Consider the following 108,087-nt stretch of genomic DNA (forward strand, 5'->3'; position numbering starts at 1 on the left):
TGCTAAGTAGGCTAGCATTCGGTTTATTATTAGCAGAGGCAACGGCTAAGTCTTTGATAGCGCTCGCTAGTATCGCGACACTGTCAGCAGTGACTACCGCCGACTGGCGGTCATTCTGTTTCTCTATGTTACTTACAGAGGCGGCGGCGACGTTGTCATGTGCATGTGTGCTCGCGGACGACTTCTTACCGGCAGGAGTATGGGCGACAAACGCCGGTTGGCGCAGCTCGACCGAGTTATTACCATTAGTGTGGTCTTGCTGCTCCTCATGTAGTTCCTGCTGCGGTGGTTCGTGTGTGTCGAGCCAGTCTTTGACATCGCTAATAGAGCCCGCATATGACTGTTGCCTACTATTGTTCTCTTCATCTAACTCGGCTAAGTCTGCCTGTAATTGTTTCTCGATGAGCTGCAACTGAATAGCGGCTTTTTGTTTCTCTGCCTCTAGTTCAAGCCGCTTGCGTCTGGTCTCAATAGAGGATGACATAGAAAGAGACTTACTTTTGCTACGCAGCGACGGTTGTTTGTTACCTTCCATGTTAAATGTACTGTGTAATATTGGTACTTGCAACTCTTTTCGCGCAGCACTACGTGTTTTCATCACTGCGGCTGGTGGTGTCTTAAACATATCGTTCCGGTTCGAAGTTGACCACTTTTGTAGGCATTCGGGCCGCCGATGACGAAAAAATACGCCAAAAGTTTAATATGTACAGTTTATTTTTACACAGTATTTACACAACACATAAAGTACACAGAATATATACAACTAGAGGCAATTTACACATTTAAAATACAAACTATGTGCAAAACACAAAACATTCGTTGCTACCATTCGCATAGAAAAACTCACAATAGAAAAAATATTATACAAAAACAAAAGACGCGCGCTGGCCGCGGCATCCTTACCGGCCAGCACGCGCGCAGCACGGAGGTTGGTATAGGTCCGTCGCCTACAGCAAGCAAGGGCTATCAAAATCGCTGCAGACTTTTCGTGGCTTAACTCTAAAAGTACATCCGTTCCACACCAATTTTGGTGGCTAGAAATAAGCCGCGCGTGGCGCTGTCGCCACCTATCGGCCATATCTGTCCTGATCGTAACAAACGCGTTTTGTTAGAGAGTGAGTCTTCTGTACCTAGTACTATTATTTATTCTGTGGCAAGAGTGAATAGGATGTTACTGAAGCAGTGAGCTCCATCTTAGGCTCTGTCATCACTTTCTATCAGCATGACTAGGGTCAGTCGCCGGTCAGTTTATAATAGAAATAATAGAACAAAAAATATCCCGACATGTGCGAGTTGGACTCCCGTTTTTACCCTTTGGGTACGGAACCCTAAAAACAAGCAAGTGAGCGCGTGTTCTAACCAGGGATGTTACGGAGCTCCGGTTCTGTTTCCGTTAAGGCGGAACTTCCGTTTGGTATTCCACATCCGTTTCTGTTCCGGTTCCGTTATGTTTGAAACGGAAGTTATAACGGATGTCAATGCTTCACGCGGCGGCGGCGTACATCAAAAACAAACAGGTTCATATCAGTCATTCGCTCATCGCCCCGCTTGCCACGTGCTACGCTAATTTGTCGTTTGTTTGTACACTTTGTTTTAATCGTGTTATTAAAATTAAAATCGTATGTGTTCTGTTGTGTGTGTGTGGTGAATGTTAGTGTGAAAAAAACGCACAATGAAGCCGAAATCAAGTTCGATTTGGAACTATTTTGACGAATTAGTGGGACACGGCTAAGTGTAAACTTTGTCTAAAGGTTTATTCTAGAAAGGGGAAAACGACTACATCGTTAAAAAGTCAGGCTCCGATTCTGGTTCCGGTTCCGTTATGTTTTCGGTTCCGTTTCCGTTTTCGGTTCCGTTTCCGTTTTCGGTTCCGTTTCCGTTTTCGGTTCCGTTTCCGTTTTCGATTCCGTTAAACTAAATCGAAAACATCTGTTTCCGTTTTCGGTTCCGATAAAACCACATCCGTTACATCCCTGGTTCTAACACACTAGCGGCCCGATTCGAACTTCCGGATACGTCAAATATATCGGCTAGATACGATATGGATTGGATATGTCAGTGTCAAATGTGATGTTTCTTCAAACAAAAACGTCACTTTTGACACTGACATATCTAATCCATATCGTATCTAGCCGTAATATTTGACGTATCTTAAAGTTCGAATCGGGCAGTAGATTCCAATTTTATGTTTTGCTTCGTTGTTGCTAACATAGTGGCTGGTTATTGTTTGGCAGATATCAAAACTTGAATCGCCAAGAGATTCTGACCCCCGTCAACGTCAAAATGCTTGACTAAAAAGGCTCATTTAGACGATGCGAGTTTCATTTCATTGCGGGTTTTGATCGGTCGGTTGAATTGGACGTAACCAACAGTCCGCAATGTAACTATAACTAAAATCGCATGCGAGTTCACGCGTCGTCTAAATCAGCCCTAAGTTTAGAAGTAGAGCAAACACGAAAGAAGTTCCAAATAGAAACTGGATTCAGCTATTATGGGCTGGTTGTCAAGTATGCGTAGATGGGAGGTAGGTACTTATATACGCCTACCAACATCAATAGATAGGAACCTACATGCCTTCATTACACCTTATAAATCAAACGGCGCGATTCGGGAAATAAATTAGAGATTAACTAGATACGATATATTAAAGATATGTGACGTCCCACGGATAAAGGTACCTTGTGGCGGTTGGCGCTTACACTATTATTAACGCCGCTCCAATATTATTGCGGCGCTATGCGACGTAAGCGCCGGCCGCCATAAGGTACCTTTTTCTATGGAACGTCACATATCTTCACTATTTCATATGTCACTAGATATGTGTCTCGTATGAATCTCTAATTCATTTCTCGAATCGCGGCGCCAGCCTCCATAAGGTACCTTTTGCAGTGGTACATATCTTTACTATTTCATATCTAGTGAGTCTCTAATTCATTTCCCGAATCGAGCCGAAAGTATTCCGCCGCGTCTGTCTGTATGTGTGTATGTATGTTCGCGATAAACTCAAAAACTACTGAACGGATTTTCATGCGGTTTTCATCTATCGATAACTTGATTCTTGAGGAAGGTTTAGAGGCATAATTTGTTAAGGTTTTGTGCAACCCGTGCGAAGCCGAGGCGGATCGCTAGTTCAGAATTAAAAGTAACACACATAATAACATTTTCTTATTTATGGAGAACAATAATTTGAAATTACTGTTTGCGGCTTTGCAAATCCATTTAAGCACATGCTTAACAAACTAACTAACTAACATGTGATGCATCAATTATCTTAGACCCACCCCCCTTTTCAACCCTTAAGGGATGATTTCCGGGATAAAAACTATCCTATGTCCTTCCCCGGAATTCTAACAATCTCCATAACACATTATTTAATTTACATAAATGCGGATGGTTTAGCGGTTTGAGCGTGATTTGCATGGTAAAATATTGTCTGTTTTTTTGTGTATTTAGTGATAGGTTTCTTTCATTGCATTTGCAACACCTACTGACAAATGTAAATTTATTAATTTCCGCTGCCCAAAGGTTGTCTGGAAGAGATCGCTTTTTAGTGATAAGACCGCCTATTGTGTTTCTGTTTTATTTTGTATTGTTTTCTTTTATTGAGGTGTGCAATATAGAGTATTTGTATTGTATTGTATTGTTTTTTTTAATTTCATTCTGTTAGGTATAAAAAGGTAGGTATACCTATGTTTAATAGTGGTTAGGTACTTAATTGAAAAATTTAATGTATTTTTAAATATATACTATTTATTAGAGAGAGAAGAGAAGAGGGAAATTTTATAATACCTATTATTATGCTGTCATAAAGTCATAATTCATAATTTTGGTTACAGCAGACATCATGTCTGATCTCAACATGTTTTAATTTATAGCGATATCCATGAAGTATGGAAGTGTATTTTAAGGATGGATTTAGGTGTTTTATGTTTTTTTTTAATTTAGATTAAATATGTCTTACAATAATTACATACAAGTTTGCTTTTATGTTTGTTTATTGAAATTAATTTATTGTAAAATCATTTATTTTAAATACAGCCAAATACTCTTTTTAAACAATAAAAAGCCTTAAAATAGAAAATACAAACTAAAATTAAAAACTAAGCTTAAAAATAAACTATAAATAGAAAATTTGCCCCAAATCGCCGTCTATTGGCAGCGTGCCCAGAAGGCTGGCAGCATTGCCACGTTGTATGGCAATGCTGATGCGCTGCGCTAGATATTACCCAGCCCTCTGGTCACGCGTCAACTCAATTAACCTGCGGGTACATTCGCTGAAAACTCTGTGGGCGCTTTCCCCCCAAGGCCCCAAGTTTTATTTGTTTTATAAATATTTACATAACAACATAAAAGTGGTCCTTGAAACGTGTAGATTATTCAATTTTAAACCGAGAATTTTGACGAGATTTTCTAAGATTTTTGTTAGCTTACGACTTTCTAAGATAAGAAATAATTAACTTTCCTTGGGATACATTTAAAAATAAATATGTATCCTGTTAGTTTAAAGGAAATAAAGGTACCTACCTATATTTTTATTTATTTAAAAAAAGTTGAAGTAACTTAAGTTTATTCATTGTTGAATAATTGCGTAAGATTTATCTCAAAAATGTATATTTTGATTTACTATTCTTCAGTTTTTACATCGATTATTACCTTAATACAAGTACCTATAGGTACTTGAAATACGATATCTATGTTCGATGTTTTACAAGAGCGGTAGATGGAGCATTTGATTAATTACGTTTAAAAATATAAAAAAATCTGAGGAAACTAATGCTATAGGTATTAAATTTCCTTAAATGTACATATGCCGAAGTTAACGGACTAAAAAAACCAGCCTAAATACAATATCAGTAAACCTAAATATACCTTAATTTAAAAACGTCTAAACCTAAATACATCTTAACTTAGATATAAATTTACAATTTACAAAACAATTTTACACTCCCGTGATTGTTATTTACACAAGAAATCGTGCCTCAGTTGTCCACTAATCGGTACACACTGCCCGATTCGAACTTTAAGATAAGTCAATTAATAGATCTAGAAACGATATGGATTAGATGTGTCAGTGTCAAAAGTGACATAATATTTTTTTTTTGTTTTTGTATCTGTATTTTTTTGATATTATTATTATAGTTTTTTTATGTAATTCGACATTAAGAGACCATATATCTCTAAGTAATTGTAATACGGTAGTTTGAATTGGTAGTTGCAGTTAGTTGTATGTATTTTATAAAATTGTTGATGTATTGTTATTATTTTTGCTTGTAAATTCTATTTGCTGAATAAATCTTGAAGTTGAAGTTTTTTTGAAGACGTTTTTGTTTGAAGAAATGTCACATTTGACACTGACGTATCTAATCCATATCGTTTCTAGATCTATTAATTGACGTATCTTAAAGTTCGAATCGGGCCGACGGTGCTTCTATTTTTCTCCCAAACAAACAGATAATGAGCAAATGTAGCTATTGTCAGCCCCTTAATGAAACATTAAAAAAATCCATTACCTACTCCCTCGGTGAAAGAACAGCTTTTGTTGTCTTACTTTCATAAAATTAAATTTACTTAAGAATTACCCTTTGCGAGCAAGTATGATGAAAAAAGTTTTTCGTAACGACCTATCTAATCATAACATAACATTCAGAATAACATTGAGTCCTTTGTGCTAGGTATAACGAGTGAATAATATTATTGCTGGTAAAGTATGAATGTAGTCTTGTCGGAACTTTTTGGCATTTTGCCATCGTAAGAAGTAATGATTCGGAAAAAAATGCTGACTTGAAATATTTACAAACCTTTGCCTGGTATAACTTATATATATAAATCAATGTCTTGATATAATTCCGAGTTAATTAAGTTTTTTATTTTAATTAATTTATAAATATATTCTTTTATTTTATTTGATATACATAGGTACCGGAGTTTATGTGTTTCTATGTTAATATTTGAGTGATATTTACTTTGTTAGATATATACTCACTAAAAACAACTTAGTAAATACCTATATTGTTGATGAAAATATAGAATACTTTTTACTCAAGGAATAACTTCTTAATGGTTAAAATGGGGCACCCCAGCTAAGTGCTATTAAATTTTCGTTTCCCATACTAATAACTAGGAACTGAAAAACAATCTCCATACCTTCAAAGCTTGCACTGAAAAACAAGCAAGTCCCATATATTTTCTACATCACACAAATTTTAACTTGAAACTGTTCACAAACTTCAAAACTAACAGTTCAATGGTTTTAAGAACCTGTTCCAATCCCAAATTTTTTTTATAAATATTAATACGATTGACGACAATAATTCAAAGTTACACACTTTGAAATCGTGAACCGACGTGAACTTGCATTTGGAACGTCCCGCCCGAACTAGTTACGTGTGGACATCACCGAGGTTCGCGAGATACTGAAGGCTCTATCCACAACCTTCGGAGTAAATAAATAGAACTTGATGCTGTTTGTGTGGGATGCTGAATACTAACGAGTTGCTTTTACCGGAAGTTTGTTAAGACAGTACTACTTAGCCTCCATTTCTAACCAAATAGTAGATAATCAGCAGATTTTTATAACTACCTAAATAAATTAGATTAATTTATGTATTAGATTAATCATGAACAATTTGATTCCTCTTATTATTTTAAAAAGGTAAAAACCGAACTTATTTTCGAAAACCGGTCGATATTCATTGTAAACCGAAATGTATCCGACTTTTGGAGGCTTTGTTATATTTTATATCAAAGTAGTTCAGGGCGCGTAGCGAACGTGACAATCGTTAACGCTCCGTAGCGTATCGTAGTCATCTCTCTCTATCACTCTTCTACACTAGTGCGACAGTGACAGTTGCGTTTCGTTCGCTTCGGAGCGTTGACGATTACACGTCATCACGAGCTATCAGGATGTGATCCAATAACAGGTAGAAAATTTTCCCTAAAATGAAAAGTGGGTATGTCAGTATTTTGCCACAGATGGTTCCATTTCTATTGAATTTCGTTTAATACCATAAATAAGGATACAATACCTATATTAGCTACCATAGCTATATCGATGAATTTCTCGGAGTATCGTTTTATATATAAAGCTAATCGAAGAAGGGAATCCTTGAACCCGCACAATATAATTAAGCTTCTTCTTCTTCCTCGCGTTATCCCGGCATTTTGCCACGGCTCATTCCCATAAGCCGTGGCAAAATGCCGGGATAACGCTCCCGCCTGGGGTCCGCTTGAAAACTAATCCCAAGAATTGACGCAGGCACTAGTTTTTACAGAAGCGACTGTCATCTGACCTTCCAAGCCAGAGAGGAAACTAGGCCTTATTGGGATTAACTCGGTTTCCTCACGATGTTTTCCTTCACCGAAAAGCGACTGGTAAATATCAACTGATATTTCATACATAAGTTTCGAAAAACTCATTGGTACGAGCCGGGTTTGAACCCGCGACCTCCGGATTGAAAGTCGCACGCTAGGCCACCAGCGCTTCCCGCACAATATACGCAAGGAAATTTAATAATGAATATGGTGTACACAATATTGCACACTCGGTCAGCGTAGGTGTTTATAGCCTTCTTAAAATCCTCCCTGTTACCACTGTGTAAAACGTCGTAAGCGCCGTAAAATTCATGGCGCTTACGCGTTTAGGTCGCGAGATACACGCTCGGCTTCTATGGGTTGTTGTCAAAACAACATCAGCTCATGGCGAAAAACACTGGTTCTCTGTGCCGGTTCTATAATTAGAAATAATCTAATAATAGTTCAATGGTACGGATATGTGGGCCATTTTATTTAAAGTTGTCCCCTACACTTTTTTTTTTAATTTGTGAAATTTTATGTTATTTCTACTCAGGATCACGAGCTCTTTCTATCCTCATAGGTTTCCTAAGGCTTTTATTTCCATTCCGTTACCATGTTTCATAGACTTTGCAGTATGGCGGTCACGGAATGGAAAGATCGAACAATTTATGGAAATGTTGGGACACTTTTTTTCTCCTATTAGGATCAAAAGAGCTCATGATTCTGAGTAGAAATAACATAAAAAATCCCCAATTTGAAAAAAAAGGAGACAATTTTAAATAAAATGGCCCAAGTACGAACGAAACGCACGCGCAACTGACATCATTTAGATAACAATATCTGAGCGACCGAGCTTTGCTCGGAAAACATATAAAAACATTAAAAACTCAAAAATGCGTGTTTTCCCGGAGATAAGACCTAGCTAGACCGATTTATCGCCCCCGAAAACCCCCATATAGCAAATTTCATCGAAATCGTTAGAGCCGTTTCCGAGATCGCCGAAATATATACCTATATAAATAAATAAACAAGAATTGCTCGTTTTAAGGTATTAGATTTTGATGTGTCAAAAGTTTAAATTCGGCTACTCAAATATGTCTGTACCGAATTACATTCAATGAGTGATATCAAGTAGAATATTTAGTGTATTTTAACATCGTTATCCCCTTTCATATCAAAACGATTATCCTCAAAGCCCTACTGCCCACACAGTCAGAACTTTTTTGTGTGCCTTCCCACTTTCAGAATAAAATCCTAGAAAAGGGAGATTCATATAAAGGATGACTCGCGTTAGACCGGGCCGTGTCCGGGCCGGAGCTTCCGGCGCATCGTTTTCTATGGAAAGCAACACGTGATCACCTGTCATGTCATAGAAAAGCGCCGGAAGCTCCGGCCCGGACACGGCCCGATCTAACGTGGGTCATCCTTAACTGCGCAGCGTAGATAAGATACGTAGCGGCCGCTACGAAGGCCGTGTATGTCGTAGCGTCGGTCGTAGACATCTCAAGAAAGAGCAATCGCTACAGAGTAGGGAATGCAATAACCGGCCAATCTTCATAACCGGTTTCGGTTATGGTTATGCCCGAAAAATAACCGAATATCGGTTATAATCGGTTACGGTTATTTTCAACAAAAATGATAATTTTGCAATGGAGAAATAAAAAAAAATACGAAAATAAAGATACAGTGTTAGGGAATGTGAGTATAAGTTTTCATTTTTTAATAAAACACACAAAATACAGTAAGGGTAAAATATGACCTTGGACGTGATACAATATTCAATAAAAATATTTCATAAATAAGGGAAGTAAATTTGGTATATTTTCATTATTAAAGTACAGGAATGACAAAAATTATAGTCACAGGCGTCACAGCCAAAAAAGACAGGATTTTGTAGTCATTAGACGATAGAAACATAGAATTTAAGTCATAAATAAATAACCGAAAATAACCGTAACCGGTTGTTCCTTTTTCCAATATTCGGTTATGAAATTTTATCAAAATATTCGCTTATAACCGATTATTTCGGTTACGGTTATAACACTTATAACCGATTTGCATTCCCTACTACAGAGTCGGATAATAATGGAGGTCAATAAAATTCAAAGATATATTTTGAATTTCAATACCTACATTTATGTCATTTTATTATCATTTCGCTTGTACTTGTCAGTACAATGTATTCCAATAGTCTCAAAACCTTTACCAGAATTTTTTGGGTTAACGAGAAAGAAACTTGAGCTGGGCTTATAAAGATAAATATAAAATCATAAAGAGAATAAAAGGGGATAATTTTATTTTGCTCTTGAATTTGCTCCACTTAACTTTTTTCGAGGTGCCCGTCTCTCAAAGAAAATATGTACGGGATCACATTGCTGGCCAGATTATTTTATTACGAATACTAATGACCTAGGTATTCTAGAACATGCGCTAGAATATCTAGCCCATTCTCATTAGTATTCGTAAGCGGGTGAATTGCATAAAATATGTACCTTTTGGATTTCGTAACTAAACTGAGAATAAACGAAATTGATAATTGCTGTAACGAAACTGATAACGTAAGGCGTATATTTTACACCTAAGCTCAGTTTCGTTACGTAACGAAAAATAACGAAACTGAGAAGGATATATGAGAATTCATACATTCAAAAAATATTCATCGTCAAACGTGTCATATATTGTTTTAAAACCTTGTAAATTTGTAGGAAGTAGAGTAAAAACAATCGTTTATGAATAAATCTGTGTACGATAATCAAACTATTTACCTGGGGAACTCGCCGTTAATCACCCTGAGATTTATAAACCACTACACCACGCATCCATCCATGACCCACTTCGTTGAAAATAAGTTTTTGGCAAAAATTTCATTTTTGATACAAGCATTTATCGCTGACTGTACTTTTCTTTCCACAGGCAACTAATACTCATCGAGACAATTCTAAAAACCCCAAACACAATTAGGTTTCGTTGTTTAATCACAGAGTTCCTATGGCCAACTCCGGTCTCCCTCATCAGATCAGCTCCATAAAACCATAATATTGCATTGTCACCCGACTTACGTATGTATGCAAAATTTCAGCTCAATCGGAAACCGGGAAGTGGATCAAATTTAACTTGCAAGATTTGATTACAGACAACGGTCAGGTAAAAGTAAATAAAAGCTTGTAATAAGTTTTTGGCAAAACTTTCATTTTTGGTACAAGCTTTTATCGCTGACTGTACTTTTCTTATGACAGACAACTAATACTCATCGAGACAATTCTAAAAACCCCTAACACAATTAGGTTGCGTTTATTCATCACAGAGTTCCTATGGCCACCACCTGTCTCCATCATCAGATCAGCTCGATGGTACCGTAATATTGCATTGTCATCCGATTTATGCATGCATGCAAAATTTCAGCTCAATCGGAAACTGGGAAGTGGATCAAATTTAACTTGCAAGATTTGATTACAGACAGACAGACAACGGTCAGGTGAAACTAAATAAGTTTTTGGCAAAAATTTCATTTTTGGTACAAGCTTTTATCGCTGACTGTACTTTTCTTACGACAGACAACTAATACTCATCGAGACAATTCTAAAAACCCCAAACACAATTAGGTTGCGTTGTTTCATCACAGAGTTCCTTTGGCCACCTCCTGTCTCCGTCATCAGATCAGCTCGATGGTACCATAATATTGCATTGTCATCCAATTTATCCACGCATGCAAAATTTCAGCTCAATCGGACACCGGGAAGTGGATCAAATTTAACTTGCAAGATTTGATTACAGACAACGGTCAGGTGAAAGTAAATAAAAGCTTGTAATATGTTTTTGGCAAAATTTCATTTTTGGTACAAGCTTTTATCGCTGACTGTACTTTTCTTACGACAGACAACTAATACTCATCGAGACAATTCTAAAAACCCCAAACACAATTAGGTTGCGTTGTTTCATCACAGAGTTCCTTTGGCCACCTCCTGTCTCCATCATCAGATCAGCTCGATGGTACCATAATATTGCATTGTCATCCAATTTATCCACGCATGCAAAATTTCAGCTCAACGGACACCGGGAAGTGGATCAAATTTAACTTGCAAGATTTGATTACAGACAGACAGACAACGGTCAGGTAAAAGTAAATAAAAGCTTGTAATAAAAGCTTGTAAAAGAAAACAGTTGTCGCTGTGTTCAACGATTTTACAGTTGTGCCAGTGTGTTGCCAGAATAATGAGAAGTAATTATACTAATATTTTAAACAATCTTTGGGATTAATCCTCCGTAACTAACCCTGAGTAACGAAAGTTGTATAAGTTGGGACAATATGTATTAATACCAAAATGACATATTATTCCTAATAAAAGTAAATATATTCGTACTGAACATACAGAAGAACTTATAAGGACTGAATAATCTACAAATAAACTTTCAAGAAACTAATATGAATACAAACGTCCTCGATATAAATACGCTCGACATTGGGAAATGATTATACTGTTGGGAAGTTACTGCATGCATCACAGAAAAAAAATCTAAAAAAAAACATGTAACTCCCCTTACTTTTTATTTTTTTATTTTTTCCGAAATCCCTTGTAAATGAAATACCTGCGTGTGCCTTAGAATCTAGACCCGGCGAAGTGAACATACCAGTTTCCAACATTCCTGGAGTGACGTACACTTTTCGAACACCTGGCGGTCTAGCATAAGTCGCGCTATATGTATAGAGTCGCGCGCGAGAACGCAACTCATGCTAGGCCGCCGGGTATGACTAATAACTTACCAAATATTTAATACATTGTGTGATGATGACTACAAGATTTTTAGATGCACTTTTACTCATATGACTCGTAAATCATAAGTGCAATTCGTGCATATTTTATTATTTATCTTAATTCACCAAACATGGCCTTCCTTAGGAATATGTCACAACACTCGCTCTTTAAAATACCAATGAATAAACAATTTTCTTTAGCGAAAAGTAAATTAGTACTTTTATAAATCAATTTATTTGAAAAATTAAAGGGCTCTTAATTCATCCTATAACAACATTATCCCCCTCATTAACATTAAGGTATTCATTTAAAAAATATTAAGAACGAGTTCAAGGCCGCTTTCATCGAAGCAAAATTTTATGAATAACGGTAGAGTCAGTCCATGAAAAGTTGGCAGCGGATTTGATAGCCCACGCAGTGCACGCGTTTTTTTAAACGTCAAACTTCTATGAAATTATGACGTATAAATGACACTTGCACTGCGTGGGCTATCAAATCCGCTGCAGACTTTTCTTGGTCTAACTCTAGGTACTTAGCAGTATTGCAGCGCGAAAATATTGCCACCTGCATTACTGCCACGAATGTCAAAAATCCGGGAAGCAACATCGATCAGTAGGTAATGCAGTCGGCAGTATTGTCGCACTGCAATACTGATGCAGTGCCGTAAAATGGGGTGAGTAGAGATTGCGGGGGGAGTAGGGATGCGAATCCAGAATTTATTTTTTCAGTTGCTACTTTAATTTTCGGGCTCAGGTTGCTCTTAAAGTAATTTGATTATATTTTTAGACATATTTTTTCTTCTTTTGGCAACACTAAGTTGCCAAATCATACAATTTTAAAACACAAATTCACTGTCAAAGTTGATGCTCAAAAGCGGCGGATTTTTGTTTGAATTTAACTTCGTTTTTATGTGAAATTTGCCAAAGTAAGTGTTCATCAACCTTTCGGATATCGTTTATATACTTACGAGGCTTATTGAAATCAAATATAAGTTATATTTTGCTCATTTATAATGGTTTTAACATAGAAAACGATTCAACCGCATTTGAGGATTATTATGGGGTGAGTAGGCATGTATTGAGGGGTGAGTTGGGACGACAACGGGATCAGTTGGGTCATGAATGGGGAGAGTTGGTGTTACGAACGGGGTGTACCGGGATGATAGAGAGGGGAGTTGGTGTTTGTAGTTCAGGGTTGTTAATTTACATGAGTAGTCAAAAGTGTGTTAAAATGGTAAATATTTTTTTTTAAATATTGAAGTATCGGAGGAGTTGAAGAAATTTTGAAGGAGTTGAAGAAATTACAAATTAAATTAATATGTGCCGTTTATTTATTCCATACAGTAATACAGGCTATTACTGAGTGTTTAACCGACTTTTATCCTGCACTTTTATTCAACTCGTGAGTTTACATAGAATATTTGAAAAGTCGGCCATTTAATCTCCCCCGCGACCCTCCTCGCACTATCGCTCACCTTCTCCCCTCACCCCACTCGCGATAGAGATAAACAGATAGATTAGTCTGAGAAAACATCATAATAATATTTTTTTTTTAATTTTTTTTATTATTTATTCATTAGAAACCTGCTAAAGTACATTCTGTTGTTTGAGTCAATACCTAATCTTTGGCTAATGACAAACATTCCCACACCGAAAACACCGGGGTATGATCATGTCCCAATTAGGATTGTTCATTTCTTTTAGACCCCCATTTTTATTTTATTTTCTGAAAATATAGGTTAATTTAAGATACCAATTTGAATGATTTATTAATTCACGGCTCGGTTGAATATTTATAATTTATTGAAAATATGAGATACGACTTCTCGTAAATTACATGTAGTGGCTGATTTGATAAAGCACAAGCAATAACAAACATTAAAAAAATAGTTGTAATTGTCAATTGATTGTAATGTCACCTGTCTACAATGTCAGTGTCACGCGTTTCTATAAATAATATCGTCTGGAAAACTCGTTTATTTTGAATCCCTAAATCAATAATTTCAAAATACCTACGCTATAAATTTGTAAAAGCTGATTCCAGAAATCTGCCTAAGTTATATAATATAACTTAGTTTTATTGGAGTATGTATCCATATAGCATCCAACTCCAACCATAACTTGGCTGAAATCAGGGGAGCAAAAATACAAATGTAAGTTACATCATATATTTTTTAACTGATTCGATTCGTAAGATGATTGGATTCATAAAATCGTTATAAGCGTCCATTGCTAAGGTAGCACCCAGTGGCTTCTACCGGCTTGTCACCATTGTTTGGATATTGTACTATATTAGGTACATGCCAATTTTGCTAATTATATCCTATAATTTCAGGTCATCATGTGATTCCTATTTAGATACGGCTGTGGGATACGTAATGTACGAAGGAGATTGATTTTGTTAAGGCACTTGGGCCCTGAACAAAGTTGAGCATTTTGTATCGAAACGAACGTCATATTAATCGTCATAATACTTTACGACAGTAAATAATGCCTGGGAACAGAGTAAATAACAAACCATACACTTCTCTTCTGGTTCGTCAACAAGAAGCCATCATTGTCAGCTGCTCGTGCAGAACATGATGAACATACATATATGTATAGTTACTTTTTTTTGGGAAACATATATACATATATTTCCTAAATTAATAAAAAAGTAGGTAAACAAAAACATGTTTTATTATTCACAACTATTAACTTAAGTCTTGTCCACCATGATATCAGCAGCTTGAACTGCAACATGTACCTGGAAATTAGAAATTATATCTTTTTAAAGCAGTTTCAGGCTGAATTTTGAGTATGACTATGTATTCTTGTATAGTGTTTCTTTCTAGTAGGCACCATCTCTGTTTAACGGTTTGCCTTTATATACTCTGGCTACATTACCACAGAAAACACATAGGTCCCCGCGACCCTACCTACAAAGTGAGCTTTTAAATAATTGTAGTAAAATTATATTAATTTTATACTTACATCGACGTGATCCTCACAGCAATACTGTGTGTAAGCACAGAATAAATAATAGTACTATCGTACAGAAAGGAAACTTCCTACAAAACCGAAGATTGACAGCGGTTCAGGGTCGAATCTTGCTATCCCTTTCTAATATATGGCACTATCCCTTTCGGCTATTTAGGGTTGTCAAAATTCAAGTGATTATCTTATCTGTGGTCGTGCACGCAAAAGGAAGTCAAGTGGTGCCAACCCTAATAATTGCTCGGAGCAATGCTGAGCCGAGCGGAGCCGAGTTTGGCCGATCTCAGGAGTTTCGCACCCCTGGTGTAAGTAGGTAGGTATTCCAAGTTCAATTCACGGCACCATGTTTCACGTCGTAGGTCTTCGCGGATTCGAACAATTATTTTTGTGAATCATTCCCACACGTAGGAACAAGGTCTTTGATATATTAAGCAACGAAAACTACTGTTTAGGTATCAATTATAAATCAAATCATAACAAACCAGCGCAGCGGTTTAACTGAAAAATTTCATTATGACAATGATAACTTTGACAATTACGTGAGTGACGGATTGATTTACTATGGTCCGATAACTTTTATTATGCGATGACTTTACATTCAGCTAACGAGAAAGGTCAAACTAAGGTCATAAGGATATTTGTTGAAATATCTTCAATCCTCAATTATTATATCGCAGCAAATGTCGGAAACTGTTTGAAAACCTCATATCTCGAAATGGTTTTCGAAATAGAACATTAAAAAAAAATGAACAATCCTAATTGAAACAAACGCACTGCGTAAATAATTGTCTTTTAACATTTAAAATTCTTTTGTGTGGCATAATCCGATAACTAAAATTTGAGGACTTTTTACACAGAACTCGGCACCCATTATATGTAGATACGAGTATCAATACTCTTGTCGGCGAAGTCGATAAAGTTGCTTATTGTTAATATTTGAACTTGGCTGTCATTCATTTCACATTTATGTTTTTGATGTTTTATGGGATTCACCTTACTAATTCCATATAGACCAAAGTAATTAAAAAAAATATCTAAAAAACTATAGGTACGTCATAAAAATAAAGGTCACAACTTACAGTAAACTTTAAATCGTTTTATGTAGGAGCATAAATAAAACAAAATTTTGCTACATAAATAAAATATTTTCTTGACAAATCAAGCTATTGTCATAATCCGAAAGTGTCAACCCTAGCAATTTTCCCATCTCACCGCACTGATATCCCTTCTAACCCCAACTACGGGGTGAGCTGGGATTGCCTACTATTATGTGTTTATCGTTGAAACTATGAAATGAAACAACAAATTATCATTGACCAACTAAAATTCATACATCCGGAACTCTTTTTAGGGTTCCGTAACTCAAAAGGATAAAACGGAACCCTTATAGGATCACTCGTGCGTCTGTCTGTCCGTCTGTCACAGCCTATTTGCTCCAAAACTACTGGACCAATTAAGTTGAAATTTGGTACACATATGGAAGTCTGTGACCCAAAGACGGACATGTAATAAAAACAAATGAATTTTAAGCATAGGGGGCTCTTATAGGGGGAATATGAGAAAATTAAAAAACAAAGTTTTGCAAACCATATCGTGTTACATATTAAATGAAAGGGTTTATTTTAAGGATCTCAAATATATATTTTTTATAATCTTAAATGAAATAGTTTAGAAGTTATTTAAGATAATAGGCAAAAAATGACCATTCCCCCTACCCCCCCCCCCCCCCTAACTCCGATACTACTGGGTCTAAAATTTTGAAAAAAATACTCATAGTAGTTCTTTACCTCTAGATGACAGGAAAACCTATTAGAAATCTAGAGTCAAGCGTGAGTCGGACTTGAGAAAAAAACGCGGTTGGGCTGTTTTAGGGACACAGCCGTAATGGTTTACGTGAAATTCGGTGTGGACAGCTTTTGCGAAGGCCGAAGGCCAAGCTACGCGTAGGGCCGAAGGCCCGAAGCATCCCCCAGTAGCTTTTTGAAACGCACGGCCGAAGGCCGAGTTGCGGGAGGATAGTGTTCAAACACAGAACAATTATAGTACAAGTGTCTGAATGCGAAGGTCGAAGGCCCGGAGCCTCCGACATGTGCAATTGTGCATGCTTCTTGCAAAGGAGATCGTCGATTTTGGTCTATCTTTTGTTAAGCGATTGGGCCCGATACCTATAGATTACTGGAAAAACGTATAAGAAGTCTGCAATTATTAAGCGTGAGCCGGACTTAAGAATTGCGGATAAGATCTTAGAGCGCATCGGTTTGTTTGTACCGCAGGCGCGACTGATCGCGGAAGACACTGGTGAGGGTGGGGTGCGTAGACGAAGGCCTCTGTTCGCGCGCGGTGCGATTCGTACTCGTCGGGCCCAGAACGCTCCCACTGCTAGAGCTCTGGCACTTTTTAATGACTTTTTTAACATCAAACATGATGCTGACGTATACTACGATAGTGTCGGTGTCTTCACTAGAAAATTCTTAAATTATATTAATGTGTATTTGAAGAATGAATAATGGAATTTTCGTATATATTATGTATATATGTGTGTAAGTTTAAGTTTGACATCCTACCCTCTGTTGCATTTAATTTAATTTATGTGTACCTAATGTAATGTTTGTGATTTAACCTGACCGTATTTGATTGTTTATGTTTTGTTTTAATGTTTTAATCTCTAGACTGTGTTTGAATCTGATTGTATGTATTGTCCCTACTGTATAAGCGTTTTGGCATCATTAGCTGTAAGTTTATGCATGTGATTTAAAATAAAGAATAAGCTCTATCAGGGCCACAACCGCAATTGATTTACGTGAAACGTGGTGTGGACAGCTATATAGTGCGAAGGTCGAAGGCCGAGCTCTGCGTTGGGCCGAAAGCCTGAAGTATCCAGTATCTATTCACTCTCGATTTAAAGAGATCCAAGTCATAGTGGACTGGGAATAGATTTGCAGGAAGTGAATTCCACTCCTTAGCCGTTCGCATGATAAAGCTGGATGCATAGCGCTTAGTTCTAATCAGTGGCAGAGTAACGACGTAAGGGTGAAACGCAAGTCCGCGTCTAGTCCCACGGTGGCAGAACGGAGATGAGATAGATATTTAGCTAAGCGTGTTAAAAAGTAATACATAAAACTTACATCAAAACCCTGAACAGATCGGTAGGTAGTGGGTCGAAGAAGCTTCATCAGGGTGGCCCCGTCGGTTGCCGGGAGCCCCGCCCGCATCGCGGCGGTGGCAGCTCTGGCCCAGAGCACCACTGCGTCGTATAGATGAGCCGCTTCGATTGGTACCTAGTGACAAAACGAATACCGTTACGTAACAAGAAAAAACTAGCAACCTAAAGATGACACTCGGATGTCAGCTGTAGCTGTATTACTTTAATATTACGACATTGCTGCCGATGCAACTCCGCCGCTGTATTTGTCAATTTCATTGATAAAATGAGTGACTGAAATAAATGTCATATACTAAGAAAAAGTGACCAAGGCCTCCAGTGCCATATATTATATTATTTTTATTTCAGTTTATAATTTATATAGTAGTGTTTCTACTTGATAAAAACAAATTAAAATATTTTTCTGAAATAATTTAATTTGTTCAAATACTTTAAAATGAGTGACGTTCGCCGCCGCATAAGGTCAATTTCCAACGACAGCAGCACTACCATTCATTTTACTATGGAAATTGACAATAACACCGACGCGTTCGTACTAGTAGTGCAACTGCGGTCAGAAATGGAATGTTACCCCAGTCGCAATTATGACTGACGTTCAATCCGTCACTAATATCGACTATCATCTCGGTCTCGGTCGACTCTAGACTGCTAAATTAATAACGCTACCCGTACTTGGATAAAACAATAGGGTAGGTAGGTAGGTATGTGGTTATAAGGTCGTATCAAGTCGAATCAGTTCAAAACACTACCACATTGTCAATAGGGAGAGATATATGTAAAGTATGTAATTAGAATACTAACTAGTCATTTTGCAACCAAAAAAAAACCTTGCCAATTTTCCAATTAAAAAGTTAGGTTGGTCGTACACAAATTTCAGTTTAGTTTCACAGGTGTTTAAAATTTCTGATCGCGAACTTTTGCCCCAGTTTCTAAAATTCATACAGATGATCTTACTGCGTTTTTTTATTTACCTGTCCTTTCAATTAGCCAGCTTACTCAGCTGTGACCTAGTTCGGTTAAAAAGTAGGCAACGCATGTTATTTTCAGCTTGTTTACGAATCAGATTGGTTTCGAGCGTGGTTCTATGAATTTTGCATCAAAAAAGCATTATCTTTGAGTCGATCTGATTTAATTTTAGCCACGAAAGTGGCAAGCAAGAACGGTATCAGAATAGTAATAGGATGTTACAAAATTATAGGTATTTAATATAAGTAAATACATTAACTTTTCCTCTGAAACTGTTAAAAAAATCGGACTCGCACTTGCACAATTTTATTTCATTGTAATATGTTTAATGTTTATTTTGGTTTATCAATGTATTTAAATATAATTATTTAATAATCTAATGATTTATAAGGAAATCTTTGTAAATCAAATTTATATGGGAGTGTCGAAATGGCGCCATTAGAAAAAAAAAACATTTTCATTCTTCCTTTCGAAAAGATATCCTTATTGTTTGAAATCCTGAAGAGTACTTAATTTGATAAATAAGCCGTAAGCCAGAATAATGTACATTTTAGCTATAATTTTGAGTAATGAATATTTTAATAGCATTACTTGGCTTCATTTGTGTTTGTGTTTGTATTTTACCGCCAGTATTTTCCTGACGATGATCCGGTACAAAATTTTGATTTCACTTGGCAGCAAAATTTGTTCACCTCTTGAAACCTTCACAACGTTCAAAATTCCATAATTAGAAATCTTTTGCACGAGGGTTTAAAAGCAACGTTGCTCCCTTATTTAAATATTTAAATTTGATTGACAGCGTCAGGTTTCTGTTTAGAGTTAGACCAAGACAAGTATGCAACTATTTTATTAGCACACGCAGTGCAAGTGTTATTTTAAATGTCAAACTTCTATGAAATTATTACGTACAAATAACACTAGTACTGCGTGTGCTCTTAAAATAGTTGCAGACTTTTCTTGGTCAAAGAGCGGTTTCGCACTACGTCCGATGCGAATCCGATCCGAACCCGTGAAAATATGGGTCTAGAAAACTCGGACCGAATTCGGATATTCGCCTACGCACTAGTCCTATCCGAACCCGTGAAAATATGGGTCTAACTCGGACCGAATTCGGATATTCGCTTACGCACTAGTCCTATACTTACACTTAGGGTTTGCAATCCGGATCCGAAATGTATGCAATTATCCGGATCTGGATCCGGATCCGCGGATCTTTCCATACATTTCGGATCCGTCGTGCAAACCCTACTTACACTGAACTAATACACTGGATGCCTGCCGCTTCACGTCACCCAGCCGCCTACCCCGCCCGCCCCGTGCCTCTCTGCTCGTACGCAGCTCGGCTTTAACTCGGACGCAGTGCGCGAGCGTTCATACAAATAATACTAAGGCTACTTCGGCCCGTCAAAAATCTTCTCCGGAATGGAGATTCTATAGAATGACGGAAAGAAACCGGATGACGGAGATCGGATCTAGTGCGTAACTTACCATAGAAATAGTTCTACGGCTACAACGGACCATATTTTCACGGGTTCGGATCGGATTCGGATCGGACGTAGTGCGAAACCGCTCTAACTCTTGTCTCCCTATAACTCTTCCATATTGATGTGACAGTGACAGTTGCGTTTCGTTCGCTACGCAGCGTTAGCGATTGGCATGTTGTCTACGGGGCCTGGCCGCATAGCCAAGATGCCAATCGCTTACGCTCCGTAGCGATCGAAACGCAACTGTCACTGTCACACTAATATGGAAGAGTGATAGAGAGACATAATGCTTTTCGATGTCGAAGCGATAGCGATTGTAACCTTGGCTAGGCCGGCTGAACTCCAATCTCGTAGCATCTACTCGTATTAGTCGTTAGTAGAAATGAAACCCTATTGTTAGGAAAGGTTGGTTGCTTCCTTATTACGGGAATGACTGATGTTATTGAGTAAGTACTCCATATGTAGAAAATCTCTGATTGGGCCTTGATATTCAAGGTTGTGTATACTGAGTGTCATTTCATCAATTATTCGATTGATTTGCGAGTAGGTCCAAAGTAAATATATGGGTGGAGGGGTCAACAAATAGGGACTGAACTAGAGTAAAGTTTAATTAAGTAGATAGCTACGCAGTTTCAAGTTCAAACGTTCTACTGATATAGTTAGGAGTATAGCGTAGCTTGTCAAATACTAGTTACTTACTACTTTATTTTTAACCGACTGCAAAAAAGGAGGAGGTTACAATTCGACCGTTTTTGTTTCTGAAGTGAAAACTTCTTTAGCGGCGCTGGGCACTTTTTAAGGTGGGGGAAAAAATTATAAACTCGAGACAGCGTAAGGCGATCACGTGACCGTAAGGTTTAGATGGCCACTCATTTAGATGGCATTTAAATCAATAAAGAAAAACTCAATGACATTACATGAAAAAGGTTCTAATCTTGTACGGGTTGAAATACGAGGATCTCACAGTTACATTCTAACTTTATATCACTCAAATATAATTCAATAAAGCTACATCTTGATGAAATTGCTAATAAAAGTGAACTCTAGTACTAGAGTCTGGCTACTGAAATATTACACAAATGTTTGGCGGGAAATTCAAAAAATCTTGGGCTGGTCACACTTTGTGTATTAGGAATTATAGTTTTGATACTAGAAATTTTTTTTGATTTTCTGTGCACACGTAAGGTACTTACCTAAGGATATAAGTTAAATATACGTTGACACGCACTCAAAGTCAGCTCACATAATTTCTACCACTATGTAAAGTACAGTCAACGATAAACACATATGTTAACACTTTCTCACCATATACCATTGTAACAAGGCGAAAAATGAAATGTAGTGTAAATAAGATCTAGCTCGATAATACCGTAATATTAATCCATCACCAATAAAATACATAAGTACTATGCCAAATATGCTAAAAGCTAAGTATCAAAATATTTATAGAGCACCAACCTCCGAATTTGTTTACATTTCTTTAGGAGTTGTAAACATTGCAGTTTTTCGTTATACAACGCTACACGTCGACTTCGCACATTGTCGTAATTATTTACGAGCTTAAATAATACTTTGCGAACCTCACTCAGTGTATAGACATTATTAATATTATTTAAAATAAACCCCTTATAAACCGCAAACAATTTGAATGAATGACATAAATTGACAACTGACTTTTACCTTTTTTTAATAAATCATAGACAATTGGTGATACAACAACGAAATATCTGTCAACAATTTTTGGCTAGCCAGACTCTACCTAGTGAATAAAACTCAAAATATCATGACCAAATATATTTAGATGCGAGGTCTGCAAGGTAACTTTACAATTTCTATTCGAATTTTAAACAATTAACGCTACAAATTTGAATTTCGAATTTTAAACAAGCTCACTGACCAGCAATTTCGGAACTAAAGTTTTTCAATAGAAAGGAGGATGGGTCAATTATACATAGAGCTGCAGACATTTTGGACTAGTCATTGAGTTTTCACTTCTGTCGGCACTCCCGGAGTGCAACCCGTTGTTTTTTTTTCTCAAGTAAGTAAGTCATTTTTTTTTTCAAGGCTTATTACTAATGCTGAAAATTAAAGCAGGTAGTTAGTTAAACTAATATTAAATTAAGATGCTATAATGGAAGTATGTTACTTACAGAGGCGTCTTCGTAAAGCTTATGATAATTGGGCACACAGAACGGGGGCGCAGCCGAGTGGTTGCGTATCATCTGACACAGCTCCCTGAAACACAACTCTTGTTAGATACAGGCCAATTCAAACGTGCCCTAGTTAGTTGAATCGAGAAAACCGACCACACCGTGCACAGAACCGAGAAAAACGGCACTGTCTTGTCTCGGAGGCCAGGTCTCATTTTGGGTCGCTGAGCCAACGGAGTAAGTAAGTAAGTATAGACATCAAATCGATATTAGAATGATATTGGTTAGCTGTAATTCGCGTGTTCATTTCGCTCAGACTTGTCCGCACAAGTATTAGTGCGAGTGGGACGCCCGCGTGAATGACAGCTATTTAACTGATATGATTCCAATACTTATATCGTTTTTCCCGGGAAAGGATAGAATAGTCTTGATCAATCATTATCATCACGCAGACGAATTCGCGGGAAGAACCTAGTTAATAATAAAATTATAAATACAAAAGTAACTGTCTGAAGCGGAAAGAGGTACCTACGCTTAAACCTAAACCGCTAAACCGATGTAGATGATGGTATGGAAATAGTTTGAGACCTGAGGCAGGACATAGCAAAGTTTTTAACAATCATCATTATACTACACAAACGAAGTCCCGGGCAGAAGTTAGTATGTTAATAAAAAAGTTAATCCTCTGTTTATGACTCCAAATAGTCTGCCGCCCACAATATGGATACCTTTTGTAGCACTAAAGTAAGCATTCAAAGCTTAATAGCATCGTTCGCAGACGTTTCTGCTTGTTAAAGATTAATTCAGTAAAAATAATTAAAATTAAAAACTCAGTCTTAAAAAAGGTAAACATAATTAGTCCAAAAACCTATCTGTGCACGAAGATGGCAAAACATTATTGTATGGATAAATGGCCGGTTAGCCTACTCCTCAATTTTTAGGTTATACAACTATCCGGCAACAAGTCTAGGATAAGGGCTTTATTAACCCTGTAAGTATCTTTGATATGTATGAAACATGATCCTCAAATAAAAAATCGAGGGCCGCATATTGGTGTGTGATTCACGTCCTAAAAATAAGGAATAAAAGAGTTTCCGCCTGTATAAAAAGTCGAAAATATTAGCAGCACGTACAGGAATGATTCGCAACAATGGTACTTTTTCCTGACAATATTATACACGATGTTCACGAGCAACCACGCATTTCTGAGGCCAAAATAAGAAAAAATGTAATACGAGTTTAGGCCAAATTCGCCAAAAAAAAATCCCTACAAGTGTTTATCTTACCTCTTAGTCTTTCTTAACAAAGCTTTTTAACCTTACATACTTTTTTCTACTCACTCATAAATAGGATTCGTTGGAAATGAAGGCGTCAGTTTGAGAACAGCCCTGAAAGCCATGACGTCGCTACTGCTATTTTGACCCAGATGATCTGAAACAAACATTAAAACATTAAGTTTCTTATTCATTGGTAGTTTTTCGTGGCACTTTCTCCTTCTTTGTTTGTCTGTTTTTAAGTTAAGTAGAAATAGACATACGCCTCGATTCGGAAAATGAATTAGATTTCTTCTAGACTTCAACAAGTTACGATACGGATAATTTAAAGATATTTGTAAGATAGATATGTCAAATTTGACGTTTCCGCGATTCTGGAGGTCCTCTTGAACGATTTCGACAAGTTATGACTTAGATATCCAAGTCACATCTAGTCGATATCTTATGTAGATCTAGTTGATCTCTAAATCGTCTCAAGATCTTGTGATTATCTCGAAATCCGAATAGGCCTGATAATTTATTTTTAAGCACAGAACGAATAAAATTTAACTTTAGGTATCTCGAACATTTAAAGAACTATGAACTGCAACTCGTGTCGATTTAAAACTCTCCCTTTGGTCGTGTTTTAATTTACCACCACTCGTTTCGAATTTCCTATTTTTTCCCCTTGTATGTGGTCAAGGTCGAAAAAGCACTACACAGTCTGTTTAAATAGGATCGGCAATAATAATATTGACGTGAGCTTAGTGTTGGTAGGAACTCAAGTTCTTTGAGTCTGAATTTGAAGAACTCATCTCGTTTTTACGAGACCCTGCGCTTAAAAAAACTTCTGAGTTTTTAAGTCCCGAGTCGAGTCCTTTGTCGAGTCTTTTTTAAGAGGAAAGGACTCGAGCCTCCGAATTAAGACTTCGTAAAAAAATTATAGGTTTTTCCTAAGTAACAGTAATGAAATTAGACGTTACTGTTTGATTTGTATAGGTACCTACCCAATCCACAAATTATACATAAAGACAATGCATTCGAATTTTTTTGTAAAAAGAATCGAGTTCTCTGAAAAGGACTCAAGTCTCTACTCGAAGAACTCGAGTTCATACTTAATTATAAGAGTCTGAAAAACTGAGTCGAGTCTTGAAGTGGAGGACACAACGTGAGCTTTCGATTTGCAGTCCTCCTTTGAAACGTTTTCTTATTGCTTTTTCTATTTTCTTGCATCTGAAAATATCTCATCTATAAACGATATTCCGAGAAATAGATGACGATATATTTATTGCGACAGATATTTATTTTCATGATATTGCACCTTACAGCTCTCTCGTCTCTAAATATTACTCAAAGTGGGTCATCGGCACAGATGTGAAAGCTACCTAGGTAAATTACGAAATAAATATTTTTTATTTTCACATCTTGCATTTAAAGTAAAAATATCACCTACAAATATACTAATTTTGATATTGAATGTGTTTGATATTGAAATACGATTTTATTTTTAAATACGTTTGAATTTACTAAGGCAAAATATTCAGTTATGCATTTAAAAGAAAATTATATTTGTCATTCTCTCTGAAATAAGCAATGTTTTAGAAGTAAATAAGAAATAATATAAGAAAGTATATTTAATTCTAAGGGTAATTAACGCGTTTGGAGCGTATAATTGGGAAATGTTACTTATTTAATGACATCCTAAAAATTGCATTAAGTATAAAGAAAAAGAACCATTTTGCCTACTGTCTAATCTAATATTATATTTCGTTCGTTTCGTTCTTTTAGATATTACATTTACCAGGTAGTCCTTTAGACCTACGACTTCCTTCCTCCTTCCTTTCTTCCTTCCTTCGTCCTTTAAGGTGGTTCGCTTTCCATACAAAAACAATTGCGTTATATTAAGTAATTAAGTACCATGATTACTACATAAATATGTGCGCATCTGTATACTTTCGAATGTTTATTTGCGCTAAATTGATAGAAAACTTTGTTTTATACAGAAATCACGCAAAAAAACATTTTATGTTTTATCAATGCAATACCAAAATAACGTTATATGCGTGATTTCTGTATAAAACAAAGTTTTACTATCAATTTAGCGCAAGTAAACATTCGAAAGTAGACAGATGCGCAAACATTTATGTAGTAACACTGTGTAATTACTTAATGTAACGCAATTGTTTTTTGTATGGAAAGGGAACCACCTTTTAAGTATACTGAAGTTAGGTACAATATAGCTACATGATTTTAATACGGTATAATGCAAGATTTCATAGCCATTCTGACATCAGAATAGCGGGTGGACCTTTTTAGGGTTCCGTAACTCAAAAGGAAAAAACGGAACCCTTATAGGATCACTCGTGCGTCTGTCTGTCCGTCTGTCACAGCCTATTTGCTCCAAAACTACTGGACCAATTAAGTTGAACTTTGGTACACATATGGAAGTCTGTGACCCAAAGACGGACATGTAATAAAAACAAATGAATTTAAGCATAGGGGGCTCTTATAGGGGGAATATGAGAAAATTAAAAAACAAAGTTTTGCAAACCATATCGTGTTACATATTAAATGAAAGGGTTTATTTTAAGGATCTCAAATATATTTTTTTTATAATTTTAAATGAAATAATTTAAGATAATAGGCAAAAAATGACCATCCCCCCCCCCCCCCTTAACTCCGATACTACTGGGTCTAAAATTTTGAAAAAAATACTCATAGTAGTTCTATACCTCTAGATGACAGGAAAACCTATTAGAAATCTAGAGTCAAGCGTGAGTCGGACTTGAGAAGAAAAACGCGGTTGGGCTGTTTTAGGGACACAGCCGTAATGGTTTACGTGAAATTCGGTGTGGACAGCTTTTGCGAAGGCCGAAGGCCAAGCTACGCGTAGGGCCGAAGGCCCGAAGCATTCGCCAGTAGCTTTTTAAAACGCACGGCCGAAGGCCGAGTTGCGGGAGGTTAGTGTTCAAACACAGAACAATTATAGTACAAGTGTCTGAATGCGAAGGTCGAAGGCCCGGAGCCTCCGACATGTGCATGCTTCTTGCAAAGGAGATCGTCGATTTTGGTCTATCTTTTGTTAAGCGATTGGGCCCGATACCTATAGATTACTGGAAAAACGTATAAGAAGTCTGCAATTATTAAGCATGAGTCGGACTTAAGAATTGCGGATAAGCTCTATCAGGGCCACAACCGCAATTGATTTACGTGAAACGTGGTGTGGACAGCTAGTGCGAAGGTCGAAGGCCGAGCTCTGCGTTGGGCCGAAAGCCTGAAGTATCCAAGAGAGGTGCGCCTCCACGCAAGGTCGAAGGATGAGCTTTAGGAGGTTAGTGCTCAAACAGAACAAATAATTGGTTTAAGTACGAGTAGCTAAATGAGAAGGCTGAACTACCAGAGGGTTTACCGCGAACACCGAAGTTCGCAAATTGCGGGGATTTCTCCTTTACTCCAATGAAACCGTAATTAGAGTGACAGAGTGAGATGCCAGCAATTTGCGAACTTCGAACAAAATTAAAGATAGCCAGCCGTGTGTGGAAAAATTTAATGAGCAATTGAATGTACTTATGAACTTTGCTTTGCTCGCTCGTTCGAAAATGTGTGCGGTACGGAACCCTTGGGACGCGAGTTCGACTCGCACTTGACCGGTTTTTTATATATAAATCAATGTGCCACATATAAAAATAAACTTTTATCCAGGTTTGAACTTCGACTTCGTCCCTACTCATCCCATTGTACGGTAACCAGAGATGGGCATTATTCTAATAAACAATAATTCACGATTTTTTTAATTCACGAATGATTTATTCCCGGATGAATTATTCGCGAATTATTTTAGCCCATCTCTGGCAGTAACGCTGGTTTAAGGTTCCGTCACACAGGCGCATTTTCCGGGCGGGGCGTGAGCGTTTTATATGTAAAAGCGGCGTGCCCCGCTCACGCCCCGCCCGTAAAACGCGCCTGTGTGACGAAGCCTTTAGTCTGAATACGAACGGTACCTTTAGAGAAAGCAATTTAGCGAGTTACCCGAGTTACTGGCACGTGACCTTTTCTTCACATAATGTGCCTAAAGAAACGTAGTTAACATTCTCAGCGGCAATTAGTGTAACTCATAATTAACCATACTTACTTTGTGTCAATTCTTTCGGTTCAGTGCCGCAGTGAGCGTATTAAGATCTGTAATAAGTAATATAATTAGGTAAGTAATTAACTTTCCAACAAAACTTACATGACAAGCAATGTGTGTTAAATTTGTACATAAATTGCCTTAAGACTGACAGCTTTAACTAAATTGACAATTAGGATAATCAAATCATAATTTTGCAATTAATTTTTAAATAAACTGTGAAGCCATTTAAAGGTCGAAAACATGTACCTAAGCCAAATCTAGTCAAATAAGCACCCGCGAGTTGTACCCGGCGCAAAGTTGCCCATCATACTTGCCGCGTTTGGATGGTGATGGGCAACTTTTTTACCTATTGATTATATTTATCTTCGTGGGTAAATCTCTGCGATGTCTAAAGCGATTTTTTATAGAGTGTAAAGAGGTAACAGACAGGCAAGCACAGTTTCTTTAGCATTTATAATATACATAGCGATAGTATAATACTATAATTACGAGGTTGGTCACCCAGGGGCCTACTGCATAACAAAGTACAAGCTCATACTTTTAATTAGTGATTTTACATACAAAATCACGAATAGTACTTATTAGCTTGCATGTCTTTCCCATCACGGTACCTACAATGGTGTTCCGGACCTTTGGGAGGCGTGCGCGGAGCCGAAGCCAACACGTAGAAGCCCTTTTGACAAATGAGATGTGAGGGGTACACCGTGCGGATGCTGCCATTGCTGCCCTTGCCCGTGGCACGGGAGGCACGCGAAGGCAGCACCCGCCAGGGTGTAAGGACTATTCATTGAGAGTTCATGGAATCTAAAATGAATTAGGTTATCGGGTGAAAGTGATGGACTGAGTAGGTACGGAGTACTGTACTAAGGTTGTACATATATTATAATGCAGTAAGCCCCAGGCGTCTGTCTATATTACGGTACACTTTGTTAATTCGAATGAACCATCACAAACTCTCGTATTTCTAATAATAGTAAAATACATGTAAAGATCATTGACACCGCTTTGATGTTACCCGATTTGACTGTTATACACAATTCATGAATAAATTATGTAAAATACCTACGCTTTCACTATTTAGAAGCGCATTACTTTACATAAACAAAGGGATGGTTAAATTGATATAAATTTGTAAACTCTGGAAACCTAAGTAAAACTGTATTTTATAATAAATCGCTCTTATAATAATCTCAGCATATTCGGGCAGTGATTACACAAATAATATATTATTTTCTCACTACTATAATAGAATACTAAGATGCTCACTGCTACGGGCCTCTCGAAGCGTCGAAATAATCGTACATACCCACTTATGCGATTTGCGTTCATTGCGCCATTCGTTATTGGATCAATTGAATTCTTTGCACCTACTTAGTCGGCAATTATCTACAATCGCAAGCTATTTGTTTCAAGGTCTGTAAGAAGCCTTAAAACATCGACATCATCAATAATTCAACATTTATTTAAGATCGGGATCGTCCGTATTTAATCGTTATTTTCGAGAGTAACGGAAATTTTTGAGTTACATACCTTCTAACTATGTCTTCTAATGATTACAATGTTTAAATTTTTTAATAGAGTAAAATAGAACCTAAAAGATAGGACCTAAAATAAATGGATTGACAAGATAATAACGTAGCTCGTTGGAGATGAATAATTGGTATATTATATTAATATCCCTTTATATTACAAACACGGGTTAAAATAAAATAACTAAGTAGGTAAACAACAACAACTTTAATTTTTTGCTCGTATTTAGGTACCCATCAAATCGATTCTTACAGTTCTAAGAGTACAAATATATAATAAATTACTACATCAGTAATAGAAAATACGAGACAGGTACGTATTTAATAAAAAGTTTTTTGGAATGTTGTTTTCTGTTTGGCTTAATCACAAATCTGAACAATGTACCTAATAGTTATTTATTTCACACGGGGGAATAGTTGTTTAAAATTCCTCGTGCCAATATTAAATAGGTATCTACGCGAGCAAGCGAAAGATTCTAAAACTGAGGGGCTACCGCGAAAACCGAAATTCGCAAATTGCGGGGATCTTTCTCTTTTACTCCAATGAAGGCGTAATTAGAGTGACAGAGAAAAATGCCCCCATTTTGCGAACTTCGATTTTCGCGGTTATAGCCCTGGAATCTATTAGAGCGTTTTAAACCACGAATCAAACTTTGCTACCTAATGAATAGTAACATTTTTGACCGCAATACTAACTGTAAATCATTAAAAATCAAATCTAAATGAACGATATTAAATATTTATCAACCTGCCAAAATGAAGGAACATCTCAAAATTTGCATCAGATTACTGTTTTGTCTTTTTTGTGGATAAAAAGCTATTTTTTCTTCAGTATTTAAAGAATAAAGAGTTGCGGAGAAAAAATATTTTTTCTTGACAAATTATATGAACTCCTTAATATATTATCTGAAAAAACAAAACAAGGCAAAAACCTCTTTGAGCAATTCTTCGTAATGAAACTAATGAAATATATTCTCAACGCATGATTAACGTTAAGTAACTTATACTTAAGTTTGCGAAGTATGGAAGGATTTATCGTGGTAGATATCACCGTATAAATTCTTATTATTTCATTACATTACTTAGCACATATAATCATCATCATCAAAAATAAGAAATAATAACTTTACTAATTTAAAATTGATACAAAACTATTTAAAGTAAACACTTAAATAATCCCTTATTATTCCTACCTTATACAAAATATGTTTGGTCCCTTTCTTAAAAGTACAAATAGGTATTTTAATGACAAAAAAAGAAAAACTACACGTAGTTCCATAATTGTTCACGTTGTAGTTGTTATCCTAGCCTGTTGTTTTATTAACAGTGATCGTTAATCTTCCAGCAATTTTGGTGCAGCATTGTTGATTAAAAGCATATGTATGCCCTACTCTAGGTGGAATAGATAATTAGGGTTAATAACAGTAATATTAATTTTCTCCCTAGAAAAAAATTTAAGAAAATCCTTTATTTTTACTATGCTGCACCAAAATTGCTGGAAAATTAACGATCACTGTTTATTAAAGTTAAATGTTCAGTTTCCTCGCGCCGTCGCTAGGCACAGCCACTAAGAATGTAGGCTTTCCTTTGTATTCACTCAGAATTCGACTTTTGAGTTGTTCTACCGCAGCGTTTTTTACCTGAAAACAATAAAAAGAATATTATTAAGAGCTTGATAATATTACGCACAACGATATTACAGATCTTTATATAATAAAATGGTTCCTACAATAGCAAAGCAACCTTTCACAGTACGTGCTCGAGTGTTCGTACCTACGTCATTATTAACACACTGCCGAGTAAGCCTTGAAGAACTTATAATGAAATCCCGAATAATTATATAATAATTTAAAGACTTAACATTACTAACTTCAGGTGAAATCTTATACCTATATTGAAATCAATTGTTATCAGAGTTAAAGACTTGGTTCTACGAGATGTGATTACTTTAGAAAGATTAGGGGAGTTTAAATTACTTATCTGGGGGCACGGTAGTGCAAAGCGAAGCGCAAGGGCACTACCTACCTTTTCTCGAAGCGCTTCGTCGTTTTTTTGAACCCTCATAACTTAGGTTTTGATTATATTAGGTTTTACTTGTTAGTCTTGGCAACAGTTTACATGAATTTTTACACCGCCACACCATATTAAGGCAATTTTTATTTTTTGGTTGAGAAATATCACTTTTGACGCTGACGGATCGGTATCATATCCCTGTTACAAATTGTCGAATAGGTATTTTTTCTTCAGGCTTTTATCAAATTTGGCATATTTTCCCTTTTCTGCCGGCGTATTATGGATGGCTTTATCCATGTTTATCCACGTGATAAAATAACTGTCACTTTTTAACACCGTGGGATGGAAAGTGACGGACACCGTTTTACCACGCTGTCACGCAGACAAGAACGACCATCATATGAATCATATCCGTACTGTACTGTACAATATAAGCGCAATTTTAACGTAATGTCTATAATCTTCCATTGCGATACGAAGACGTATGGTATTTTCGTTACTTGACGGAAAATTTCATAACATTTATTGGGACAAATTGGAATTTTTTCTTAAAAAATTATATTAATTCTAACGGAAAGAAAAATTGTCCCACTATTTTTTGATGTTGTAGCGGTTTTGACGAGTCTTTTGTGTTGTTGTGTTTTTATGTGGTAATCATATGTGTGATGTGAGGTTGAGGATGTGAGGTGGTGGATCATTTACTTTTTAGAATTATATTTTATTGAATTAAAATATTTTTAACTAATTAAATGAACTTACATGATTTTAATCCCAATAAATTGTTGGAACACATGTTTACCTTATTATTACATATGATTACTTAAAACTAAGTAAAACTTTTACAAACAACTTCGATAAATCTCACCTCCCTCCACAAAACAATGTCTAGACATCTCCTTTTCAAGGACAAAAAGGGTAAATATAATAATAACGTTTAAAAGCTAATAATATTCAGACTCAAAATAATTTATTTTAATGAAGGTAGACACTTCCTACGTAAGAATATTTGGGCTTCTGAAGACTAAATAAATATTTTTTATAGTTTAAGTTGGTACCTACTGAACAATTTTCCTAGAAATCTTTAAAAAAATGACAACCTAAGGTTTAAAGTTAACATCTAAGGTACAACCGCCTGCGCTCGCGGTGTTCCAGCGCGGGGTTTGATAAAATTCGAGTCATGGACATTAAAAAAAATTGTCTTAACATTGCACCAATTCTTACTCACTTAATTAATACCTGCCTTGCCACATCTCTATACCCCGAACAACTCAAAACTGGTATAATACGCCCTATTTACAAAAAAGGAGCGCATAAAGACTATAACAACTATAGACCTATTACTATATTGTCGTGTATCGATAAGATAGTTGAGAGATACCTCGGTAACGAAATCAGTAACTTTTTGAATCAAAACAATATAATAAACAGTAAACAATACGGTTTTCAAAAAAACCGAAGTACCTCTCAGCTACTTTGTGACTTTAACAATGAAATCAACGAGCACATGCATGAAAAAAGGCATGTGCTCGTTGTTTTCATTGATTTTAGCAAAGCTTTTGAAATGTTAGATTATGAAACGTTGTATTGCAAACTAGAGCAGAGCGGTATACAGGGCCCTTTAGTTAACTTGCTGAAAAACTATCACAAAAATAGACACACACGAGTAAAGATAAACAACACATACAGTGACGAAATAAAAACCGAAAAAGGCACGGCACAAGGATCCATAATCGGCCCAACTGAGTACTTGCTGTATGTTAATGATATGTGCAACATAATAACCGAGGGCTCTGTCTATCAGTTCGCGGACGACACATGCATTATCACAGCCGACCGCGACATAGCGGCCGCCGAGCGCACAATGCAATCTAACTTCAACACCCTTTGCAAATGGGCGCACGACGTCGGTTTAGTAATTAACGCGCAAAAGACGAAAATAATGCATATTCGTTCGGCTCACAATAAAACCACTCATGACATTACTGTGTTTGCACACCAACATAGCTGCTTGCACCAATATAATATCACAAAGTGTAACTGTGATAAAATCGAAGTAGTCACAGAACACATGTATCTTGGGCTCATAATCGACCATAGATTCAACTGGGGACCTCATATTAATTATGTGTGCGATAAATTAAGAGCAATTTTAAGTAAAATGTCAACCCTAAGGTACAAATTACCGTACAAAACCTTGCGTATGCTGTACTTAGCCCTGGCTGACTCTGTGATCGGTTACGCTCTAAGTACATATGGTAGAACCTTTAAAACATATATAGAAAAAATATATAACCTACAGATAAGACTACTGAAGACAATTGTACCTAAGCATATAAAAAAGAAACACGAAACCGACTACGCACAACTTTTCAAATACTGTAATATACTCCCAGTTCAAAATAAATGTAAACTAGCCATACTAACTGAAGAATATCACCATGTTACTAAACTAAAAGAATATATAATATGTACAAAACTAAGAAGTTTACAGAGCCAAAACAAATATTGTTTACCCAAATATAAGAACATTTATGGCACTAGATTGTATACATATATATTGCCTAAAATATTAAATGATTTGCCAGAAGATACTAGAGTAAAATATGTAAACGGGAAAAATATAAAAAAAGTAATTAAGACGCACTTGTTACAATCTAACGACTTTAGTTACATATATTAAGAATCTTAATTAGTATAAGATAGATATGTATATTGTCATGTTATTTTCTCGAACTCCCCATCGGCATACAAACCTCCTCAAGGTTTTGCCCACGATGGGTCTTGTAATAATAATGTACTTTAATTAGCTTATTGTTCAATAAAAAAAAAAAAAAAAAAAAAGTTAAGAAAAATTGCCTTGCACTTTACTACCTACTACCTGCAAGGCGTTCAAACCAGGGAGGGACCGCATACGCGGAACATCCGCATTATTTTCAACATCCGCATCTGCATCCGCATCCGCATAAAATCGATGCGGAGCATCCGCATGATGCGGATGTCGACCAAGTCGGTAACAGGAACGTATTAGCGGCGGCGCCGGCGGCGTAAGTCATTATATATAAAGAAATCGTCTAGATCCCGAAAATTCGGCCAAGTTACTGTTTATTAAGTTTTATTTAAACCACCTGTTGCACCTATATTCTTGCTCAAATACTAAACGTTTCGTTTTTTTTAAATAAAAAATGCTAAAAATGTAATATTTGTCATTTTTAAGTACCAAATCTTGACATCCGCATCCGCGGATGTGAGGCTTTAAATATCCGCACCCGCATCCGCGGATGTCAAAAAATCTGCATCCGCAACATCCCTAGTTCAAACGAGAATCGTCCTAAGGGTGAAACACCGCGAGTGCAGCCGATTGTAAATATTAAATATGCCGTTAAATAATATAGGTAGGTAATACTGAACTGAGGTATTTTTTTGACTCCTAAAATGTTTGAGGCAGTGAAATAAATCTGAGATTCCATATGTTTACTTAAAAACAAGATAAGTTACTTAGAATTCCATAAAAACATCAGATTAATATACTACAGGTCATTCAAGAGTCGTTACCGTTGAAGAGCTCTTAAAAAATACATGACTCAAGTTATGCGTTTCCTTAACGTCTGTTTAAGCTTTCATAAGGCCTTTAAGGATGACTCATGCTAGACCGGGCCGTGCCCGGGCCGAGGCGTCCGACATGTCATTTTCAATGACTGCTGGTCGGTGATCACGTGGTGCTTTCCATAGAAAACGAAGCGCCTGAAGCCCCGGCCCGGTCTAGCGTGAATCATCCTTTATCGTGTTGCTAACTTTTATATATTTCAAGTATTAATGTTTGTAATAAATAATTTGCCACTGTTCAAACGTGTCGAGGTTGCGGGCAAACAGCTCCGATCCACGGGTAGACTACGCACAGTGCCGCGTCGCATGGCACTTTCAGTCAAAAATCCGAGGGCGATTGGACCAACGTACTATGAACGTCTACCTGCAAAATTGCGAACCGAACCATCTGACGAAACATTTGAACGCCAATTGAGACTCTTTTTATTGGATAATCCATTATATTCTGTAAATGAATATATGGAAATGACATGTAATACAATAAACTGAATGTAATTAATTTTTCTATTTGACCTGTATTTCATTTTTATTTTTATTTGACGGTCATTATGAGATATCCATGCTTCCTGTATTGACATAGGTTTTTCATTTTGTATTATTTGACATTGTTAATTTTTGTAGTTAATTAATTGATTGCTTATAATGGTTTTTAAATTGTGTATTGCTTGACATTTGTATAATTATAATCAATTGTTATTTTCCTACTTTACGATCATAATATAAATTCGTATAGATTAGTGTAAAATCATTTATATTGTAATTTCATATTATGAAATAAATAAATCTAAATCTAAATCTAAATCTATGCTATATTTTGTGAATGAAAATGATCGTAAATGGGTCTGGGGGCCGATTTTTGAATTTCGACCGCTCGATTTCGTGTATTTCGTTCAATAATATCGGCAATACTAGGCATTTAAATTCTACTAATAGAATTGAATACGAGTGGTCAATACCACTCGATTCCCAATTTCTATCGCTCGTATTTCACAAATTAGTATCTCGCCGTTTTCGACCGATTGTCGCGAGTGACGAAATCGAGTGATCGAAATAAAAAAAAAATAAGTTCAAAAACTAAAACCCGACTACTGCAAATCGCGCTCTAAAAAATATGAAACAAGATAGAATTCTTATCTGAAATTATCATATAGGAAAATTATAAGAGTTATCATTTTTTTTATATATTTACAGAGATATTCAAACGATCGCCGTGGACGTATGCCACGATTATAAACTTTAAGGTAAAGTGGTATAACTCTTATAATTTTCCTATATGATAATTTCAGATAAGAATTCTATCTTGTTTAATACTTTTTCTCAAAAATGGACGGCAAAGTCGACTTTGCCGTTTAAAAAATAGGTTGCGAAGCGCGTAGTTTATGGTCAGTCAAAAATTAAAAAGTTAAAAACATTGCAGTCTCGATTTTGGGACTGCAATGTTGCATACAAATTCCATTATTTGTCGAGTTCCAAACTTTTTAAAAGTTGAAATGGCCATATCAAATGAAGGCACAGGCCCATTAAACAGCCAAACAGATGATTAGTACCGCGACTATTTAGCTGTCTCAAATAGGTTGACGTATTTTCGGCAGAAAAATACACTTCTATTTTTTTATTAAAAAAATAAAAAGGCGGCAAAGCTAATTTTTTCAATTGTTTCTACTTTTTTTTCTGTGAAAATATATACGTAAGAACGTTGCTTTTGTAAAATATTTCTATGATATTTATATTTCTTGCACCATTTTTGAGAAAAGCACTATATATGACTCGGCTGGAAGGCTACTTGCTGGCTTCGGATTCAATTAAACGGACTCCCAAGGTCGTCCGTTTAAAACGAATCCTCAGCCTGCAAGTAGCTACTTCCGAGCCTCGACAATAATGTACTATTAAGAGCGCGATTTGCAGTAGTCGGGTTTTAGTTATTGAACTTATTTTTTATTTAATTAAGTTTGGGGTCAGGATTTCGTTACTTACAATAATAAGTCACTTTATATTACTTTTGCGAGGGCGTCCTCAGTACAGAAATGCACGCAGAACGCCGCATATATCGGGCTACGCCCGACAACCTTTGGCATGAAGGCGCCTTCGGCGCCTGGCTTTGGAACGCGTACAGCGAGCTTAGTACGTCGGGCTACGCCCGACTCTTTTAGTATGAGGGCGCCGAAGGCGCCCGGCTTTGGAACGCGTACATCGTGCTTCGTACGTTGGGCTACGCCCGACTCTTTTAGTCTGAGGGTGGCGAAGGCGCCCGGCTTTGGACCGCGTACAGCGCGCCACGTCGGTACATCGGGCTACGCCTGACCCTTTTAGTGTGAGGGCGCCGAAGGCGCCCGGCTTTGGAACGCGTACATCGTGCCTCGTACGTCGGGCTACGCCCGACTCTTTTAGTATGAGGGCGCCGAAGGCGCCCGGATTTGGAACGCGTACATCGTGCTTCGTATGTCGGGCTACGCCCGACTCTTTGAGTATGAGGGCGCCGAAGGCGCCCGGCTTTGGAACGCGTACAGCGAGTCTCGTACGTCGGGCTACGCCCGACTCTTTTAGTATGAATGCGCCGAAGGCGCCCGGCTTTGGAACGCGTACATCGTGCGTCGTACGTCGGGCTACGCCCGACTCTTTTGGTATGAGGGCGCTGGAGGCGCCCAGCTTTGGAACGCGTACAACAAGCCTTGTACATCTGGCTACGCCCGACTCGTTTAGTATGAGGGCGCCGAAGGCGCCCGGCTTTGGGACGCGTACATCAGGCCTCGTACGTCGGGCTACGCTCGACTCTTTTGGTATGAGGGCGCCGGAGGCGCCCGGCTTTGGAACGCGTACAACGAGCCTCGTACGTCGGGCTACGCCCGACTCGTTTAGTATGAGGGCGCCGATGGCGCCCGGCTTTGGAACGCGTACAGCGAGCCTAGTACGTCGGGCTACGCCCGCCTCTTTTAGTATGAGGGCGCCGAAGGCGCCCGGCTTTGGAACGCGTACATCGTGCTTCGTACGTCGGGCTACGCCTGACCCTTTTAGTGTGAGGGCGCCGAAGGTGCCCGGCTTTGGAACGCGTACATCGTGCCTCGTACGTCGGGCTACGCCCGACTCTTTTAGTATGAGGGCGCCGAAGGCGCCCGGCTTTGGAAAGCGTACATCGTGCTTCGTACGTCGGGCTACGGCCGACTCTTTTAGTATGAGGGCGCCGAAGGCGCCCGGTTTTGGAACGCGTACAGCGAGCCTCGTACGTCGGGCTACGCCCGACTCTTTTAGTGTGAGGGCGCCGAAGACGCCCGGCTTTGGAACGCGTACATAGTGCTTCGTATGTCGGGCTACGCCCGACTCTTTTGGTATGAGGGCGCCGGAGGCGCCCGGCTTTGGTACGCGTACATCAGGCCTCGTACGTTGGGCTACGCCCGACTCTTTTAATATGAGGGTGCCGAAGGCGCCCGGCTTTGGACCGCGTACAGCGCGCCACGTACATCGGGCTACGCCTGACCCTTTTAGTGTCGCCTTTTGGACCGAGTCCGGTGCGTCACATGGGTACGTCTCAGTATGCTTTGCCTGACCACTGCGAATTTTAACGAGGTGAATATACTAAGATTACTAAGGGACCAAACCCGATCTCGTAAAAAAAATTGCTGATCTGGACTTCTATACCTATTCACGTTATAATAAAATATTGCAGATCATTAAAAAAAAACACCTTGTATATAGCGGCCAAACAAATTTCTTTTGAAAAATCCTTCTTGTATCGCCGTAGTCGCGTAACACGCGGATAGATAGAATGCAGAGCGATTGTGGATTCGTAGTTCGAATTACCTACCAGATAAATTAATGTTTTATCGGGTGCATGCAAGCAAAGCCGGGTGCAAAAGCTAACAATATGTATATATTTGAAATGTGCTAATTGAGCTCTTTCAAATGATATACAACCCGTCATCATTACTTATTTTTATTTTTTTGGTTCGTGACTTTATGACCTCTAGAGGGCGCCGTGTTCATTTTTTGTGACGTCGTATAGCCTATAACCAGCGGACGATTAAGACGATTCGAATGACACGTCGTTTGTCAAATTTCAATGAGTACTTTAGAAGTTATGAGGGAACGGATGAACATACATACATACATACATACCCACAAACATACCGGTCAAAATCATAACCCTCCTTTTGCGTTGCCGTAGTCGGGTAAAAATCGGCCCCGTCGTTGTTATTTATGTATTTACTCGGGATTAAGCTCGTTACCCAATGTTATTCCCTTTAAAGGTAATTCCAAAAAGGGTTTATTAATAAGAAGAGATCACACTGAAGCGTGACGGAGTATATTTGAAGTAGGGAGATGTTTGATGTTCTGTGAGAGACTCTTTTCAGGAACGAGCGATACGTGCAATATACCTACACGGTGTAACACGAGGAACTCGAAAGATTTTTGGAAAGAACCACGCATTTCTGGGGCCAAAAGAAGGAACAATTTGATAAGTTTAAATACCAAAATTTTGCCAGAAAAAAAGTTTTTTTTTTTTTTTCATTTTTTGTTGTATGGGTAAAACTGGCACTTAAAATGAATTTATACTTTTTTTCCTAAACTAGGTTTTACAAAGTGTAACTTGTCACTTTTTGACATCTATCAATAAGGATATTTAATTTTAGACTACGTTCCATAATGGAATTATCGCCTTCAAATAGGCGTTTTGCGCTAAGTAACAATAAGATGTTTTTTTTAATTGATATTAAGTCTGAATTTAGGCGAATTCCAGAAAAGTTTTTATGACATTGGCAACAGCAATATAATAATCATCTGTGAAAATTTCAACTATTTCAGCCTGGTGACGGACAGACAGACAGACGGACGGACGGACGGACAGTGGAGTCTTAAGGGGCCCACTGATTAACAGTCCGCCGGACGGTATCGGCCTGTCAGGTGTTCGGAACCGTCAACATTTTGTTCTAACTGACAGGCCGATACCGTCCGGTGGACTGTTAATCAGTGGGCCCCTTTAGTAATAGGCTCCCGTTTTTACCCTTTGGGTAAGGAATCCTAAAAATGAATAAAAAACCAATCTGTGCGAACCATTACATCTTCCCAATCGAAGCATTCGATTACGATCCAAATCCAACTAGGTCAGGTTAATGCCCTCATGTTAATAAAAAATAAACAGGTTATTTAACAAACTTCAAACGACATATTTATGTCACCAATAAATCCTCTTTGACTACGGATTTTTTACCCAGCGAAAATGTACTTTCCCTCATAATAATTTACGCAAAAGTGCCATGAATTTTGTGGAGATACGTCATTTAGGAGCATGGACGGGGAATGAGGAAACGAAAGTAGCTAAATAAAATATATTTTCACGTGAGTTCAAAGATTTATGCGAACGATTGATTATCAACGACTTAAGCTGATATTTTGCGTGATGTGTGTGTGCTATGTTTGTGCTTAAGAGGAAAGTAGATCACTGAGTTTTTAATCATTATGTATTTGTATGTAGGCCCAGACGGAGATGGCGGGACGACCTAGACACCTTCCTCAGTAACTGGCCAGAGCAGGCGCTATGTCGGGAGTCGTGGAAGATAAGGGGAGAGGCCTTTGCCCAGCAGTGGGACACCATTATAGGCTAGCAAAAAAAATGTATTTAAACAAAACGTGGCTAACTCACTAGGTAGGTACGTTTGTTCTTAAAAAGATGAATGAGAACGACAGCTGCTCTCCTTCCAATTTTAACTCATTAAATCTGCCCCAAAAAGAGATTTCCGCTTTCAAAATAGCTTTTAAAAATGTCTTTCCATGCCTTTTTTTGTTGAGCTACAACCTGTTAAAACGTAGAAAATTGTGTCGGTATTTACAGGTTACTAAATATAAAACGAATTTGAGGCAGAGACAATAGGCTCTTCAAAACTCAAATATTAGGTTGTAAGATTACTTAATGGAACCTTTAAGAGAAATGGCCGTGACATAAAGTTTAAGTGTTTTTGAATAAATGGATCGGAATTATACTTTCTATAAAAACCGGCCAAGTGCGTTTCGGACTCGCGCACGAAGGGTTCCGTAACATTACGCAAAAAAACGGCAAAAAAATCACGTTTGTTGTATTCCCATACAAATATTTATTATATTCTATTTTGTAGTAAGTATTTGTTGTTATAGCCGCAGCAGAAATACATCATCTGTGAAAATTTCAACTGCCTAGCTATCACGGTTCATGAGATACAGCCTGATGACAGACAGACGGACGGACAGACGGACAGACGGACAGACGGACAGCGGAGTCTTAGTAATAGGATCCCGTTTTTACCGGTATAGCTTTATTTGACGTTCATAAGCGCATTGTAATATGCCTACTTGAATAAATTATTTTTTTATCTTATCTTATCTTTACCCTTTGGGTACGGAACCCTAAAAAAGCGAGTATGATGCTTCATATTCATGAGGTTTTCTTTACCGGTCCCATTGTTATTTTAGGTATTTTGTAACTAATTGCCTATCCCGGTATTCCCGGTTACCTAATATATTAGGGCTCACAACGTAAAAATGGCGTATTTACTATGACAAACAGCTGATATACTAGTACTTTTAATAACTCTTTGCTAGCTTCGTATACGCCGTCAACAATTTTTACAACAGCAACCAACTGATACACTAGAACTTACAAGGACAACCGCCGAGCCCCCAAATCCGCCGCCCGTCATCCTGGCACCGTAGACGCCCTGAACCGTTTTGGCTATGGCAACCAGCTGGTCAAGCTCCGGACAAGACACCTCCATCAGATTGCGTAACGTCTCGTGAGACTCGTAGAACAGCTTACCGACCTATAAAAGAAAAGAAAACTAAGAAACTGTTTAGACGACAACGGTTTCACACACTTGACTTTTTAGTCGCTATTGGCGACATGTTTCGGGCCCGTCGGGAGTCCAAATTCAAGTATGTGAAACCGTTGTCGTCTAAACAGTTTAACACATTCACTGCCAGCGACCCGCTAGGCGGGTTCTCTGTTCGTAAGCGCTTTTCGCTACATACGGTTTTTCCTGTGTTATCGGCTACGCTCATAGCGCGTAGCTCGCGCTGGCACTGAATGTGTTAACACAATACATTCATTGCCACTAAGTGCTACGGGTTACGCTCGTAGCGCGTAGACCGGTCTTTGCCGTATGGAGCGCGTAGTCGCTACTAACAGTGTACCCGACAGTCGGGTTCTTGGCCCTGAATGTGTTAAAATATGTCTCACGAATGTTTAATTTCGAAAACTAAGATTATAGGGATTTATTATTCGGGCGTTGTTTATTTTTACTCTGTCTGCTTATCAATTGCTCGTGAATGCTCTGCCCACTTTCTTTGTAGCAAAGAATACTTGTAAATAGATAATCCTAGTATTTTTGCAGCAGGTATTTACAATAACCCAATAAACAGGTGGAGCATAGCGTCGATGCGAATAAACAAATCGCCATGTATTTTTAAGCTGCTTTTCAGGAGACAAATAAACACATTTTATTGTTCTGTTTGTAATATATTTGTTGCATCTGTGTTTTGTTCTAATAGATTAATGGTTTTTACCTACTCATGAAGAAAATAAACAGTTTTTTACGTAATTTTTTACAATATTAATTATTTTAACCAGAATTTTGTTACATAGCGACTTAAATTTGGTTCACTTAAAATCGTCATGTGTGAATTTTTTCCGTTTTCATTACAGCTATTTGTTGCCAAAAAGTAACGTAGCACGAGAGATGATTCATAGCGGATTTTAGGGTCAATGTTGTGTAATCCACTCCACAATAAATCGCCATGTGCAACATTATCGCCTTTACCCTCGACGGAAAACAAGGCATTTAATTTCGTTATGTGCTAAATAAATCACATAGCTATTGTACAAACGTTGTTCTGTGTTCACATAGCGTAATTAGTTATTTTCAAAACTAATAAATATATGAAAAAATATTTATGTGGATCGACGGGATATTAAAAAAGAAATTAAAATATGCCAAAATGAAAAATCGTAAAAAAACACATAGCGATTTATTTATTCGCACCGACGATATTTATCATCACACGAGCGCGGTCGGATCGAGCCATGTAGACTGGTTCCTTCGACCGGTCAAACCAAGCGTCGCGATCGCCTAGCGTTTTTTTTTTCTTTGAAATGGCCCCATCTCAGCATGTTGCTGGCGACTTCCAGCGCTGATCTTCCGATGAGACCATCAAGTGAGAAATAATCATGGAAGGTAACAGACAAAAAAAAACACAAAAAATAATTGGAACATTTGCCCTGCAGCAACTCCACTAACTTGGCATTTGGATATTTTTCAGTGAAATCTATTGCCCAGGTAATAAGGTGACGACAGCTAATGAGTTTCCAAAAGCGAGTGACCTAACCCGTATTATCTCTGACTAAAACACCAATATCTCAATTTTAAATGGAATTTCGTTTGGTTCCAATAAAACTAAATGAAGCAGATAAAAATAGCTATTTATTGACCTAACTCCTGTCGGTCAGACTAATAGGTGTCTCGGGCGACTACAGGGCGGGCTCCTTCTTGGCTCATACCTAGGTTAAGTCTGGCGGTTCAAAGGGGCAACGCCGCCAGCATTCTAGGTTCCATTCCAGAAGCGGGTAGCTTTGGAGAGATATTTTATATTTAGTTTTAGTTGTTAGTTTTAGGTTTTATGTAAGTATTGTTTTAAAATGACCTGTCAAGTAGCAGTAATAGATGTTAAATTCAATTCAATTCAATTCAATATATTTATTTCAGACTGCATAGGTCCATAAAATTGTTAGTATTACAAGTACTTACATTTAAGAGTTAGTGCCAATAAACCACTCTCAGCTCTGTTGTTTTTTGGACCAGATTCCAAACAAAATTGCCCTAGGTCCTTCGACCTACCGGAATAATTGAAGTTTACATTTTAATTTTAATGAGCTTTGTACGTGGACTCCAATCTGTTATTGTCATTCAAATAATCCGTATTGATTTTTTTACCTGAACGCACCTAAGTTCATTGCTCCTTACCATATTAGAAACATGGCATTATGCACATCTCACTGCGTCTCCAATATATTGCGCTTTCGTGACGTCTTAGTAGTAGGTACCTACCTACGCAATATATTAATATTGCTAGGTGCCAAGACGCACTGCTTTGCGTAGGTTGTAATGTCAGTCCTTTCATAAAATAAATTAAGTTAAAAGTAAATAATGCGAACTTTACGATTCCGTGGTCAAATCTGGTGTCTTGTATAGATGCGCCACCACTCCTGAATACAGAATAGAAAAGAAATCGTTGTGGATTTTTTTTGAAGTGAAAACTTCTTTAGCGGCGCTGAGCACTTTTTGAGGTGGGGAAAAAATTATAAACTCGATTCAGACGCGTAACGTAACGGTGACGTCATGTGTCACGGACAATGTTATTCACCAAAGAACTTTAGTCATAACGTATCATAATCAGGTCAATTATTTAAAACGGGACTTTTATATTAAGCAATAAAGTCTAAAGATCTCACAGTTACATAACTTTATATCACTCCAATATAATTCAATAAAGCTAAATCTTGATGAAATCGCTAATAAAAGTGAACTCTAGTACTGGTGAATAAAACTCAAAATATCATGACCAAATATATTTAGATGCAAGGTCTGCAAGGTAACTTTACAATTTCTATTCGAATTTTAAACAATTAACGCTACAATTTTAAGCTCACTGGCCAGCAATTTCGGAACTAAAGTTTTTAATAGAAAGGAGGATGGGTCAATTATACATAGTGCTGCAGTCATTTTGGACTAGTCATTGAGTTTTCACTTCTGTCGGCACTCCCGGAGTGCAACCCGTTGTTTTTTTAAATCCAATACCCGATTTGTAACAATATCCGATTTTCTTATGTAGAATGATTACTTAATGCTCGGTATGAACGTGGTGAAATGCTGTTCTTTTCAGGCTCTGTGTAATTTTAATAGGTATTGTATATTCAAATTAAGATTATGCAAAAACAGATCATATAAAAATCCCATGTATAATGACTACAATTATTAAGTTTCAATATACATTAGAAGCATAAACATTTTCTTGAAACATTATAATTATATATTATGCCCGCTAGCTAAGGTTTCATTCATTAAGTAAATTAAAACCTGGTGCATGTATAATTATTGACAGCGAGAACGTTAACGACTAACTTGTCACAACGATGTTGGAACGCATTTATTAAGTAATTTAATAGTTAAATACGTTTGTAAACTTGTTAAATAATATTAGTTCGTACACGTGTGACACAGAATTTCTCATGTGCAGTGGGATTGTAAAATACATTTCACATGTGCACGAAACAAGTTTATGTGTTACAATTACAAACTTTGATGTGCCAGTCAAATGAACAAAGTTCCAAATAAACATTGAAAATTGTTATAGTTTCGCAACGACATGCATACATCACATTTTGCCTAAAAACGGACGATGTCTTTTTCTCATTCCGTAGTACAAAAATGTACACTAGTTTTCAGAAAATCCTTAGAATGTAACATGATGCATAATTAACACAGTCTTTGAGGTTCTAAAACGTAGAGCCGGATCCAGATGGGTGTAACGTGTAATGTAAGATTACGTGTAATATAGCGTGATGTGTAGACGCGCGCTAAGAACCAACAGGCGATGGATCCGGTCCGGCACGAGCGTTACATGTAAAGGATGACTCACGTTAGGCCGGGCCGTGTCCGGGCCGGAGCTTCCGGCGCTTACTTTTCTATGACATGACGGGCGATCACGTGATGCTTTCCATAGAAAACGATGCACCGGAAGCTCCGGCCCGGACGCGGCCCGGTCTAACGTGAGTCATCCTTAATGCTCGTAGTGCCGTCCACACCCAGAATTCGTGTTTCATTACACGATAGATTACATTAAACGTTACAGCTGTCTGGACTCGGTTTAGGACGGTCATGTAGGATTCAGAAATAAAACAAAACAAAGTAACATATTCTAGAAAACATCCGCGCATCTACATTAAAAGCTGTCACTCATAGACGCCTTCAGATTTCAGGTGTCAGGTCAATATTTTCGGTGAATAATCTCTGATCAAGTCCAAAAGTAGGTAAGTAAAAATTTAATTATCATAATTGTAAGGTCCTTACATGCTCCAAGTCTCCAACCCGCAAGCTCTTGGCGCACTCCTCGGTGCGGCGTATCTCTTCGACAACGTGCTGCGCCCGCTTAACCACATCTACGTCGCATTTCTTTCGTCTCAGATCTGAAAACAAGCCAAAATGATAAAACATACCTGAGTAATTCTCCTTCTTTTTTAAAGTCGGCTAAGTACTTCCTAACTGAGATTAACACCTGATTCATCAAACTTAGCATATTAATTACGATTCTACGGTGAAACATACACAAAACATTGGAACATATACAGGGTGGAACGTCACGAAAGACCTTCCCGGAAATATAGCGTCGTTTAAGTGATATTGAATAGATAGTAAGGGCCAGAATCATGAATTAAATAAAAATTATAAATAACAAATTCACTACTTTTTAACTGTGGTGATAACACTGATAACCCTATACCATAGTGTGGTTAGATTAAAGCATGATTAAAGGAATCGCTGTCGGGAAAACTCGGCGATTATCAACGTTTATTTCCGGGCATTGACGTAATCACACTAATGCATGAATGACGCATAAATACTACTTACTAAAACTTACTTAATAATACTTAAATTCATGAAATAAGTGCGAAAATATTAATATTACTTAATTAAGATCTTTATTAGTTTTAACCATATCTAACAGTATGTTCACATTCACATACGGCGTTCAAATGTTCCTCCACCTCTTACAATGCATGATGCAGCCCCTGGCCGAGTATGAGGTAGTATGCATTAACCTTTGGATTCCGTTCAAAATAGGTACCGCATTCGTTCTTCTAGTCTAGCCGCCAGTTGATTAACACATCGTCCACGTTTGTTGGTCATTCCGAGCTGGTTTGTGCTACAATGGGCTGATTGTCAGCAATCGAAATGTCGACCAAAAGCACGTAAAATCGTCCTACGCCCAGTCTGATGCGTCCTACGCTCAGATATGTTTCTCTATGTATAAGAATCAGCCGCATTATAGTTGCATTTCGCGTATGATAAAAGCAAATTTAAACAATCAACAAAGGCATTTTTATCGAATATGACATTAGGTAAGGTTAATGACAATTACATTCAAAGAGCATATAGTTAATCACTACGTTCATCATTACATTCTAACCATAGTGTTGATTTTCAACCACGCAAAGAGGTTCGTTAACTATAGGAAATGCAATTAATTAAGTATTTCATATTTCTATAAATGGAAATAGAAATATTTTTATTCGTGAGCACAAACACAAGAAAGAAAATTATAGAAGCAGAGAAACATTTAAAAAAGGATTAGGAAGGAGGAGGAGGAAGGAAATTTCTCATGCACGTTTTAAACCAAAATAATAATCAAACACAATTATTAGATGAAAAAAAATCCTGTTCAACCTGGGCACGGTTTCAATTTATTCGAAAACAAATTTATGAAACATGTTAAACCTTTTTATTACTCCAGGTAAACATAGGGGTTCATGGTAAAAGAGGTTACGATATATTTTTTTATTGTTTATGACGATTGAGTACTGTTGAGTGATTGTCAATTTCACCATTTGCACTGTTTATTGTCGTTAGTACTATTTAATATTGAGAAATTACATACAAACTACACCCAAAAACTAAACAAGGGGAGCCACACGCTTAGAATCGCTTACATAAATCCTGCGACGATTCTTACCGAGTAGCCAGAAGACCTATGAAAACCTACCTAAGGGGCAAAACTTTACATACCTGACGTCTAACGATTGTTTACAAGTAAGTTCATTGACCCTGTCACCTGTTAGGGTTAGAACAAAGTAGTTTTTTGCATGGATGTTTAAAAGGCCATAATTTGGAAACGGTTGCCCATATTAACATAGTTTCTATGGAGAAAATATAGAGCTAAGGTTAAACTATCTCCCATTTCCGGAAAGGTCCGTCGTCAAATTCCACGCTGTATATATACTTAGTAATTAATATTAATTTATTTAAAATTAAAATCTTGTCAACAACAGATCTCTCTATAGACCTAAAATTTCAAAATAAACTTGTAAAATTATTTTAAACTTTAGTTAAGTTTAAAAAAAACAACCAGCGGAAAGCTTGCCCGTGAAAATGGTAATGAAGATGATTTTTTAATTAAATTTCAATCAACAACAACCCTGACCTTTAAAATATTAAATACTAATTAATTTTATGGAGAACTCTGAATGATTGATTATAGCAAACAATTGGGCAGAATAATAAGTTTACTCGTTTCGATATTTTGCGACAAAGTTGAAAATGGAGTAATTACAATTAAAATTGACTTTGTCAACAACTCAATTACACGTGACGTGTCTCTACAGCTGCGATGATGCGATAAAAAAGTCAGTGTCGCAGTATTTTCTTACTCATTTAATAACATCTTGAAATCGAATCTACAGTTAGTAGTTGCCAAGTGGACCACGGGCTCCCATGAGCAAGGACCGGAAAACCCCTCTTTACGCTTAATCCTATCAATTCGGTAACCCAATCGATTCGGTTACCGTATCATTCGGTAACCCTATCATACTGTTACCTGATTGTAATGGTAACCTTATTGAAACGGTAACCCTAACCTTTAACCGAGTTAATCTCAAAACCCCATCGCGATAGGGTTTTTGTTAAGGGTTTTTAACAGGTTTTCATTCAGTTATGGTAACCTTTATTATCGGTTGCTTACTGGTTTGCTACATTAAAGTAGTTTTAGTGATGTGCCGTCAGAACTAAAAAAATACTAAAAAATTTGTTTATTTTATTTACTTTATTTATATTTTGTTGATTTTATTGATTTTACTTATTAAATATATTTAATTTAATTTATTTATTTAATTGATTTAATTGATTTAATTTATTGAATTTGTTGAATTTTTTTTTTTAATTTATTTAATTTATTTAATTTAATTTATTTATTTCATTTACTTAATTAGTTTAATTTGTTATATTTGTTTAATTTATTTTATTTATTTATTTATTTTTTTTTTTATTTTTTTTTTTTTTTATTTTTTATTTTTTTTTTTTATTTTTTTTTTTTTTTTTTTTATTTTTTTTTTTTTTTTATTTATTTTATTTATTTTATTTATTTTATTTATTTTATTTATTTTATTTATTTTATTTATTTTATTTATTTTATTTATTTTATTTATTTTATTTATTTTATTTATTTTATTTATTTTATTTATTTTATTTATTTTATTTATTTTATTTATTTTATTTATTTTATTTATTTTATTTATTTTATTTACTTTATTTACTTTATTTACTTTATTTACTTTATTTACTTTATTTATTTTATTTATTTTATTTATTTTATTTATTTTATTTATTTTATTTATTTTATTTATTTTATTTATTTTATTTATTTTATTTATTTTATTTATTTTATTTATTTTATTTATTTTATTTATTTTATTTATTTTATTTATTTTATTTATTTTATTTATTTTATTTATTTTATTTATTTTATTTATTTTATTTATTTTATTTATTTTATTTATTTTATTTATTTTATTTATTTTATTTATTTTATTTATTTTATTTATTTTATTTATTTTATTTATTTTATTTATTTTATTTATTTTATTTATTTTATTTATTTTATTTATTTTATTTATTTTATTTATTTTATTTATTTTATTTATTTTATTTATTTTATTTATTTTATTTATTTTATTTATTTTATTTATTTTATTTATTTTATTTATTTTATTTATTTTATTTATTTAATTTATTTAATTTATTTAATTTATTTAATTTATTTAATTTATTAAACTTATTTAATTTATTTATTTTAATTATTTTAGTTATAATATAATAATATTTATAATAAGAACACACCACACAAGTAGGTATAAAGATAAACAAAGGAAAGGCAAAAAAACTTGTTTGTGCTGGAGGCTTCATAGACCACCCATGCCAACCTCGGTTATTCAATAATAAGTTGAATTTAAGTGTGCGTAAAGATTACAATCGTTTGAACTGGTCAAAAACCTCATAATGAGGTAACTGAATAGACTGGGTTTTTATTTCGGTTACCGGTAACAGAGGTTAACTCGATCTGATACGGTTACCGAATCAAAGTGTTACCTTATTAAGCGGTTACCGTTATGGTAGGGGTTTTTATAAACACCTCTAAAATAACCCTATGAAAAACCCCGGTTAAGGTAACCGGTTCCTGTCCCTGCCCATGAGCCGTGGCAAAAGCCGGGACAACGCTAATAGGAAGAAACGTCAAGACGTTTCTTGAAATAGAAGGTGATTAAAAGTAAGTGTACGATGAAACTGGAAATCACATTAAAAGTTCTCAGCCTCAGTCTGTAATCAAAGGTAGAAAAAAATGTTCTAGCAGAATATTATAAGACTCTGATGACTTGCAAAGGAACGGTGAAAGTTACTTACCTAATACGTGTCTGTACCTAATTATCGTTAATACGTTAATTATACGTTACTACTTTAATATAACGTTAGTTAATATAATACCTTACAAATATATAAATGGAGGTTTCTACCACATTCACTTGGTATTTTCCTTTAAAATTATTTTTTTAGTACTATTTTCCATCGTTTCAAAATATAATTCAAGACACACTGCGCATACATCCATCAATTTTGATACAAACTCATCTGGTGCATAAAAAGTTTTAAAATCTGCGACTATCACGCTCATTCGATTACTCTACCCCACCTTGCTTGCACACTGAGTGGGCTTGTACACTCAGCCGCAAAATTGTATGGCCACTTTATCAATAAATTCATTAATTATCTGTCCATGCAATTCTGCAGATCGCTGTACAGTCACCGTCAGATATATCGGAGAGGCCAAGGCTCTCCAACACCTGGAAAAGGCCTCCATTAGACGTTAAGGGGCTACCCCACGCCAATGACCTTCGATCTGAACCCCTTAGTTTTCTAATGTTTTTTGTAGCTTATTATATTAACAGCAACGGCTTTAAGCAAGATAGTATCCCATATTTACTTAAAAGTTCATTGTCTTCGAGATATTTGGCATCAAAGTTGAACAATTTTAGGCTAAAAACTGGTTTTCTGGCCATAACTTCTGTGTTATTTAGTTTAAAATTAAAACCCTGGACACGTTTTTCGAGACGTCAAAGACGAACCCAAATATGTAGATTTCGTACATATAAGATCCTTCACTGCAAACTAGATACGAAAAAAGTGTTTTTTAAACAATGTTTAAAAAAATCATAAAATAATAAGGATTAATTTTTTTTTCAAAATCCGGTGGACAAAATCGGAGATAAAAGATTGTAAAACCGATAACCGTTTGTCTCATAATTCTATCTGTAGTGCAAAAAAAGGAGATACGATGCAAAACTTCTCAAAAATCGATGAAAACCTCGGGTAATACTTAAGGTGCATGTTCAGATATTTTAGAGCACCATGGTCGCTTTGTTATATCCAGAGATCGGACAAATTTGCGTCATTGCTCGCAATAATGTATACATGACTCCAAAATTGATTAAATAATTAATCATTTAATTATTTTTTTTACTTAGGTAAGAAATTAATTGAATGATTAATCATTCAATTAATTTCTTACCTGAGGTTTAATTTTGATTCCTAATCAATAAATAACACAAAGATTTCTTATAATGTAAATTTATTAAAGAAAATAATCAGCATGTTTTTAAAATTTTCTGTAGGTACTCATTTTTTATATCAAAAATATATTTAAATTATTTAAGTGCTATTTATTGACTAGGGAACAAAATTAAATCTCAGGTAAAAAAAATAATTAAATGATTAATTATTTAATCAAATTTGGAGCCATGTCCACATTATTGCGAGCAATGACGCCAATCTGTCCGAACTCTGGTATATCTGACGACGACTTTACGTAGTTAATTCAAAAGTTACGCCCATTTTGACACTGACATTACACACATCTCATTTATGGCATCCAACATGAAACAGCGACATTTAACAACTTAATTAACTGGACATCCCCCGAGCCTCCGGCGCGTATAAATATAAGTACCATATTACGCCTACACTGTTCACTGTATGTACATCGGTGGTCCTTATGCCTTTTATAATAAGGTCCACCGATGTACAGTTAGGAGTGTTGCTGTTTGTACATTATCTTTCAGCTTGCATGAGTTTCATAATACTTATCATACCCTACTACATTTAGGCTAAGGTCAAGAGAGGTTCATCTCTAGCCCAGAATTATGATATGTAGGCCGATTCTGTTTTATCAATTACTAGCGACCCATCCCGGCTTCGCACGGCTTAACAAATTATACACCTAATCCTTCCGCAAGAATCACTCTATTAATATGTGAAAACCGCATGAAAATTCGTTCAGTAGTTATTGAGCTTATCGCGAACAAACACACAAACAGACAGACGCGGCAGGGGACTTTGCTTTATAAGGTGTAATGACGAATTTTAGATACGGTTTTCAACTTATTTTGATATGACCCTGACCGTAAGCACCAATCAGCGTTAAGGGCTCATGCACATTGTTGCTGACTAAGGGTAACATTCCATTTCCGACCGCAGCTGCACTACTAGTACGAACGCGTCAGTGTTATTGTCAATTTCCATAGTAAAATGAATGGTAGTGCTGCTGTCGTTGGAAATGGAATGTCACCTTCAATGCAATCAATGGAGTCGGGACTCCCTCTGGTCGCATAACAACTTTTGTCATATTTTTAATTGTTATAACACTTTATGCATAAAATTGTAAGTTATAAAAATCTTTAGTCAGAATTATTCCTGAGCATAATTGGGTTTTTGTCATAAATGAGTTATGTCATAATTTCTATAGTCATAAATTGAATTCGCATAAAATTTTAAGTCATCTGCTTGATATCCATAATTGCTTTCCGTTCGAAGTATTGCAGTGCATAGTATTAATATAGACTTAAAAAATTAAGTCATATATTTAGTGGGCATAATATGTTTTTTTCATAAATGTTACAAAGCATGAATATTAAATATGTATGGTTGTAAGCAACCTATGAAGCAAATATTACTTTAGTCATAATCATAACCACACAAATACCTTATAAAAGAGGAGATCGAAGGAGAGGAGCCCCCTCTAGTAGGAGAAACGGTTTTATAAAAGAACCTAATCGTAGTAGGTAGGTTAGGTTCGTTAGGTTTCTTTAGATGCCCGAAGGGCAAACCACGCAGAAATAGGAGCCCCGCGTGAGCGGGGCTCCGTCGAATTAAGTGTTTGGACGGAGATTAGGGAAGAGGTTTTTTTATATCTTTATGTGGTCATAATCATAACCACACAAAAACCGTATAAAAGAGGAGATCGAAGGAGAGGAGCCCCCTCTAGTAGGAGAAACGCCTAATCATAGTAGGTAGGTTAGGTTCGTTAGGTTTCTTTAGATGCCCGAAGGGCAAACTACGCAGAAATAGGAGCCCCGCGTGAGCGGGGCTCCGTCGAATTAAGTGTTTAGACGGAGATTAGGGAAAAGATTTTTTCGAGGAGTTGTTAAGAGAGGCTAAAATTAGTTTCTTAAATTATTTATGTAAACCATTATGGTTGAAAATTATTATGCTACAAAACGTCATACGTAAAAACACTATAAGTATCGATAAATATCCTTTTAGCTGGTATGACATTTGATTCATTATAATCAAAACCTATATGCACAAAAAATATATGACAACTGCTGAGTATGTCATCAAATATTATGGCTAAAAATGTATGACACAATATAATATGACTTTTCATTTGTATGCGCAATGATGATTATGACACAAGTTGTTATGCGCTTCAAGGATATGACTTAAACTTATATGCAACCCAATATGGACCCAATGGAGTCGTCTCATAAAGCATTTGGCTCGTTCTTATTGGTTAGTGTGAGATGCCCGATGACGACACAAGGTCCTATCAAAATAAGATGAAAACTATATCACATTGTTGAAACGGAATCGACCTCGTAAATATAAATTGCAATAAGATTTCCATCTGTTATAGTATTCTTTATATTAGAAGTGGGTTGAAATTGATACGTTAGACTCTAGAGTTAGGAAATCGTACACCTAAACACTGACTTCCTGTAAAGGGTATTTAAATTGTTTCAAAAGCAGTCATGAAATGAAATTTTCACCTCAGCAGCTCGAACAAGGGTACTTTGCTTCTTAAAAACAGTGAGCAAAATGCGATTTTGAATAGGTAACATACCTATTAGACAACTTGAAATGCTCACTGTTAAGGTGAAAAATTTTATCTACTACACGAGATCAAAGTTTTTTTACATCTTGTGCGCTTTTGAGTCCCTTACTACGCTCAAGATTCTAAATTCTATTATAAAAACTTTCGCTTGCACGGGACTCAAAATAAGCACTCGAAGAAATATCTAACTTCTCTTGTTGTACAAATAACTATTTCTCAAACATGCAATGAAATATTAATGTTATGTTCAAAAAAGAAAAAAAAGAAAAAACTTTATAATGCTGTATTTCCTAAACTGTACGTCGTAGCGCAAAAATTATCAAATTTTCGTTTCCCTTTATAAAACCCCTAAGTCATATTTAAAAAACACAAAAAAAGAAAAAACAAGGTAAATATTTATAGGGTTGTATCTCCTAAACCGTGCGTCGTAGCGCAAAAATAATAACATTTTCGTTCTTCTGTAAGAAACCCCTAATTAATATAAAAAAACACACACAAAAAAAGAACAAAAAAAAAGAAAAAAAAGAGAAAAATATTTATAGGGCTGTATCTCCTAAACCGTGCGTCTTAGCGCAAAAATAATAAAATTTTCGTTCCCCATAAGGAATCCCACGCACTGAACAACCTATCACATTAGGACATGAAACAATCATCATCATCCATTTTTATTATTTCCTGTTACCCTTTGTAGGACCGCTTTAAAAGTTGTACAGAAGTTCAAGTACCTTGGCCACTGGGTAACAGAAAACATGACAGATAATGATGACATATAGTGTAGTAAATAAAGGTAGTGGACCCCGCAGTAATTCCTCAGCCAGAAAAAACTTTACAGTATGATAAAGTATCAATAAATAAAAAGTATTGTATAAATATCCAAAGAATAATAGTAATAGTATTTAAGTAAATACCTAAAGTCTTAAATCGTTAATATCTTTTTACGGAAAAATGCTCCGTTCAAACTTTCGTCTCCACCGGAAATATTCATGTAACGTATTGCAACAATATATGACATAACAATAAAAAAAATCCCAGCAGAAATACCAATAACTTATTTGGTAAAAAAATTTCGGACGGAGGAATTACTCGGTTAAATAAATAAACAGCTTTGTATGTTTACGTATAAATACCTAACTTAGGATTGTTTTTAGGGTTCCGTACCTCAAAACGAAAAAAAAGAACCCTTATAGGATCACTCGTGGGTCTGTCTGTCTGTTTGTCACAGCCTATTTTCTCGGAAACTACTGGACCAATTAAGTTGAAATTTGGTACACATATGTAAATTAGTAACCCAAAGATGGACATATTTTTTGTATAATTTAAAAATACATAGGTTCGAAGTTATTTAAGAAAATACAAATAGCCAAAAAATGACCATTCCCCCTGTATCTCCGAAACTACTGGGTCTAAAATTTTCAAAAAAATACACAAAATAGTTCTTTACCTATAGATGACAGGAAAACCTATTAGAAATGTGCAGTCAAGCGTGAGTCGGAATTATGTACGGAACCCTAGAAACGCGAGTCAGACTCGCACTTGGCCGGTTTTTTTTTGGATATTTATAATGTTAGTTTCGGCTCATACTATACAATAACCAAGCAAAATTTCATCGACTGAGGAATTAATGCATGGGTCTCCATACAACAACTTGCTTCGTTTACTACCCTAATAGAGAGGGAGCGTAGGGCGTTGTGTGTTCGTAGTAACATGCTGGCCCGCAGATTTGCTCGTTGTAGTAATGAAGTGAAGCTAACGCTCTTTAAAGCATACTGCCAAACATTCTACACGCGCAATCTGTGGGTCAGTTTTACGCAGCGGGCATACAACGCACTTCGCGTACAATACAATAACGCGTTTAGAGTGCTGTTTGGGCTGCCGCGTTACTGTAGCGCGTCAACTATGTTTGCCGAGGCGCACACCGATAGTTTCTACGCAATAATTAGAAAACGGTGTGCGTCATTAGTCGACCGTCTTCGCCACAGCCCAAACAGTATTCTAAACGTGCTGGCGCAGCGCTGGGATTCGCCTATGTTCGCGCGCTGGGTGCGGCTGCACGCGCCGCCGGTCGCCGCACCACGCCGCTTTAAGTTGTTAAATAATTATTTTTGTTTGTTTTTATGTTCTTTTCATCACTAACATAGATTTATAAGTGTTGTTGAGCCTTGTACTAACAATAATATGGATTTTTTTATTCGAAATAAAAATATTGAATTGAATTGAATTGAATTATTATTTCATTGCATGTTTGAGAAAAGCACTAGGTATACATACATCGGCGGGAAATATGGGTGATTCTTAAATTGCGTCCAAAATTTTTTTTTTTTATAAACGTTTTTATTTTTCACATATTATTACATATATCAAAAGTACATACAAAAAGCAATTTTTTGATTCATATGGTCAAGCTTAATACCCTCAGGAAAGGTGAATAAAATGAGTACATAAACACGGTTGTGACAAAGTGTCCCTCAGTCGTGACATTTCGGCATTTTGGTGGCCAACTCGGCTATTTTGATTTATATAGTTATTTTAACATAGCCTTTAGTCACTCCTAAGACTACGACAAACCTAATGACAGCTCAGACGTTGAAATCCGTCAAACTATAAAGGCTGTAGAGCGTGACAAAGAATTCGATACACATCATACATACATACCAGGGAAAAACATTTTTTTTGCTTTGGCAGTCGGGCAATAATAGCAAATGATCTGTAGCTAATAAAAATGCATTTCTGAAAAGTGCATGTGCCTCTAAATTAATCAAACGAATTAAGAATGACACGACCACGTGTCTATATGTCACGAACGTGGACTCAAAAGTCCGTGGCGGTGACAGATTTTTGAGGCCACGGTCGTGATAATTTGGAACATGTTCGATATTACATAAACATTTCCTTTGATTTTGCAAATGTTAAATAATTAGCTTAATCTGTAATGTATTAGGTATATCTTATGTTACAAACAATAACGTGAAACTGCAACTTACTTTTAAAACTCTAACACGGCGGTGACGCCTTAAGGTTGACCGTTTTTTCAAATGAACACAAATAAATAATTTTCGACAAAACTTCTCCCTTCAGCCACTTGTAAACCTGACAACAACACAGTGTTGCTGTTCTAAAAAAACTTTAATAAGGCTGCCAGTAGTAAAGATACTTTTCTACCGAGTACCGCATGTTTATATTACCACGCGCGGTCGTGACGCGATAACTAATCACAAAATATATGTTGTTTAAAATTATATAAAATCGTTATAAATCCATAAAATTTTTAAACAGTGTTGTAGAACAAGGATTAGTGTTTTATATTTGATATAAATTATTGCAAAATCACTTCATATTTTTTCAAAAAAAAAATCAAATATCACAAAATCTGGGGAAGTCACACTACACGGTCCGTGACATTTCGCACTTGTAATTTTTTTTTAATATGTTTCTAATACTCTTAGGACAATACATTTAGGTTGACCTAAAACTAGAGGTAAATTGCTAAGTATATTGATATAGAGTTTACTTATTTTCACAAAAATACATGCTATTCTTACGTGTTACACAAAAAATGCATAAGAATAAGAATTACCCATATGGAGTTGCCCGCCTCAGACCTATCGGCCTCGCTTCGCTCGGCCGTCTATATGTCTTCGGCCGGCAACCCCTTTTGTCCCGGCCTCTGTAGTAATGTACTATTACAAAGATAATTTAGCCCTTACGTCCAACACATTGCGCTTTCAATGATTTTAAGATCAGGCAAATTAACCGCCATAGATTTTTTTCATTTAGCGTGCTCATGTCGCCGGCGGTACAAAGTTAGACGAAGTTTTGTCGTATTTATCAGACCGCGGCAAAATGAGCCCGATTTTGTATGTCTTATCTACTGCGGTTCAAAGGTGGTGGATTAGTGAAGTCACCGGTAGCACTCTAGAACTTCTTTTACGAGTATTAACAAATAGTTTAGATCTAAATTGTGACTTATCTTGTTTAGATTGAGCCTATTATTGTTTTTTCAAGCCACTGTTCGGAAATGTGGCAATAGATGGTCTAAAACCAAGCTGGAGAGTAGGCAATAGCTGTAGCACCTGAACCACCACTACTACATTGTTTCATTGTTATCATCATCTGTCATTGGTGACGGTTCGCTACAGCAATGAGTATCATTTAAAACATAAAAATTAATAAAAGGTCTTTTTTAGCGCAACTTTTTCCTTCAAAAATACAATTAGGTTATTTATAGGACCAATTTCATGTTTAAAAAAAAAAGAAATGTCAAAACCATTCATTCATTCAGTCAGATCATTCGATTAACGCTTAAGACGTTTTTTACTTTTATAGTTGTTTGTGGTTTTTTAGCAAAAACGCTTCTAAGTTTAGAGTCGGTTTGAAGCAATCAACAGAAAAACGCCTCTTAAAAGTGATAAAAAAAGTAAAAAAGGAGGGATCGGACAATACTCACTGAATTGGATAGTGTAAATTGTGTTTGACTAAAAAATACAAGAAACACGTATCTACGGTCGCTATAAAAATGAGTTCTTCTAGTGAAGAAAATTATATTCTTTCGCTGACGCCTACCGAAATTCAAGAGACAGCACAGGCAGTGGCTAGTAATTTGCTACCAGAGAAATCGCGGGCTAGTACTTATAGTTATGCAAATATTTCCTTCTTACCTCGCAGTAGTCGTGAAAAGCACTATGTAATGCCTCAGCCGGAAACGCTAAAGATGGACTCGTATTATTTGAGGGCCGACACGTTAGTGGAGGCCCTCAAACTCACTCGTCCATCTTTTTGCGGTTTTCCGTCCTCTCCAACAATGTACTATGGAATATTACTTAGATATTCTAGAAACTCCAGTGTAGGACGTTTTCAGTTTTCATCGTTTCAACTGACTCCACGAGACAGGCCTAACCTAGTGTGGCAGTCATGGGTTAAGAAAATTACATATGTAGACTTTTTGTTAAATAAACTGTTTTTTATAAGGGTAGATGCTTTGACCGGTTAGAAATTAAACTATTCTTGGAGACCGGGTCGTGTCTGGGCCGGAGCTTCCGGCTGTCTCTTCTATGATATGACAGGCGATCACGTGATGCTTCCATAGAAAACGATGCGCCGGAAGCTCCGGGTCGGACACGGCCCGGTCTAATATGAGTCATCCTTTATACCTACACTACACAACGATCGAGTTTCATGGAAGAACACTCAAAGTAATATGGAAGTTTCATTGAAGTACAAGTAACAATTTCCTTTACATCTGGTGCTCCATCACCCTGGCACCCTGTTCTATATTAAGCACATTACGTAACCACGTCGAAAAAGGACCATATGTACAGTCGACGTCAAAGATATGTTTAGACTTTTGCACCGTACTCCTTCGTAATAAGGCGAAAAATGTAAACATATCTTTGACGTCGATTGTACAGTCAGCAATACTATTAACTTAGCCCTTTGCATACAAACTTCTATGCAGGGGGGTTCATTTACTCTGCAGCTGACTGTATCTACTGTAAAACGTTGTACGATACACGTGCGAATAGGTAATTCACAACTCGTGTAAATTACCTATTTGCACATTATCAAATAATGTGTAAATTCGGTGTGTCCTTGACAGTACCTAAGCTAAACACAAGGGAAATTATAATAAAATTACAACGGGTAGTGTCCCGAAAGTACATAACTACATGTTTGACACAATTGATTAAATTATAACTACAGCTTGCGTTATACAGGGAGAGCCTGAACAACCCGACAATCTCTCTAATATAATTTCAGTGCCTTATTCGATTAACCAAGTTATATTAAGTAATACCCGAAAACCCATGTTACTTTTTTATATAACACATAATGACAAACATGCGTGCGGCCCGCTTGAAGCTTACAGGGAATACTCATTTTTGAACAAAATTAGAAAAACAATATCATTAGGCAAAGTCTTTCACATCAATTGAACATCAGATACCGCTCGCTGTCAACTCAATTCTCAATTGTTATTAGGTACCATAGAGCGACCAAAGCTGCGGTGAGAACAAAAAGCTACTAATCGAATTATTTTGTTATTATTATCGAATTGTTTTGTTGTTTATCATTTTGCGATTACAGGAATACGCTTAGAGCATTTAGTAGCTGGAGACGCCTTGGCTGTCATTTTCTGTACAAAACAGTCTGCCGATTTTTGCGGGGGAGGGGCACGTCAAATGTATGGCTACAAATATGATTTGTACGTAACGTACAAATTGCCATGTCAAATAAACGTCAATCCATACAAAAGTTTGCACAATTGTGCAATGTTTTCGGCAGAGAGGTAAGCTCTTAAAGGTGACTCCGGTTATTTAATGCTCTAAGGGAATACGTCATTAAATCCGTTTCGTGCTCGCCCTATGGTCTATACATACGTCATTAAATCCGTTTAGTGCTCGCCCTATAGTCTATACATACGTCATTAAATCCGTTTCGTGCTCGCCCTATAGTCTATACAATTTCATTACAACAATACGTTTCGATGGCGTAATACTAGTGCCGTCCCAAGAGAATCCGTAGGTACGAGTACAGGTCATGGCTGACCCTATTATTTGCAACAGAACAAGAGTCCGTCGTGTAACTTGCGGCTCACACTTTGTTGATGAAACACATTGTTGGCCGATGTCTTAAAAAGATGTTGCCAAGGCAACTTGGAAGACAAGTTACCAATGTGGAAGACTTGTTGACATCAAGCGATCGGCTGACCTGACTGCCTTGTGCTGCTTAAAGCAAGATAGCCGATGGCGATAGGTATTTGATAGTCGTGCGAATTTTATCTCTACTCGCGATCAAATTTCGGGGCAATATGTGGCTTTCCACCAGAGATGGGTCCTTATGCCTCATCTGTAATAAGGACCTTTCTATCAGAATTTCTGTTGGAAACGTTCTAATTGCACTTGAATAATAAAGATCCTTCTGGTAATGAAAAGCCACATATATTAAGTATAATGAAAAATCGGAACAGAAAATGCCTATTCAATTATTTGTTAGGCTCGGCACCTCGTACAAAATTTCAAAACTAGGTAAGTAAGAGGGTTAAAATGTACTATTTTTACCTGTTCGCTCCTCCACCTCAAAGACACCTAATACGCTCACGTCTAAAACCGCAATGAACACAAACACAACAAACACCAGAAGTCTGCCGTGTTAGAGGGTGTTTGCACGACGGATCCGAAATGTATGGGAAAATCCGCGGATCCGGATCCAGATCCGGATAATTTCATACATTTCGGATCCGGATTAATAACTTAGAGCGTATGTGCTAATGGAACGAACAAAGTGAGTTTCGTAATACTTTCGCTCATTCTACCTATATGTAAATGGTGCTATAGTTAGTTTATAATAAACAAAATGAACTAGTTCATTACGAGTATATACAAACTAATAAGAAGATAAACTGAACGTCAAATGGCGGTAAATTAAAACTTTTTTCACGCATGTCACGCAAATGCAGTTTTTCTTCCATAGACTATAGTTCGTTTTTTTAGCATTAGAAAGAACTTGTAAGAAGGATCTTGACATGTATTTTATTTGAAAAACGCTTTTTAATAATTAATAACTATTACTAATGAAAGCAGAAGAATATAAAAGATCGTATTAGATTCATAATTGTTACATATTTGCCGTAACTTATTTTTAAAATTTGTTTTTCAATTAAAAGACACATCAAGATTGTTTACCTTATTTCTAATGCTAAAAAAAAAACTATAACGAGAGTTGGCCCTGACTGCCATATCGTTCGATATCAAGTAACATGCAAAAATTGACAAAATTGGTAGCAATTGACACGGATAAGGTACTCATAATTTAACATCCGGCATCCGGTATCGGCACCAACGAGACACGGGTCGAGTTATGAATATAAAATATTTCCTATGATATAAAGAAATGAAAAGGCTATTTTAAGCATTCAATATACAGAGTGAAATTAGCCTTTATTATGTGAAGATTCAAATTAGGTTGAAAAATGGAAATGACGAGACGTGACGAGAGATCACTAGGGATGCCTCTTACCTTCAACGAGTTCTCTGGTAGCGTTTCTAAGCGAAGGGAAGCCTAGTAACTCAGCAGCTTTCTGGCACTGCGCACGGCGTTGGGGATATTCGCTGCCAGTCAGCTGGTGTTTCACATTGGAGTTGATCACGAGGATGACGGTGTCGCCGTTCGTGATGGGCACTTGGGTGTTTTCAAGGGACCTGTTAAGTTGAACAATATTAATTCCATGAAGTTGTATATCTGGAATCTGTGACGTCTCAACATCGCTTGTCTGGTGTGTGCTTTCGAGCGGATCTAACGCAAGCATCTTCTAGAATAGGAACGAATTTGCTCCGATTCCTAGAGGAAGGAAAAAACAATAGCTGATTTTAGCCGCAGATGTGCAAGAAGCGGAAAATTAAAAAAAAAATGTTAAATGTTATCGGAAAATCTTCTTCTTATGACCTGTTTGTTGAAAAGTTGAAAGCCTATTTAATTGATAAGGCATTCTTTACGGTTAGAGAATTCTACAGTAAATTTAACATTAAATAATTTCGTAAATAATTACATTTGTGATGGTTTTTTTTCACATTTGTATTTATTATTGTCATTTTTTCTTCTTTTTTCCTTGATCTGGTTATGTGTTTTTAATTTAGTGTTAGTGTTTAGTGTTAGTTGTATATTTTGTAATTCTATTGTGATGTATTTTGTTTGACATGTGTTAATTTAACATTAAAGAAATTGAATTGAATTGAAATTTTGTTCGAACCAGACTTTTAGTAGGTACCTAGAAAATTCAAACAATGTAGGCGCAGAAGGCTATTGTCCTGTATAATATGGTATAGTGGATTGTCAGACTGTGGAGTTGGATGTCTGACTGTAAATATTAGTTGACTGTCGTTACGTGATATGACCTACATTAAGAAAATGTGCCTGAGTAAAGTATAATGGAAACAAAACCCCTGGTACTGTCAGACTACTTGAACAAAGTACGCGGCAACCTTGATTTGACCTTACCGCCGTTTGTTAGATTAAATACGAGTCACCTTTCGGTGACATATCATCTTATATTACCTATTTTCAGACAGACTTTTGATTGGAAATCTTTAACCCTTGAACTGGCAGGATCGGCTCCCGGACAATTTACGTCATTTAAATTTATTTAATTGAAATAAAAACAAAATTCCAGCAACTCAAAAATGACGTATGCCCCTTGAAAGGTTAAGGAAGGAAAAGAAAGATGAGGCCTTCTAACAAAACTTATTAGCTGCACTCTAAAGGTATTTATTTACTCCAGACGTAGTTAGACCCATTGGTACAACAACGTTAAATACATAATGGAGGTTTCTTTGTATCGCTTGCTCGCCCAAAGTTGAAGTGAGAAGTAGGTAGGTATGTCGCTACCGTGCGCTGCCAAGTGGATGAAAAATTAGCATGGACGGAATTTAGAACTTTGACTGTTTTATTGATTTATTTATCAAAAATACATAAGCATTACAGATCATGTCCAAATCGCTTAAGGTATACTAGTGCTCGACATGCTAATGCCCAATAGATGACACCTTGCTGTCACCTCTATTGACAATGACTTTAAGTTTCAAGATGACATGTACTAGGACCGTGTCGAGCACCAGTACCTTTACCTTACATGTATGCTGTTGGAAATAACACGGGCATAGTTGCAATTTCTGATAGGTACCTACCTAAGCTGTACACTACTGTAGCTACTAAACTGCATTAACATTTCCCAACAAAGTTTTTATTTCAACACAGGGAATAAATATAAATTCGAATGATAGTCCCTATGAGAGTTCCTCAAGTCTCTTTTGGTTGGGCTTAATTGGAACAATAATTTAATATGTTATTAATGTTATTATCGTATTTTATTCCTTTAAACTTTACTACACAATTCTTAAACAAATTTCTTTAAATCTATTAAAATTATTTTTTCAAATGTTTGCAGCATAATATTAGCGGCAGTCGTTCTGCCGTGGTCTAAAATCTCGTTGGGCATACGTATCCTCCTACTAATCCTATCGTTGAAATTACAACTGTAAAATTAAGTTCTTAATGTAAACAAGAAATTAAATCCCTACTTACAAAGTTAGCTTAAATTAATTAAGAAGATAAATAAAACGAAATATTAAAGAGATTAAGAAAAATATGAATTCTAATATTACATCCCAGTACAATTAAAGGATAAATAAAATCTCTTGCCAACTTTTCTGGCAGGTAAATATTATGATTAGTAGATGTGGCTCGACATGAAGGGTATCCTATTACGGAAAATTGTTAAAGCTAAGCCACTTAATAAAAGCTTTAGGCAGATAAATCCGAATAATGAAAGCCCAAAGTCACAAACCGATGTTTGTATTTCAATATTTAAAATAGGGTGACCTGATTTAAACTTTCACGATTATTAAACACTAGCTTTTGCCCGCGGCTTCGCACGCGCAGGAGAGTTTTTTTAATTTTGTTTTTTTTTTACGGACTGAACAGTGACTGACCTTAGTCTCACCTGCTGGAAAGTGATGACAAGGCCGAAGGTGTAGCTCACTATTTCAGTAAAAGCTTATTCACAGTATTCACTCTTGACTTGAAGACACCAGTACGGTTACCATCAGTTTGTCACTGACATAAACGCCGTCGAGAACGTAATTTACTTTCTATACATCTCGCTCGCACTCGCATATTAGTGCAAACGGGATATATAGAAAGTAAATTACGTTCTCGACGGCGTTTATGTCAGTGACAAACTGATGGTAACCGTACTGAATTGTAATTATATCGATTAATCGAGCTCGACTTATTTAATATAATCTAATGTACGTTTTGTACCTAACACCTTTTAATTTATATTTTTTATTTATGTAGTTGTAGCCTTTTGTACCTATAGCACCTCCTTATACACTACATTAGTGGTTCTCCCTTGGATTGCTAGAGGACGATAAACATTTGGGACTCAACTTTAGAGGAAGCTGCGTTGTGCGATTCTCCCTTCAAGCTGCGTGAACTTTTCATAATAATGTTAGTTTTTTGTCAACTTACTGACCCGTTAAGTCTCTGGGAAAAATATAAGGATAGTTTTTCGGACGACATTAAACGGCAACTTGAGAGAGAATTGCAAAATGGTGCGGAGTTTTACATGGATGAAGTGTATCAGTGTGTGTGATTTGCTGATACCTAGCGGAGGTGTCACGGTTTACCTCGGGGTGGGTTTGCTGATACCTAGCAGAGGTGTCACGGTTTACCTCGGGGTGGGCTTGCTGATACCTAGCTACTGCTTCTCTGTGTACATCAGGGTTCATTTTTTGGTAATTGCGCAGCTTGGTGATCTGATGATTTGTTTTGCATATATTTATTTGCGGCAGCTTTTAGTTGTTTGTTCCGTGTAGTATTCGTGAACCTGGCACGGCGTTTTTTAGTAACTGTTTTGGTAGCGGTAAGAGATAATGATGAGTCTGATTCTAAATGGGGTGGTGGGGTGGTAATCTCTTCATTCCTTCTCGTGGTAATCTTCTTAGCAACCACAGAGAGGAGTGAAGAAGGGGGCTCTGATATTGTGGGTCTTACGAGTAATTCACTGCGAATATATACATCAAAATGACCGCTAGACAAATCACTTGAAAATCTTAGTTGGCCCACCGGATTACCCACAGTACCAACTCTCATATATAGCTCATTGTTGCGGTAAACTTCGAAAACCCACGGAAACAGTTGTCCTGCCGCTACCAACTCGCAGAGACTACCGTAAGTAAACGGGCGCGACATTTCAAGGCAGTATTCAACGGAGCTGGAGTAATTATCACCGTTACTGTTATGAGACATAATAACAAACTCCTCCCAGTTGGCCACCACGTGACTAACGATTTGCTCGCGCACCTCCCTGGCCATCACCTGCGTATCATACAGAAGATAGGAGATGGCGCGAAACAGCCGGCCTAGCCAAGGTTACAATCGCTATCGCTTCGACAACGAAAAGCATTATGTCTCTCTATCACTCTTCCATATTAGCGCGACAGTGACAGTTGCGTTTCGATCGCTACGGAGAGTAAGCGATTGGCATCTTGGCTACGCGGCCTGACAGGCTCCATCTCCAATTATAGGTACTACGGTGTGAGCCAACATGGTCCCATCAATATCCAACGATTCAACAGGCATTGTAGGTATTAGTGAAATTTTCCCTGAGCTAATAGCTAAAAAAATTTACTTTAAGGCATTGCATTCTCAAAAGTCTGGATCACGTGTGGCTGTAAATCAGCGTGTATGTTACAACCGTCTATGCTATCTTCGTAATTAGCATTCCCCACCAGGGGCCATAGTTCACGTCGGCTACGTTATATTTTGATTTTGATCCCATTTTTGTAATTAGCGTCCCACAAAACCATGGAAATGATACCCATATTGATATTTTGAAATTTCAACCCCATTGCACCCCCACCAGGGGGATGATTGTTCACTTCGGCTACGTTAATTTTAATTTTGATGCCATTTTTGTTATTAGCGTCTCAAAATACTATGAAAACGATACCCATATTGATATTTTGAGATATCAACCCTATTGGGGACTTTTCCCCCTTTTAGGGGTTCAATTTTCAAAAAACCTGAAACACGTGTTTACTCGTTTATCTTTAGGAATACTCCTGTGAAATTTGGAATAAAATAGTCTAACTAATCTTGTTTCTTGTTTCTAAATATATAAACGTGAAAGACCTGACTGACTGACTGACTGACTTAAATCAACGCACAGCCCAAACCGCTGGGACTAGAAAGTCCAAATTTGGCAACTAGATTCCTTATATGGTCTAGGGGTCCACTAAGAAAGGATTTTTCAAAATTCATCCCCTAAAGGAGTGAAATGGGGGTCCAAAGTTTGTATGGGGAAACAAGATTAGTTAGACTATTTTATTCCAAATTTCACAGGAGTATTCCTAAAGATAAACGAGTAAACACGTGTTTCAGGTTTTTTGAAAATTGAACCCCTAAAAGGGGGAAAAGTCCCCAATAGGGTTGATATCTCAAAATATCAATATGGGTATCGTTTTCATAGTATTTTGAGACGCTAATAACAAAAATGGCATCAAAATTAAAATTAAAGTTTGGGCTGTGCGTTGATTTAAGTCAGTCAGTCAGTCAGTCAGTCAGTCAGTCAGGTCTTTCACGTTTATATATTTAGATTATCAAACTGCACAACGAACGTTCAAACTGATAAACAAGACCAAGTGCGGGTAGTTCGACAAACTCGCGCGGCTAGAAGATGTTGATGTCAACTTAAGCCAGTCTTCTCCGAGACCACGGGGACAACGCCGTTCTCGAAACGTCGGAGGTAAATCTTAAAACTTAAATACGCGATTAAGTCCCGTTGTGCAGTTTGATAATAGGGTGACCTGTTTATCAGTTAAAATAGTAAAAGTCAATCATTTTATTGATAACTATAAGTTGTGTCATGTATGAAGCTAGAGTTAAACCAAATCAACCATAAAGTCTGCAACGATTTTGATAGCAAACGCAGTGCAAGTGTTATTTATACGTCATAATTTCATAGATGTTTGACGTTTAAAACAATACTTGCACTGCGCTATCAAAATCATTGACTTTTCTTGGTCTAACTCTATTATATTTTGTCAAAAATAAAAGTAATATTAAGCTTAAGGCGCGGTGTGTAGTAAAATGCGCTTTTTTGTCACCATATTTACAGACTTTTACAAGGATTTCATGCATTATTTTCTAGTATGTATAACTTCAGTCCTTTAACTACGTTATTGCTTGTCAAAAACACGACGGCCCATAATTTTCTCGATAGAATCTTAAGTTGAAAACATGCCTAACACTGTCTTTATTTCCTTATGTTAGAAGTACTACGACGAAAATGTATATGAAACTTACTTCAGTCGATAGCTTTTAAGTAAATCTTCATTACTGCTTGTCCTTTTATCGAAACGTTAATGTTTTCATTCATCATTTGATGAATTCAACATTTTGCTTACTAAATTACACCCTACGCGGCAATACCTTGCGCCCATTCCTCACGCCAGTACGCCCGTGACCACTGTCGGCGTCGGACCTATGCTAGTTTAGCGGACGTTTCATAAAATGAGTAATCCCAGTATAAATATGCAAATATGTTATACACACAATGTTTTTCAACATGCTTACGAAGAAAAGCAAAATAATTCTTAAATACGGTGACATTTCAGACATTCGTCCGTCATATTGTCATTTTATAACAAGTGCAGCAAATGCACACACCCATCTAACCAATCCGGAATTCAGTCACGATTGATAAATTGTGTACTTAAACATATTTTAAAAGGCTATAAAATTAATCAAATTGAATAATTTTTAAACATAGATATACAGGATTCAAATATTTTAGACTGGTCATATTTTTCATAATATCGATTTCGACTGGCAAATCGTAATAATCGAATTACTTTTTGGCAACCGGATTTTTTAACCTAGTTAGACCCCGCTGAATCTCGCTTGCTTGATCCCGGTTCCTTGATCGAATTCTTGACCGAAAGTGAGATATTTGATATTAAAGGACCCTTTTTTTAGTTTTTCGTAAATAACTCTTAAACGGTGGCGCATAGCAAAACATATTCTATTACATAAGTAATCTGCATAAAATTGCCTACAAGAAAGATTTAGTACATTTTTTTGCTAGGATCAATATTCAAAGAGATATTAACGCGGGAAATTCAATTATAATCACTTAAAGTCCCTTTTTTTAGTTTTTCGTAAATAACTCGTAAACGGTGGCCAATATCAAAAAATGATGTAAAACGTTAATAATCTACACAAAATTTTGTACAAAAAAGATTCAGTACACTTTTCGCAGGGATCAATATTTAAAAAGATAATAAAGAAGGAAAGTTAATTATAATAAATTCTAAGGTTCCTTGTTTGTATTTTTTCGTTAATAATTTGAAAAGTATGACTCATTGCAAAAAAAATCTTATACATAAATAACAACTTACCCGCTGCTTTGTCTTTTTAGGGTTCCGTACCCAAAGGGTAAAACGGGACCTTATTACTAAGACTTCGCTGTCCGTCCGTCCGTCCGTCCGTCCGTCCGTCTGTCACCAGGCTGTATCTCACGAACCGTGATAGCTAGACAGTTGAAATTTTCACAGATGATGTATTTCTGTTGCCGCTATAACAACAAATACTAAAAACAGAATAAAATAAAGATTTAAGTGGGGCTCCCATACAGCAAACGTGATTTTTGACCAAAGTTAAGCAACGTCGGGCGTGGTCAGTAGGTACTTGGATGGGTGACCGTTTTCTTTTTGCATTTTTTCCCGTTTTTTTTGCATTATGGTACGGCACCCTTCGTGCGCGAGTCCGACTCGCACTTGCCCGGTTTTTTTTTTATATTGATCCTAGCGAAAAGTGTCCTACATGTTTCTTGTAGGAAATTTTATGTTTATTATTTATGTATAAGATTTTTTTTGCTATGAGTCATACTTTTCAAATTATTAACGAAAAAATAAAAACAAGGAAGCTTAGAATTTAATATAATTAACTTTCTCTCTTTATTATCTTTTTAAATATTGATCCCTGCTAAAAGTGTACTGAATCTTTTTTGTACAAATTTTTGTGTAGATTGTTAACGTTTAACAAGATTTTTTTATATTGGCCACCATTTACGAGTTATTTACGAAAAACTAAAATAAAAAAAGGGACCTTCACCCCCCCTCCCCCCTACACCCTCAGCACACCCGCTAAGCTCGAGGACATTAAGTATGGTTATCTGGACACCACAAGGTATAACTGTGCCAATTTTCAAAATTATACGAATTATTTCCGCAGATTTTTTTTATTTTCTTGAGCTACTAACTAACTCGAATGTCGAAGTAGAAGTGTTTTTTGTCATTACAATCTTTAAATGCTTGATTTTTACTCGTCAATTCAAAATTAGAAAAATAGTAAGTATTACAGTTAGAGTTATAAATTGTTATAATTCTTTCTTGTGAAGACAGCTAATTTTATGTACTTATTGGAGCTATGCATAACTCAATAGTCCCACAAATTATTTTAGCTTTGCTAGTATTCTTCCTTATATTCACTACCTACTTGCCCGAAATTGACTGCTAGAGTTAGACCAAGTCTGCAACGATTTTGATAGCATAGGCAGTGCAAGTGTTATTCATAATTTCATAGAAGATTGACGTTTAAAATAACACTTGCACTGCGTGTGCAATCAAAATCGTTGCAGATTTTTCTTGGTCTAGCTCTATTACATTTTTAATGTCTATTAGTAAGTACTATTTTTTGTCTCATAATAATTTGGTATCATTTGATTAGATTCTCAATTTGTCGCGGTATACACTTATATTGTATATAATTAATAATTATTTACACTCACCGTCTTACCTACCATTTTTCATTTCATTAAGTACTCATCAAAATTCGAATTTGCTAATAAATCTTATTCAATATTAATTGCCGGAAAAAATCCCGGAACTGACAATTCAGAATACCGATGTCGTCAGAATAAGGACGTAGACGTGCTGCGCGGGCATGGTGCGGTGCGCCGCGCGGGGCGCCCGCCTGCTCGTTCTACCACGCGTCTGCTTCACCCCCTTGAAAACGTAAAACTCGAGTATAAGAGCGCCTTAAGCGACTAGGTACATCTAATAAAAACATACTACACTATACACGAAGTGGGGGAGGTTTTAGTCCGTAGGCGGCTGGCCACCATTCCCAGCTGAGTCGGACATAACCGTCGGTCCGGGCGGGCGGTATACATGAGTATTTCATCCCTCACCGAAAAAAAAAGGTACTCCTGATTGCATTGAGGCACCAAAACGCGTCAGCCACTAACACTGATTGGTGCTCACGTTTAGAACCAAATAGAATCTGTCTCAAGGAAAGTAAGTACTAATCCGATTAAGAGGTCGTTTTGCCAGATCACAATCCATTGGTTGCCCTTTTTACTGGCCTTTCCTAATTTTACGAGTGCCCTTACTTACATCTTCTTTTCGGTCGTGAAAAGTTATCATTAGGGCTGCCAAATTTCATAAAAAATATATTGTCGGGTTAACCTTTTTAGGGTTTGTAGCCAAAATGGCAAAAACGGAACCCTTATAGTTATGTCATGTCCATCTGTTGTTGTTTAAAAAAGTAGAAAAATATAATTTAGCAAATAAAATTTACGAGACGTCTGTCATTGTGTTCTTATTATTATCTGATAACCGACCTGAGAAAATCAAAGAGACTTTTTTTATATACTTACAAGTGTTTGTGTTAAATTATGCCTATGTTATGACCTTACCGCCGTTGTTTTATCAAATACGTGTCACCCTTCCGTGACATACTCTCCTATTATTTATAATCAGACTTAATAAAGGGGCCCACAGATTACCAGTTCGCCGGACGATATCAGCCTGTCGGTTAAAGGCAAATTTTGACAGTTCCGAACAACTGACAGGCTGATATTGTCCGGCGAACTGGTAATCTGTGGGCAGCTTTAGATTGGAATTCTCTAAGGGAAATAAGGTTTAGGGCTTTTTTTAGATTTTATTCTAGAAATATTCTAGACTAGTATTTTTAATGTTTGACAATCCTTTTGTGAAATTTTTAGTATTCAATTTGATCTGTATACTTAATTTAATAATCCAATATTACTGTGGAATAATATGTATTAACATCAATACATTGCTCCGATAATTAGCTTAAGATAATATATTTGTAATAACTACTAACCATTCATAAGTGCTTGTTGCTTGGCCTACATGAATAAAGTAAGTTTGAACTGTTTGAACTTACAAAAGTTACCTATTAGCTCCACTATAAAATATACATTGGTTCTAATAGGCCTATAGACTGGACGTATTTTTGTAAAAATCGATTTCTACTGGCAAATCATATTACTTTTTGGCAACCGGGTTTTTAACCTAATTAGACCCCGCTGAATCCGAATTTACCAGTTGCTTGATCGAATTCTTGGCTGGAAGTGAGATATTTGCATGCTGCATAAAATTGCCTACAAGAAAGATTCTGTACAATTTTTCGCTAGGATCAATATTCAAAGAGATAATAACGGGGGAAAGTTAATTATAATCACTTCTAAGGTCCCTTTTTTTAGTTGTCGTAAATAACTCGTAAACGGTGGCCAATATCAAAAAATGTTGTTAAACGTTAATAATCTACACAAAATTTTGTACAAAAAAGATTCAGTACACTTTTCGCAGGGATCAATATTTATAAAGATAATAAAGAGCCTGCAGAACGTCTGCATAAGATTATATTTGGCCTGCGAAAATTTGACCATGTTTCATTGTTCCGTTCTCAGCTTGAGTGGTTACCTATCTGATTCGGTCAAATTGTGTTTTTGAAAAACTAATTATAGCCAGCACATTATGAATGTAGTATGATACCTTTGGGTATGGTGCTTTACGCACGCTAGCGTCCCCTTCCCTCCCCCTGCCGCAACCCCCCCTTTTTGCATGAAATATGTCCCGGTTCACAGTTTTTTTTTCATTTTTTGGGGAAAGTATACAATATAGGAAAAAAGTGTCAATAAAAGAAATAATTCCTATTAAATTCTTAACAAAAAAGGTTATATTCATTTTTTTGATATAACGCACCATATTCATGTTATGGCTAGATGAACTTCGACAAAATTTAACCATTGAAAAACTTGTTGAAGTTCAATATAACATAGTAGTAGTAACCTAGCAAGCTTATTCTCCGTATAAGATTTCTTTCAGTACTATCACGTCCTATGTTATATTGAACTTCAACAAGTTAATAGATGAATATGGTGAGTCTTACCAAAAAGTTGCATATAACCTTTTTTTGTTTAGAATTTATTAAGGATTATTTCTTACCTTGACACTTTATTCCTAATCCTAATACTTTTCTCAAAAATTAATAAAAACCGTCAACCGGGACATATTTCATGCAAAAAGGGGGGGTATCGGCAGGGGGAAGGAAGGGGACGCTAGCGTGGGTAAAGCAGCATACCCAAAGGTATCATACTACATTCATAAAAGGCTGGCTATAATTTGTTTGTCTTCCCCATACATTAGAACACAACTTAACCGAATCATATCCGCCGCCGTAGAGACTTGCACATCTTATCTCTACTTTATAAGGTGCTGTTCTGCCCCTCTTCTCCAGCTTACCTTGCAGAACGGTTTAGGTTTTTGGCGGATGGAAGTGACCACCGGCTGCGATCTAGTGCGGATCTCTCGCTCGCTATTCCTCCCCACAAACACCGATCTTACAATAAGTCATTCACGATACACTCCGTGAAGCTGTGGAACGCGTTGCCATCCCCGCTAAGGCAGTGTCAGTCTGTAGCGTCGCTGAAGGCAAAATTAAACAGGTTATGGCAAGAACAATAATGTCAATAGAAGTACACGTAGGTAGGATTGTGCGGTTATATATATTAATATATTTGTATGTATTTATATATATATATATATATATATTTATTTATAAGTATGTAAGTATTAATATTTTTATGGACATGTAATTGTTTCGTAGATCTATATATGTATATGCCTTTGCACCTAATGCATCGCATCGTATTTAGTTATGTTTCTAGGGTTAGCTACTTCTTTTAAGTCTCGCCGTCATGTACATTTTATCTTAGTTTGACTACCATTTCATATGTATCTCTCAGTTACTTAAAGGTTAGCTGGAAGAGATCCCTTAACGCAATAAGTTTGCCTTTGTACACATTTACTGTTTTCTCTCTGTGTTATGTACTTGTTTTGTGCATTAAAGTGTTTACTACTACTACTACTACTAAAGAGGGAAAGTTCATTATAATAAATTCATTTTAATTAACTTTCCCTCTTTATTATCTTTTTAAATATTAATCCCTGCGAAAAGTGTACTGAATCTGTTTTGTACATAATTTTGTGTAGATTATTAACGTTTAACAATATTTTTTAATATTAGCCACAGTTACGAGTTATTTACAAAAAGCTAATAAAAGGGACCTTAGAAGTGATTATAATTAACTTTTCCGCGTTAATATCTCTTTGAATATTGATCCTAGCGAAAAATTGTACGGCATCTTTCTTGTATGCAATTTTATGCAGATTACTTATGTTTCAGAACATTTTTTGCTATGCGCCACCGTTTAAGAGTTATTCACGAAAAACTAAAAAAAGGGACCTTTATTATCAAATATCTCACTTCCGGTCAATATTTCGATCGAGCAACCGGCAAATTCGGATTGAGCGGATTTTAGTTAGGTTAAAAAACCCGGTTGCTAAAAAGTAATATGATTTGCCAGTCGCATCAAGAAGGAGAGCGATTTTGAATTTTTTTGTCTAGTCATTAGGTATGTATTTATTATTAATTGTATAATTTTTGACATTGTATTAAATTAAAAAAGTGGTTCTCTGTTAACGGCATGCAATTAAACATAGAAACGACGAACATCATGCACTTCAAATAAAAAAAACTATCTAGTAGGTACTTAACTTAGTATATAGTTAATAAAGTCATAGAAATATCACTGTTTTGATCCCTATCAGTGTAACACAAATACAGAACACGATAAACAATTCGGCGTAAAAAATATATACACACCGCTGAATATAAATAAACTAGTGACTTTAATACCTAATTATGTATTTATATTAGTTGTCCAATTTTAAGCCTAGCTGCAACCTGTAATTACTAAAACCACATTATCGTTATCGCATTCATAATTATCGCTGCGGCCAGGCGTGTCAGCCACCGTGAAAATCCAATTAGAGGAGATTTTTCAAAGTGTATCCTCATTACTGTTTCACGACGCTGGTAGTTCCCGATGAGCTGGTAGGTAGGTAGTTCACTTCAAAGGAGCCGTAGAATGTGGTAATGAGGTACGAAATGCCCATCTTAGACATATTAACTGACCAGTCGTGCATTCGTAAGGTTGCTGTGAGGTTCAGTCGTGCATTCGTAAGCTTGCTGTGAGGTTCAGTCGTGCATTCGTAAGGTTGCTGTGAGGTTCAGTCGTGTATTCGTAAGGTTGCTGTGAGGTTCAGTCGTGCATTCGTAAGGTTGCTGTAAGGTTCAGTCGTGCATTCGTAAGGTTGCTGTGAGGTTCAGTCGTGTATTCGTAAGGATGCTGTGAGGTTTTCCTATAGGTTATTGGATCAGTTAACCCATTTGCCACCCAGCCAAATAAGATGTCCGCGCCAGGCCACAACAATTTCGTCATATAAAGCAGTAAGTAGTACCAGTAGACATATTTCATGCAAAAAGGGGGGGTTGCGGCAGGGGGAGGGAAGGGGACGCTAGCGTGGGTAAAGCACCATACCCAAAGGTATCATACTACATTCATAAAAGGCTGGCTATAATTTGTTTGTCTTCCCCATACATTAGAACACAACTTGCTCAGAATATATAAATTCAATTAGTATAATTTTGAATGGCATAACGTGCAAAAAGTATAACGTGCGATACGTGTAACAATGAATTCTATAATTTTATAATGTATAATGAACTGTACATATAATATCGTTTATGATAAGTATAAAAAGGTATAACCTTGAAATAATATAATATACAAAACAAATACTACGCAATAAACCTAACCTTTTATTTTTCTGGGGGGTAACAGTTCTAACCTAACCTAATATTTTTCTGGTAGCAGTTTCTTTCTCTGAGGGGTCACAGCTCTAACCTAACCTAACCTACTTTTCTGGTAGCAGTTTTTTCTGTGGGGGGTCACAGTTCTAACCTAACCTAACCTACTTTTCAGGTAGCAGTTTCTTTTTCTGGGGAGTCAAAGTTCTAACCTAACCTAACCTACTTTTCTGGTAGCGGTTTCTTTTTCTGGGGAGTCACAGTTCTAACCTAACCTAACCTACTTTTCTGGTAGCAGTTTCTTTTTCTGGGGAGTCACAGTTCTAACCTAACCAAACCTACTTTTCTAGTAGCAGTTTATTTCTCTGAGGGGTCACAGTTCTAACCTAACCTAACCTACTTTTCTGGTAGCAGTTTTTTTCTCTGAGTGGTGACAGTTCTAACCTAACCTACTTTTCTGGTAGCAGTTTCTTTTTCTGGGGAGTCACAGTCCTAACCTAACCTACTTTTCTGACAGTAATTAGTTTCGATGACCTATGAAATACTGAGCTATCCAAATAATTTTACTGATGTTTTGTTCAAATACTTATATGAGATGTTATTCATTATTTTAATTTATATGCATAATGAATGTTATATTAAATGTAATTCGTTTATTTGTATGTTATACCAAACAGCGGTATGTATAGTGTATGTTATATTATTTTTATGTTATACTAATTGAGAATATAGATTTAGTGCATTATACATAAGATTAGTATACGTTTTGAAAGTTTGTAAATTGAAATTATATCCAAAGTTCGTATTTATTATGATACGCACCCAATTATGTCAATGAGCATCTCATAAGTACGTTTTGTCGTCAAAATGATATTTCTTTAGAATTAATTTCTTAATGTAAACAAGAAATCCAAGCCCTGCATTGAACTTAGCGGCAATTAAGAAGTTAAATAAAGAGAAATATCAAGATATCAAAAAAAGTACAGAATTTTAAGAGGCTTGCTAACTTTTTGGGCAGGCACCTAAATATTTTGACTAATGATTGTGAGCGTTTCACGTTCAAAGTTAAAGGTTTCCTTTCAAAGAAGCTATTAAAAAAAGGCGGATTTAGGCAGATATGTAGGTAGGTAAAGTAGGATTATGGAAGCTCAAATCGATGTTTTAAGTTTAATACAAGTAAATACAAGAAAAGCACAACAAATCAAACAGGTTATTAGAGTTACAGTAGCTATTATTCTTCTAATCTAATGCGTTTAAAAAATAGAAGTTATAACAAAGATTGAATACCTGTCAGACTGCTAAGGTATGAGGCTTCTTTCTTTACTAAAGAAAGTTAAGTTAGAGTTGTGGTATGTTATATTATAAAGCCATATTAATATTTATCCATATTTGACGACCGGTCTGGCCTAGTGGGCACTTGGGCAGTGACCCTGCCTATGAAGCCGAAGATTTTCTATGTATTTAAGTATTTATATATTATATATATCGTTGTCTGAGTACCCACAACACAAGCCTTCTTGAGCTTACCGTGAGGCTTAGTCAATTTGTATAAAAAAATGTCCTATAATATTTATATATTTATTTATCTAAAGTAACTATTTTTTCCAGGTAGGTACTCGTAGACATGATTCGACATAATTTTGCCGAAAAGTTTTCACATTGCCGCATATTACTGCGCGAGTTCGGTATTTTTAACCGACTTCCAAATCTAAAAGGAGGTTATCAATTCGGTTGTAGGTATGTTCTTTTTTTTATGTTTGTTACTCCATATCTCCGTCATTACTGGACCGATTTTGAATTTTTTTATTTTATTGTATCTATATGCATACAGATTGGTCCCGTTTTTGTCAAAACCCAGTTCTGATGATAGGATCCATGAGGAATCGAGGGAAATCCTCAGTATAGTGATTTTTGTGTTTTTATCAACACATCAATAATATACATACATTCAAAAACGTGACATTTGATGAAGTGGAACTGCTGATGATGATCAGAACAGAACTCTTCAACGACGCATAGTACACGTTCGGTCATTTCGAATTTATATTTTGACTTGGACTGGGACTCGGACTCGGACTCGGACTCGGACTCGGACTCGGACTCGGACTCGGACTCGGACTCGGACTCGGACTCGGACTCGGACTCGGACTCGGACTCGGACTCGGACTCGGACTCGGACTCGGACTCGGACTCGGACTCGGACTCGGACTCGGACTCGGACTCGGACTCGGACTCGGACTCGGACTCGGACTCGGACTCGGACTCGGACTCGGACTCGGACTCGGACTCGGACTCGGACTCGGACTCGGACTCGGACTCGGACTCGGACTCGGACTCGGACTCGGACTCGGACTCGGACTCGGACTCGGACTCGGACTCGGACTCGGACTCGGACTCGGACTCGGACTCGGACTCGGGCTCGGACCCGGACTCGAACCCGGACTCGGACCCGGACTCGGACTCAGACCCGGACCTTGACCCGGAAAACCACTACGATACTTAAACTAAATAAACCACTATGATTACCTACCATAAAATGTAGGTAATATAAAGTATGATGATGCCAAACCCCTCCCGCTCAAGCCCCCGTACACCGCACCGCATGCGCCGTTAAGTGGGTTAGGTTAGGTTTGAACTGCGATCCTCACAGAACCGAACAAAAGTGGGTTAGGTTAGGTTAGAACTGCGAGCCTTACAGAAACGAAATGCTACTAGAAAAGTCGGTTTGATTAGGTTCGAACTGCGATCCTCACAGAACCGAACTGCTATCAGAGAAGTGGGTTAGGTTAGGCTAGAACTACGACCCTTACTTACATAAACGAAATGCTACTAGAAAAGTGGGTGGTTTTACCTTCTTTTCTACATAGTGCACCATCTACCATAATCTTTCACCGAGCCCTATAGAAGTTGGTTTTTTTTTTCTTAAAAATTATTCTCTCTTTTTTTGAAGACCGGTCTTGTTTTGGCTGTTTTAAGATTTCCGGAATAATGCCGTCATTTAATGACAAGCCAATTAGTTTGGACTCGTCTTTGCATAATTTAATTATTGTGAACTGTTCGTCTATCCCAAAATTTGTTTTAATGTTCTGTATGATATATTACGATACCCCTCGCTCCGTAATGGGGCTTATAGGAGGATACATAGAGTTTATAGGAGGATTTTGCAGAGGCTTTCCGCTAGGCTTAACATGCAAACGAGACCAAACTAAAGGATGACTCACGTTAGACCTGGCCGGAGCTTCCGGGGCTTACCTAGTGCTTTTCTATGACATGACAGGTGACCACGTGATTATTTTCATAGAAAACGATAGGAACTTCCGGCCCGGACACGGCCCGGTCTAACGTGAGTCATCCCTTATCCGATCCATTTGACTGCCCTTTCTACTGACCTTCACTAATTTTACGAGTGCCCTTTCTTACAGCTTCATTTCGGTTGCCAAAAAGTTATCATTAAGGCTGCCTAATTTCTTAATAAATACTTATTTAGAAAGAGTCTATTTTTATTTAGAAGAAAAACTTGGCCATATCCTATATACGTACGAGTAAGTGTGGTAAACCTGTGTATTAACTAATTAGCCATGGTTTTTTTGTAACAAACCCTTCAATTACTTCAACAAAGTTATCTGTTGCGCCCAGTGGCCTATTTTATAAAGCTACAAGTTACAATTTACAAGAGGAAGTCTCTTTCTAACCCTATGTGTTAGAACGAGACTTCCGCTTGTAAATTGTAACTTGTAGCTTTATAAAATAGGCCACAGTACAAACTATAGTTCGTTTTTTTTAGCATTAGAAATAAGGTAAACAAGCTTGATGTGTCTTTTAATTGAAAAACACATTTTAAAAATAAGTTACGGCAAATATGTAACAATTATGAATCTAACACGATCTTTTATATTTTTCTGCTCTCATGAGAGTCATGAGTAATAGTTTTTGATTTTCAAAAAGCGTTTTTCAATTAAAAGACATGTCAAGATCGCTTACCTTCTTACAAGTTCTTTCTAATGCTAAAAAAACGAACTATAAGAAAATTCCACTGCTGCCATAATTTAGCAAGATTTACATTATTACTGACAGAAAAGCCTTTAATGTATGTTTTAAAAGAAACCAATATTATGTACCAATTGGATGCATAAACTGCCAAATGCTCATTACATAGCGCGGTCCAATTTAAGTCTGATACTGTCTCCAAGTTACATAATATTTATGTTACATACATTATATGTTATATGATACGAATAACTAAATTGTAGTTAGAGTGACAACCCTAGCTATCACTGTGAGCCTGCGGTAAACTGCTAAGTGAACTTTTTATCTGATCTGACGTTTCGAAGATGTTATAGGCATACTTAAACTTAGAATTGAATGGCGTGACGGCCTATGGTGAAACTGTTACTTTAACCTTGACCTTGTTTCCAGTATTTTACAAGTTTTTATTTAACTTTCCTTGTAAGTAAAATCATGCAAGGGAACCAGTTTCCGTTAAACGATTTCGCTGTATGCATAGCATCGGGGACAAATGCAATGATATGCGGCCGTAGCACGGTCGCATTTTTGTCGCTTGTCACCATGCCTGTCACGTTCTAACAAGTATGTAAGTGCGAAAGTGACGAGCATAGTGACAGGTGATAAAAATGGTGTAGGTACACAGTTAAGTATAATATAAAATCGTAGTACTATAAAGTAGTTAAATGCAGACGATAGGCCACACACAATGAGCATTTTAGAGTGCAAAAGAGATAGGCAACAAATTCAAAAACGAGACGAACGGTAGCGTCCTAGCTTATAGCATAAGTCAAACATAAAAGGACCCACTGATTAACAGTCCGCCGGACGGTATCGGCCTGTCAGTTGTTCGGAACTGTCAAAATTTTGTTCTAACTGACAGGCCGATACCGTCCGACGGACTGTTAATCAGTGGGCCCCTTAAGGTTATAGCGGACTAAAATTATGAGCTGCATTCATGAGATATTGGAGGTGGAGATATTATATCTTGGAATATAAAATTACAATAGAATTAGAATTCAGGACCTCCAATAATAGTCCTGACATCATTTCAATTTTTGTCGCTCTTTTGACCGTCGTCGTTCAATCTTGTGTACTATATATGGAACGGCCTCCTAGCCTAGTCGGTAGTGACCCTGCCTACGAAGCAGGAGGTCCCGGGTTCGAATCCTGGTAAGGGCATTTATTTGTGTGTTCATCACAAATATTTGTTCCTGAGTTATGGATGTTTTCTATATACAGTGAAACCTGGTTAATTGGCACCTGGATAAACGGAAAACCTCAATAATTGCAACCAAAGGTTCGGTCCCGGTCCCTTGAGACCAAAAGGCCTCTATAATTGAAATTTTGGAACCTCTATAATTGCAATTTAGATTTTAGTGCTTTTCGTAAATTTGCCTCTGTAATTGACCACATCGCGACTAAGACCTCTATAATTGACACTGTGCTAAAAAAATCCGTTATATTAGCTCTTCTCATTACCTCTATTATAGAAACGAGTCTTATTGATTACCTCTGTAATTGAAATAATGGAGTTGTAGAGAGCAGACTAAACAATATTTTAATAGCAATGATCATTTTATTCTATTAAATCTTCATCCAGAATTCAACTTATTTATTGGGTATCTATCACAGCCTGTAGTAGGTCAAATAGTTTCGGTTAAATCAAAAACAAAATATGCTTTTTACATTCCAATAAAACTTTCTTCTACTAATCAAGGATTTTTTTTAAACCCAAATGATAAGATGATAATAGAAAATAAAGTAGTAATTCATGTAGGTATAGGTAGCGTAAAAGTGCAAGTTACATAATAAGTATATCTATAGACAAGAAACCTAGAACGTAAGCTTGTAAATCTACTTTCAATGGTTATTTGCACCTCCATAAAAGAAATTTGTCAGAACGCAACCTCTATTAATGAGAACCTCTATAATTGACACAACATTTTTTTGAACCTCGTTAATTGGCACGACCTGCTTAAATGAAAAACCTGGTTAATTGACAAAACATTGCCGGTCCCTTGAGATTGCAATTATCCAGGTTTTACTGTACATATATAAGTATTTCTATACACGATGATTTTTAATCGGTGATCAGGAGTCCTCCTTGCGTTGTTATCCTCAGTGCTGAGGGTCGTGACCTCCCTTCTGGATCACCTTTCTGTCTCACAATTTCTCTCCATCTGGTTCTGTCCTTGGCGGTGTGGCGGTGATCAGGAGTAGAAATATATTAATATCTAGCTCAAATTAAACTTATTAGGCTAGGTGTCGCGCAATTATCTCATCGTTTAATTAATTAAAAGTTAAAACATAATTAAAACTAATAACCACTAAATACATGGTTATCCTACATGAAGTAACTACGATACGTCAAGTGCCATCGATATGGCGGGAAATTTTACGGATCTATGACTTTGTTTATGTATATGACAATCACTATGACAAGTTATTACTCATAAATTATCAATTGCCATTAAGTTTGTAAAGAGGCTATAACTCATAGATACCGATTAGTAGAATGACAAGGATTTTAGGATAAAATTGATCTCAAAATTAAAATTATAAAAAAAAACAAGTTTGTTTCCATGTAATTACGACTTCAAGGTGATCTACATCAATTACTGAGTTAGAAAAAAATGTTCCTGATCACCGATTAAAAATCATCGTGTATATGTGTATATTATATATATCGTCGTCTAGTACCCACAACACAAGCCTTATTGATCTTACTGTGGGACTAGGTCGATCTGTGTAAAATTGTCCTATAATATTTTTTATTTATTATTTATATTAGGTCTGTGGGTGTGAGTAGGGTGGGTGTGGGTGGGTGAGTATTATAGTTCATATATAATATCCGTGCAGGTTTGCTCTGAGTGTTAGATCCCACTGCATTAAAGCAATATAAAGGTCAGAAATGACATGACCGTCAAAGTCCGACAATCGTACTCTACGCGCGAAACGCCCTTTATAACCTGGGCCTTGTTCACTGGGCTGTGTAACACTCACCTACAGTCAATGAAAAGAGCGTGGTCTTTCTTCGCCATCGTGACGACGTACTGATCCATGATGCCGCACGGCATGCCCGGGAACTCATGCTCGGCCTTCTGCCACAGCTGGGCCTTCTTCACTGGACTGGGTAACACTCACCGATAATCAATGAGAAAAACGTGATCTTTCTTCGCCATCGTGGCGACATACTGATCCATGATGCCGCACGGCATGCCCGGGAACTCGTGCTCGGCCTTCTTCACTGGACTGGGTAACACTCACCGACAATCAATTAGAAGTGCGTGGTCTTTCTTCGCCATGGTGACGACATACTGGTCCATGATGCCGCACGGCATCCCCGGGAACTCATGCTCGGCCTTCTGACACAGTTGGGCCTTCTTCACTGGACTGGTTAACAAATAGGTACGTTAGTATAAATAATAACTGCAATTTTTTTTAATGGTGTGTTATAAAATGAGTTTGAATCGTGATTTTTTTCTGTCGAACGAAAGTTGTTTAATCAGGTTTTGAATCAAAATTATGCTTAGAGCATTTAGTAACTGGAGACGCCTTGGCTGTCATTTTCTGTACAAAACAGTCTACCGATTTTTGCGGAGGAGGGGACGTCAAATGTATTGCTATTTCTACATGATTTGTACGTAACGTACAAATAGCCATGTCAGTCCATACAAATGTTGGACAACTGTGCAAGGTTTTCGGCAGAGGGGTAAGCTCTTAAAGGCGACTCCGGTTATTAAATTCTCTAAGAAATTATGTTACTAGAGAAAGGCCTGAAGATCGCTATTCATATTTTTTGGCAACCGTATTATGATCTAAACAAGTGCTACGATTTTTCAAAAACTCTGCTGTCTGACCACACTGCATCTAGGCCAGCAAATCCAGCAGCCAGCAACCCCAACCCCTTAAGTGTTGCAGGCGCCCTTGGACGACGGTAATAACTTACCGCTCGGCGATTCATCTTCTCGTTTGCCTACTATATCATAAAAAAACATTGCGACTACATATTAATATCCCTGTTGGAAACTCCAAATGTTAAAATGTTGCCTCGTTAAGAGATAACATATACAGTTTCAAAAGTTGATTGACCCAAATACAACTTTATGCCCTGTATCGTACTCCAGAGGAATCAAATGGCAGCTTTGGTGACCTTTTTAAAAGTTTAGCACATCTTAACGCGCAACTTTGTCAAATCGTAACGTAGAGGAGTGATATTCGAACTTGCGAAATTGATGTTACATTTTTAGTTCATTACACGAACAAAATCGCGGGCATAAGGTAAAACTTACTTACTTGAATATGATGTGTAACTAACGAATTTAAGGTTAAGTAAAAACAAGGAATTATTGATAAAATTACAGCAAGTCAAATAATTTAAATTAACATTTAAAAAAATTCAAAGCATGTCAAAATGCCCCGAAGCCCGAAGATGTCCTGTAAGTGTAACCACTAAGCATGTCCTGATAAAAAATACATTTTAAAATTTAAACAGTAAAATTATACAAAACAAAAAGTATGTTTTGTAATCCGAGGCCTGACATGTGGGAATACGAGTATTATAGGAAATGCATCTTGCTCGTATTTCGAGGTAACTTCGAATGATCTAAAGATGATGTCAAATTCTAAAGTTCTAACGCCTCTCTATATACTTTAGTCAAACTTAATCCAACATTGTATATGACATAAACACGGACATAGTAGTTTTATTGCTTACAATCGACCTGACCTCTCACAACTGTGTAAGATAATCTTGTAGAACACTTTTAGACTGAGAAATAAAAGCAAATAGCTACTCAAGATAATATTTTATACTTCTTCTTCCTCGTTTCCTCATGACTTAGAGTCGCGACCACATGAGGTCACTGTTTTGTGCACCAAGGCTCTCCATCCTGCAAGATTTTCCGCCGTCGTACATAATAGGCGCCAGTGTAGATCCCTGGCAGGCCTTTAGTATACCTAGCCAGCGGGTCGGTGGATGTCCACTACCCCATCCTCCATCAACCATGCCAACCACAATGCGCTTTTCCAAGTTATCTCGCTCCCGTCTGGCAAAGTTTTCAAAGTAATTAAGGATCCGCCGGATGCTAATGGTTGATAAGCAGCACTGGACTTTGAATTCTGTCAGAATTAACGCATTAATGTATTTTATACTAATGAAATACTACTTGTAAAGGCGCCAACCCACTCTTTTCAGAAAGTTCCGGAATCGTCTCACTAATTTAATAGTTACTTAACGATTTGGGTATTTGACTGGTGTTATATCATACAGTTTTTAAGAATTAAAAGGTTCCAATAATATGCCTATAAGGGCCCAGCAAGGAAATTGAGTTTTAAAGTTATTGTAAATAATATATAAGGTGCTAACAAATTAGCCACGGATATTTTAAGAGATAATACATTACATTAAAACAATTAACTTTTAACTGTAATTAAGGAACCTTTTTATATCATTTTTAGGGTTCCGTACCTCAAAAGGAAAAAACGGCACCCTTATAGGATCACTCGTGCGTCTGTCTGTCTGTCTGTCTGTCCGTCTGTCACAGCCGATTTTCTCCGGAACTACTGGACCAATCAAGTTGAAATTTGGTACACATATGTAAGTTTGTGACCCGAATACGGACATGTAACGTAAACAAATGAATTTTAAACATGGGGGCCACTTTTGGGGGGTAAATGAAAAAATTAAAACAAAAATTTTTCAAACTTTATCATGTTACATATCAAATGAAAGAGCTTATTGTAAGGATTTCAAATATTTTTTTTTATGATTTTCGAATTAACAGTTTAGAAGTTATTCAAGAAAATAGGCAAAAAATGACCATTCCCCCCCTTATCTCCGAAACTACTAGGTCTAAAATTTTGAAAAAAATACATAAAATAGGTCTATACCTATAGATGACAGGAAAACCTATTAGAAATGTACAGTCAAGCGTGAGTCGGACTTAATTACAGTTTTTAATCCGACCCCTACGGATTTTTTAAAGAGATTTCACTCACGTTTCACATAAAAAATACATTGTTAACAGTGCCGGATTACTTAGAGTAGTAGTTTTCTTAAAGTAATTGGTGATAATTTTCTGATAAGATAATCATTTTAAATATTTAACGGTCTTACCTACTTACGAGTAATTGTAAGGTCAAATTAAAAATAATGTTTAAAAAAAAATGTTAAATTGAGAGCTAGCTTAAAGTTTTTTTGTACTCGTCGACTTTAATGGTTGAATTAATAAAGACTTTAATTCTTTTTTTTAAGACTCAAGGGATAAGTTCGCCTTTGTACTTCTTACTAATTGTATGTTATTTTTAATATGTATTTTTGTACAATAAAGAGTTTACTACTACTACTACTACTACTACCACTACTACTACTACTTTGTAACCAATAAGCAAAACAAGCACGTGCTTAGGGCACCACGTTCAGGAGGGGCACCAAAATGCCAGGTTGAAAAAGGTGAACAAATTTTAAAATTAGGGACAGACACATCGTTTTTACCACACGATTTTTTTTAGCTGTCCAAAAGCTAATTTGCAAAAATAATGGCGCGTAATTCTTTGGGAAACAATCGGTAGCAGTAGAAGAGTCGTGATTACATGCATAGATTCGATTTCAACCCACTCTTTTGCGGTTCGGCGTTAGGTCTTATGCGAGGCCTTCTGCCTTAATTACACTTGGGCGTGGATCCAAATCCAAGCTTTCCTCTTTCGCAGCTAGGCCTACTGCCTTTCTCACACTTCGCCAAATCAATTCCAAGCTCTGCTTTCTTGCATATTTTATGCATGAAAACAACCTCGAATATCGAAGCCTAAGAAATATCGAGCCCTATGCGAAGCTAGGCTGATAGAAAACTGTCCCATCCCTTCTCTGTATGAAATCCTGGATTCGCGCCTGGTTGGGACTAAAAGTAAAATAAAATTGCGTTTGTATATCGAAAAATTTTCGCGCTCGCTTCGCTCGCGTTTTCAATAACTTTATAAGGTATGATAAAGGTGACATTCGGGTGGCGACTGCAGCAACATTACTCTGTTGCAACGTTACTGCTGCAGTACTGTCAACTTCCGTGATAAAATGATGTGACTGATTTCCATACTAAAAGTAAAAATTTACAACTGTCTATCATATTGCGTTTTTATATCGAAAAATTTCCGCGCTCGCTTCGCTCGCGTTTCTATTACTTTCTAAGCTATGATAAAGGTGACATTCGGGTGGCGACTGCAACAGCATTAGGTACTCTGTTGCAACATTACTGCTGCGGCACTGTCAATTTTCGTGATAAAATGATGTGACTGATTTCCATTCTCAGCTGTAACGCGGCAATGAACTTCTCTCAATTTACCAAAAAATCAATGTAATCTTGATGACCCGAGGGAGAGGGGGCACCTAGAAATCCTTAGGGCATCAACATATCTTAATCCGGCACTGATTGTTAAAAATTGTGTAATATACGGAACCCTTGGAACGCGAGTCCGACTCGCACTTGTTTAGTTTTCATTTACCGAACAAAAAAAAATATTATAATTAATTTTTAAAATAATCACCCCTATTATGTACTTGTCAAGATGTTTAACACTGTCTGTCATGTCACGTCACGTCAAGTTTAAAAAGGTTCTAGAATGTCTAAAGAGGTCTCATTTAAGTATCTTATTAACAGGGTGTTTTAACGTAGCAAATTCTCCAAAAAAACATAACAAAACCAATGATGTTTCATACTTAAATGTAGTCCGAGAACCGAGTACTATCAGCTGTAAAAATATCCGTGACTAATTTGTTAGCACTAGTGATGTACCGACTATTGATTTGGCCGACTAGCCGACTAGCCGACTAATCGGCGCTCGAATGGCCGATTAGTCGGCCGACTAGTCGGCTAGTCGGCCAGATCATTATTTTCCTATAAGTTCAGGTGAAAAAAATAGTTTTGCTCCTTTGGTTGCGCTATTCATCATAATTTAGCTATGCTAAAAGGTGTTATCTACAGGTTCAAAGACCTATCACTAGAATCCTCGTTCAATTTCTGTCTTTAGTTCTTTTATTTTGCGATCCTGAGCAGACCATCAGTACAGCTTGTAGGAGGTATTTCCAAGGCTCTATTTCCCGTACGCAGTCGCCAGAAGAACCTATCCCCTGTGGTCAGCGTTTTTACGAGCAATATGCCCTGACTAAGTCTCTAAATTATGCAATAACATTAATAGTTCCTCGTTCCTCATGACTCCACCATTAAAAAAAAACAAAAACTGAATAATAATAAAAAAAAATAACTATCGAACATACACATGAAATTACACGAGAATCAGTTGAGACCGACCTGTAGAGGAAAACACCAGCCCAGCCCAGCCAACATACGATAATGATCAAACGGTCAATTATATGAACAAAAGTTTTAGTATGCACCCTGAATAGGTATTTTAGTGAAATAAACATAAAACATATGGTAAATATTAACTGTCGATTTTTTTTTTCTGTTTTCTTTCACTATAGTTCGTTTTTTTTAGCATTAGAAATAAGGTAAACAATCTTGATGTGTCTTTTAATTGAAAAACACATTTTAAAAATAAGTTACGGCAAATATGTAACAATTATGCATCTAATACGATCATTTATATTCTTCTGCTTTCATAAGTTAAATAGTTACTGATTTTTAAAAAGCGTTTTTCAATTAAAAGACATGTCAAGATCGCTTACCTTCTTTGAAGTTCTTTCTAATGCTAAAAAAAACGAACTATAATAAAGTGCCGACTAATCGGCCATTGTTGCCGACTAGTCGCCGACTAATCGCCGACTACAAATGTGGCCGGATAGTCGGCTTTCCCGACTAGTCGGTACATCCCTAGTTAGCACCTTATATAATTGCCACAGGAGAGAAGTATAACTTTTAAACCCCATTTGTATCTTTCCTTAGTGTCGGGATCGAATGTGACTCAATCATATTTACTCAAATATCACAGCGAAGTGTGTTATTGTGTTGTTTATAAAGTCTCGTAGCAAATTTACAATATTTACTGAGATACTTTTGTATAATGCTCTTGAATTTGTTAAGGTTTAAAGGTAAGGGTTCTTACCAATGTACCTATGGATAAGGAAGTATTACTTAGAGTACCCTACTAAGTCCTTATAGGAGGCGGCTTTGAGCGGCTGAGAGCTGACGCAATGGAATACAGCACGGAATTTTCCTTTTCGTCGTTGTTTAAGGTTCCGTACCAAAAAGGTACAAAAGGAATCCTTATGGTGTGAATCCTTCCTTCACTATGTGACTGTCCGTCCGTCTCTCTGTCATCATCATCATTATCATCTCAGCCATAAGACGTCCACTGCTGAACATAGGCCTCCCCCTTTGGGGGGTGAGCGGGCTGTCTGTCACATTGCTAATTATTTTGATGTCGATTTTTATAGTAATTCTGACTAAAATTGAAGGGTACTTACACGGAAAGAACATCTCTACACCTTTTTTGGAAAAATTAGATTTTAATCTCAAAATGTAGAGCTCTCAATGAACTATAGTTACACCTTCTGGTACCTCTGTAATCATATATATAACTCCTTTTTTTTCAGTTTAAAACACCTATAGGTACACAAAAATAATATCTCATTGAGAATTTTGACACAACTTCAAGCATGTGAACCGTAAAATAACGTTTATACGCAAAAATTAGAGTCGGGCAACTCGTGCAGCTTTTCTACAATTGTATGAGCGAAATCTGTAGGTACTTACACCACAGAATGTATATATAATTATAATTGCCGCACGCTCAGCACTTCACATTCCTTATACCTGTATAACTTGTTTTTGCTCTATTTCGTTTGTTTTATAAGCTGGAGCTATGTAAACTAATTACAAACATAAGTTAGATACCTCACGTCATTGTATGTATGAGCAATGTTTCATTTTTTTTATTTTTTTTTTAAGAGATTAAAACATTTATTTACATACAATATATATACAGAGGTACTACTAAACGAAATTAATAACTAGCTTAAATCTAAAATAGGCCCTTGAGGCATTGTACCAAGGATGCTGGCGGCATTTCCTCCTCCAAGTTTCATTACAATCCAACACGTATATTTAAAATTGGAACGAAACTCCGTTTGTATGGGAAGGTGAAATTCGGTCGAGCTTGCATGCTAGGGACTGTTAAATAGGTAAGGGCAGGGAGGCTGTACGCATGTTTGTCATTAGAGAATGCCAGGAAGCATTAGGTATGTACTTAATGAAAAACATGCGTACGACCTACATGTTTTTGTATTGAATACGAGTGCCGGGATGGGAGCACAGCCTAATTTCCATCCTCTGCTTTAAAATAAGTAAGTTCTGAGATATCAGAACATTGTTAACAATATTTGAAATGTCAAAAAATACTTTGACTCGAAATGCCAAAAATATTAAATGTTGATATTTTTACACTTAAAACTCAACGAGAAATGTTGATTCTGGAAGTAGATTTATTTTACAGTACATTTGGTGCTACTTTACCGCCCTATAAGTGCCTATGTCAAAAATTTAAAGGGCCATATGTACTACTGTAAAACGTTGTACAATACACGTGCGAAAAAGTAATTCGCAACGAGTGGCGATAAATTGAAACACGACCAAAGGGAGTGTTTTAAATCTACACGACAATCGAATCGACCTAATTCTCGCACTTGTATCGTAAATGTACTATTAATTTTTAAGTATAAATTGATAACGACAACGGCGGTGTTCTAATAGTACATTACGATACAAGTGCGAAAAAAGGAAATCGACACGAGTTGCGAATTACCTATTCGCATATGTATCGTACAACATTTTACAGTACATATGGCACTTTAAATTTTCGACATAGTTGCGTAATGTGCTAATTATCGCACTAGTGCGGTAAAGTACCCCCATAATATGTATATACTGTAATATAATATTACGTGGCACGGAAAACTGCTGTTAGGCTGGTAACTGGGGTGGTAGGTGGTAGTATCCGGCTCCCTTTCGCAAGAGCCCGGCAACCGTGCAATCTATCAACCACTTCAATCCATTAAAAAATTACAATCTATTTTGGGAACGTAAGCGACGGAACATAATACTGTCCCCTAACTGTTTTTGTAAACAAAAACATGTTTACATTGATAATCCCGCAGAGAGATCAGTCGGCCCCCTACGTAATTGAAAGTAATAAATAGTTTACTTCACAAAATTAATAAACCCTAGTTCTTATTATCATAATGTTAAAGTCGTGTTTCGTTTAATCCCGCTGTCGTAAGATGAAAATGTATTTTCACATCACTGACCGACGTGACCATTTGTTCAATCGACCGCTAACAATGTGCCCACACTACCTTTTTCATCTAATCTGCCTAATATCCCCCTTATTCATAAAACTTTACGGCCCTGATTTAGTTAAATTATGTTTTATCCCTTTCTTACAAATACATAAGTCAAAATGACAGATAAGGACAAACGATTATTAGCTAAAGGTTAGTAGCGCGTTTATGAATAAGGGGGTTTGTCTTTTCCTATTATTCCTATTTATCTTGTCCTATTGCAACATGGATTGTGTCCTCTATACAATAAAGTTTCTTTCTTGTAATTAAGTTCCATTGTACAGTGTGTAAATCCAATACGGGCGAATATTTAAACGGTATTTTGCTTACAGAAATACAATGAAAATATTTACAATACAAAATGATTCAGCCCGCTGTTACGAGATACGAGCTTTTTAAAGTAACTGTCGACGCTTGTTAGCAGTTACTATAAAATGCTCGTATCTTGTAATGTCATGTCATGTTATGTCTCGTAATGTTTGCAGTACATTACTGCTCGGGAAATTTTCAAAAATTAATTACGTTGACCTAATTAAGTGTAAGTAACTTAAAAAAACTTCTTATTTAATGATTACACAGATTAATTCTACATCTGGTTTAATTTATTGCCCGTATTGGATTAACACACATGTATACGAATTTTTGGAATTAAGTGGATGCTTTTCCCAGTAATTTAATTTCCGGGTTGTTTCTAAACTTGCACCGTATTTTCAGCACATTAAAGTTCATTTTGCTAGAATACACATGCTAGTTTGTAAAGATTTATGTATGAGGATATTTCCGCTACAGTGCAGCCTTCGTACACCTGATGAATGAGCCCAGAATCAAGGTTAAGGGCACAGTAAAACCATATCACAGATCGCAGTAGTTATATCCAATCATGCTCATTCATTTCCCGAATCGCGCCGATAGAGACCGATTCGAACTCACAAGATTAATGTCAAAGTCCTCGCTCACTTCAAGCACCTAAATTGGTGGGAGCGAGATACGTTGCGAGTAATATAAAATTTATCAACAATAGATTTTTAATTTTCGACTGCCGGTCCTGATTTTGCAGGGACAACTCCGAAACAACAAGTAACTTTTTTTACCATTTAAGAATTTAAGAAAGAATTAAGTAGGAGGTTCTTTTCAAAGTTAGTCGGGATCTTTGTTTTTGATTTCTATGGGTGTTTCCCAATATCTTGAAGACGGGTGAACCGCATGGACAATTCTTATTCGTTTAAAAGGAGCACAGATAGTCTCAGTTAGTCTCATTGACATTAAGTCGGATCAGAGAAATAAAAAGGGTATTTGACTGTATTTAAAATAAATTATTTTACACCATGAAATAAAACACCTAAAGATTAATAGAAAAACGAAGACAGCAGTTATTTTTAGACACAATTTCTATTTTAAAACCCGTATACAATTATAAAGAGTAGGTAATTTGATTGTGACGTCACATATATACTAGTGTTTCATATGAATTCCATAGTAGCAAAATCGTTTTGAGAGTTCGAAAAAAGAAACTGATTTGACTAGTAGTCAAATACCCTATTGAACTTTAAATACTACACCTACATAGGTACTTCTAGTGATTTCTAGTATTTTTTATAGTAGGTAGGTAAATAAAGAACTATAAAATGATGGCAATTTAAATTGAAGCGGCATTATCAAATATATCATCCAACTATGGCGTTTATTGGAAAACTGTCAAATTAATCCCCGGTATTTGAGCAGTGATTAGTAATTTAGTAGTCGCTTGGCAAATAGTTGCAACTATCAGTTCTACTATATACTTAGGTAAGGCACGAATAATTATTTATTTTACCACCCCAGAATTCCATTACTCTTTTTTTATTTGAAAGCTTTATTCTTGTTTTATCAGAACTGAGATATGATTATTAAGATCCGTAACATACCTATTGAATATTCTCAACTAGTACCACAGGTAAGCATTTTAAAATACCACATAATCTTTGGCAGCAGTTCAGCAAATAATAGTGACTATAAAACAATGGTAGATACTTACTTACCTAAATTACTATAGGAGTCTGCATGTGACCTTTAATGAGTTTCTATCCATCATCAGATCCTGGCCTTATAAAAATGGAACCAACTGTGACAATCCCTTTCATACAAATAAGAATTTCCCAAATCGGTTCAGTAGTCTTCCACGAATCGAGGACATACATAAAAAAAACCCGAACTAAACAGAGAAGTTTCGAAATCTTATCTTTACTGTAGTTTTAGCATACTTAACAGAGAAGTTTCGAAATCTTATCTTAACTGCCGGCCTAGCCAAGGTTACGATCGCTATCGCTTCGATAACGAAAAGCATCATGTCTCTCTATCACTCTTCCATATTAGCGCGACAGTGACAGTTGCGTTTCGATCGCTACGGAGTGTAAGCGATTGGCATCTTGGCTACGCGGCCTGTAGTTTTAGCATACTTAGCAGAGAAGTTTCTAAATCTTATCTTAACTGTAGTTTTAGCATACTTAACAGAGAAGTTTCGAAATCTTATCTTTACTGTAGTTTTAGCATACTTAACAGAGAAGTTTCGAAATCTTATCTTTACTGTAGTTTTAGCATACTTAACCGAGAAGTTTCGAAATCTTATCTTAACTGTAGTTTTAGCATACTTAACAGAGAAGTTTCGAAATCTTATCATAACTGTAGTTTTAGCATACTTAACAGAGAAGTTTCGAAATCTTATCTTTACTGTAGTTTTAGCATACTTAACAGAGAAGTTTAGAAATCTTATCTTTACTGTAGTTTTAGCATACTTAACAGAGAAGTTTCGAAATCTCATCATAACTGTAGTTTTAGCATACTTAACAGAGAAGTTTCGAAATCTTATCTTTACTGTAGTTTTAGCATACTTAACAGAGAAGTTTCGAAATCTTATCTTTACTGTAGTTTTAGCATACTTAACAGAGAAGTTTCGAAATCTTATCTTTACTGTAGTTTTAGCATACTTAACAAAGAAGTTTCGAAATCTTATCTTAACTGTAGTTTTAGCATATTTAACAGAGAAGTTTCGAAATCTTATCTTAACTGTAGTTTTAGCATACTTAACAGAGAAGTTTCGAAATCTTATCTTAACTGTAGTTTTAGCATACTTAACAGAGAAGTTTCGAAATCTTATCTTTACTGTAGTTTTAGCATACTTAACAGAGAAATTTCGAAATCTTATCTTTACTGTAGTTTTAGCATACTTAACAGAGAAGTTTCGAAATCTTATCTTTACTGTAGTTTTAGCATACTTAACAGAGAAGTTTCGAAATCTTATCTTAACTGTAGTTTTAGCATACTTAACAGAGAAGTTTCGAAATCTTATCTTTACTGTAGTTTTAGCATACTTAACAGAGAAGTTTCGAAATCTTATCTTTACTATAGTTTTAGCATACTTAACAGAGAAGTTTCTAAATCTTATCTTTACTATAGTTTTAGCATACTTAACAGAGAAGTTTCGAAATCTTATTTTTACTATAGTTTTAGCATACTTAACAGAGAAGTTTCGAAATCTTATCTTTACTGTAGTTTCGGCATACTTAACAGAGACGTTTCGAAATCTTATAGTTTCAGCATACCTACTGTAGGTTCGGCATACTGTGGCGTCATCGGTCATTGGTTGCGTGGGCCCACAACAACACCGACAGCCAATTTATACTCATGAAATAAATCACGGCGAAAAATTGTTTAAACCCGGCGTCACTTTACACAGCCGCTGAGAAATAACGTAATTCAAAAGTATCAATTTTTAACTTTGTTGTCCTTGTTTCGGTATTGTAACGTAATTAACAAGATCAAAAATATTGGCGTAACAATCCCATTAGTCTAGCGACCTTCACCAAGGAAGAGTTTTGGCCGAAGGGTATCAAGTTTCGGCGTTCCGCGGCCGGCTCCCTGACATAAGCGGGGTCGCGAAGTGTATCGCAGCCATAGTTTGTTTTAGTTTTAAAGATATATTGTATAATACGTATGCTAGTTTTAAGCTATTTATCTATGGGCCAATAGTTGCCTGAACATAATATTATCCAGTCCATCCAACATAGTTACAATAGCCTGTGATAGGGTAATTTGTGTTTATATTTTAGCGAATACTTACTCGGTATTAGTTCCCGTTAGAGCTTCTAATAAGGTGTAAGTGGCGACTTCAACAGAGGCACTACTTGACAGGCCAGCGCCCATCGGCAGGTCCGAGACGATCACGGCGTCAAAACCTTTTACGGCACCTGAGAATAATAGGTAAATTTGAATTAATCGGATGTCATGGTTTGTGAGCACGAAGACAGAGCTCCAGAACTCAGACTGAAGGGGCTACTGCATAGATATAGGAAGTAAGGGCTACTGCGAACATCACAATGGGGCTGGCAACTGTCAAAGGTTTGTATAGATGGCGCCATCATAACTTGCCCCTCATTGCCTCTTTTTCTATGAGATTTAGCTTAAAGGGCTGGCATCAAGGGCATCAAATTCCATTACAAAAAAAAACAATGATTGACAGGTCAAGCTATGCTGGCGCCATCTATGTAAACCTTTGACAGTTGCCAACCCCATTGTGATGTTCGCAGTAGCCCCTTTGAACCATAGAAATCCGTAACTGTCAAAGGTTTGCACAGATGGCGCCATCATAGCTTGCCCCTTTCTCTAGTTTTTTTTCTATGAGATTTGGCTTAAAGGGCTCATATCCAGGTCATAAAATAAAAAACAAAATGTCACAATTCTGGGGATTCACATGGGCAAGCTATACTGACGCCCTCTGCTAATACTTCGACCGGCCAACCCCATTCGAATTTCAATGACACTTGCCATCATTCCGATTTTTGTTGCACTTTTGATATTTGACAGGCAATCTGTGTTATTACATATAATGTAATCCTTGTCACAACAAGTTATTTAACGTTACCTATACGAGTATAACTGCTATACTGTGGAACCATTAGTAACATTACGCGCGTAGATAAGTATATCCTCGTGCAGAATATCGGCCTCTATGTACATAAATAAATGTTTGTACGTTCGGCGTTTTTTCGTGATTGATCACGCAATAACGCCTGATCACGTCGGTTGGAATAAAAATTGGAAACCATTTTGCGTTCTTCGTCCAAACTACATTCCTAAAGTGGGATGGAATTCACGGGCAAAGGTCTGTGTACACGTGCAGTCGTGCACGCTCGACACTGACTTAATACATTAGTCAAAGTATTGGCATAGTATCGAAAACAATAATTTAATGTATGTTTCCTACTACTAGCGCCATCTATCCACAATGTGTGTAAGTACCGTTACTTGTTGAATAAATGTCAGTCTGTTGCGAATAATCAACGTGTTTTATTTCAAAGCTATAGCACCGAGTGTGCACGCTCAGAGCGTACGTACAGCATGGCAAAAAAGAATAGAAATTAAAAAGTGGCAACACTGTAGTGTCGTCCCTTTCAAACCAATCTATATAAGAAAACGGGACGACACTACAGTGTTGCCACTTTTTATTTTCTGCTCTTTTATGGCAAGCACCGTGGCGCTCGGGTTAGAAACAGCAGCGCCTAGAGACTAAATTCAAAAGTAACACTTACCAGGGAAGTTAGCCACGACGCCCTTAACATAATTAGCCCAAGCTGGTTCCCCGGGCTTCAGCTGACCAGAGCTGGGCGTAGGGAACGTCGCCTCCTTACGCCCAGAGTCGAGCATCGACACGACGCGGCACGACGACGTGTCGTTGTTGGCGCCAACCACAACTGTTAGGAACGGCAACGCCTGGAGAAAATTCACACTTTTATCAATAGAGAACGATGCTTGGAAACAAAGAGATTGGAGGATATATATAAGTAGCGAGATGAATCTGTTAGTCTAATGACGAACTAAATATTTCGAATCTGTGTCCTTGGTAAGAACGTGTCTTATTGTTATTTCAGTCAGTCTTGGCACAATAAGTACTGAGATTGACTGAAGTAGCAAGACAAATATGAACGTTTCCGAGAAACTGTAACGCGTGCCCAGTTGACACGTGGGCAAAGAAGCCCCTACAGAATTGCCTTATAAAAGGTCGTAAATTTTTCAACCAATTCTCGTGTAATTTTGTGAGGAGTTTATATCGATATTATATGTTAATCAATTTTTTTAGCTAGTCAGAATGGTGGAGCTATGGGAATTTCCGAGATTACAGGTTACAGCTCACGAAGCCACTAGTATTATTTCACTTCATTTCAATCACGATAATGTCATTAAACTCATTTAAGTAACATGTTGTCAATTTGTCATTAACAATTGTAATGTCATTAAAACTTACAAGTAATACCGTTGTGAGTGTATAATGTAATATTGTATCGAACCAGCGTCTTACTAAATTACATTTTCCAATAATAACAAAACAACAAATAACAAACTTTAGCTTGAACTTGAAAATGTAATTTTCGAACATCCGAGATAGATCGACCGATACAAATCTAATTTAATTCCTTTGAAAATCGCCACCCGAGCAAATTCCTAATTACATTTTCTTGATGAATGAAGGATTAACATCTCAAGTTACTTCAGGGGTTCCTTTTCACAAACGCTACAATCTTTTCTAAATCAAATATTTATGGATTTGAGTGGTTTAAGTCGCAGATTTAGGTACTTCAAGTCACTGCATTTGACTATCCGTACCTAGCAATATCGATCGGGCAAAGCGTTAAAATAGTGTAAAAACGAAGTTAACTTAAATTTTACAGGTGTTGTAAAGCCAGAAAAGAGGCAAATTTGAAAAATGTATGAGCTAAGGATCGATCACCCATACAAATTTTGAATTTCGCGCCTTTTTCTACTGACTTAGAGTGGACTTGACAGAGTAACCTACGTAAAAGCTTGTAGATTTTTTTTCCTTTGGCAACTTACTTTTTCCAATTTTTTATGTCAAAATTGTAAAAAAAATAGGCGGCGGTTTTTTTATAAAAAGTTACTTGTGTTAAATTAAAACCAGTTCCTATGTCAATTATTGGGATTAGATTAGATAAAAAGTCATAAGATGTGGAGTCCTTTTTCAGGCGTCACGGCAAAGTTTTATGAATGAACGATCAATCGCAGCTGCGCAATCATCAATCTTGATTTACTTCAGTTTTATTAATCAATGAAACTTGGTAACTTTCCAGATACAGCTGGTTTTAATAGAGTGAGCATTTCTAGGAAAATTGTCCTAAGATAGCCTCGGTGTAACTATAAAAAATATTTGTGTTAAAATAGACAGTCTTAATACTGTTATTACTTAATAATAGACACAACAGAGGGCGTTTTACCGAGAAGGGATACAACTCATCTATTTTCGATTTATATGTTAAAGTAATAGAAGGTCGCTCTATAATTAACTAGCGATTTTTGAATATTTGCTCTTTCGTTTTAAGATTAGTAAATACTAACGACCCGCCCCGGCTTCGCACGGGTTGACAAATGAACACACGTAAACCTTCCTCATTCACTCCTTCCACTGAAATCCCCATTATATAAAGGTGCGACCACACCGCTGCTTAAAAAAAACCGGACAAGTGCGAGTCGGACTCGCCCACCGAGGGTTCCGTACTTTTTAGTATTTGTTGTTATAGCGGCAACAGAAATACATCATCTGTGAAAATTTCAACTATCTGACTATCACGGTTCATGAGATACAGCCTGGTGACAGACGGACGGACGGACGGACAGCGGAGTCTTAGTAATAGGGTCCCGTTTTTTACCCTTTGGGTACGGAACCCTAAAAACGGTGATGGTACGGAATCGCAGTGACGCATTGCGTAAGCGTACCGATTTTATCGCATGCTCTCCACACCGCTCGGCTGCTTAAAACACGCCGACGGTGCGAAAACGCAGTGGTGCGTGCTTCGAGCAACACCGGGAAGGGAGACGGCATTCGTAATGTTTCCCCTCTGCCGAAGCATAGGTACAACTGTACCTATGGCGATGCGTGTAGTGACTCATCCGTACACAAAAAGAGATCGAGGTTTGCAAGATTTGTCTTTGACGTCTGTCATTTTCTATGTATTTGTATTTATGTCGTCATTACAGATTGGATTTGGTATGTAGTGAGTGAAAAGTGCGACTGTGTGCACGTTTCCCCCGCAAAAAATGGTAGAATGATTTGTAAAGTAAGATATCGCTTGGGCTCCTCCCTTCCGACATTTCAGATGCCGGCGTTGCTCGAAGGGTGCGTGCGTCTGCAATGCGTCGTAATAGTCACTTTTTCATGTAAAAAGTTATTATTTCAGTTAAATGAGAAACAGTCGTCTTTTTCTTCTTCTTCTTCAGCGTGTGTTCGCCCACCGTTGGGCATACGCCTCTCCAATCTCTCTCCATTTTGAGCGGTTGTTAGTCTCTCTTATCCAGACTGGTCCCGCAGTCTCCTTTATGTCATCGGACCAACGGGCGGGTGGTCTGCCTACACTTCTTCTGCCTAGCCGGGGTCTCCACTCCAAAACGCACTTGCTCCACCGTTCGTCGTGAAGTCGGCACATATGCCCTGCCCAGGCCCATTTGAATGAGAAACAGTATAAGCAGTATTTAGGTAGGTACATCTATCATAATTATGTCAAACATTGTTTGCAAACTGAATGTTTGTCAATTCAACACTTTAAACTCTCGCGTTTTGTACACATATTTAATTACACAAACGGGTCTACCGCGATATAATTTCATTGTTTTTACCTTTAATTCCGACGTTTCAGATGAGTTGCACCAGCTGTGGTCACGGAAAGACTGACGTCCCAACAAATGTCAACAGAGATATTAATAAAACACCACTAAACTACCCGAAATTAGTTTCTAAAAATGTTTGGGGTAGACAAAGAACTTGCAGCTACCCGTTAAAGTTTAATGTTTATTGTCCACGGCACGACACGCAACACTCACAGTATCCGTACACTGGTCCGAAGATATATCCGCTGGTTTCAACATTTGAATCACTGGTCCCCAAGTAGACGATAATTTGTACCCGTCCTCTCGGTTGAAATTTTTAGGGTGTTTTTTAGGGTACAAATTATCGTCTACTTGGGGACCAGTGATTCAAATGTTGAAACCAGCGGATATATCTTCGGACCAGTGTACGGATACTGTGAGTGTTGCGTGTCGTGCCGTGGACAATAAACATTAAACTTTAACGGGTAGCTGCAAGTTCTTTGTCTACCCCAAACATTTTTATAAACTAATTTCGGGTAGTTTAGTGGTGTTTTATTAATATCTCTGTTGACATTTGTTGGGACGTCAGTCTTTCCGTGACCACAGCTGGTGCAACTCAGCTGAAACGTCGGAATTAAAGGTAAAAACAATGAAATTATATCGCGGTAGACCCGTTTGTGTAATTAAATATGTGTTTGTCAATTGTTGTTTGTGAAATGAATGTGTACGATGAACTATTCTGAGCTTCTACAAGCAATGGCTCACCACAGGCAGAACAAATCCTTCGCAGTAATCCACATGGTCCCCTATAAGATTGACGCGGCCCGGCGCGGCAGCTGCAGCGGTGGGGCTCCGTTTGAAGGTGGCGACGAAAATGTCGCTCGCTTTGCGCAGGAGCGCCGCCTCGCCTGCTGACACGGCGTCGGTTGGTGCTGGCATCTAGTGTAAAGAAAATCGAACTCAAACTTGGCCTATCTGGACCTAAAATTACGTATGTACCTACATATTTATTATACCTGCCAACACGCCGTTTGATGCCTAGCCAAAATGACAATCGTCGTACATCGACAAAGATGCTACAAAAAGTCGTGTGACCCAGTCACCCATAGGTAGGTTCGCGTTTTCTATAACCGATTGTCTAAGCTAGGCCTCTTCTCACACGGTTGCTTTATTTAGCATGGTATACTCGCAACTGAACACAAACAGGAAAGTATAGTAAGATTAGTAAGTATGATCATATAATGCACTAGTCACGAAAATAAACGAAACAAGAGTATGAGTAGGTATTAATAGTATCCATCGTAATATATTAATATGTGAGAAATATGTAGTAGTATATTCATTGTATATATTTTATTATTTTTATCTGTGTATTGTATATGTAGTTTATTATGCTTTTCAGTTGTTTGCAATAGTTCCTAATTAAATCCTCTTACTTTTCTTCTTGCACCATTTTTATTACATCTCTGTTTTTAGCCCTATGGTTGACTGGTAGAGAATGCCTTTAGGCATTAAGTCCGCCATTTGTACATTTTATTTGTATTTTGTGCAATAAAGTTTAAATAAATAAATAAATAAATAGAATAGCTACTTACATTGATTAAGATATCAGTTCCATTAGGTAAGGAACGTTTTGTTTTGAGTGATCAACTTTTATTCATTAAAACGGCTAAGCGCCTTATGATTTATCAATATTTTTAGATAGTACCTACGGGCTTGTGTGAGACACATATTTCTTGTATTGCTTATCAGTTATTATTGACACTCAATTCAAATAAGTATAACTTCATTACCTCTACCTTAAAGCAATGGATATCTTAGCGCTAACGAGGCCGACGAAATACTTAGCTACAGCGTGGCTACAGCTGATTAATGGTCAAAGTTTTGTGTCTGCGCATATAACGTGGGTAGACCGCAAAATTTGTAGCACATTATTTGCGCTATGACTTTGGCATTATAACAACAGTAACAACACTCTGTCAACACTGTAGTAAATATCAGGAACTCGCAAAAACAAATTAACATGGTACATTTCCCGTTGAACGTTATAACATACATTATAGGTTAAGTATTTCAACTTCAAAAGTTTCCTCGATAGATAATCGAATTGACCGGAAATCAGATTGAACTTATCTCGCCTTAAGTCTGCCAGTCGATTCGCATAACTATTAGTTATTACTGTTCTTATAACCAACTCATATACCCACTAAATAGAGTTAAATAGACTTATGAAACGAGTGACTTGTGAATATAAACCCCTTAATGTTAAAACAACGCCATCTGGTGACTTAAAATCTATGTTAAAATAGCACTTATAGCCATTTCTGGCGTAACAAAAATCTTTAACAAAAAAAGTTCAGTTTTAGAGATAATCAGATAAATGGTAACATTCATTCGTCTGCACAAAGAAATAAACAAACCACATAAGTACGTCGTCGTCGTCGAGCGTAAAATAACGTTATCTTGCTATAGTAATATAGCAAAAAATAATCGGCCAAGAGCATGTCGGGCCATGCTCAGTCTAGGGTTTCGTAGTTACCATTCTGTCAAAATAGGCTTAACGGGGGCTATTAGTAAGAATAGTAAGTATCATAAGCCTTTGCAGCGCTTTATGCATTACGTATTACTAAGAAAAGAATGACCTGTCCGCCCTCGGAATACCCAACTGGCGTGAAGTGGCGCAGAATAGGGCAGAGTGGCGCTCTCTTGTGTCAGAGGCCAAGATCCTCTTTGGGTCACTGAGCCAGTGATGTATGTATGTAAGAAAAGAATTTTTTTTGCGATAACTCACAAACGACTAGACTGATCATGTTCGCTATAGTTTTCATTGAAAGTATTTATTAAGCTCTTATTTCACAATTTTTTTCATATATTTTGGACCCGTAGTTCAAAAGTTAGAGGAGACCGGGCACATATTTATTTTCTTTCGGAGCGCATATTTTCGAAAATATTAACTATGTCAAAAAATGGTTAGGAAACCCGTATTCGTTTTGAAAGACCTATCCAACGATACCCCACACTATCGGGACAAAGCAAAAAAAAAATTCAAAAAAACTTTTTGTATGGGAGGTACCTACCCTAAAAAAATTTTTTTGTACTTTTTATTTTACCGTTCTGTTGCAATGTATGATTTATGTATCCATGCCAAAATGCAGCTTTCTAGCACTAACGATCACAGAGCAAAGCCTCGGACAGACAGACATAAGGGTTCCTAGGTGTGACTACGAAACCCTAAAAATAAACAATAAAATGGCCGTAAAACGAGTTATCACCGCTTTGTTTCCGAATAAGGTAGGTATGTCGTATTCCATATTACGTAACACGACTGATAACTATGTGATAACGAGATGGCAACAGTTCGGGTGACTGACTGAACAACACTAGCTTATTTGACCAATTCGTCAGGTGACAACCAAAACTCACTAATACTATCTACTACAAGTTCAGCCATAGTGAACCGTATTAGTACCAAAACAAGGTTGATTTATGTAAGGTATTAATTACTAGTGAGTTAAGGTTGTCACCTAACAATTTGTAAAGCTTCTAATAACTAATACATAATTTATAAAGTTTAGCAGTAGTCTGGTAATATCTGCGGTTGTTGGCAACAATTGGTTATACATACATATTTTCTTTGATTGGTTATATGATCTAGGGGCTGTATTTAATTTTTAATTAATAATTCAGTATAAGCTTATAACTTCGATTGATGTAGGTACCTAATCATTATAATATTTAAATTGTTTAATTGATTAAAACCACAAAGTAGGTAAAAAAAAGACATTAATTTAATAAAAAAAAAAATGTACCACAATATTTCGTTACCTACTCATTATTCATTAAGTAGGTACCTACCTATTTATTTCATTCCGCAAAGTATCCGATATTTATTTTGTATAAGAACTGCTACGTAAGTCACCATCATCAAAAATGTATTAAGTGAGCGTTTCTTTAGTTTTTCGCCATTTTTAGGGTTCCGTACCCAAAGGGTAAAACGGGACCCTATTACTAAGACTCCGCTGTCCGTCCGTCCGTCCGTCCGTCCGTCCGTCTGTCACCAGGCTGTATCTCACGAACCGTGATAGCTAGACAGTTGAAATTTTCACAGATGATGTATTTCTGTTGCCGCTGTAACAACAAATACTAAAAACAGAATAAAATAAAGATTTAAGTGGGGCTCCCATACAACAAACGTGATTTTTGACCGAAGTTAAGCAACGTCGGGCGGGGTCAGTACTTGGATGGGTGACCGTTTTTTATTTTTTGCCGTTATTTGCATTATGGTACGGAACCCTTCGTGCGCGAGTCCGACTCGCACTTGCCCGGTTTTGTATATTGTGCCCTTTTTTGCCACTTTTGTGTTATTTCTACTCAGAATCACGAGCTCTTTCGATCCTAATGTACCATATTGTGTTATCATTTCCCCATAAATATATACTTTGTATGGCGGTAACAAAAAGGAAAGTTTGAAAAATATATGGAAATTTGAGGACACTTTTTTTCTCCTATAAGGATGAAAAGGGCTCGCGATCCTGACTAGAAATAGCACAAAAGTGGCAAAAAAGGTCACAATATATAAAAATGGCAAAAAATAAAAGAAACGCTCAAGTCTGTAAGTAAAGTTTTGACCTAAATAAATACCAGACGCCCAGCTTATTTACTTAGGCGCAATTAAAAAATCGCTATGTAGCAATTCTTGTTTTGTATGCTGCCTTTTAGCTCGAACACAGTAGAAAGGTATTATGGCCAATGCACTGCACATTGCAGAAGCCAATGCAAATGGGGGCGAGTGACTACCAACTTGCACGAGCACAAAATAAGAGCACACATTGTTAGGAGCACGCTAAAATTGTGGTTTTTATTGTGAATTTTTTACCCGATTTTATCAAAGGCAAGCCAGGAAAGAAGGTCATAATCTTGAACAACTGATAGTTACTGGCAAAGTTGATAGCAAACGACCTAGAGGCCGTAGCCCAACAAGGTGGGCAGATCAAGTCCGTTCTACTCTGGACACCCAACTGCATGTCGCGCTTCACGATGCCAAAAACAGGCACATATGGCGGGACACCGTCAAAGACAAGCTGATTCCACGGGAATTTCACGACCCTCAGCAATGAGGAACACGATGCGAGGAGGAGGATCAAAGGCAAGCACCAAATACCATGAAAAAATCACACGAAAACTAGACTAGAGTCTGGGCTATAACCGCGAAAATCGAAGTTCGCAAATTGCGGGCATTTTTCTCTGTCACTCTTATTACGCCTTCCTTGGAGTAAAAGAGAAAGATCCCCGCAATTTGCGAATATCGGTTTTCGCGGTAGCCCCTCTGTGCGGTAAGAGAAGAGTCGTGAAATGTATGGGATCCAATACATTCTACGACTCGTCCTGTGTACGACTCTTCTCTTTCCGCACAGACTCTATAGGTATGTATTTGCAAGTGGAGACTTCAACCAAAACCTTAAGAGTCTGCAGCAAGCTCGGCCGAATTTCACCTTCCCATACAAACGGAGTTTCGTTCTCTTTTTATTAGGGTTCCGTACCCAAAGGGTAAAACGGGACCCTATTACTAAGACTCCGCTGTCCGTCCGTCCGTCCGTCCGTCCGTCTGTCACCAGGCTGTATCTCACGAACCGTGATAGCTAGACAGTTGAAATTTTCACAGATGATATATTTCTGTTGCCGCTATAACAACAAATACTAAAAAGTACGGAACCCTCGGTGGGCGAGTCCGACTCGCACTTGTCTGGTGTTTTAAAACTTGTACGTGTTGTAAATTGCCCTCACTTCGTCCGCTCTTTATAGGTACCTACCTACCTATCACACTCGGCCGGCAATTCCCTATTTCCCGGCCTTTGTAGTTAAATACTTACTAGTATTTATACAAGATTAAGACAGGCTTAAGTATACTTAGGTATGGATATTAATTTAAGTTCCTTTTTTTGCCTGTTTCAGGTTGTTATAAACATAATTATCGATTCTTAATTTCTTATTCGTGTGGCGTGGCCCACGCTGGTACCTATATTTTCCATTTTAATCATAGAAGGTAGCATCCTATAGAAGTGATATACGCGTGCCTCCGTGAGGGACAAAACATACGCAATGCGACAATATTAAAAACACGTTTTAACATTCCTGACAATATACCAAATACAATCTACGTAATTCGGTCGGGTTATTTGTTACCCACCATAAACCATACTAAATTTATGGTGGGGACAAACAAAAAGTGAGACTGTGACAACGACAAGCAATAATACCGCTTTCTCTGCTACTCCTACTGAAAGTTCCATAAGTGCATCTCGTTCAGTCATTTGGCCCCTCCCCCGTATCATCTCTATATTATTGTACCTCTATGATTTTAATACATTGAAATATGTGTGCATTTCTGACGATTTTTTTTCATGACTTTAGAAAGTAATAAGTTATTCCGTGTATAATATTAATATATTACTGTAGTTCAAAGTCCTAAACTCTGATAAAGCAATTTCGCAATGGGATAACTTTTGAAGAACACTTAGGTACAAGCCGATGGAACCACTTAGCATATCTACCTTCCATAGTAATTCGAAAGTAATTAAACCACAGTTTCAAGATGCTACATTATAATATAGGTACGAAACCGGAATAATATCCTTAACAATCAAAGGTACGTACAACCATATCCACTTTCTTTATTCATTAATTTTCCTCGTCTGGTAGTCGTTCGAAAATAAACTTAATTGACTGTGCCATACGAACCGTTATTGACCGTCGTAATCCAGAGGCGTTTTAACACTGTTAACCACCACAATACTTGCACTGTTCTCGGTCAAACAAGCGAGACTGAGGCATTTGTTCGGTCATATTAATGAATGAATTTATCGTTTAAGGGGATTTGTTGTTGAGCGTGAGTAATAAAGTAATAAAAGACAATAAACTTGTATTAAATAATCAATTGTTCTGTTCGGTGATACAATATTTATGTAGAACGTAGAACATTTCGTTGTTCTACGTATTTATGTTTCACCACACCAGCTCGGAAAGGCTTACTTTGCACTTCAAAAACTGATAGCAAAGTTGCATTTTATTCACATGTGAGGCAAAGTAATCAAATGCAAATTTTGAGTTGTATTCTTATGTTTGCTGGTAGAATTGACTAATTTTAAATGATGAATTTGGATGATAAATATTTAATACATTCATTTGGATTAGATCTGGTTTGATTTTGTTTGATATTTTACATTTAATATTTGCTTCGGGTTGGTGTGGTGAAAAATCTTGTGTTTCACTCGGGGGCAAGTTTTGTTTAACCCACTCGCTACGCTAATACGCTCGTGGTTCAATTTTGGAATCTTTCGCCTGCTCGGCGAGTATCAATATTAAGCACGAGCGGTTAAACAACAACTTTGCCCCCTTGTAAAACAAATAACTATTTATACATACATTTGCGTAGGTAATTCAATGAAATGTTGTTGACATTGTTGTCATCCCAAGAACTTACATTATTTGCCAAGAATCCACGTGGACCGGTTGACATGGAAACGTAACGTGCGCGGAACGGAATATTATGAGACGAGGTCTATGAGGTTACCGAGAGTACAGTATACGGTACCGTCTTTACCATAAGGGCCCACGAGGCCCGTACCCAGGGCCCCTATCCTCAGGTGGCCTCGAAGGACAGAGAGTAACAGTATATTTGATTACCCATAATAAATAGGAGATGATCATAGTAGAAAAATGTTAGTTTAATTAGCTTTCTTTACTTTCCAAAAGGGCCCCAAATTCTTATGTGCCCAAGGGCCCCAGCATAGTTTAAGACGGCCCTGGAGAGTATAATTGCATTTTACCTTTTTTCAGGACACTTTGCAGGGGAGATTGAGACACGTGCGAAGGAGTGTAGGTACTTACTTACTTGAATTTCCGTCAGTAGAAAAGAGCGGCAAATTGAATAAATGTAGGCGCGAAGGGTTTTCGTCACATAGAAAATATAAATCTAGCGCCTTTTTCAACTGACAAACTTGTTTGACCGGCTATAGGTATAAGTATAACAAAAAATATTACTTAAAGGACTCCGTTATTACCACGTAGGTGCACTGTCAAACTTTTAAAATAAGTATTGGG

General features: G+C 36.8%; 2 protein-coding genes across 3 annotated transcripts; both read right to left on the bottom strand.

Moving 5' to 3' along the window:
- Positions 1-17,265: 17,265 nt before the first annotated feature.
- LOC134791559 (uncharacterized) lies at positions 17,266-24,253 on the bottom strand. Its single transcript, XM_063762608.1, has 4 exons — positions 24,126-24,253; positions 22,786-22,870; positions 18,137-18,300; positions 17,266-17,482 (listed from the first exon to the last, which is right to left on the bottom strand). Exons 1-4 carry the CDS (start codon positions 24,251-24,253, stop codon positions 17,266-17,268), a joined length of 594 nt encoding a protein of 197 aa, XP_063618678.1.
- Positions 24,254-29,888: 5,635 nt separating this feature from the next.
- Positions 29,889-106,861, bottom strand: LOC134791302 (galactokinase-like). Of its 2 annotated transcripts, none has more exons than XM_063762311.1 (9): positions 106,726-106,861; positions 100,753-100,926; positions 96,924-97,104; positions 95,456-95,582; positions 83,073-83,198; positions 62,559-62,740; positions 46,403-46,518; positions 41,942-42,100; positions 29,889-31,339 (listed from the first exon to the last, which is right to left on the bottom strand). In XM_063762311.1, exons 2-9 carry the CDS (start codon positions 100,924-100,926, stop codon positions 31,226-31,228), a joined length of 1,179 nt encoding a protein of 392 aa, XP_063618381.1. In that variant the 5' UTR covers positions 106,726-106,861; the 3' UTR covers positions 29,889-31,225. The 2 variants fall into 2 exon arrangements, with proteins under 2 accessions (XP_063618381.1, XP_063618380.1); XM_063762310.1 differs by lacking the exon at positions 83,073-83,198 and adding an exon at positions 83,337-83,462.
- Positions 106,862-108,087: the final 1,226 nt, after the last annotated feature.

This window comes from Cydia splendana, chromosome 6, assembly GCF_910591565.1.
Source record: "Cydia splendana chromosome 6, ilCydSple1.2, whole genome shotgun sequence".
Lineage (NCBI taxonomy): Eukaryota > Metazoa > Arthropoda > Insecta > Lepidoptera > Tortricidae > Cydia > Cydia splendana.

Bases quoted from the DNA above. Each gene is read 5' to 3' on its own strand.
- LOC134791302 (XM_063762311.1), bottom strand. From the start codon at position 100,926: ATGCCAGCACCAACCGACGCCGTGTCAGCAGGCGAGGCGGCGCTCCTG. The intron at 62,741-83,072 runs GTGAGTGTTACA...TCAACTTAACAG, and splicing joins GCTCTTTTCATTGACTGTAG to GTCCCTTGAAAACACCCAAG. The intron at 46,519-62,558 runs GTAAGAGGCATC...GCTTGTTTTCAG, and splicing joins TACCAGAGAACTCGTTGAAG to ATCTGAGACGAAAGAAATGC.
- LOC134791559 (XM_063762608.1), bottom strand. From the start codon at position 24,253: ATGAATAAGAAACTTAATGTTTTAATGTTTGTTTCAGATCATCTGGGT. The intron at 22,871-24,125 runs GTGAGTAGAAAA...GTTGTGTTTCAG, and splicing joins CCAACGAATCCTATTTATGA to GGAGCTGTGTCAGATGATAC. The intron at 18,301-22,785 runs GTAAGTAACATA...TTTTGTCACTAG, and splicing joins AGCTTTACGAAGACGCCTCT to GTACCAATCGAAGCGGCTCA.